Source organism: Dermacentor silvarum, chromosome 1, assembly GCF_013339745.2.
Source record: "Dermacentor silvarum isolate Dsil-2018 chromosome 1, BIME_Dsil_1.4, whole genome shotgun sequence".
Lineage (NCBI taxonomy): Eukaryota > Metazoa > Arthropoda > Arachnida > Ixodida > Ixodidae > Dermacentor > Dermacentor silvarum.
The window spans coordinates 435,612,341-435,756,519 of NC_051154.1; the positions used below are offsets into that span (position 1 = coordinate 435,612,341).

The 144,179-nt window shown below is 46.5% G+C and overlaps 2 protein-coding genes across 2 annotated transcripts in view; both read right to left on the bottom strand.

Annotated features, from left to right (window-relative positions):
• Nucleotides 1–63,083: 63,083 nt before the first annotated feature.
• LOC125942597 (uncharacterized) lies at nt 63,084–110,806 on the bottom strand. Its single transcript, XM_049660787.1, has 7 exons — nt 110,673–110,806; nt 108,859–109,003; nt 97,962–98,081; nt 93,714–93,886; nt 87,516–87,675; nt 70,836–70,985; nt 63,084–63,391 (listed from the first exon to the last, which is right to left on the bottom strand). The coding sequence occupies exons 2-7, from the start codon at nt 108,999–109,001 to the stop codon at nt 63,229–63,231; spliced, it is 909 nt and encodes a 302-aa protein (XP_049516744.1). The 5' UTR covers nt 109,002–109,003; nt 110,673–110,806; the 3' UTR covers nt 63,084–63,228.
• A 32,093-nt stretch (nt 110,807–142,899) lies between these two features.
• LOC119448574 (tachykinin-like peptides receptor 86C) overlaps nt 142,900–144,179 on the bottom strand; it is a 382,544-nt gene continuing 381,264 nt past the window's right edge. Inside the window, exon 5 of the mRNA XM_049664211.1 lies at nt 142,900–143,291. Within this exon, the coding sequence (XP_049520168.1) occupies nt 143,042–143,291 (250 nt within the window). The 3' untranslated portion in view covers nt 142,900–143,041. The remainder of the gene's footprint in view (nt 143,292–144,179) is intronic.

Consider the following 144,179-nt stretch of genomic DNA (forward strand, 5'->3'; position numbering starts at 1 on the left):
GCAGCGCAACGCATTCGCTAGGGACCAACCGTGTAACGCTAAATTAGTCATCGCGTAGCGCCATCTGTCGAGGCGCATGGAAAACACTCAACAGCTTGCTTCCATGTGCGCATGCGCTGAGTGGCGGAGGCCGGTGGCGACGGAAGCGTGGCACCGGCAGGGCGGCACGCGTAGAGCTTGTCGTCTGTTAGAAACGTGGGCCCTCGTCCGCCTCAATGTGACAGCAATCAAACACAATAAAATATATGCGCACAAATAATAAAAACGCAAATAAACACGCAGTAGAGCATTTATGCACGTATGCGAAACATTTTTACATGTCATTAGAGGAAACAGACGATAAATGATGCCGTACAAAAAGACACAACAGAAGTACTTATTTTTCACTCCTCAACGTCTGCGCGGAAGCGAAGGTGCGAAATTTTTGTCTTCCTCGCTTTGTTCGCCATGTCTGCAGTATGTTTATTCATGCCTGACGGAACAAGATATACTGATACTTGTGCGTGAAGAGACTGAGCAACAGGACAGTGTTTTCTTCCCGGCTGTAAATCTGGGTATGGCAAAGGACGCGAGAAGTTTTCGCTCTACTACAGCAACTACTGCACCGGTGGCATCAAAAAATTCCTGAAAGTATGCGAGCGCTTAAAGCAATAGACAAAATATGTGCGCGACACTTCGAGAAGCAGCTTATTTTTGATAGTTACTTCAGCAAAGACAAAGGCGATGTCCCGCTAGATGTAAGGCAAGTGCCTCGACTTCGAAGCGGAGCCGTTCCTTCAATTTGTTAAGGGAAGCCTGGCGTAGCTCAATGATGCTGAATGCGGAAGGACGGGAGGAGCTCAATTTAAATTTGTCTACAACTACACACAATGCAGGTGCCTTTCCTTGTCCAAAGACATGCCGTAATGTAGAGAGAGAGAGAGAGAAAGCGAAAGAAAGACAAGAAGGTTAGCCAGCGTAAATACCGGCTGGTTACCCTGTAAATTCTCAGCCTTGCCTTCGAGATGATTCCCCCAGTTATGCAGACGCATAATCAGATCTTCTCTTGTGAAATAATAAGCAGGAAACGCTGGCAGGAATTCCAAATTATTATGTTTAATGAGAATGTGGCGATTGTGCTCGCAAGAGAACCGGGTGACACGAAAAGCACCGCGAGAAACAAAGAAGCAAGCGAAGCATCTTAGCACTTGATGCGTGCTCAGATAAAAAAGAGTGTTAAACGTCAGCTTTTGCATAAAAACCTTCTTTTCGCTGTCGTCTGTCATTGCTTGAGACCACCCGAACTTCCATTATATCGCCTTACCATTTGCTATAGTTTTTCTATCCGCCTTAGTTCACGTAATTTGTATATTTTCTGTTCCTGTGCCTTGTAAAGTTCCATGCAGGCCACCAGACAAATGCCCTGCATTTGGCCTGTATAAAATAAATTAAAAAGAGTGATACATGACTTGTTTCTCCTGCTAACGTCACTCCGTGAACCGCAAGAGCTATGCGCGCTGCAGGAATCAGGGCGTGCGCGAAGCAGGCGACAAAACGGATAGGCAAGCAGGCGCCGCGAGAGAGTCCCCGCGCCTTTGCTCCTTCGGTTTGTTGGGCCCGCCTCTCCGCTGCAGAGTTTTTCCTCATTCGTAGCGCCATCTGGCGAACACGCTGTGAAGCAGGAACCGGCGTTTCAGAATGTGTCCCTTCCAGACGAGCGGAGTCGGCGCTCCTGTCTTATCTTACTCCGTGATGTGAGGTAAGCTTGCTAAGTCATTGCATAGTGCACATGCATTTATTGTCTGAATTTAGGGGTACATTTTGTGAAGAAGTATCCTGGTTTGGGTATGCCGCCGTCTGTAGAAGCCTTACTGTTAAAGCCTGCGGTCTATTGAGTTTACAATATGGGAGGGGGTAGATCCTACGAGCCAAGTAAAAGTGCTTAGTAATTTCTTACTACGAGGAAGGAGAGTCCCGATTGTCAGTACCCCCAACGTCACGCTGCCCGGTACACGTAGCTCTGCGGTTGATAATCCCTCGCGCATCATTGTGTGCCGACTCATTGAGGTTGGGCAGGGCACCCTCGATCTGTCCCATGTTGGCTGGAAACCAGATAACTGTGTGTGGCTTGATCTGTTTGCTTCCTAGTACCCCTAGGGCCAGCTCGGTTATGGTTCCTTTGGCACATGCCCGAACGGCTGATCTCGAGTCACTGTAGATTGATGTCCTCTTGTCGTCCAATAAGGCCGTCGCTATTGCATCCTGCTCTGCGATCTCAGAGGACGTTACTTTACTTTCATGGTCTACGCTAACCGCAGCGAAGGCCTGTCCGTCGGCGTAGCGCGCTGCGTCTACGAAACTGTTCTCCGAAGCCCGTTCACGAGCCTTTTCAAGGAGGGCCTTCGCGCGCGCCCGATGTCTTCCCACTTTGTGTTCCGGATGGACGTTTTGTGGGATCGGGGCGACAGTGATGCGGTCTCGCTGCTCTCGAGGCATGCTGCAGAACTTTGTTTTGACTACTGTGGGGGGAACGCCCAGCTCCTGCAGGATGTGTCTTCCAGCTTGTGTGGTAGATAGCCTGAAGAACTGGGCTCTCTCCTGCGATTCCGCCAATTCCTCTAGCGTGTTATGCATGCGAAGTTGAAGTAAGCTTTCCGTCTGTGTGTATATGGGGAGGCCGAGAGCTCTCTTGATTGCCTTGCTGATTAATGCATTGAGCTTATCCCGCTCCGATCTTTGCCAGTTGTGCATGGCCGCGACGTATGTCAAATGGCCCATTACGAACGCATGTACCAATCTCACGAGGTTGTCTTCTCCGAGGCCTTGCTGCCGGTTGTCCACTCTTCTTATTAGTCTGATGGCATTGTCTGTCTTCTTAGTGAGTCGCAGCACCGTCTGGTTGTTAGAGCCACTCGACTCGACCATCATGCCGAGAATCCGAATGGCATCCACCCTCGGAATATAGCCTCCGTCGTTGTCCGTAGTTTGATGTCACATTTGGCGAGTGGCTTCCATCCCTTTGGTTTGGGACCTCTGCGCTTCAGTCGATATAGTAGCAGCTCCGACTTGTTACGTGAGCACCGAAGGCCCGTGGACTCGAGGTATCTCTCGGTAGGATCAATCGCCTCTTGCAGGGCCGTCTCTACCTGTCCATCACTACCTCCCGTACACCAGATGGTAACGTCGTCTGCGTATATGATATGACTGATACCGTCGATAGCAGAGAGTTTCCTGGATAGACCAGTCATGGCGAGGTTAAAGAGGGTTGGGGATATGACCGCCCCATGTGGCGTCCCCTTAGACCCCAGCTTGATCATGTCTGAAGTCAGGTCCTCGATCTTAAGGGTGGCTTCTCTGTTTGACAGGAAAGACCTCGTGTAGGAATGAAAGTGCTTCCCCAGGTTAAGGCTCGACATTGTGTCTGAAACGAACGAGTGAAGAATGTTGTCAAAGGCCTTTTCCAAATCTAGACCTGTTATGGCTCTCGTGCCCCGCGTATTGCAGTAAATAATGTGATGCTTGATGAGCTTCATCGCGTCCTGCGTCGATAGTCCGGCCCTAAAGCCGATCATGTTGTATGGGTAATTGTCGTGGTCTTCCAGGTAACGTGCTCAGCAACCTTCCCCACGCACGATGTGAGCGAAATTGGGCGGAGGTTATCGAGGCTGGGCGGCTTGCCTGACTTGGGGATGAGAATGGTGTTGGCCGATTTCCACATTTCCAGGACTATACCACTGATCCATGCTTGGTTAATGACGTCCTTTAGGTATTCGATGGACTTGTCGTCCAGGTTCCGTAGAGCTTTGTTCGTGATCTTGTCCGGACCCGGAGCCGATCTGCCGTTGAGGGCGTGGAGCGCCTGCCTGATCTCCTCAATCTCGAATTCTGCGTCTAGCTCAGGCTTCCCGGAGCCTTCGTTGTCAGGGGAAGGTGGTGTAGGGCCCGGTGCGACAGACAGGTATTTCTTCACGAGTCTGGATTAAATTTCCTAAGTCTGGATAAAGGGTGCGCGCCAGTGTGTTGTGTTGGTTGGTTTTAGCGTTCGTCTCGTCGAGGAGATGCTTTAGGAGGTTCCAGGTTCCCCCGTTGCGCATCTGCCCGTCGATATAGTTGCACACCTCATCTCATTGCTGTTTAGAGAGGGCTCTGAAGTGTTCCTCTATAGTTCTGTTGATTTCTGCGATCTTTTTTCTGAGCCTGCGGTTGAGCCTCTGTTCCTTCCACCTGGAGAGGAGGGACTGCTTGGCCTCCAACAGGTGAGCCAGACGACTGTCCATCTTTTCCACTGGGAGGTCGGTACAAACCTCTTTGGGTGTAGCTTTGATGTCGTCTCTAACCTGTGCCACCCAGTGCCACCCAGGCTTGTCCTCACTCACCGTTCGCTCTTCCCTAATCTGGCGAAACTTGTGCCAGTCTGTGTACTGGAACATGCGCTGTCTCTTCTGCTCGACCTGGAGGTGCGTGACCAAGATATAATGGTCGCTACCAAAGTCTACCACGAGGTTCGTTCACTTGACGGCTGCGATGCTCCTAACAAAGGCGAAATCCGGTGTCGTGTCATGGCTCGACGATGTCCCGCATCTGGTGGGGAATGCCGGGTCGTGACTGGCATCAAGTTGAGGTTTAGAGCCTCACGCCAGAGGTCCTCCCCCTTGTTAATGTTGTATGGGTAGCCGCAGGTGTGGTAGGGGGCATTGAAGTCACCAGCTACGATCAAAGGGGAGTCGCGCGCTAGTTGCGTGGCCTTGGTGATTAGGGCTTTGAAGCGTTGTCTTGGGTTTTTGGGACTACTGTAGACATTTAGGATGAATATACTTGCGCGGTTCGCTGGGCTGGGGATGATTTCTATCATTACATATATTCCCCTTTACTTGCGGTCATCCTAAGGTCGTGAGTGATGCAGCTTGTTGATAATGAGTACAGCGACCCCCCGCCCTTCTTCGTGCTTCACTACGGGCCTGTAGCCGGACAGCGTGACGTTAGATGTTAGTGTTTCTTGTATAATGATAACATGTGGCTTCTCTGTGTGTGAGTGAATATATTGCTGCAGGGGAGACCCCTTGGGAAGGAAACCCCTGCAATTCCATTGCCACATCCTGAATGAGCTAGTTTGAGTGGCCATCGTATTGCTGTTGAGTTGCTGTGCTAGCCTTCGGTGGCCCGATCGCCCCCGCGCTGTTACTAGTCGATGCTGTTGTTGGTGGTGTAGGAGCTTTAGGTACCAGCACAGGTGCTACCATGTTTTCCAAGAAGGATTCAATTTTGCTGATGCGCTGATTAGTGCGCTCCTCCATAGAAGCCATGTTGCTTTGGAAGTGCGAGAAGTGCATTTATCTCTTTAATGCTGTCACTGAGAGCGGAGAGCATCTCGCGAATCTCCGATTTATTGGCCCTACCTGTTGGTCTTTCTGTCTCATCAGTGATTGCCCTCTTTTTAGTGGGCCTATCCGTATCGCTCTTCTCAACCATGGGGACTTCCATTGGCTGAGGAGCGGCTGGATGATTATCCGTATCGTTCTTCTCAGCCATGGCGACTTCCAGTGGCTGGGGAGTGGCCGGCTGCTTATCAGCCATGGCCGGTTGCCTTTTACTGGCCCTCTTAATCTCGGCAATTTCTGTCATCAGTCGAGCTGTAGTGTTCTTCATCATCTCGTTTTCGCGCTCAACCCTACTAAAAAATCCTATTTGATTTCAAACGGGTTTCATCAAATAGGATTATGGAACGGGACCCCGTTTGAACCCATTTAGCCCAGACCTGTTTGTCCCCGTTTGAACCCATTTAGCCCAGACCTGTTTGTCCCCGTTTGAACCCATTTAGCCCAGACCTGTTTGTCCCCGTTTGAACCCATTTAGCCCAGACCTGTTTGTCCCCGTTTGAACCCATTTAGCCCAGACCTGTTTGTCCCCGTTTGAACCCATTTATCCCAGACCTGTTTGCCCCCATTTGAACCCATTTAGCCCAGACCTGTTTGTCCCCGTTTAGTCCACTCCCATTTGACCCTGTTCGAACCTACTTATTTCCCTATTTGAGCCAGGTTTCTTTAGACTGGTCCGATGTCACTTAACATAAGTCACTGAGATTTGAGATCAGCCTTGAACGAGTTTTGTGTGACCTATGAGTGCGCTTGACATGTATGACCTATAAGAGTATGCAACCTGAAAAAGATCGGTAGCTCATTTTCATATGTACTACAAGTATGCAAATGTAATTCTTGCAGGTGTACTGCATGCTTTATCATTTGTACTCATTTTACTGCAGTGTTGTGTTGCTGTAATGGTTTGTGCATAAAACAAATGTACAGCAAAGCGTAATTTTAAGTTGGAAAAACGTCGGGTGAAGAGGACTTGTAAAAGAAATACATAAGTATACTTTACGTGTGTTTTTATGTACACCCATTCAAACATTATTACTGAAGCGCTCTGATTTTAAGACGGGGCATGTCACACATCTGACAAGCATAGTTTATTCGAAATTCTATAATGGTACTCTGAAAGAAAACCAGTGGAATGTGTTGCTTTGGTGAGAGCTTGCAGGGCACCTGAAAAAGTAAAGAAAAGCCAACAATTTCTTTTCACTTGTGCAACAGGTTCACACAAAGGCAAAAGCAGTTTTGCGTATGTTCACACAGATAAGAATGGGTAAGCATTTAGAATATAGGAGATACTAACCAATCTCATTCAATGGTAACTGGTTTCAGGCAATATGGCTATGATTCTAAGCGAACATGCATTACTGTGGTAGAATAAACTGTCACAATTAGCGGTCCACTGAAACAAGTGTTATAATCAAAAAGACATCACTCATTCGGTTAATAGTATTGAAGCAACAGAAGTAGTACAAGCATAAAATACACATTTAAAAAGCAGCATGGACACGTCACGCTAATAAATTACTTGGAAGCTACCTTTCTGCCAGCAAAGTAAATACCGTTGTGGAATAGTGGCTTTAGCATACGTGTTTGGCTGGTTTATCCCATACTGATAATTATGAGACTTAGATGGGCTAGTTGGTTGCTGGCTTGATGGAACATGTTATGATGGTGTTTGTAGTAAATTCTGCTTCTTTCTACGCCACGATCTCATTGGTAATCTGGACAGAGTGTTCCTCTGACCCCTGACAAAGTGCAATGAGCATGAGAAGGTACCGCCTCCTGCTTTTTAACTATATTGCACGAGAACACTATAATATGGTCGTGCGTCGTCCTGAAGGGAACATCACCTTAGATGACTCTTGCACAGGAGGGTGCTTGGTGCATCTGAGTACTTCTGCTGGTCTCACTGATTATTGTCCCTTAAAGGCACTAGAATGACGCGTGATGGATGCTCGCACGATATAGCTAGAAATGGGGGAGGCTGTACACCTGGCCTCCAAAACATGCATGTTCATGTGTATGCATAGAGTTGTCAGCTTGCTTATTTCCTGTGCTTTGTGTTTCTGTGTGGACCTGCATGCTAGGCCATGCCACGGGCTGTGCCGAATGTTTGGTATGTTATTGGTACTTTCTTCATTAACAAGTTCAGGGCCACGATCTTGTAGCAATGCATTTTCTGATGCCGTTTCTAATAGTGCTTCGTCAGTTGTCATAGTGACACTGTGCCCATGTTGTCAGTATGGATTTGATGGAACATGTTATAACGGTGCATGTGAGGACGGGACATAGAAAGAGCGCACTGAGGACAATCGCCGAGCTTCAACTGAGGTTTAATGCAGCAGTTCCTGCACAGAAACATTGGACGAAACACCGCCATGGTGCACATTGTCAGCGCGATCATAACAGAAAGTCATCATGTCATACAGCACTAGAAACGTTCTCATCTGCACAAGATTAAAGACACATTTGTACTACACGTTATACCCCATCATCAATTTACGCTCTTCAAACCCGCGAAATTCAAAACCTTTTCTTGCAAATATGTCTTTTCTTTTTGATAAATTAAATGACGCGATGTTAATGCAACTTTCTCCATTCTTTTTTATATGAAATGCCCCAAACAATTCTCTCTCTCTTTGATCCATAAAACTTCCAAGTATACAAGTGTCGTCGTACACTGGAGTGCAAATACACCTTTACAATGGTCAGCCAAGCGACCCCCCCGCTACAAAAGCCTGCACGGATGCTCGATGCTCCCTCAAATGGTCATTAACACATCTACCAGTTTGGCTGACATAACTGCCACAGGACAGCGGGATGTGGTAAACCACCTCCGTCTCGCAGCGTACGAAGCCCTTAACATGCTGTTTTGCACTCTTTTGTGAAGTGCGTGTACTGTTCCCAGCATAGCACATTCGTGCCAGTTTTTCCGAGCGGAGGAGACTATGGGATTATTAGAACTCAAAACTTGTTAAGAGACATCGCATTGAACAGTATCAGATCCGCGCTCGAATGGTGATGTGAGCATCAGAAAGCTCGGAGTGCAAACAACCAAGAGGCTCAAGCAGGCGGGTTTCCCTGGTGAAACAATCGCTTCTGTTGTTGAAAGCCTATTTGGTGAAGTAAGGTCTGGTGTGGGGAGCAGGGGAGCCGATAAAGAATGGTCAAGGAAGCCGTTAATGGTGCCTTATTTGCACAACCTCTCCCACCACTTGAAGAAAGTGGCCGGAAAGTGCGGCCTTCCCATAGTGTTCTCCGCTCAGAAAAACTGGGGTGAATTTGCCGTGCAGTGAACAGTGCACGCACTTCACATAAGTGTGCGAAACAGCATGCTAAGGGCTTCGTACGCTGCCAGGCGGAGGTGGTTTACCCCAACCCGCTCTCTTGTGGCAGGTGTTATGTCAGCCAAACTGGTAGATGTTTTAATGACCATTTGAGGGAGCATTGAGCATCCGTGCCGGCTTTCGTAGCAGGGGGTCACTCGGCTGACCATTGCAAAAGGTGTCCTTGCACTCCAGTGTACGACGACACTTGTATACTAGGAAGTTTTAAGGATCAAAAAGAGAGTGAATTGCTTGAGGCATTTCACATGAAAAAAGGAAGGAGAAGGTTGCATTAGCACCGCATCACTTAATTTGTCAAAAAGAGAAGAGATATATTTTCAAAAGGTTTCCAAGTTGTTTGAAGAGCTTGAAGAGCTCTCGCGGGTTTGAAGAGCTTGAAGAGCGTAACTTGATTGCATAACGTGTAGTACAAATGTGTCTTTGATCTTGCGCAGATCAGGATGTTCCATAGAGTTGTATGACATGACCATCTGTTGTGATCGTGACGACACAATGTGCGCCATGGCGGTATTTTGTCCAATGTTTCTGCGCAGAAACTGCTGCTTGTGTAATTTTTCTGCTGTAAACCTCAGCTGAAGTTCGGCGATTGTCCTCTGTGCATTCTTTCTGTGATCCGTTCTCACACAGCGCCGTTATACGATGTTCCATCAAACCCGTACTGATAACGTGGGCACAGTGTCACTATGACAACTGACGAAGCACGACTAGAAATTGCATCAGACAACGCATTGCTACAAGATCATGGCCCTGAACTTGTTAATGAAAAAATACCAATAACGTGCCAAACATTCGGCGCAGCACACGGTATGGCCTAGCGCGCAGATCCACACAGAAACACAGAGCACAGGAGATGAGCAAGCTGACAACTCTATGCGTACACATGAGCATGTATGTTGTGGTGCTCAGGTGTACAGCCTCCCGCATTTTTATCCATATTGTGCGAGCGTCCACCCCGCATCATTTTAGCACCTCTAAGGTGCAATAATCAGCGAGACATGTAGAAGTACTCTCAGGTGCACCAAGCACTATCCTGTGCAAAAGTCGTCTAATGCGATGTCCCGTTCAGGATGATGCACAACCATATTATAGTGTTCTCATGTAATATAGTTAAAAAGCGGGAGGCCTTATCATGCTCATTGCATTTTGTCAGGGGTCAGAGAAACACTCTGCCCGGATTACCAATGAGATCTCTGCCGGTCGTGAACAGTGGATGACAAGAGTGGCATGGAATGAAGCAGAATTTGCTACAAACTTGCGATCTTGCAACTTTTGGAGATATCGCAGCTGCGTACAACGTATGGAAACCTTTGGGTGATAACATTTTCCCTACAGTGTTGCAGTCAAGATTTCGAGATACCCGGAGCACAGCACAGAAGCATTGCTAGATAAGAGGTCAAATATACATAAAGTCGATACCGAGCCACGAAAAAATTTTCGACTTAACTGATATGTTCAGATATCAGAGTTTGAGTTAACAAGGGTTCAAGGGATACTCCGGAGTCCCCTACTACAGCATGCCTCATAATCATATCGTGGTTTTAGCATGTGAAACTCAAGAATTCAATTTTTTTAGAGCAAACAGTATATGCATAAGACCAAATGATAATATAGAATGTGCTGACAGCAGCTACATAAACAAAATTTCATACTTTCAAGAAATTGTCAGATGGTCTGAGCAAAGATCTACTAATGCCAAAATTATGGCCATTAGTTATAAATGGCCTATTCTGCAATACCTTCCTTACATTTAACTCAAATTATATGTGCAGTGTACACACATGGTGCCAACTACAGCTGAAAAAGATTGGCACTATTCCTTGAAGTAAGAAGTGCATGGTACTTTTTCACGCAATAGCAGCAGTTTGCCTTGCGATTGTTAGCCTATGCAAATGGATTTAAAACTTCTTGACGTCCCTGTCCCCTGGACAGGTTCAATAGTCGCATTGCGCCTCCTTTCATCAGTTTTTGGCCACACAGTCATGCAGATAAAAACATTACCCTGAGTTTGAACCTGTTAATGCATTCCGTTTCATAATAATGCAATTGTGGTCACTGAAAAAAAGAAGCTCAAGTTGCGGAGCAGAAACAGATTCCAGGGTTACACCATGGCAGCTACGCCACGTGGACCTTTTCTTTTACTTCAGAAGGAGCTGACTGCAGGCATGTTCCACGGTGAAGGTTACTCTCGCCAGGATATCGTGAAGTATCCTGCACTGTTGAAGTTCAGTCCTTTGCACAAAATGGCAGTTTCAGGTTTAGCGGGCTTGCAGGAAGACAAGCTGAAGTCAACTTCTTGGTTTAAACAGGCTTTTTTTGTTTTAATATGTCAAGCTTTCTTGCGACAGTTTGCACAGGTGGTCCGTTAGCGTCGCTATGAAGTGGACATAGAGCTGCTCTAGTTGGCATCTTGCAAATGTGTCAGTTTTGAAGCCCTTGATTTTCTGTCAGCATTCTTGAACTCTTGCTATTAGTAATTTCTGCCCGGCTGGCCGAATTATCCGGAGGCTCCACACTGACGCTACTGATGTCTTAAAGTGCCAACTTTTCAGGACAAGGTTCTTAGCTTTGTAAGTCTGATTGAAGGAAAGGTGGCACCTATAGATTTCTAATCGGGACACGAGTAAGACGAACCAATGTGCCTTGGCTAAAATGTGTTATCCATAACTTCTGTAGGAAAATTTTGTCAAAGCTTCAACGAAAATTAATCTAATCAGGTAACATAATGATGAGGATGTGGTCAATGACCAAGTTACTGCCAGCATGCTACCACTGAGAGCAATTTTCTCAACCCTTGACTAACTGCTATACACTATGGACAAGACGTAACCAAGAGTCGCTGGCTTGTTTCAATAATGTCCAGAATAGGCACCTGTAAGTGCCACCTTTCCTACAACCACATTTGCAAAGCGAAGAACCTTATCCTAAAAAGTCTGCACTTGAAGACATAGATAGCGTCAGTGTGGGGCCTCAAGATAATTCGGCAAGCCGAGAAATTACTGACAGCACGTTTACAAGTACACCAACAGAAAACCAAAGGCTTGGTAGACGATGCAATCTTCACAGCGCTAACTACAGCAGGTCATTGTTCAGAAGTTCTTGAATGCACAACTCTATGCCAACTTAACACCAATGCTACTGAAGCACCCATGCAGACAGTTGGAAAAAAAAGCTTGATGCCCCAAGAGAAATGCGCCCACTCAAACCATGGAAGTTATGTGCAACTTGTCTTCCTACAACTACAATGAACCTAAAGCTGCTGTTTTGCACAAGGGAACCAACACCAACACTGGTGCCTCACTCAACCCGAGTCACCTGCTCCGTGGAAGGTGCAGTCAGTCAGCTTCTTTGAGAAGATGAGGCCTGCACCTGCACTGTCAGTGAGCTGTACAAATTACAGAAGCACAGTCTACAAGCTTATGTGTCTTAGTGTGAGCAAGGAACCCGTATGGGCTCCAAAACCCATCGAACCATTTAACCTAACCCAACGAGCCAAGCTAGTTTCGTTCCAAGAAAAGTTGCAGCACGTAGGCTTTTCCTAGAATTCTTTCTCGGCCAAGAACAAGCTTGGCTTGTTGTGTAGGCACATAAATAATGAAAAGGCATGCATCACTACCGGTGAAAAAAATTGAATGCAAAAAAAGCATAGAGTACACAGGTGCAGTGTCTATCACATACCATTATTGTGCAGTAGATGCTACATTGGCTAAACAAGCCAAATGTATAAATGACAGGCTGCGTAACCACGCAAACTTGATGTGTGGGTCAGTTGGCATTAGTATTGCACTGCTCTCAGTGCAATGTGCACCCATATTTAAAAACCACTTGAATGTGACAAAATATAAGGACCAGAGTGCTTCAGAGATATGTGAATCTTTCCTTATTCAAATGACGGGGAACCAGTGTGTTAGCTCCCTATCAATAGAATTATTAGACATTGAGACTGCTTATCATCACTGTAAAACAAATCGCGCTAGCCATGCCATGCTCCCTTTTTGTATTTGTGTGAGCAACATGCATTCAGATTGATCCATTCCACCCCTTTCGTCCTTGGCACCATATCACTGTGCCAGTAAAAACTGGACTTTTTCTTAGTGAAAGAGTGTTAGTTTAACACACAAACTAGCTCCATGGCAGTTTGTAATAAAGGAGTATAAGCATCCTCTGAAAACATGCCCATAAAGAACAGTGCTAAAAGAGCTCTTTAAAAAAAGAACATGAGTGTATCTCTCATAAAGGCCAACTCTTGTGTCTTTTACTTGACATATTTTTCAATACCAATATTGAGGTGCAAGCTCACCATAGTATATTACCTTGCCAATGAAGCAAATCACAGTGGTGCTTGACTGTCGTGGGAACAACTCGGATGTGAAGATTGGCACCAATTCGCAGCATAGCATGTTCTGCTTACACTTCATCACCAGGCCCAGCCATACCTATAGCAGCATTAAAACAAGTGAGCTTAGTGCCATAAGAGAAACAATATAGAAAGTGACACTATGAACAAAGCAACCTTCATTAGGCATAAACAGTAATAAAATGCAGACATTGTACCCACAGCTAACTTGACTTTGAGCAAGATAGCATGCACAGTAAGAAAGATCTGATGTATAAGCCATCTACTTGAAGATTACTCGAAAGCCCCTTTTTGACGCCCCCCCCCTCCCCCTCATGCACGGATGGCTGTCTAGCTGAGTAAACCTGGTTTATCCCAGATACAGTGTAAGCAAGCGTTGTCACTTGGGGGGGCCAATCCTAATATTATTGCAGAACATGTATTCTTACAATGATGTTAATTTTTTTGTAACGCTGGCCATCCTGCAACATTATAGCATCGATAAGGCTAATCGCATTACCCAATAAGGCTAACCAATAAGTGTCCCAGGAAGCATAACTCCGGATTTCTACTGGGAAGCATTCACTACATTTTGACAAATATGCTTCTATAGCTTCAACTCTATTTTCATCAACATAGTACAAGCTTCAAGCATCTGCACAAACTTAATGCAAAAGGGTGCCATTAGGAATACTACAATAGTTTTCTACCAATTCAGCCTTTAAAATAAACACTGGCAAGTTCTTTACTATGCCTAGAACAAATGAAGCTGTTCTGGAATTGAATAAGCCTTCTCTATACATGCGAAAATCACCACCACTATGACTTGATTATGGGCATTTTGTAGACAAAAAACACCAAGCACAAGAGTTGAAGCTTGGGCAAGTCGGTAACTTCATTTTGGTGGTACTCACAATGAACACATGTGAGGGCAATAAGTGACAGACAGAGAGTGAAAGCGTGCTGTGCTCTATCGCTCTCTGTCTGACTGTGACTTCCTTGGTATGCGTGCAATGTGGATGTTCCTTATCTCTTTAGTATGTGTGCACAGTGAATACCATTGAAAGGAACATAGAGATGAGATAATGCTAGAATGAATACAATGAACAAGAAACGTGCCTTCTGATGCAGCACATCCTTATGCGACACAATTTTCTAGCAACATCCTAAGCCTGCTATTGCACTGAAAATGGCTTATTCGAGCTGCTGTACAAGACAAGTTTGCTTTTACAGAAGACTGATGACATTTGTTCAATTATTTCGACAAACTTGTGGTTATGCAGTAATGTGAAAAGGTGGCATCATTAAAAGCCACCTTAGTTCTTGTGTAAAAAATTTAAATTACATTATGGGGTTTTACATGCCAGAACCACAGTCTGATCATGAAGCACGCCGTAGTGAGGGACTCCGGAATAATTTGGACCACCTGGGGTTCTTTAACATGCGCCTAAATCCAAGTACACAGGTGTTTTCGCATTTCACCCCCTTGGAAAGGCAGCCGCCATGGTCACGATTTCATCCCGAGACCTCGTGCTTAGAAGCTCAACGCCATAGCCACTAAGCAACCATGGCAGGTATGCAAAAAAAAAGAAACCATACAGTCAACTCCACAGATCAGGCTAGGTATAAATAAGCAATAGTCAACAAGCTGAACCTTTGCATGATTGCTTTGCATAATGGTTCAGGTAAAAACAATTGCCGAAACATTCCAGATGCACTCAACACGATTTGGAGAAGACAGCATATAAGAGTTAAAAATGTTGAAAGGAAAATGTTTAGAGTAGTGCTTTGCTGCTGCAATGGTTTTTGTCAGTGCGCCAGTGAGCACAGTACGACTGAGGCAGCTGCTGAAAATAATAGATCCTCTTTATGGCTTTTTAGGGACTGATTTGCATGGTTTGTTGCATGCCTCAGGAATTTGCTTATTTACTTATAAACATACCTCATAGGCTCCAGTTGGAGTATTGCATGAGGTGGTAGGAAAAAATTTCTGAACTAAAAAGAACATTCAACAAAAGAACTCAAACAAAACAAGAAAAAAACATACTCTCTCGCAATGTGGCTGCAAATCGGGCAGCTAGGTTATAAAAACAAAGCAATTAGAAACAGTTTCATACTGGTAGTGCTTTAGGAGACAGAATGTTAAATTCTGAGCTTCGAGCACTTTAAGCCACCTTTTGTGGCCTTTTGGTCTGAGGTCCCTTCTCTCTAGTATTATGGGAATCAATAACCCCGCTCCCGCCAAATTTTTTAAAAATGTAATAGACAATTAGGTCAACTTACAGAAATATAATTAAGAAAACAGAATTTGCGCATGCACATATGTTAGAAGACAGAGAAACAGAAGTCTACAAGAATGCGTAATAACAAAGGTAACCAAAGCCCTGCTGCTTTTGTTGGGCAAATCATAGCAAGACATGAAAGGATATGCATGCCTCACAAGATGGTCCCTAAAGAAATTGCCACAATGCAGTCAGTAGGGAGCACCATGAATTTCTACAATAGCCTCCAATTACATTTAACTCAGAGGAGGCTACTTAAATGAACTGATTAAACTGAAGGTAGGCCAGATTCAAAATATGCAATTCAAGTAGACCGAAACAGCAAGTTATGAATATAGCATATTCATAGCAACAGTGCTGTACATTATGTCATACATGCCAACCTGTGAACTTTATATTTTGTAAAAATTCTGCAGACAAAAATGTTTTATTGGCGAGATAGCACACATTTTTTTAAAGCTTCCTCTCAGCACCCACACTGTTGCATTGATACACACATAATTAACCATTATTTAACAGCACACAAAGCAGCAGCGAACTGAAACACCAGAACTTACAACACTGGTTTATATCACCAGAGCACATTTGCAGTGTTCTTGCTGCTGCCGATTTAGCCTGTTTAAGAAATATATCTGAACAAACTGGCCTAAAGCAAGTGCCCCCTCTGGTATGCTCGTTAGAGATCTTCACGAAAAATACGAAAAATTCAGGAGAGTTGACAGGTATGAATTATACCAACAAAACCTACAGCTTGTGTAAGTGGCAGGGACCATTTTGTACACACCTTGTCGCAGCATGCAGATCAGATGCTTTGCCGTGCTGTTCCGGCTGCAGAAACGTCTTAGGTTCCTATGCGGTGCCTCTGGTTCACGAAATCTTGACATCCCTAAACAATAAGAAATGTTCCAATTTACTGTAATCCCTGCTGAAACTGCAAGCTTGCAAGTTAACAAGATCATGTTACATTCTGAAAAGTCTCATACAACCAAACTACACGAAGCTGCATCTGGTTGTGCAAACATCTGATTTTTACATCACAAGCGGTTATTTAACTGAAATGAAACTGCAGCAAACATAAATCTATCAAAAGCTTCACACAAACGCACATCTGTAGGAAGTTAAATGTGAATTGTACTACGAAGAAAATTCCTTAGCACATGAAGTGTTCCAAAATCGAATTTCTTTATGCGGTGGAACAAAGCATTGTCTCGAAGGACGATGCACTGGAAATAACCCCAAGAACAAACGCTCTATTTTTCAGCAGAAAAAAAAAATTCGATGAAAAAGAAACACGGCTGTTGTAATCTCGGCTTCTCTGAAATAAACATTTACAAGCACACGAAAACACACAGGACACCCAACACAAGAAATACAGCCTGTCTGGTGACACTATATGTAGTAGAATTCGCGTACAAGCTAAAATCTGGCCATGCGTCAGACACAACAATCTAGTACCATCTCGCGCAGCCGTTAGCTGACGTACAGCCTCCCGCATTTTTAACTATATCGCACCAGCATACTATGAAATGGGTGTGCGTCGTCCTGAGAATAGCAGCTTAGCAGATGACGCTTGCGCTGGAGAGTGCTTTATGCGCCTCTGCTTACTTTTGTCGGTCTCGCTAAGTATCGCCGTTGAAGGCTCTAAAATGGCCCATGATCGACGCTCGCGCAATATAGTTACAAATGCGGAAGGCTGTACTTCTAGAAATACCTATACAGAAATTACGTACACAAGCAGTAACTTTCCCTGCTTGATTTTTTTCTTTACCATTCAGGTCAAACAATCACCGTTAGCATACGTTATAGCAGAGAGTAAATTCATGATAAAGCTCCTGGCAACGTCCAATACGTTTCAGGACATGTTTTGTGAGACTGTTCGCTAAATGTGCACTGCGACATGAACGAACATTCGAAAAACACATTTATAATTGTGGTCGCTTTACTAATCATTTCGTGATCCGTATAACAATTCACACTTCACGAACCATTGACTACAAAACTGCGCGCAAGCGCCGGACTTACCTTTCTAGGCGTAGTCGGCAAACGCTCCTTCATGTCTGGTCGCGGCGTCGACTGCACGACGATCCTTCCGACGTAAACACTGTTGAATTGCGGATGAACTACAGCACGTAATAGCTCAACAAATTGTTCCGTGCACTGTGATCCGATGCCATATTATCAGAGGCCGGGAACAAAGAAAGCGCAAGCGGGCCATAACTACGATAATCGACATCGGCGAACCACGCGAAAGGTACTGCGAGCTACGTTACGCGGTCCCAGGGGGTAGGTGATCATCAAAGCACACAAGGGGCACGACATTTTCTCTAGGCACAGCGTACACTCGATTAAACATCCACATCGACCTGCCTCAATGCAGCGCGCACACACAGCAACAGGCAGCAACAGCACGGTCATGCCCCTGGGGCAGTGGCAGCGCCTCCTGGGGGCACCGAAAGCGACCATGCTTTCGTGCTTTTGCCCACTTTCGGCCCTTTGGTGACCGCATGTATCGTGACGGCGTAGTATGCGGTAGTTTGTATGGGTGTTCTGTGGTAGTATTTCGATATCATGCATACGGCGGGTTCCAGCCACGTTCCTTTCAATAGTGAGGATAGCAATCGCCGGATCTGCGGGGCTGCGTGGCCGAGATGTATGTTTTGATCATGCAGAATGGCCGAGAAAGGCAATAAAGATGAAAAAGGCTGCGTGGCCGAGTGGTTACGACGCTTGCCTTGGGATCTGCGGTACGCGGGTTCAAATCCCGTTTTGGCTTATTTGTTTTTGTTTTTTTTTCCTTCTTATTTATTAACCTTTTCTTTCTTTTTTTTTTCTCTGTGTTTGGCAGCGCCGTTGGTTGTGCCCCGGCGCCGACGCGAAGCGGCTGTCGTTGGGGTGTTGCGGAGCGCTCGCTCGTGTGTACCAATTTCAAATCGAATTTTACCGTAAATAGTTCAAGCATTAAATCGAGCATGACAGCTACAAGTAGACCTTTTTGGTGCAAGTGGGACCACTATGAGCCAGTTTAACTGGTTTAACTACCAAACGGGTCCCCTGTTTAGACCCATTTCTGTGTCGGAGTTTCCTGTTAAAACCTGCCTGCGGGCCAAATAGGCCCCTGTTTGGTGCCAGTGCCCAGTATGAACCTGTTTGTTCGCTAAATGGGGCCCCTGTTTAGACCTATTTCTGTGTGGGAGGGTCCCGTTTAAACCTATTTGCAAGCCAAACAGGACCCCGTTCAGACCTGTTTGTGTGTAAACGGGTCCTGTTTACACCTGTATGTTGCCAAACAGGACCCCGTTAAAACCCGTTTAAACCTGTATAACCCTGTTTGAATTTAAATAGGATTTTTTAGTAGGGAAGTTGTGCTAGTCTGTTGTTACCTCTATCATGCTCTGGCGGTGCGCCCCGCGTTACCTTTTCCGGCGTTCCTCGAACTCGTTCGGCCCAGGTCGGGTGGCACTCAGGTTGGCGATCCCTGGAGCAGGACCTCGAGCTGGACTTGAACCGGACTTGACTGCTTCGGCGCCGGGATCCGGAGCAACCCCTGGAGCGGGATCTGGTCCTGGAACAAGAGCTCCCTCTGGATCGAGAGGGTCTCCGGGAGCTCCCTCTGGAGCGAGAGCGTCCCCTGGATCGGGAGCGCTCCCTATGCTCTTGCGGTAGAGGTTGCTCCAGCTGATTCTTGATCTCGCTGCTATGTGGTGGTGGCGAAGCTTAATTTCTCGAAGCTTCTACCGTCGCTCTCTTGCATCGTCTCCTTCTGACGACGTACGATATCTGGAATCTCTCCTTGCACGTTTTCTCAGCCGTAGTGTGTGGGCCCCCGCACAACCCACACTTTGGCATGCACTGGTGTTGATCGTCCGGGTTGACTGCCCACATCCCCTGCAGGTGGGCTCTTCGGGAGTGGGGCAAATGTCGGCACGACGGCCGAGCTTGCCGCATGCGTAGCAGATATCGACTTGTTTGCGATAAAGAAATCACTTCACAAGGACTGGGCCATAGCGTACAAAGTTCGGAACCTTGAGTCCGTCGAAAGCTATGATGATTGTGCCTGTGTTCTTAATTCTCTTGACCGCCAAGGCCAGCAGGTTTCTCTCGTTGACGATGTTCCATTCCAGGTCAGATGGACTGTCGTTGAGGTCGATGTGTCTGATTATCCTTTTGCGCGTTGTGTGGGGGGCGGCCTCGTATGCACTGACTTCAAACATTCTTCCAGCCCCATGAACTGCCCTGATTCTCGTGTATTTTGAAGCGTTGTCTCGGTTGGGCGTACTGGCCACCATAATGCTTTGTTGTATGTTAGGACAAATGATTTCCGAGCTTATTTGCATCGGGGTAACACCCGCCGCTTCCACGATCGCCTTAGCGGTCACGGTCGGTCCTGTCTTGGCAATATTCAGCCCTCCGCGGGGTCGTATGATAATTTTGACATGTTCCTTGTGCATGGGAGGCATCCGCGACGCCCTGATGGTGTTGCTCTTGAGTAAATCTCCATTGTCCTGTCTTCTGAATAAGGCTCCGGCATTAGGCCTATTCTCCCATATGCCGCCGCCAGGGCGGTTCGCCGAGTCCACCTTGGCAGACATACGCTTCGAAACTGCCGACTCCATCCAAATTCTGGCGAAAATTCTTCAGGAGAAAGGTCCTCCCCTTCAACTGTCATCTTCATAGTCACTGACATCTGGGAATCGCTGCTCCAGCAACACTTGGTGGCACCGATCGGCGCTACGCCGCGCTAGGCTTGTCGTTAGGGCCAGCAAAGCGGCAGCGTGGTCAGAGAACAAACACGTTCATAAAATGGAAAAGAGGCCACCCACCGGAGAAAGACCGATATCGATGTGATCCTTCTCCCCTTAGACGTGCGTTGGTACCAACATTTTGGAGATTAGAGGCGACAATCTTGCCAAAATCATTCACGAGAACAGGAGCCAAGATGGAACCCTGGCGCTTGCGTTCTTCTTCTTCCGCCGGCGTTGATCCATTTATATGCTCTTATATATGGAAATTATTCTTATTGTGCGCGTCAATCCCCACCAAGTGTTTAGACTAGGTAAATGCGCTCGTGCAAAACTTCAAAATGTATGCCAATTAGGTTTTCTTGTTTCCTTGCTTGGGTAATAACCATTCGCTGAGGTATTAAATTTTTGCACGTTGGTTTCTGTACATTCCGTGTGAAGCCTTCCTGATGGAAAAAAAAAGTTGCAAGCAAGTTTATAGCAAATTTGTAGCAAAAATTATTGAAGGAGGTGAAATTGGCTACAGCTAAGTGGCAGAAAAAGTCACCGTGATCTATAACCAGTTTGCTGCTTCTCATAATTTACGATTCCTAGTTCGTTGCTGCTTTGTGAGCTGCGTCTCAAGATAAATTCTCTTTACTAAATTGTTTATGTATCCCTGAGAAGGCCTCTTTTCGAATTCAGCCGTCGGACAGTGTTATTTATTAAAAAAACTGAAAGTTTCGTCCGAGGGGTGAGCTATTGGCAGCTATAGCAAGGTTCCGTGTTGTGCTCCTCGGACGGCGTTCAAAGTCTGCGCGAGTAACACCACGATGCAGCACTTAAGGCGACTCCTACTGGTTAGAAGCAACAGCACCCGGTCAGCGACGAAACGTCTGACAACGCTGGCGTTGAAGACTGCCGCCATTGGTGTTGCACGCGTGGCACATCGATGCTCAAGGCAGTGAGACCGACGGGAAACAGTCGGCTTTCGGAAGACGCTCAAAGCGCCTCCACGTGCTGGTTTGCGTGCAGGGAATTGAGGTTGTTCTATTCGGCCTCTTGAGGCATGCCTGTGTGGTGTAATCGTTAGAGTAGTGGGCTTCTGTGCTGGTGGTACCGTGGTTGAATCGCGCCGGTGGGCAATAATTTATTGATTCATTTATTCATAGTTATATAAGAAAGGGGTCAAGCAAGGAGACGCAATCTCTCAAATGCTATTCACTGCATGCTTAGAGGAAGTATTCAAGCTCTTAGACAGGGAAGCCATAGGAGTGAGGATCAACGGCGAATATCTCAGCATTCTCCGGTTTGCAGATGACATTGTTCTATTCAGCAACAATGGAGACGAATTACAATAAATGATTCAGCACCTTAACCGAGAAAGTGTAAAAGTGCATGGGGCTGGAGAATAATTTGCAGAAGACAAAGATAATGTTCATTAGCCTCGCAAGGGAACAAGACTTCAGGATTGCCAGTCAGCCTCTAGAGTCTGTAAAAGAGTACGTTTATCTAAGTCAGCAACTCACAGGGGGCCCTGCTCATGATAAGAAAACTTACAGAACAATAAAATTCGGTTGGAGTGCATATGGCAGGCATCGCCAAATCGTGAATGGGAGCTTACCACTGCCGTTTAAAAGAAAGAAGTACAATCATTGCAATCTACCGCTGCTAACATAGGGGAAAGAAACTTGGAGGTTAACAAAGAATCTCGAGGACAAGTTAAGGACCGCACAAAGAGCGATGGAGCGAAAATTGCTAGGCCTAACGTTAAGTGAGAGGAAGAGAGTCGTGGGGATCGGAGAACAAACGGGGATAGCCAATATTCTAGTTGACATTAAGCGGAAGAAATGGAGCTTGGCCGGCCATGTAATGCGCAGGATGGATAACCGGTTACCATTATAGTTACAAAATGGGTACAAAGAGAAGGGAAGCGCAGTCGAGGAGGGCAGAAAACTAGGTGGGGTGATGAAGTTAGGAAATTTGCAGGTGCAAGTTGGAATCAGCTAGCACAAGACAGAGGTACTTGGAGATCGCAGGGAGAGGCCTTCGTCCTGCAGTGGACATAAATATAAGCTGATGATGACGGGTGTTTTTACGAATATGTTAAGTAATATTTAAAAATCACAGTTTTGAGATAAAAGAACGGTTCCTTCAGAGAGAAGCCGTCAGCGGTTCCCACAACGGTATGACGGTTATAGGTGGTAATTACTCGCTAATTAACAAAAATGCAATAATTAATTTTTCCAACTTGCAGTTTCAGCGGGCTCATTGTAATCGGAAAATTGTAGCGAGCTCTCCGTAGAAGCCATATCAACATTTGGATCTGTAAAAGTGCTGGTACCCGCGTAACTGTGGCAAGAATACTTTCCGCTATCAGTGCGCGCGAAACTGAAACTGGGAGGCTGCAGCGAGCGCAAAGCCGCGCCCTTCGAATCGACGTTCTGCTTACGTCACCCAGCAGCGGGCAGTCAGTGCGCCGCGGCACCGTGCTATTCGCAGTCGCAGCTCGCTGGCTGCGCGCTGCTGGATGACGAGTGGGGTCGGAAGGCAAAAAAACGCTCATTCACCATGCTTTGGATGCAAGTTGTGGAACTACAGGTGGCCAGACCTAATCTGGAGTCTCCCACTACGGTTTCTGTCATACATTCTGTGTCGTTTTGGGACGTGAAAGAACTCAACTAATCCATTTATCGAATCTACAACTTCTACGACGCCGTATAGGTCAATCGAGTTCGAAGGTTGTCATGGCATGTGAACTTTCACTTCTTCCACCAGTGAATGTGGTGTTCCAAAATTGTTTTCAATGCTTCAGAGGAATTATAATTAAGTTTTATCGCCGCATGGAAAGAGAATAGCTACAGATTTATGGTTGTATACTTTACGTACACATTAGTCATATATATATATATATATATATTACATACTAGAGCTTCATTCACCAATACCAGGAGTGGAGAGTCGAACAAAGATTGAAAGTTCGCTTGCATATAATACAATATGAATTACCAGTTCATCTCAAAAATAAAATACGATTTGAAAGCGGCACATGAAACAGCACACCCTTTACCAAAGGTGAAATGTATATAAATGAAACCAAGAACGCCTACAGGAAAGCACGAAACGTTAACATTCGCTGATTTCCTTAGCAAATTTAGGCAGCGGTAAAGAGTGAGCGGAGCCGGGTAATAAGCACAATATGGCAGCAGAGCGAGAAGCGAAAATGTATGAAAATATGGCAAACAAAAATGTTCCCCGACGCGAATTAAGGGGACTTTTCATTTCACATTTCCTTACTCAGCAGCACGAACTGCTATAGCTTTTCGTCTACACGTAGTTCAGGGGTGCATCCGTACGATGTGGTTAAGCGTGACTCGGTATTTAAAAATATGCCCTTTTAATGCACTTGGCTCCACTGTACCGCTGTCGATAACAAATGCGGCGTGCCTTCTTCATTGACTTGCTCACTAAGCTACACTCTAGGCCATGAAATTCACAGGGTTTTACGAGCTCCCGCTTGTATTACTCGATCTTTACTTACGACTTCGCCTGCCACCAGGACTCTCCCGTCGCGAAACAACTTTACTGTGTCGCATGTGATTACGTATTTACGAATGCTTTTACGAAGCAGCGCCGCGTGCCATTATTGTGGGCGCGATGAAACAGAACGACACCTTCTGTGCCACTGTCCATCCTTCGACGCTAGACGATGTGCTCCGCAAGCTTGTTTTGATTACGATGATAATGATGTTCATTGGCATTCTACAAAGCGAGGCAACGATAAATAGCCACCTAGCCTGCTCCAGCTAATCAGGTTTTACTGCATCTGCTGCAGTCTAACAATTTGCCTATCTTTGTTTGAAGATTTATCTCATTAAAATCTCTGTCTCTATAATGTACAGTTATAAATTCCTGCAATGATCTCGGCTCTATTTCCTCCAATACTCTAAACGTAGCTTGCTTATCTCGACTGCTGACCAGTTAATAGCCAGTTTTCGTACTTAACGTATACTATAACAGCAAACGCAAAGAGTTAACGTTAACATTAGCCATGCGCGCTCCTCACTGCGCATGCGCTGCACGTAAATTGTGAGGGGGGGGGGGAGGGCTCTTACGCACCTACGTTGTTTCTGGGATTTGGCGTTTAACACTAACGCATGCAAGGGGTGCCTTATTTACGGCAACATTGCGGCGGCCGTCGGCGTGATAGTCGTCCGCTGCGGATCTGTCGAGTCGTCTGCCTGAACTGTTTGGAGAATTCATTCCCATCTATTGTTCCTATTGCCTTTAGATTTATTTAAAGGAACACTAACACAAAACATTAAATAAACTTAGACTGATACAGTATTGTTCGAGAACTCTGCTGTTGTTATTTACGCTGCAATAGGTAAATTGGCAGAAGCAAAGATGAAGCTCAATGTTAATTGTTTTTTACATTTTGTGGGGAAACCTCAACGTCAGCACTTCAGTGTGACGTCACTCCTTCTAAAGTAATCTTTCGTATTTGGGCCACGTTGGCTCAGCAAAAGTTCGCGAAACTTGCCATATCCAGCCTTGGGCTCCTTTAGAACACAATGTAGTCAATCTTTACCGCCAAATAATAAACTGAGATCTAGAAGACGCTTAAAAATCCATGACGTCACGCTTAGCTGGCGCGGGAACTTCAAGGTGGCGTCTCCACCCGCCTTCTGTGTTTTTCGTTTCTTTCTAGCTTACCAAGCGGCTTCTCGCGGTAGGAGTTGTGTTTTCGGTATTGTGGAAGGATAATCTGCTATTGGCGGAATAAGTGTCCCTTTAATGATGATTCAACAGTCGGGTCCTGGCGAGAAATGGGCGCTGTTGTCAACATAAGTTCTCGATTAACAGCGCTGTAGCTTAACGAGAGAGTTTGCTCTTGTTTGCCGTAGCCAAGTCGAGATGGCCTTGAAGCCTGTATTGAGTTTTTTTGTTCATTCGCCTGTTTCAAAAGATACGACCACAAGTCAAGCCGACGCGTCCTACGTTTCTCGCTGCAAAACAAACTAAAATGTGGTCGGTGCTTTGGGCACGATGCCCGTGCGCCTCACGACCGAAGACATCAACCTTCTGAAGGAGGCGTTCGCCCTAAGTCCACTCGAACAGACATCGAGATGGCGCCGTATATGTTTGCATTAACCCCCATCATGTGCAGTGTCACTAGCTTATACGTAAAGCAGGAAATTGAAGTCAGAGTAACATCAGCTATCACATATCATAAATTGCAAGTAAGAAAACTGAAACTTTACTTCATAATACCTGCAAGACAAACTTCGATGCATGTGATTCATCGTAATTTCTTATCCGTTCGAGGCTAAAAATATGTTGTTCAGATGTTAAACGCCGCTTAATTTCCCAAAAATTTATAAGAATTCTGTCCTCCAACATGTGTTCCTATTGGTCATACGCATTTTTCTCTGTCATAGGGTTGCTCGTTTTTGGGTAAAACCAGATTTCACCCAATTTTTACTCCTCGAACATGTTTCAGGAGAATCGGGTCAAACCCAATTTCTCCCCGAATTCTAAAACCGCATACCAACCTATTTTTTTATGCTGCACGGAGTTTGCGCTGCACACGCGCTTGCTACCCAGCCTCGGGGCAATGAAGTTAGATCCTGCTGGCATTAGTCAACTCCAGTGAACTATAGTTCATTTCACAAGATGCGTGCAGCACTGTCGACGCTACTGGGCTCGGAACCAACCACCCAACGAGTGCGCCCTAACTCTGACTCAGTAACTCACCATGAGATTCTACGGAGGCCCGCTGAAGAAACCTCCACTAAAACACCTGTAGAACTCATTGAGTATTGGCATGACTCTGCCGCTCGCTACCCCAGCCTGACAAATTCTGCACTGACATTGCTGTGCCTAGCTAATGGTAGCTGTGATGTCGAGATAAATTTCTCTTAAGCTGAGATACGTTGAAAGGTCGGACAGGTATCGGGTGGAGACCGACATGTTGCGCCTGCAGATGATAATGTATGCTAGCAAGGATGTGTAAAAAAAACTCGCGACCAGCTTTTTGTGAATAAAATGTTAAATTTCTCATAATTTATCAATCCTCTATACTCTCATTGTTACTTATTAATCTTCAAACAAACGCCGTACTTCGGAGTATTTGCAAAAAAAACCTGGTGTTCCCCGATTACCAGCTTTACACAGATCCCTCGCTTTAACGCATTGGCCTTAAGGAACCCGAGAAACCTTTCCATATAAAAAAAGAAAAAAGAAAGCTCCGAATGGAATGTATTAGTAAATTTGTAAATTTAACCCGAAAAAACCCCCCCGAATTTTGGAATGGTATCACAAAAACCCGACTTCTCCCCTATTATCAGCTTGAAAAATAGCTCCCGATTTTTAGCCCTCCCCTCCCCCCCTCCAAATGAAATAAAAAATAAAACCCGCAAACGAACAGCCCTACATATATATGGTCAAAACATAACTATGTGAAATTGTGACTCATTTCACAGTTAAACTGCCGTCTCCACTTGTAGGGAAAATGCCGCAGGCACATGAGAGTGTATTAATACACAATTTCTGGTTTGAAAAAGTTTCCTGGCTATCTGCATGAAATGAAAATCGCCAATTTCAGGGCTTTGTTTTTTCGCTGCAAATTTCATTCACCGCATTTATTAAACAATGCATGTTTTTTTTCCTCGTGCGTGAGTCGAAAAATAGAGAAGCAATTTATTTTCAAAGATAATCCGCAACTGCGATATAAGTTTCAAGAGCTCGTTGATTAGGTTGTCATTTCAGTAATGAAGACGAGAGACTTCCATGCACAGACAAATAAGCGGCTAGGAGAGATAACTGATTAGTTATTTCGGAAGGAAGAACTGTGTTTAGCTATGTTGTGTTTAACAATATTGTAACCACATATTGTAGCATGCCGGTAAGGAAATTAAAGTCAGAGTAACCTCAACTGTCCATCTTTCTCGTCCATAGTTTTTTTCGCCTGGCTAACCCCACCTGACTCGCGACATTTATATTTTTGATCTGCCCCGGTGACGTAAGTTAAGTCGCGGAACAAAAATAAATACTGTTTGTAAAGAATGAACGATCCCATGTTCACGACAAAGCCCGGTACGTAAAACTGGAAATTGAAGCCAGAATAACATCAACTGTCACATATTATGCGAGAACAAAGTCAACTACAGGACTTCGTCCTGTAGCGGACATAAAAATAGGCTGCTGCTGCTACTGGTGGTGATGATCATGATGATGATGATACGTCACCGGAGGTGACCGCCCCTCATCAAAGAAATAGTATTGCAGTTTAATAATTTATTTATTTACGCCGTCAGCGCTCGAAGGCATTACAGAAGAGAGTGGGATGAGCAGGATAAATAAATACTGCAATGATTAAAACGTAATTTTTTAATGATACAAATTTAGATGATGATAAACGGGAAAAAAGTCAATGCGCGGCGGAGAAAGGCACCTTTACAGTTACACAATATTACCTGATATTGCAAAGAATTAAAAAGGAACAGAGGCGGTAATTAACAAATTCAGACTAGACAACGTACGCTAGCTAATGTTGCATGAAACTTGTTTAGTAGTACCCTTACGATTTTTTTTCTGACAGGTGATTCCATTCAAGGGATGTGCGAGGCCAAAAAGGTCTTAAGAAAGTCATTTTTACTTGATGTTGTGCCTGCTTTATACAGCTGATCAATAAGATGCGATGTTGCGATGGAGATATCAGTTTAAGAGATGTAAATTCAAGTTTAGTTTTATTTGCGGTTAGAGTAGCTATTCGATGATAAGCTGAACATATAAAACGAGTGGAGTAACTTTGAGAAGTTCAGATGAGGTAATAAATTTAATGTAATTTGACACGCTGGATGCAAAATGTAATTTTGTTCGTATTAGTGTTTTCTATAATGGTGACGAGAGATAATGGTGGCATTATAAAAGTATCAGAAGAAATAACCTAAAGTTCGGTTTGCAATAATATACCAATGTCAATATAAGTTGCTCAGTTGAGATTAGCGGTAATATGAACGCTTATTTTAATGAATATACCGGCTCTAGCTAATGCGGTGTTGTTAAGTAATTACGTTGAAAAGCTGTCGTGAATGGGAGTTGCTCAGATAATGTTGATGCTGCGTCTGGTGTGCCGCAAGGCTCCGTGTTGAGGCCAATTGTCCGTTTTGTTTTAATTAATAATATTTGTGCGGTTATCGAAACCGAGATACAATCTCGGGGATGGTTGTGTACTGTGTGCAAGGGTATCTAATGAGACATTGTTTTATATTGGCGGCCAACCTGAAGCCTGTAGAAATATGGTGTGTCACTGATAGCATGTCCCTGAACATGAACTAATGAATACATGTTAGCTTTGCAAGAAAAACATAAAAAAATCCGATATAAATATTTGTTAATTGCCAAGAAATAAAAATTAAATTATCAGTCATATTTTTAGGTCTTATGCTGTTTGAGGATGGCTCTTGGTCATAACATGTCAATGCCATAGTTGAAAGTGTAGGGTCATGCCCTTGGCTTCTTGCAAGAAAGTTTAAAACACGTAAGCATTAACGTAAAAGAAGCAGCCTATAAAAACAAGTTTTACCAATTGTCGAGTAGGCTTGCCCTGTGTGAGATCCGTTTTCTGTTGTGCATATTAACCAAGAAAGTGTAAGAGCGGGGTTGAAGATTAATATGCAGAAGACAAAGATAATGTTCAATAGCCTGGCAAGGGAACAATAATTCAGGATCGCCAGTCAGCCTCTAGAGTCTCTAAAGGAGTACGTTTATCTAGGTCAATTACTCACAGGGGACCCTGATCATGAGAAGGAAATTTACAGAAGAATACAATTGGGTTGGAGTGCATACCGAACGCATAGCCAAATCCTGACTGGGCGCTTACCGCTGTCATTGAAAATGAAAGTGTACAATCATTGCGTTCAACCGGTGCTAACATATTGGGCAGAAACTTGGAAGTTAACAAAGAATGTCGAGACCAAGTTAAGGACCGCACAAAGAGCGATGGAACGGAAAATCTTAGGAGTAACGTTAAGAGACAGGAAGAGAGCGCTGTGGATCAGAGAACAAACGGGGCGATATTCTAGTTGACATTAAGCGGAATAAATGGCGCTGGGCAGGCCCTTGGCTTCTTGCAAGAAAGTTTAAAACACGTAAGCATTAACGTAAAAGAAGCAGCCTATAAAAACAAGTTTTACCAATTGTCGAGTAGGCTTGCCCTGTGTGAGATCCGTTTTCTGTTGTGCATATTAACCAAGAAAGTGTAAGAGCGGGGTTGAAGATTAATATGCAGAAGACAAAGATAATGTTCAATAGCCTGGCCAGGGAACAATAATTCAGGATCGCCAGTCAGCCTCTAGAGTCTCTAAAGGAGTACGTTTATCTAGGTCAATTACTCACAGGGGACCCTGATCATGAGAAGGAAATTTACAGAAGAATACAATTGGGTTGGAGTGGTCCACCCTAGTGGTCCACCCTAGTGGTCCACCGTTTATCCATCCTACGCAATAGCGTAGGATGGATAAACGGTGGACCACTAGGGTTACAGAATGGATACCAAGAGAAGGGAAGCGCAGTCGAGGACGGCAGAAAACTAGGTGGGTGATGAAGTTAGGAAACTTATAATGGTGTCAGTTTTTCAATAAACAATTTAGGCATCCTTGTTTCGAAATATATGCAAATTTCGACTCTGCATACTTTTGCGTCAGTAAAGTGCATGTACAACGTCGGCAAATTAAGTTGTTTTTTTCTCGTCAGATTGGAATATGATATGCTTTTTTGTTCACGTAAATTCGCACGGAAAGTGCTAGAAAAAATATCAATTAAAGCTGCGAACACGAACCACTTAACATGTTAAAACGGCATTCAAGAGGAAAATTCACTGAGACAATTAAATTTTCTGCGTTCTGTTTTCTTTTTTATCCCCGTAGGCTTGAGGTATTTATCTAAGAATGGACACTTTAAAGTCTAATTAAAACTAGTTGGACTAATTGTGGGAGAAACTACGGCATAATATTCAACTCCGTTGAAAAAATAACAAAAATGAAAATGAAAAAAGTAAGAAAACTATGGAAACCAGTGTTGAGTTGCTCTCTGCCTTAACACACAAATAAGCTGTAAATTAACCCGCCATGGTTGCTTAGTGGCTATGGTGTTGGGTTGCTAAGCCCGAGGTCACGGAATCAAATCCCGGCCACGGCGGCCGCATTTCGGTGCGGGTGAAATGCGAAAACATCCGTGTACTTTGATTAAGGCGCACGATTTAGGTGAAACCCAGGTGATCCAACTTTGCCGGAGTCCCTCACTACGGCGTGATTCATAATCATATCGTGGTTCTGGCACGTAAAACCCCATAATTTAAGCCCACATATACACGCAAGGTACCTCGACCAGTCGCGCGGCAATTTTATGTGTATTCGCGGCCTTCTTTCACGCTCGGAAAAACACTTTTATTTAGGAAGTATTGAGCAATAGAATGCTGTATCGGGAGCTTTTTATGTTGCTGTAGAATTTTTTCATTGACACTTTTCATGTAATTATAATATTTCAGAAGTTTGTTATTAATTAAGAATCATTATGTAATTAGGCGGAATGCAAAAAGTAATCTGAGTATCTCGAACCGACGGCCAACACATTACCTCGGTTCTGTACAGCTACGTGGCAGTTGTATATTTTTAAATCTTGATGCATGATTGTTGGGACACCCTGTATATCCTAAGTGCACCAAGATACGCCTCCAAGCGCACAATAAGTTTCATTAATCAGAAGGTTTCTATGCCTTCTTTCCCGGAACTTGGCGCGTTGACTCGGTCGGTTTCTCGCCGTGTCATGTGGGCTTGCCCCGGAGTCGGTGCAATCCGCGGTTACATGGGTCACGTTGGCCGCTTGGTGGGGGAGGGGCTGCGCGTCGTGCTGACCTGCCAAAGTAATTGCTATGCGGTAAAACTCTTTGCAGAACACTAACAGTTACCTGCGCGTTACCGTGCAGCGAAATGTCACGCAACTTCTGCGCTGGGGGAAGGACGTGAACACTTCCTTGCGCTTACGTGGAAATAAAACTGCACGCATAATGTGTTTTTTGCATAGCAAATGTGTCGAGAAACCTTCGCCTACCGTTGACTGGTTGCAGCAAGTGAGTTGGATCTGTCGTCATTTTTTTATTGACTGTGAGCAGGAGTAGCAACCAGCGTTGTTATGTGACAGAATCTCCGTCTTTTCTTGCCATTTACAAATAAAAAAACACTATTTTCATTTTTCCATCTGATACGATGCGCGTTGCCTCGGCACAATCCGCATCTGCTACGGCATATGTGCCACTTTGGCGCGTGCACGATCCCCCCCCCCCCCCCCCCCCCTGGTATTGGACAACAACGAGGTGACCGTGAGTTTTTTCAGCGCTCTTCCAGTACACGACGTCGCATGTAGTGCGGTCTAATTCATGAGATAGCTTCAGCGTCTCGTACGGTCCACTCCGCTTCGTTTGCAGGAGCATAGGCACTGCAGAGATGTGCGTTGGTGTATACTTTTATGCGTGCGTCTATAAGAGACGGCAGCGAAGCATACTGAACTGCGCTTTCGACAGCATCACCTTCCGCTCAGCTGGTCTACAAGACGACAAAGAAACCGAATGGACGCACTAAGTGGCTCTGTAGCTGAGCGAAGGAAGCGTGAATCCCACCTTGCGCTTCTCGCTTTAGCGTTGTGCGCGCACACACACAACTGTTCCCACTGAGCGGCTCTGTAAAAATTGTTAAGATACACCGATCTTAGCAGAGCTCACCATAACTGGTCAGCTAAAGCTCTCTTATAGAGAACGAAGGGGAACCGCAGACACCAGCTCCCCAGCACCGAAAGATGCGTGCCTCTCGTGGTGTTCTTGAGAACCATGTAACGACGTTGACTTGGGTGCTATGTCTTTGAGGATTCGTCGGATAGGCCAACCCATCGCCGCTCTTGCTGTGCATGATTTTACGGGGTGTTTTATTTCAGCCACTTGCAAAAAACATTGAAACCTAACGAAAATCGGGCCGCGCAATCGCGACCTGCAATGAGTAGCAGCATAGCATACAACCAAGTAAACTAGAGCGAGTATAAAAACTTCGCCACGTCATGTCCCGCTCCCACGTTACCACCTTCTACGTCGTGATGTCACGACACATACGGCTACTGGCAAGCGAAATCGAAGCTAGTTGTGGAAAGGATTTTACAGTAAATTACTATGGGCGCTGAGACTTTTGCCAGTATTCTGTCTACGGTTTGAAGGTCCAGTAAGTTCATTTATCGCAGAAAAAAAAGAATACTGGAAAATATATAAATAGGGTTCAATCTCAGGACCCTTGTTTATACGCTGAGCTTACGTTTAGCTTTTTGCCTTATACCGTTTGCAAAATGAAGGAGGCGTTCAGCTAGCCAATCAGCAATGACCACGGTACCCCTGCTGCCCTAAAGCGGTTTGGCCAGTCCTCAAAGGTCCACTATACAAAATATTTACACGACTTGAAAACGCTAATCACGAAAAATGCCATATCTGTATTGGAGTGAGCCCGAACTACAATACACCGTTACCTTTCTTGATTAAAAAGAGAGTCGCATTTTAGGGCCGCTTGAAATGACGTCTTAATCCGCGGATGATCGTTGCCTGGAAGCCATCCAGGGAATGTCAAATATTTTTTTCTAGTGTGCGTGTCAATTTTCATGCGGGTTTTGTTAGTTCGTGCAAAGTGCTTCAGTAGGATGCAAATCTACGCCGCAACATCGAATGGCAAACTTCAACCACAGACCGGCACGCCCTGCATAATATTGAACGTGACCGTCGGGCCTGGATCGTACAACGCTGGCTTTCTTTCTTTCTATTTAGTTACTTTCTTTTCTTTTTTTCTTTGTTTTTTAGAAAGCACTCGTTCCGTCCAAAGAATGCATTAGACTACTTCCCTCACTTTCCTAAGCGTTACGTATGTGTGTGTGTGCTGTACGAATCGTTGCGCAGCAACAAACACGTTTGTACGAACTCCCCAAAAGCACGTATTCGAGAGTTTCCCTTTGCCACCACTCAGCTGGCGTTCCCGCAAGTGGATTCGAATGTCCGATATAAGCACCGCCGTTCAAACTGAGCCATAAAATATTTAGCTTAGTGCACACGTATTGCTGTGCCACGACGCAATAAGGAAGCACGCAAGCATTTTTTTTCTTTCTTTATGTACGGCTTTTGATGTATACTGTCCATTTCGTTATGTTCTTTGAAATAATACGCACTCTACCTCTCGCGCATTCCATTAAATGCGCTACATACTGGGCCGTCTTTGCTTTTTGTTTCCCTTTTGTCTCAGCAGTCACTTTTTTTTTTTCACTAAAAGAAATCCGCACCCTGCATGTTCAGTATCTGGTTCGACTGTAAAGCTTTGTTCTCAGCGTTTTAGAGACGTCTCAAGAGCGGTTAGCGTGATGCAGGTAAATTTTGGATTACTGCTCGTAACTCTAGGAGCGATGTATATTTGACAAAACTAGAGTGCTGCTTAGAAAGTGGATCTGTAAAACAAACATTTGAAATTAGCAATTTTGATCATATTTGCATGCGTCTTCAATTGTCCGATTTGTTTTCTATATTAAACAATGAAATCGAAATAATGTGCTCAACTTATTACGAAGGATTACCCTGTCAAAACGACGGAAAAGCGCTATGCAAAGGGAATATGAAGAAAAGGCACATCAAATGTATTCATCACCTAAACGTTGATATTGGGGTCTTCATTAAGGATAATCATGTCTTCTTGTGCCGTATACTCGCTTGAAGACAAAACATAAAAGGTGTTGGCAAAAAAAGCGGCAGCTACTCAATTAATATGCGCAACGACTGCTTGCCTCAATGGGAGGTGACAGAGCAGGCCTAACGCAGGGTAGCCACGATGGTCCGGAAATATAGTGCGACAAAATGATTGCGCCAAGAACGGGGAGAGGGAAACATTGGAACAAGAACTCAAATATTGATCTAGGCTCCAGACAACAACTCCACAGTGTGTAAAAGCAAAAGAACGAAGCTAGAAGGGCATGCTAAAGCAGTTGTGTGGCTGTGAAAAAGCAAGAAAAAACGGTCAAGCATGCAAACTGGTCGCACGTGATTCATGACATCCTATCTAAGTCATTTGATGCGTGAGCCGCTAACAGAGAGAAAGAAAAACAGCAAACGTCACATAAATTAGCGCAATGTAACAGCCCTCGTGCTTTCATGTATAGCGCCTTTAGGGTTCCATTTTGTGACATTTTCACTAGCAAATACAGCAAGGAACGTAATATTTTACGACGGCCAGGGTTATGTAGAATTTGGTTTTAAGAGACACGTGCAGATGAATTTTGGTGTAGTCTTTTGTGAAAGTGAAGGGAGGAACGAGTAATGAATAAAGGTTACTGAAAAAATCTGCATATCCCACGCTCTGTTGAACTGTTCTTATCCAAAGCGCTGGGCACGTTGAGGAGCTTGCTATCCAGCGCTGTTTCGGGCAAAGTATTAGCAGATGAACCAACGTGTTTATGTAAGGCGAACATTTACGTGTGTGACGAAAGCAGCAATTAGATCGGGAACGACGGCAACGACGTTAGTATAGTGGCGATGGTAGAGGCATGACGACTGACTTTTTCGTATTCTAGCAAAGAAACGTTACAACCTGTTCCGTTAGCCGGACCGACCCTGAAAGGGGCTGCAATGTCGTAATTCCGCTACAATGTCGTTGTAGGCCAATCTCGAAGGTAACACGCTCCAACCAGCCAACCTTCGTTGCCATAACCGACCTTGCCACTGTAACATGGTCTCAAAGCGCTATCTGCCACCAGGAAAGATTAGGAGAAACTGACACGTTCTGGCTTTTATAAGAAACTTGTCGCTATGCGATGTGACGCGCGCGAGATACAGTGACAGGGTTAGCTATTATGTGGGTGTTTCATTTTTGGGTTCAGAATGATACTGGCGCATGCGCCTGTGCTGTTCCGCGCACGTGCTCCCGTGGTCATGCTATGCAACTTGCCGCTTGGGCCGGTCATCTCAAAGGCCTGGTTGGCGTTGCCACAAGAGATGCATTGGTGCGAGTGTGCCCTAAAGAAAAGAATACAGTGTGTGTGACGTAATCGTTAGGGCCTGGTGCTGTTGGGATGGGAGGTTGAGCTTGCATCCCAGCAACGGGAATTTTTTGTAATACGTTAGCATTAGGACTGTTAAAGTAGAAAAAAAGTGCCTGTGTGGCAAGCGTAGGAAGCCGGTCACCTGTTAGAGGTAGAGAGGGGATTGGAGAGCTTAGAAGAGCATTTGCATACATACATACATACACCTATATACATGTTGCTTCAGACGGTGGTCTGCTCCGGACCACCATCAGTTGCTCTGCGCTTCTATTGAAGAGGCAGGACGTGTGTCTGAGTGAGCTCCTGAACAGCGTTGTCCAATGTGGTGAGCGTACTTTAAATCGTGAATCCGGGACCTCACAGAGGTGAGGCGTAATGCTAATCCATTTTTCTCGCACTAAAAGGGAGAAAACTATTCCTGATATCAAGACAGAGACTATGTGTCCACTGTGAAACACCTTAAGTGGGGCCCGGCGTGGTGGTTCACTGGCTTTAGCGTTGCGCTTTTAAGCCCGAGGGCGCGGAATAGAATCCCGGCGGCGGCGGCCGCATTTCGATGGGGGCGAAGTGTAAAACACGCCCGTGTACCATGAACTGGGTGCACGGTAAAGAACCTTAGGTGGTCCAAATTAATCCGGAGTCCCCCGCTAAGGCGTGTCTCCCAATAATATCGTGGTTTTGGCACATAAAAACTCCAGAATTAAATTTTTAACCTGAAGTGGCGGCGCCGCTTTCCACGCATCCCAACTATTACAACACTTTTTGCGAAAGGGCGATGAAAGGTTTGCTGACAGTGTGATCCTTAGCAATGGCCGTTACTTCGATAATGATTCTAGTTTGATCATTCACGAGCCTTCCGATTACTTCCGATTCGAATTATTCCTTTCGAATGAAGGTCAGTGTACCACAAAGATGTGTCCGTGAATGTTCCATGAGCATTTCAAAGTGCTAATTTCTGCGGACATGCACTTGCATCTCTTCCGCTCTCAGATTCTGTGCAGTGAACTTAATCGGTGAGCTTTGATGTAAGCATCAGGCACGTAGATCGCCTCTGATGGAAAAATCACGTTTCTGCAATTTCAATACGTTATTGCCGAGGTTGCGGGCGACCCAGTTTCTTTGGCTCGCCGAGGAACGTGCCCTCTAGTTTTATTTGCTTTCAGAAATAGCATGGCACATTCCCCTCACCACTGAGTAAGTTGTATACAAGACACACTGATTGTTTAATTAAACTGTCATTTCTGCTTAGTTCTCTTAGAGGCGTCTGACAGGTCCTGACCGTTACATGCGTCAGCAAAGGGTATACAACCGAATAGCGCTTATTTTCACCCAGACCACGGAGTCCATTTTGCCTCAAATTGCACAGTTGGCTATGATTAGTTCATGGATTGAACATTTCCCGTCCAGGCGGATGCAATACGCTTCCACAAGCTTGCCTCTTACCAGTGTCACTTCGGACATCCCTCAAGCACGCTTCCTCTCCCCTTTACGATTTCTAATTACCGTGAAAAATTTGCCTACGAATGTACGAGTACATCTCTAAACGAAGGATTTTCTCATGTTAGTGCGTCGGTTACAACCCTGCTCACTATACGGATGATGTCTTTGCCTTCAATTGGTGCGACAACATGGTGCGACAAGTGTCAGATGCCTATCATTGTATCAAAATGTAAGTAGATCTCAATTACTCGCGTACACAGCGCGTTTCAGTTTACGTGCCACGTAAACTCATTTCCCATTGACACCAATTTATCTTACAAGTTCCTTGCCCTTAGATAACGGCTTCGTTTTCTTGGATGATACACTTCTTAACAATCTCTTTCAAAGCTGCGATATCTGGATATCTGCGGAGAAATGAGAAAGAAAAAAAAACGCACCCTGGAAATTAAAATGATAGCACGCCTGACATTCGTCCCGCCTCAGCTTTAGTTTGCTTTGGCAGTCTGGCAACCCTCTCATTTATTGACGTTGTTTATGTTGAGTCAGCTATATTAACAACTTCCACGTTGCCACCTGCACTGAAACCACCATCAATCGCCCCGTGCTCAAGTGCTGTGGTGCTGACATGTCCAGGTGAGGGTTGATCTAGCACACCGCCACTGACAAGTCGACTATTTGAGTGGTCTACCTCCTCTTCGATTGCATCGCGGTCAGGTACAGCAGTATGCAATTAATAAAAAGTGCGTGCAAGTGCAAGGTTTTAACATTTTTTCACTCAGAGCAGGTTTAGTAACAGTAATTTTTGAATATACGTTGTTAATAATGGTGACCAACGTAGATTAAAGCAAGCAAATTTCATTCTGGTAGAGAGAAAATTAGCCTTCTTAAGGCAGGCATTCATTTTATCCAGGACTGATACTTGGCACAAACTTAACGAATCAAAACATTTATCATGTGTATTCATATGTGATTGGTCTAACTTTTTCACTACGGCGGCTGCATGTTTGTAGTTCCCGCAGCAGTGTGTACGAGAAACATATTGCTAGCAAGGTCTAATGGTCAGCACAGCTGTTGCACGAAAATGCACTGGCCAGCAGAAACTGAGCACACGTGTGATGAGGGGGGGAGGGGGGGGGGCGGACCTTCCATCTTTGTGAACTAGGTGAAATTGCGCACTTCGAGCCCCTCGGTTCTCCCTCTTCTTTCGTTTATTGATTGCGAGGGTCTCGAATCTGGCAGCCTTGATGTCATTAGGTAGCATGCGAGGGTTTATTGGCCACTTGCCTGCTCTCCTAAGATCACGTGTTACGTAACGCCATCGGGCTAAAAAGGATGTTCCACATCCGCCCACCAGGCTTCTGAGTGGCCCTGGCAAACACTGCTGGGGCTAGATCTAGTAAACATAAATACTCAAGTTAGTTGACGAATTGATGGCCGTCGCCATAGCACAATTGGTAGTGCAACGCACGTGTAATGCGGCGGTTGCGGGTTCGGCTCCCTCCGGCAACAAGTTATCTTTTCGGCCACTTTAATTTCCCCTTTTTTATTATTTTCTACATTCCAATTTCAACCACACTTAATTTGTCCGATGCTTTCCTTGGCTTCATTGTCTGTTGACTTTATATGGTTACGTAATAATTAAATTTCACTGGTTATGCTTGTAAACTACAATATTAAGGCATGTTGTCATGCAAAATTAAAGCAATCTAGCGCACAAAAGAATACCCATTTGCTAGCAATGTCGTGCCTTGGACCACTTTCAAGAAATACGCCCTCAAAATATGGGGCGAAACGTATTGATGTTCTAGGCAACAATTATGGTGACAGCATTTTCTTCAGTCTTCCGATAAGTCCTAGCTACTAACGCCGCTAGCCTACAGCATATGTAATGTTCTGGTAGTGAGAACCAAAAAGTATTTGGCAGAGAAACTTAAAACTGCTTACGTGTAGTAATGCGGAAGCATTTTACCGTTTGTAGACCTTGGAACCTCATGAACGCGCTCTTTTGTACACTTATGACCTGGCGCCACCTCCTCCCCATTGGCTGTGCCGTCACGTGTCCAATGAAACACGCACTAGGCCAAACCGGTAGTCTGCCAGATGGTTGCGACTTGACGTGCGCAATGACACACGCACTAGGTACACTTTTAGTCAGCGAGAGCCGTGGAGCCACCTTGACGTTGGGGAAGCGCACTCATCTCGCTCCCTGGAGGCCCGGGTTCGATTGTTACTCACACTGAAATATACTAAATATGTTTCTCAAAGCGACTACTTTACGTTGATTACAGGAACCTCCCTGAGAAATTTGCCGTCAATCCGAACATTTTTTGACGTGTTTTTACTCTTTGCGCCATTGGCCATTTTTGGTACCATCTTTCCGGATTTCCGCGCAATGGGGCATGTAATGCTTGCGCATTAAAACTAGTTGGCTTGAAACGCCACTGCCCCGCAGCGTCGCCTTAGTTTCACAGCTCATTTTAAATAAGAGGATGTAGTGTTGTGAAATTATATGTACTGCATAGAAATTGGCACACACAACCATATATATATATGGTCATTCATAACAACAACGAGCTCCTCGGTTTCCCTCCTCTCGTTCATATACATATATATATATATATATATATATATATATATATATATATATATATATATATATACAAAGTGCCTCGAGCGGCCAGTCGTGCGGCAATTATGCGTGTATTCGCGGGCTTCTTTCACACTCGGAACAACACATTTATGTAGCACGTATTTAGCAACAGAAAGCTGTATCGGGAGTATTTCATGTTGCTCTACAACTTTCTCATTGGCACTTTGATAATTAGGACAGTACTTCTCGAGTTAGATAATTAATTACAAATAATTAATTAAATCTCAGTAGCAAAAGATTACTGGCGGCTACTCCACTGTACTGGAAACAATACGCACTAGGTTGGCTTCGCGTAACGCCGTTCCTCTTTTTTAAAATCGTGCTGCGTGATAGCTGGGAGTCTGGGACACCCTGCATATATATATATATATATGTATATATATGAACGAGAGAAGGGAAACCGAGGAGCTCGTTTTTGTTATGAATGACCATATATACAGGGTGTTTCAGCGAACACTTTCAAAATTCTTAAAGGTTGCCTGTGGCAGATAGCACAATTCTAGTTGATGAGCTGGTCTACTCGAAGAGGCGGACATTACCTGCACAAGAAATTGAAATGCACAATCGAATAATTAACAGAAATTCACTAATTCACTTTTTTAACTAATTACCTGATAGCCCATATTGCAATTTACAAATTGTAGCCGTGGAGTTCGCAAGGCGGATTCACTTGCAACGAATTCTCGGGATGACGACACCAGTTTCGAGATATTAATTCCCGAACTTTGCGGAGAAATGCATTGGCGTTCCAGTTAATTTTGTGCTTCAATGCATAAAGCGGCGTTTTTCTAAGAAACTAACTGGAACGCCAATGCGTTTTTCCGCAAAGTTCGGGAATTAATATCTCGAAACTGGTGTCAATCTGAGAATTCATTTCAAGTGAATCCGCCTTGCGAACTCCACGGCTACAATTTGTAAATTGCAATATGGGCCATCAGGTAATTACTTAAAAACCTAATTAGTGAATTTTTGTTAATTAGTCGATTGTGCATTTCAATTTTTTGTGCAAATGATGTCCGCCTCTTCGAGTAGACCACCTCATTCACTAGAATTGGGCTATCTGCCACAGGCAACCTTAAATAAATTTTGAAAGTGTTCGCTGAAACACCCTGTAATATAGTATATATACAGGGTGTTTCATTTTAGCTGCATCAAATTTTTAAAAACTGCCTGTAGCAGACTGCACAATTATAATCCTTGATCTAAACTACTCGATGAGGCGGCCATTACTTCCACGAGAAATCAAAACGCCTTTTTGAATAATTACCACAATTACGCTAATTAACTTTTTAAATAATTGTTTTACGGCACATCTTTCAATCTACGAAATATAGCCGCTGAGTTCGCAAGGCGTATCCACTTGGAACGAATTCTCAGGACTGAACCAGTTTCGAGATATTAATTTTCAAAGTGTCCGACGAAATGCATGGGCGTTCCAGTTAACTTTTTGAGGAAAACGCTGTTTTATGCATTGAAGCACAAAGTTAACTGGAACGCCCATGCATTTCGTCGGACACTTTGAAAATTAATATCGCGAAACTGGTTCAGTCCTGAACATTCGTTCCAAGTGGATACGCCTTGCGAACTCAGCGGTGATATTTCGTAGATTGAAAGATGTGCTGTAAAACAATTATTTAAAAAGTTAATTAGCGTAATTGTGGTAATTATTCAAATAGGCGTTTTGATTTCTCGTGGAAGTAATGGCCGCCTCACCGAGTAGTTTAGATCAAGGATTATAATTGTGCTATCTGCTACAGGAAATTTCAAAAAAAATCTGGTGCAGCTAAAATGAAACACCCTGTATATGGGTGTGTGCGTGTGTATTATGTTTGTTTCTTTATTTTCGTGTGGCGGATGTATGCTATATATTTTGCACAGTTACGAAAATAAATGCAGTTGTAAGTCAGCGCATGCGTGCGTGGACCATTCATTGCCTGACGGCGACGATGATCGCAAATGCCACCTAGAGTTAACTGTAGGGGAGTGTGTACTGAATAATCATGAGTCGAATTTCAATCCGCGTGAAGCTCAGCTCGTTCATTTACCGTGCCGTGTGTAAACATCTTGTAAACCCACGTAGGTTCAGTTTTAGATATGATGTTTTGCTTGCGCGTTTTTCCTTTAGTGCGGAATTCTCTTCATGAGCGGTACAGAGATAGACCCCGTATACCATCAGGCCCGGTATATTTCTGAAATTCATATGCAAATGCGGGCTCAGTGTATTTGCACCGGCTGTTTAAGCGAGCCTTGTGAACATTTTTCGTAAATTATTCTCGACTTAAAAATACAGCAGGAAATAATAGTAAATGAAGGATGTTAGTTTTATAGCTGTAGGAAAGGACAGATGTGTCTTCGATTGCACTCTGTATAGCACTAATAATGAACCGAATGCTTCCATAGGGGTTGGAGGCAGGAAAATGCCAAAACAGCAGTCGTTATTGGAAATATAACCTTACAAATGTCTATGCATAAGCTTTTAGGTGCGAAGAACCTTATGCGCCCGGGCTGTCTGTCTCTCCTGTCGTAATCGTCGTCGTCGTAGTCAAGGTAAGCAAGCGGCTCGTGTTCGCGCTCGGCACGCGCTCGTTCCACTGCGCCCGTGTTAGTCGTCGTCTTCCACAGCTGGCTGCGTTGCCGCTCATCATTCCGGCGTAGACTTTCACTTCTCTTCTGTCGACGTAATGGGGAGAACGCGTTTACGGGGTATGAGCCATTGCTTAAGGCAGTATGGCCTCATTAGCGGTGCATCACTGCATGCTTCGCACCTCCCCAGGTTTCACGTTAGTGGAGCTGCATATCGCTCAATGGGTCATTTGACACTTTTTGCAGTTCGCAGAAAATATGCGAAAAAACTTACTTCGATAAGGTCTTTGCAGGCAAGAATAAAATGTTGGCACTGTGAGCGGTCGACGCCCGTCGGGACAGCCTGTCTCGTTTAACCGTAATTGCTAAATCACCCGGAACGCAGGAAATGCTGCGTTTGTAGTTCAGCCATCCCGAGCATATATAGGTGCAATAATGGGACACGCAATCAGAAAGCAATTTCTGTACAACTGTTAACGCTGAATGTCGCTCTGTTTACGCTTACAATTACTTTTTTTATGTGCTATAATGAGGATTGCGACTTGCGGCCTGGCTAGCATGAGCATCGTCACTCATGCTGGCTCGCTGCACGCCACAGTTGGGTCTTTATCCTCTTTGCAGTAAGAACAAAATTCCTGCAGGAGCATTCAGTCGTGCTCTTGAATAATATTCCTTATTGTGAAGGGGTAAATTCCGGAGCTCTGACATCTTCCGTTGATGACACGGAATTCGCGTGCAGAATGCTCAAAACGCGAGTAATGAACCACGTGAGAAAATGTACCGTGTATATGCACGAGAAACGTATTTTTCAACCTAATGTGCTATTGTGAACACCATACCCCGAGAAACGGAATGAGTCGTCGTAGATTGCCACGACTCCGCTTGTTTTTTTATTGCGCTTAGCAACATTTGGAAACTAAACGCGATTTTCGTGTGACTGTCGGACAGTTTTTGTGGGCCGATTCCGAGAATAATGCAGTCTAGACTGGAACCGCACGGTGTTACCGGTTGTACCACTGATACCGTGCGATACCACACAGTGGTACCGCGTGATGGTAATGGGAGCGTTCTCGCATTCTTTCCTCGTGACTGCTAGCGTTTTGAGACGCTGTCGTTTGAGACGCCGCACGCGGTTCCGAACTGGTCTTTGAGTTAGTGGCGCTCCAAGTAACGGTTGGCTCCTGCGTACAGGTAAGGCATGGTGGTAAGGGGAGAGCCACCCATAGCACATGGTGCAACGTAGTGCCACAAATGGGCACCTCCCAAAGCCTACTAAAGGCATTCTTGGATAGTAATTGGGTCTGTTTCTTCATAAATGTTTACCTTGATACAGCATACGCGACTGACCGGTGGTGACAGCGCGTGCTCTAGGCTGCGCTATCGCTATCTGGTGACACGTAAGTGACTCAGGCCAGCTCACAATAACTAACACTAAAAAAAAGAACGAAAAAACACTTACAATGAGCAAAGGCGATTTTCTCTTCCTGATTTGTTGCCTCTTGCGGCACCAGCCAGAACCACTCACCCGAGCACCACAATGCACCAGACCCTCCCAGTACCTATAAAGTCCCTGTGCGCGCTTTCTCTAAGAAAAATGCGAAATAGAGAAAACCTTTGAAGTGCCACTTACTATTCGTACGCGCTGGAATTCCCTCTGCAATGTTCTTTCGAACGTGGTCCGATGCTGTTGACAACTAAGTGCTTGGTCATGTTAACAAAGTCTTTGAGCTATGCTGATGGCCGCAAAGGAGGCTGAGGGATCGGACATGAAACGCATACTTCGCTCACCACCTGCTAGTACGAAAATCGGTCCTCTGCGTTAGCAGCACAATGCTCTCTTTCTTCACGTCCATATTTTTAAGTTCTTTTTCCTCGGCGTAATCAGTCGTGGTGTAGAAACGGCCGTGGACGACCCGGACTTGTGTACTACGCCGCATTGCGCAAGCGCACCAAGAATCAAGCTGAATTCCCACAAAAGGATATATCGCTGAATCAGTATGAAGACGGCCACGACATAGCTGGTCTGCAGCGAATTGTGCCGGTAGCAGCTCGTCTACGGCGTTCTTGTTTGGAGCGTGTTTCGTCGGTACACTTCTACGTTATGCTTATCTGCAGCCTAAACAGGCATCCGGCCCATCGTGTAAATCCTTATTTAGGAAGAACATGGCGGGCGACACTTGCTGCGAGGGGAACGAGGAAGATGTTTTTACTTAGCAAAGAAAATGAGGCCCCAACGCAGTACCACTAACTCTCTAAGTAGGAGCTAGCAAACTTAGAATGTGAAGATTGTGACATCTTCACAGCTGCGCGCGTGTGCAGCCTCGCACAGTCTTATTTATCAAAGTGACGTTTCCGTACCTCCTATAAGTTACAAATTTGCGATTTCGTTCCTGCTGTGACGAGCTCGCGTACGCTCAACACACATTGCGTTTTCTCTTAGACACCTCCAAAGCGGTCGACGTCTGCTCGTAATACTATAGAGAAATGCGTGACCGATGGTGGGGTGGAACATTTGTATTCCAGCACAGTAGCCCAATTCTTTAGTCATTAGGTGACGTTTGCACGCATGCTTCTCTCGTGCCAAAGTTGCTCTTTGAAACGTCTGGAGCGTGTGCAACGTGCCATTTTCCCGCACTCTTCCCTCGGGACAGCTAGCGCTTTGAGCAGCAGTATTAGACAGTAGTGGTTTTAGGATGAACCCATATTTTTCGTGGGAGGAACGTGGCACCTCCAAAGTGGCGCATGTATACCCCTAATGCTAACCCCACGCAGGATGAAATTGTACAAGAGGGGACACTCGGTGAAAATTGGCACTTATACTGTGCCACTTATTATTGCGATAGCAATTATGTGGACACTCCAAGCGCATTTCTTCCGTCGTCGTCACCATCGCCCTCGCCGTGAGGTTCCGTATAAAGTCCAACGGCGATAAAATCGTCGCCGTGTGCCGTACGCTGTATGTGCGAGTGAAAGCGTACGAGGGTAAGCCGGAAATCGCGCTCAATGTAGCGAACGCGAGGGAAGAAGCCATTCGACGGAGAGAAAGAGGGAGGGGGAGGGTGCTTTCAGCTCCGTCGGCTGCTGCTCACACCGCAGCTGCGCGAGCGCCGTATCTTAAAAGCGATCTGCGATGTGGGCGAAGTGCGCGCCCGCACGGCCCTCATCTTCAAAGCAATCTGCGATGGGGACAAAGTGCATGCGCCGAGTGCCGGTACCGTGGTATGCGCTTCGCTTTCGACGTTCAGTTAGCGTTGGAGGGAGTCGAGAGACAGCGCGAAGGTCTATATGCCCGCTGCTCCTGGCGCTCTTTCTCACAAAGCGAGTTTCCGGGGTCATCTAGCGAGATGAGTTCATGTTTACCTGTGCGCGCGTGACACCGTGCTTGTCTAGTTAATAATCGAATGTTTACAGCTTTACACGGCCGACTCAGCTACTGTCCTTGCTTCGTAGAGTTCTGTACTAATTTTCTATCGCAATCGATGCTTCGCCTTTCGGGCGAAACTGCGACTTCTTTTCTTGCGTCACCTAGCGACAGGTCGATGACACGCCAGATATGCATGCTTGATGCGCCATACATGCCACCGAAGCAAGTGAGGCTGGCTGCGCATGTGAGCGTTCGCCTGTTCGGTGACCCGTCTGTGCTTTCTTTTAAGCATGAAATGCTTTTAGCTCCCGTTGTCGTCGACCTTCAAGTGACCTTGAGCCAAAAGCCAGAGCCGTTATCGGGGCACTAAAACGAGAAAAGCCGGGCACTCTAACGAGATCATGCGGACACTCAAACGAGAACATCCGCGCTTCGTTGAGAGAACAAAACAAGATAATGCGGGCAACCAGTCAAAAGGTAAAATGCCGTCTCTGGGCCCCCAACCGTTATATAAGACCGCATTACGGACGCTAGATACATCCCAAACAAGTGACACAAAATATTGCTTCTTATTTATTCCTAATGTTTGTCCATAATATCACTCAAGCTGTAACTTCTAGTAGGCTCACGTTTTATTGCGATAGAAATTATATGGACACTCCAAGCGCATTTATGCCGTCATCGTCGCCGTCGCCGTGAGATTCCGTATAAAGCCCAACGGCGATAAAATCGGCGCCGAGCGCCGTACGCTGTCTGTGCGAGTCAAAGCGTTCGAGGGTGAGCCGGCTATCGCGGCTCAATGTAGGGCACGCGAAAGAGGAAGGCAGGTCGGAAGCGCGCGGTCTGTCGCGCGCGAGCCACTGGCGCGAGGTGATGGAGAGGGAGAGGGAGGGAGGTGCGTTCTGCGTCGTCGGCTGCTGCTCACAGCGCGGCCGCGTGGGCGCCGTATGTTGAAAGCTATCTGCTGTGATGGCGAAGCGCGCTCACACGGGCCTCATCTTCAAAGCGATCTGTGATGGGGACAGAGTGCATGCGCCGAGTGCCGGTAGCTTCGTATGCGCTGTGCGTTTGATGTTTAGTTCGCGTTGAAGCGAGACGAGAGACAGCGCGAAGGTCTATTGGCCCGCTGCTGCGGGCGCACTTTCTTACTCCCGCGTTTTCACAGCGAGTTTTCGCGGTCATCGAGCGAGATGTGTTCACGTTTACTTGTGCACGCGGGACATCGTGTTTGTCTATTTAGCTAGTTAGCCAATGTTTACAACTTTATACGGCCGAATAAACTACTATGCTTGCTTCGTATAGCTCTCTAGTAGTTTGCCATTGCAATCGATGCTTCGCTTTTCAGGCAAAACTGCGACTTTTTTATTTGTCATTTCCAATAGCGACGTTGAAAAGGCAGATAGAGAGGTTTCCTGTGCCCTTTTGAACGCCAGCGGTCCGTGAGTAGTGAGCGGTCCGTGACAAGAAGAAAAAGTAGCGACAGACGCTGTGCGCGCGGCACTGTGGGAAGAAGAAAAGCGGTTGAAGGTTGTGGCACGACAGGAAGCAAAAAACACCATATGGTAGTCATTTCATGCTTACATCTACTCTCGATCACGAGAGAGCCAGTATTTTCTTTAATGTAGCCTGGTTTCCTAGGTTCTCGGCATGTCGTTGCGTTCTTTCTGCAATTCGAGATGGCACCACTGCACTAGTGGACTATGGCAAGGTGAGAAATTTTGTATGACTGTCTGAAACGGATTTAGGCTTACGGCACGGAATTGAGACTTTTGGCGCACTTGTCGAAAAATACCTCGGCGTCCTGGCGTAGATAATTTGAGTTAACGAATCGTGATGGGACATGTTTCCGACGCTTTCTATGGGCCCCAACATTATTGTAACTTGTTTCGGTACTTTTGAGGCACGCTGGACGCACACGGCGCTGTGACGCAGTTAGCGAGAACCAGCTCAGCCGCGGGGCGCATTTAGTTTCGCTTGTACTGCATTTTACTAGGACACGTTTGTGGCGCTTTCTCTGATGACAAACATTACTGAAAAGTAATTTCGCTACTTTTTGGGGTACTTTTGAGGCACGCTGGCCGCAGAGGGTGCTGTGACACAGTTAGTGACTACCAGCTCTGCCGTGGTACGCAGTGTACTGCATCTTGCAAGGAGAACTTTGAGGCGGTTTTTATGACCCCGCAACAACATATACCTTCTTTCGGTACTGATGCCCTGGTCGAAAACGCTACGAGCGATTGCCAAGAGTAATAACACAGGAGTGTGTTTCTGGCGCCGGAAGCTAGACTCGCAAAAGATAACGCCGAGGAGCTCAAAAATCTGAAACTTGTAACTCAAAAATTCCGTCGTCTGGACGACTGAAAACTGGCTTTACACCCACGCATTTCTCTTGAGTGGGAGTAGAAGGCATTCGGCGAGCGTCTAGCATGGTCTGGCTGGGAGCGTAGCAGGTATCGTACCATCGCGTCGACTGACACAAAGTTGTTTTGGAAACACGCAGTGTTCCGTGTACTTGTGCTGTTAAAGTGCAGTAAAGAATGCCCGGGAACCGGGTATGGGGGAATACTAGGAAATCAGATGTTCATATTTTATGGCATTGTTTGGAATGATTCGGGTATTTTCTCCGCCATGTGTGTAAAAACCAATTGATTTTGTTTGTAATGCCGCCAATTTACCACTTTCGCACGCTTCCCCTCTACACGCAGTAGATCTCTGATATCTAAATACCAGAATGACACATGCTTGTAATTTACTTATTTCAGCTGATGCCGTCCGGTGGAGCTTCGTGCAGAAACTACTGCTGCTTAGCTGATGCCACAATGTTGGATGAATGCACAAAAACCCGGAACCAGCATTTATATAAAGCAAAATAAATGTTTCCTCATTTGACGAGGCGTCTTGCCTCTACTTTATGAATTGCCTGTGGCACAGATTCGATGGCGATCATTCGCAATCATAGTTACTAATAATAAAACGATTCCGCACTAAGACAGCGCGAGGTTGAGCAGCAGAAGCAAGAAAATGCCGCGCCAATCGGTGCTGCCGGCGTACTGCCTGCCAGCTAGTGTTCAAACGCGCGCGCCCAAAACCGAAACCGGAACTGTTGTTCAGGTAATAGTGCCGACGCTTTGGTTCGCTGCAGTCAACTCAGCCGCTGGGCTCCATGGCTGTGTACGCTCTTGTTGAATTTATTTCCTTATGCTATCCGATTACAGCAACCGTATCCAGGTCCTAATGTCCTGACAAACTGTCTGCTCTGCGATTGAGAGCCTATCAGCAAGAGATCTATTTTTTTATCACTTTGAAGCATAGCGTTCTCGCCAGCATAGCTTTGTGGTACTTTCCACCGTGGCTCAAAACAGTGGCTCAAAGCAGCTGCCGTGCTTTCGGACGCTCCTGCAAAAGTTGAGCGCTTGTCATAGGCACCGGCTACAGTGGGGGCGAAGCCCCCCCGTTGGCGATGCCGAAACGAACCCCCCCCCCCTCTCCCTAAATTGTCAGAATCAAAGATCAGTTAGCCGCTTCTTTTGAGGTTTCTTTTCAGTTGCCTCTACTTTTTCAGTTAAGATATCAGTGTGGCTGAAACTTTACTGCATCATTGATCGCCTGGATGTGCACGGCCTTTAATTCATACTTTCGGTTTATTTCAGCAAATCGTGACAATCGGAGGACAAGTGCACTAGAAGCACCAACGACGGCTTCCGCATCCGCAATATTTTACTTCAAATTTTTTTTTATTTCTAGTGCAAACACCATGCACTCACACAATATATTTAAACATATACACAGGACCAAGTTTATTCTATTTTTATAGGGAAGGAGGTAGCGAACTAACAATTATTTCTTATGGCATGGATAGCCTATGCCTAGAGAATCAGTATGTTGCTGTATGTTCACCTCGCTTCGAATTGCTTTGCGTGCTTTTTTTGGACCCTGAAAAACACCTGCAGACTTCAGTGACACATTCGGCAGAGTCGTTTATCAACTTCGTGTGAAATGCACGTGATTGATAATGTCTCAGCATTGCTTCTCTTTCCAGTGAGCAATGCTAACCACTCATGAAAAGAAAACTGTTCTAATAATTTTAAACATTTATTAGGAATGGAAACATCGCCCCTTGCATGCAGAGGTCATAAATATATATAATTCCTTCAGCAACCAGAATGAGATAAAGCCGGATTCACTCGAACTCCGAGTCAGCAGTCATGCGCAGCAGCGCTTGCACACAAACTCAGAGGGAAAAAAAGAAAGAGAGTGGAGGCTAAAAAAAAGTAGGGGCTGTAGTTTCGCCGGAAAAGTGAATCAATAATAGTGATGACGAAGTATGAAGCAAATCTTGCAAGTGAACAATCATTCTAGGTCACACAAAGTTTTTTCAATTGCACCTGTTATCCAAAACCACGAATTGGGGTAGACATACCACGGCCAGTTTCAACCATGGGTTGCCATCTCTTCTTTATCGCATACTTCCATCCATCCCAGACAATTTACTCGCTCTAAATCTGTCGTGCGGAACGCCTCTTGAACTGCCGCGGTGGCTCAGTTAACTAAGGCGTTGCGCTGCTAAGCACGAGGTAGCGGGTTTGAATCCCGGCCGCGGCGGCCGCATTTCGATGGAGGCGAAATGCAAAAACGCCCGTGTGCTTGCGTTGTAGTGCACGTTAAAGAACCACAGGAGGTCAAAATCTGCAACCCTCCACTATACGGCGTGCCTCATAATCAGAACTGGTTTTGGCACGTAAAACCCCCGAAAGAAGAACAGAAAGTTTCTTGTAACCAATACGTCTCACCTTGCAGAAACACAATGGCTAAAAGTTTCGGGCATAAATGAGCACACTAACATATGTGTTTGCGCTATCTCGCCCGCCGTGGTTGCTTAGTGGCTTTGGTCACTGGATCAAATCCAGGCGGCGGCGGCCGCATTTCGATGGGGGCGAAATGCAAAAACACCCCTGTACTAAGATTTAGGTGCACGTTAGAACCCCAGGTGGTCGAAATTATTCCGGAGTCCCCAACTACGGCGTGCCTCATAATCAGATCGTGGTTTTGGCACGTAAAACCCCATATTGTTTTTTTTGCGCTAAGTTGTACGCTGTGTCAGATGTCATATGTTGTTTTAACATACGGGGAGCGTTCAAATCCCAACATTCTGCCATAACACCCGAGCCGCATATTGTGGCAAGAAATAAATATAAACTCGGAACCATTCTCAAAACACGGAGCCATTCTGAAACACATGCCTCTATGCGCGCGCAGATATGACACCAAAGATCAACCTAAAGCTTTCATCAGCTTTTGTGGGAGTAAGCAACATTCAGATCATTCCTGCACAAGCACCGGCCCAGGCGGCCATGTATTTCCAGTAATGTGTGAAGCCATGGTCCGTGGTTAAGTAGACACTTAATTCACTATGTAGTCTCCTGTGCAGAGCTTCTTAGTACGCTACCCATTTTCGGTTTCCATTATCTTAGTCACTTCCCCCAAAACGCCTTGACTCATCGCCTAAATATACTAGATTATTTCAAATGTATATTATTCCAAAGGTGTCAGGCAAGGAAACACAATCTCTCCAATGCTATCCACTGCATGCAAAAAAGAAGTATTCAAATTATTAGCCAAGGAATACTTATGGGCGAGGATCAATGGTGAATATATCAACAACCGGTGATTTCCAGATCACATTGTCCTGTTCAGCAACACTGGGGGTGAATTGCAACAAATGATTGAAGACCTTAACCGAGAATGTGCAAGATTAGGGTTGCAGATCAACATGCAGATCACAAAGGAAGTGTTCAACAGCTTGGCAAGGGAACAAGAATTCATGATCTCCAGTCAGCCTCTAGAGTCTGTGCAGGAGTACGTTTATCTAGCTCAATTACTCACAGGGGACCCTGATCATGAGAGGGGAACTTACAGAAGAATAAAAATGCCTTGGAGTGCATACGGCAGCGATTAAAAAATCCAGACTGGGAGTCTACCACTGTCGTTGAAAAGAAAATGCGCAACCATTGCATTCTACTGGTGCTAACACATGGGGCAGAAACTTGGAGGTTAAAAAAGAATCTCGACAACAAGTTAAGAACCACGCAAAGAGCGATGAAACGAAAAATGTAAAGCGTAACAGTAAGAGACAGGAAGAGAGTGGTGTGGATCAGAGAGCGAAAGGGGTTGTCGATATTCGAGTTGACATTAGGAGAAAAAATGGGGCTGAGTGGGCCATGTAATGCGTAGGAAGGATAACAGGTGGACCATTAGAGTTACAGAATGGATACGAAGAGAAAGGAATCGCAGTCGTGGACGGCAGAAAACTAGGTGGGGTGATGAAATTTGGAAATTTGCAGGCGCAAGTTGGAATCTGCCAACGCAAAACAGGGCTGATTGGAGATCGCTGGGAGAGGGCTTCGTCCTGCAGTGGATATAAAAATAGGATTAGGATGATGATGATGATTCCCATTGGATCTGGCACAGGAATTGATGTTTGAACAAACAAGGGAAGTTCTCGTTTCACAAGTATGGAGATCGCGTTACTTAGCGTGAGTGCCGCGTCACGCACTAACGATAAAGCATTGTGCTTCACTTCAAACACGGCATCCCCCACTCCCCGCACAAGTCGCGTTGCTACTGCCATCACTGGCATCTGGGTGGCAACTTGACTACCTTTTCATCGGGCGAGGAGGAAAGGGTGCGCGACGAGCCTTTCCTCCTCTCTGGCTTGTGCGAGCCGGCGCGGCGCGGCTTGAAATGTGTTGCCGGTCGCTCGCTGCGGAACGATTTTGAGGCGTTTTAGCTAGTTGTGAGTGCAATTTACGGGATGTCAGTTCTTAAGAGGTCGTCGAACAACCACTGTGTAGCCTTTAGGTGCAGCAGTAGCTACAGTATCTGGACATTTCTCTTGGATGTGCGAAAATGCGACGCGCATCATCAGCCGCGTTGTGTATGTGTTGTGAACTATGTTGGATGTATCGGTTTTCACTCGACAAAAACTTGTTGTAAAACATTTGCATCAGCCACCGGCAACGTTCTCACGCATTTTAAGTCTAGTAGACTTCCAATCACTATGTCTACGTTAGCCTCCCGCAAGAGGCCGAAGGCTTTGCCGAACACAGCGAACACTGTGGTTGGCAAACCAACATGATACACACAAGCTTCTTGCTTCGATCGGCATTGCCTTTTTGCCCTGTAAGGCACAATATACAAAGGAGATCGCATAAAGAGAATCCAACAGCTATCTGTAAGGACACAATTTCCGTAAGATGTGTGAATGCGTCATAGATGACTGAACTTACGAGACTGAAAAAAAAAAGAGTTCATATATCCTCCTTTTGCGGCAACATAAAACAGAACACGGGATAACGACGCAATAAGACTTCGCATTGTCGTGCCGCATGCTTGGACCACTTGGACCATGCGCTATATAGAACAAACAGATCTATAACACAGCATTTAGTACTGCCTCGGACGCAGGCGCAGTCGGCAGCTGGTCGTTCGACCACTCGAAAAGTGAGATTCACACTGTACGGTAAGTGGTTATTATTAACGAAACTATTTTATTTGTGGGTGGGAACCTTGCCCAACAAGCAAGGCAGTCGCCCAATGCATCTACAGCTAACTTTAACGCTTGTCAAAGTAAAAAGCACAACTTATTGGCCAGCTATTGGTTGTTAGGATCGTCAAATGTTTCGTAACTACTCGATCGTTGCAGCTAAACCAGAGCTTAGAATTACGGTGCTGAGAATGCTGCAGTAAGGTAACATTTATGAAACTAATTTTCAGAAATACCTTACTTATATTCGAGGCTGATTATAAGCTCAAACAAACGCGCACACCTCGCGCTGGGTGTCTCCGTCCGCCCTAACGCCAGCAGAAACCCCAGCCGCTAAATTACTTCAGACTTAAATTCCTTCACTAGGCCTCACAGGACCATTCCCCACATAGAAGACGCCATTGAATGCTAAATAGACCGCGGGAGAGTGAATAAATCCACCAGAAACTGCCGCCGAGCGTATACCACAGCACTGACAGCATACAACACGGGCGTTCGCCCAAGCCAGCATGCCAACTGCCCATAGATGGCGCCACTGCCTACGCAATGGCGGCGCCATGAAAAAACGGTCTATAGGCAATGACATTAAAACATTCGTAGCAGTCATCGATGGAGTTGCGCTTACTTGTATATCTTTTTAATGTGTAGTTTATCATAATCAATATGTGGGCGTACATTTCGGCAACCAACTAGGAAAGCCTCATTTGCAACTCGGTTTCATAGAATTGTCGGCAGAAGTCTCATAAGCAGCAGCAGCCGCAACAACAATTAACCAAGAGGGTTCTTCACTTCCACAGATATCTGTGATTTTTGCGAGCCTCTTTGTTTCTATTTGTCTTTTCTTACAATTCTGACAATACCATAATCTTTTGATAAATTTAGTTTATCTGTGTTATTTATTTCTGCTTTCATGAGTGAGTGAGTGAGTGAGTGAAACAACCTTATTTACACCAGCGGATTGAGGCCCGGGCCTAGGCCACGCCAGGGGCGGTAGAGAGAGCCTGTCTCCCGGCCGCCTCTCGAGCTCACAGGATGGCCCATAGTTGATCTTGCAGATCTGAGCTGATCAGCGCGGCTTTCCACCGCGCCCCAAGCTGTTCTGGGGAGACTGCATATTCATCCTGAACATGTGCGCAATCCCATAGAATGTGTTCTAGGGTGGCGTGTTCTATCCTACATAATTGGCACAAGTCATCTGGGTATAGTTCGGGGTAGATGCGATGTAGGTGCACCAGGTTGGGGAAGGTTCTAGTTTGAAGTCACCTCCAGTCAACCGCCTCAGATCTGTCTAATTTGGAGCTAGGAGGTGGGAATATGCACCTCGACTTTTGGTAGAAGCGGGTGACGTCACAGAATCGGAACATTCTGTCCTTCTCCTTCCAGGTCTCCTCTCCCGTTCCTTCGGGGGAAGCTTCTTCGCGAGCGCGGTAAATGAGACCTCGCGCGACGCGGTGGGCTTCCCCGTTGAGGTTGGGAGCGAGGGACTCACAGGAGGTGTGGGCTGGGAACCAAATGATGTATCTGTCTTCTAATTCCTTAGATGATATGAACTGTGCTTTCCCGTGGAGTATGTCAGCGGCCTCGGGCGATATTCTTCCTCGCGCATAGTTTCTGATGGCTGACTGTGAGTCACTGATGACGTATCTACATTTGGGGGAAATTAAGGCCTGAGCGATAGCTATTTCTTCTGCAATTTTACTGTTATTAGAGCGTATCGAGCATGCGCTTATGCACTCGTGGTAGGAGTTTATTACTACTGCGACGTAGTATTCGTGACTCGGGTACTCCGCTGCGTCCATAAACAACGCCTCCTTGTCTCTCAGTATGCCTTGAGTAGAGCTTTAGCTCTGCTTTCCCTCCTTCCCTGATCAAGTTCGGGGTGCATACTTTTAGGCAGAATGGGGACCTGGATCTTTTGCCAGATTACCTTGTGAACCGACACTTTACATCCTTGTTGATTGTGATAGGTTATCCCTAATTCGCTGAGGATACTCCTGCCCGTGCGCGAACCGGCTAGTCTCTCCAACTGAGCAATCTGTTGAGCCTCTATCAGCTCCTCTAACGTGTTGTGTACACCCAGTTGAAGTAGTCGCTCGGTGCTGGTGCTATCTGGAAGGCCTAGAGCTTGCTTGTACGCCTTTCGTTTGAGTGCGTTGATCTTAGCTTTTTCGGCTGAATACCAATTGAGGTATACCGCCACGTATATAATGTGACTTCTGGCGAAGGAATATATAAGTCTGACGACGTTAGCTTCTTTCATTCCCTGGTGTTTGTTTCTGACACTCTTGATTAGCCTTATTGCGTTGGTGACTTTAGTTACTAGCGTCTTGACGGTTTCTCCGTTAGTGTCCTTGGATTCGATGATGAGTCCTAGGATTCTGATCTGTTCCATTATGGGGATAGTCCTGCCGTTTTTGGTGCGAATTTGGATTTCTTCGTAGGCTCGGTTCCGGTTGTAGCCCTTGGGTGGTCTACCTTTGAGCATGGCTCGATAGAGGAGGAGTTCGCATTTATCCGGCGAGCACTCTAGGCCAGTACCTTCGAGATACTCCTCGATCGTGTCGACGGCCTCCTTTAGTCTCTGCTCTATCTCTCCGTCGCTACCTTCAGAAACCCAGATGGTGATATCATCTGCATACAAGGAGTGATATATTCCACGTACAGAGTTTAGCCATTGCGGGACTCCTATCATTATTAGATTGAACAGCATGGGCGATATGACTGAACCCTGCGGGGTGCCAGCGCTAACCATGTGTCTCTCCTCAGATCTGAGTTCTCCCTCTACAAGGGATGCCGTTCTGCCCGTTAGGAAGTCCTTGACATAATTATATGCTCTCGATCCTAAGCTTAATTGGCTTATCTGAATTAATATAGCTGCATGCGCTGCTTTGTCGAAGGCTTTTTTGAGGTCTAATCCTAGTATCGCCCTAGTCGATTTTGTTTTGTTGTCTAGTATCTGCTGTTTAATTTGCAGCATGGCGTCCTGTGTGGATAGCTGGGAGCGGAACCCCAGCATGGAGTCTGGGTAAATTTTCTTCTCCTCAAGATAGTTATTGATTCTATTGAAGAAAGCGTGTTCCATCTGCTTTCCAGCGCAGGATTTATTGATTCATTTTCATTATTAAGTACCGCCAATTTCAGTTTTTTTAGACTATCACGTACACCCGTGAGCAAGAGTGTACGGACCACAGGGTCGCCGAAAAAACAGAATGTCTTCGTAATTAACACGCCTAAACGGAAACTGACTAATGCATTAGGAAATTCGTAATACCAAGACTGGTCTGCAGTCATTATTTTTAAGTTGCATTCACAGAGAGAGGAGAAAATGGGTTTTAACGCACAATCCCTGGTTCGTATATACTTTTGCTCACGGGTGCACATATATTGTCAACTGTAGCTTAATTTCTTTTACATTTTAAATATGGACTAATTTCTTATTTTGGACTTCCCCATTTTTGACCAATTGCCCAAAGCAGGTGTGTGCCTCTGGCACATAAGGATCTACATCTAGAGGAAAGTGGACATTGAATCCTCGGTGGGATACTACTTACCTGGAGACGCATCTGCTCTGCAAGGTACCACTCGTCTTGATAAAGAGTTCTGTAGAGACGACTTCAGGCAATCGCGTAAAGTGCCGGGCACGCAGTATGCCGTGCCATTCAGGGTAGAGAGAGATGAAACTTTATTGTGTCCATGATGGGGTCTGGGGGCGGCGGGGGTTGGGAGACTAACCCCCAGGCCTTCTCTTCCTCAGACGGCGGCCAGCCCTTGCTTTCTGGCGGCGTCTTCGGCCATCCGGACGGCCCAGAGCTGCTCTTCTGGGTCCAAGCTGAGCAGCAAAGTCTCCCACTGCTCGGCCGTAGTTATGATGCGTGTAGTGTTAGTGCGGTGGGTGTTGGTGGGTGTAGTTTTCGGGCATGCCCAGATGATGTGATCGAGGTCAGCGCGGGCCTCGCAGGCTTTGCATAGTGGGGAGTATGCATTGGGGTAAATTCGGTGGTATAGCACGGGGTTTGGGAAAGTTCGCGTCTGAAGTAGTCGCCAAGTGATGGATTGTGATTTATTCAGTGTTTTGTGTGCTGGTGAGTAGCGTAATCGCTCTTTGCAGTAGTGGAGGGGGATTTCTCTGAATGTGACCATGCGGTCACGCTCGTGACCGCGGTGCAGAACTAAGAGCTCGTCAGGATCGGAAGACGCAGGAGACGGATGATGCGCCTGGTGTGCGAGAGCTCGGGCGGCATTGTGGGCGGCTTGGTTTCCAGCCAGACCCGAATGACCAGGGGCCCAGATCTGTACGCGGCGTTGCCTTGAGGCGGGAGTGCCGGAGAGTATTTTCTGTGCTTGGGGTGCCATGAGTCCTCTTGTGTAGTGGCGAATGGCCCTTTTTGAATCGCTGATGAAGTAGTGTGTATTGGTAGAGGCATAGGCCAAGGCGATGGCCGTTTCCTCTCCTTCTTCGGGTTGAGTGGTGAGTATTGATGCGGCCGTGGCGAGGCGGTACTCCCAGCCCATGACTACGGCGACCGCTATGGCGTTCTGGTGGGGGTATTCCGCGGTGTCCACGTAGGCTCCATCTGCGGCTTGGGCGTAGCGCTTTTGTAGATGTTTAGCTCTGTCTGCACGTCGCTCCTGATTATGTTCTGGGTGCATATTACGAGGAATGGGCGATGTAACTAACTGAGCGCGAATGTTTGGAGGGACGGGTACTTTTGGTCCGAATTGGGTGGTGTAGGTTATGCCAAGAGTTCGCAGAATGTGCCCGCCCGTGGTGGAGTTGGCGAGTCGTTCGTGTTGGGTTATACGTTGAGATTCAATAAGCTCGTCTATGATATTGTGAAGGCCGAGGGCATCCAGTTTCTCGTTAGATGTGAAAATTGGAAGCTGTAGGGCTTGCTTATAGGCCCTCTCAATTATGGTGTTGAGTTTGAGCTTGTCAGTCGCATTGAGGTGAAGGTACGGGGTGACATAGGTGATCCTGATCAGGACGTAGGTGGTTACCAGACGAATCCGGTTGTTTTATTGCGATAGCAATTATATGGACACTTCAACCGGATTTCTGCCGTCGGCGTCGCCGTCGTCGTCGCCGTCACCGTCGCCGTGAGGTTCCCTATAGATAAAATCTTCGCCGCGCGCCGTATGCCCGAGCGGAAGCGTGCGGGGACGCGCGCTATCACGGAGAGCGAACGCACTCAATCTCCCACGCGCAAGCAAGGAAGCAGGAAGCCAGCGCCGGAGGGAGCAAGGGGGGGGGGGCGCACTTCTCTGCCAACAACCGCGCTCGTCGCTCGCTCGCACCGTCTCTTATCTCCACACGGCTCTGACCTTTATGCGCCGTGCATTCGCCGCTCAGTTTCCGTTGAAGCGATAAACCGCACGTACCTTCGCCCGCGGCGGCGTATGCTTGCTGCCAGCGTTTTGACAGTCGTTGTCTGCTGTCATTCAGTGTGATCTCTTCGTGTTTGTGCGCGCTCACACCACGCTTGTTCATTCAGTTCGTAAACGTCGGGCCACATTTTCCAACGCACGCTACACATGCAATGCTGACCGGATCGGCAGTGCAGCGCTACAGGTATGTCCCTTCGCACGCGCTGCCCACGGGAAGCGCTTCTCATCAACACCACCGTTTCACACGCGCCTTCTCGTGGTCATCGAGTTTCTCTTCATGTCGGTCTACTTACGCCGCAGCACACCTGCTTACTTAATCAGCTCATGTTTACTACAATTCATATTGCTACCAAAGCCGCTCACCTTACTTCGTATGACATTGCTGTGTTGCTATCGCATTCATTGCTTCGCCCTTAGGGCGAAACTGTGACATTTTTTTTTCATGCCGTGATTTCGACTTGCGATGCGTGCAATGAGGCGAGTGGTTTGATGTACATGACTATCTGATTGCTTGAGCATCTCCGTGTTTCTGTCGTTTTGTTGGATGCATAAGCCAAGGATACGGATGCTAGGCACTGTAGGTATGAGTTGCTGATGCACGTGGAGTTGTATCTCGGGGGGATAGAAGGCTTCCGATTTCTGTGGGGAGCAACCAAGGCCGCGTGGTTCTACGTATGCAACAACCTCATTGATGGCTTGCTGCAGGGTGTCTTGGATATCCCCGTCGCTGCCCCCGGTGACCCGCAGGGTGATGTCGTCCGCGTAGAGGCTATGCTTGAGGTTGGGGATTTTAGCTAATGCAGGCGGTAATCCGAGCAACGCCACGTTAAACAGAAAAGGGGACAGAAGCGATCCTTGCAGCGTACATTTGCTGCCAAGTTGAATAATTGGCGACTGCAGCCCTCCGATGATGATCGTGGCAGTGCGACCTGTAAGGAAATCATTGACGTAGTTATATCTGTTCGGTGTCCAACCTGGAGTTGTGCCAGTTGGTTCAGTATGGCCTCATGCGTGACGTTATCGAAAGCCTTAGTTAGGTCTAGCCCCAAGATGGCTCTGGTGTCCAGCCTCGAGCTTATATCGCCATCGATAATGTGGTGCTTGAGCTGAATCATGATGTCGTGAGTAGAAAGATTAGCGCGGAAGCCAACCATGGTATTGGGGAAGACATCGTTGTCGTCCATATGTTTGTGTATCCGTGGGAGGATGACGTGTTCCAGGACCTTTCCGACGCATGAAGTAAGTGAAATGGGGCGGAGGTTTTCGAGTAGGAGGCGTTTCCCGGGTTTGGGAATCATAATGATTTTGGCTTCTTTCCATTGTGGCGGGAGTTGTCCAGTTTGCCAGTACGCATTAAAATAAGCCGCGAGGGCTGTTAGAGAATCCTCATCTAGGTTGCGAAGCATTTTATTGCGATAGCAATTATATGGACACTTCAACCGGATTTCTGCCGTCGGCGTCGCCGTCGCCGTCGCCGTGAGGTTCCGTATAGATAAAATGTTCGCCGCGCGTCGTATGCCCCAGCGGAAGCGTGCGGGGACGCGCGCTACCACGGAGAGCGAACGCACTCAATCTCCCACGCGCAAGCAAGGAAGCGGAAAGCCAGCGCCGGAGGGAGCAGGGGGGGGGGGCACTTCTCTGCCAACAACCGCGCTCGTCGCTCGTCCGCACAGTCTCTTATCTCTCCCACGCGCAAGCAAGGAAGCGGGAAGCCAGCGCCGGAGGGAGCGGGGGGTGGGGGGGGGCGCACTTCTACACTGCCAACAACCGCGCTCGTCGTTCGTTCGACCGCGCCGTCTCGTATCTCCACACGGCTCTGAGCTTTATGCGCCGTGCATTCGCCGCTCAGTTTCCGTTGAAGCGATAGACCGCACGTACCTTCGCCCGCTACCTTCGCCCGCTGCGGGCGAAGGTACGTTGCGCTGCCAGCGTTTTGACAGTCGTTGGCTGCAGTCATTCAGTGTGATCTATTCATGTTTGTTTGTGCGCGCTCACACCACGCTTGTTCATTCAGTTAGTAATAGTCGGGCCACATTTTCCAACGCACGCTACACATGCAATGCTGCCCAGATCGGCAGTGCAGCACTACAGGTGTGTCCCTTCGCACGCGCTGCCCACGGTAAGCGCTTCTCATCAACACTACCGTTTCACACGCGCCTTCTCGTGGTCATCTAGTATCTCTTCATGTCGGTCTACTTACGCCGCAGCACACCTGCTTACTTAATCAGCTCATGTTTACTACAATTCATATTGCTACCAAGGCCGCTCACCTTACTTCGTATGACATTGCTGTGTTGCTATCGCATTCATTGCTTCGCCCTTAGGGCGAAACTGTGACATTTTTATTAGTAATGCCATCAGGTCCCGGAGCCGAGTTAGGGCGCATAGCTGCACGTACTTCTGCTGAATGTATGGGCGCGTCCAGATGGTCATTAGCGGTACCAGTGTATGCTGGAGTGGGTGTAGTAGGTCGAGGTCCTACGTAGCGGTCTGTGAGCTCTTGAATCTGTGCGTCCGTGCCCGGATGGTTGTGAATAATTTTTTGCAAGTTGTGCTGTTGTGTGTTCTTGCTGTTGGCCGGATCGAGGAGGCAACGAAGGATATTCCACGTTTTGGGTAGGTTTGGTTGCCGCTCCATGCTGTCGCATGTGCTGTGCCAATTTTGACGAGTAAGTTGTTGTGCATAGTCTTCGATATGAAGGGCGAGCATGACAATGCGTTTTCTGAGCGTTCGGCTGAGCTTGTTGCGTTTGTATATGCGCTGCAGACTGGCGAGTGCTTCCCACATATGCAGTAACTTGCTATCTGCCTCCTGCAGATTGGCCTCCTCTGGCACCAATTTAGTTGCTTCCCTCACGTCTTGCAGCAAGGATGCGACCCAATCTTCCAAAGGGTGTTGGGTACCGGAGAGAGAGGTGATGGCTCTGGCCTGCCGGAAAGCGTCCCAGTCTGTGATGCAGGGTTGACGGCCTTTGGGCTTTCGCGGGCCCGCTCGAACTGTGGTTTGGATTATATAGTGGTCGCTGCCCAAGTTGTCTTGTGTGTTGATCCAGTCTGCCTGTTGTATTTGTTTTGCGAATGCCAGGTCCGCAGTAGTGTCTCTGCTAACGCTGTTTCCCACACCAGTTGGACAGGTTGGATCCGTGACAAGAGTAAGACCTAGGTTCTGTCCGTCAAGCCATAGTTGTCTTTCCTTGCGGTGGTCCACCGGATATCCCCATGTCACTGCAGGGGCGTTTAGGTCCCCTACAATGAGAAGGGGGGCTGCTCTGGCTACTTGATTTGCTTTGGTGAAGAGTCGTAGAAATCTATGTTCTTGTTTGAGGCTGCTGTATACATTGAGGATGAAGAGGCTCTGTTGCGTGCGCCTTGCAGACGGGATGATCTCCAGGAGAATATGGGCTGCTGTATCATTGCCTGTGTGATGTTGTATAACCAGAATGTTTCGCTTAACTAGTGTGGTTACTTGCGGTCTGCGTCCATCATCCGAAACTGCGGTGTACGCCGAGTATCCCGACAGCTTAGCCGGTTCTCCGGTCTCTTGTAACGCGATAATATCGGTGGAGGTATGCGGTGCGAGAGAGCTAATGTATTGCTGTAAGTGTGGTCGTTTTCGCCGGAAGCCCCGGCAGTTCCACTGCCAAATGCACTAGGTGGCTCGTTCGCGATTACTGGCAGCCATCTTTGTCGGGACGGGAGTACGGCTTCTTTAGGGGACCTGCTCTGGGACGGACTAGGGAGTTTTCCAACTCTGTCAAACGGGTATTGTGATTTTGAGCCAGGGTCGCGACCATGTCTTGAAAGGCTTTGCGCGTGTCGTCCATTTTTTCCTGCCACTCTTTTTCTCTTGCCGCAAAGGCCTGCTCAAATCTGGGTAGTAGTAGTAGTTGTGTGTCCCGGGCCCATTCAGGGGACACACAACTGCACGGCGCTCACCCACAATGCGAGCGAAATGACGCGAGCGCGACCCATCGTGCGATTGCACATGCGTAACCAACGATGCTGTACACAACTTCACCCACGCACCCGCATGTGAGCGACCGCTTAGCGGGAGACGCGCAGCCCACCTCGATAATAAATAAAATAGAATAGAAGCTTCATGCACGCTGGTGACGTAAAATATAAATAAAACAAAACAAGCAAAGCTTACTTCTACATCAGTATACGGCGTAATGCAAAACTTTATTTTATGTGATTTGTTCTCCTTCTTATCGCCTCATTTGGAGAATCAAAAAGTCAGTTTAGCAGTGCCTTGTCTAAGTCCTCTCTTGTTAAACCCGTGTGAAGTTTTTATTCTCGATGCAGAGCATAGTTACAAGTTCTGCCTTTAACTTATCTCAGCTAAAGTTTGGTAACAAAGTTTAGCACGTGAGAAATTATTTCTTGCCCCAAGTGAAGGGAGGAACGGAGCTCGTGGTCTCAGGATCATAAAACCTCCACCGCACCCAATAAGGCATGCGCTCATCGGCACCTTGACGATAAAGAGGAATACTGGGGCGTGTGTTGATTGGTTCTCAGGCACAGAAGTATTCTGTAGCCGAAAATGTGACGATAATGACGAAAATTGTAAGAGAAGCGGTGCCGCTGAACATACACGATAGTGGCGTTTAGTATTCCGTTGTACTTATAGAATGAAGATGACGGTGGCCGTGAGCTTCACTAACGCGTGTTGTTAACGTAATTTGAAAATTTTTATACTTAAGCCTGACTTTGCACATTGGATAGTCCTTTATTTATTTTTTTTCTAAACGTAGCTCAGGAAAAACGTTGCCTGTTGGAATGATATAAGTTGCTCCTTGGGAGCCCCGTGTTTACACAATTCTTTGGTGCCACGAATACACTAATGAGTTTTACGGGAAAGAAGATTAAAGGGCTTCAAGGTATGATGTACGTGTAAGGTCATTTATGGAAAAAAAGAAAGAAAACATACAGCTGTGGGAAAAAAGGGTGTTTGGTGAAACAAGATGAAGATGACAAAATTCTAATCTGATTTATTTAGTAAAAAAGCGCGTGTATCGAGACATAAGAGCGACAGATTATTTACTTGTGCATTTCACTATTCGCAAAATCAGATCAATGTCTCTTTTCTTTCTTTTCCTTCTTGGCGTGCCTCGCTACTCTGCGTCAGCGATTACTTAAGCGTGACAGCGGAGAATTGGTTACATTTCCCCCATTCTTAATGAAGGTTTCCAAGAAGGGCATCGGGCCGACGACTTGCCATTGCATCGGCTTAGTCGTGTCTGGCTTTCTTTCTTCGCAAGGATCTTGCAACAACAGGATGCGGAAACTGAAAATAAAAAAAAGAAAACAATGTGCCTCTGTAAGAAAAAGTAATTTAAAGTACAAGTTCACATCAGACTGGGAGAAACGAGGTGTGAGAAACCCTCTATAATGAGCTTCTGAAACAGTGAAATGTAATATTAAACTGCAAAATATTTTTTTTGTTTATTCCTTTCGCCAACAAAACTGAAGTGAATGAAGCTATTGTTTCATAAAATTACTCCTTGGCCTCGAGTGACTAAATAGAGCCACTTGGTTTGAACAGGAACGTACGTGTCAGCTTGATTTCATCGTCAAGAAAAAATTGCGACGTTCAACTATTCGCTGCGATCGAAAGTTGCTCGTGAGTAACTATTTCCGTAATAAGGCATTAAGTGCATGAAGTGAATGAAGCCTTCTCTTCGCGACAGTAGAAGTATTAAAGAGCGAAGGTTGGACCGACTCGTAGTTCGAGGCAGCATTTTATTCCTGAGGATCGCCATATCGTCCCGTGAGATGCAGCCATTCTTCAAAAGCACCTTTGTTAATTAGCGGAGAGTTTGCACTTTCCTTCGGGCAGGAGGTGGGGGGGGGGGCTGACGTTTCAATCAATCCAATTTTATTATTAAGTAAATTAGTAGGAAGCAGTTGTACTCAGGAAGGGATCCCAACGCAATACACCCTTACGATGTATTGTAAGTCAAGTAAAGTGAACGTAAAAATACAAAGGCGAAAAAATTAATGAGCAGGCTAAAGACGAAATAAGTACACTGATGTCATACATAATCATATAATAAAAACAACTTACAAAAAAATAAATGAAAGGAGTACAACAAAATACAGAGGAAACCCAACCCAATATAACAATAAGATGAGTAGCATGGTATACCATGTAACTACGATAAGAAATTTCAAGAAGTACGTGGAGACATTGATAGACAAATTCAGGTAATTAGTACAGCCATATTATAATTCCAAATAGGTGGTCCTTTATTTGAGATTTTAAGATGGAAAGGGAGTTACATTGTTTTAAGGCTGTAGGCAGGGAATTTCATAGTGATATAGCAGAAGAAAAAATCCACGCAGACGGTCCTGTGGGAGTTGCTTGAAAGATACGTAAGCATTTCGTAGTAACGACGTGGCGTTCAGTGGTCGTACGCTGGTGTGTTTCGTATAATTGCGAGAACGACCGCGAAAGAATCGTGAAAAAGAGAAGCGCGGTTGTACCACCGAACTGTTAAGTGAGACCTGCACGAGACGACGTAGAGGAGGCGAGTAGAAGCAATGTTCCCTCTTGTTATAGATAGCCCACAGCGGATGTAACCGTGGGGTGAAATGACGACGGAGATGTAGAAAATGAATGAAATGTGTGCAGCATCATTGAAGTGCACTGTTTCTTGCTGGTTGGTACTACTGCAGGTGGCGGCGCCAGGTGGCGCTGATGACGTTTCGGGCATTTTAAGCCGTTGTCGCTCTTTAGCGCAGTATTCACCCGACTCCAACTATTATGAACCGTAATCAACCGTGCTCCGACGGCGGTTATGTCTGGTGCGGCGGCGCGGGCCTAATCTTGAAAGCGATGTGCGATGCCGACAGAGCGTGGTAATAGCTTGGCGCGCAGGGCTTTCGCCGTTCAGTTAGCGTTAAGATAGACGCGCGGGATCTTAAGAGCGATCTGCGAAACGGCAGAGTGCGGCATGTGCTGAGAGCTCCGTGAGCACTGTGTTCGCGCGGCCTCGTTCGCGTTGAAGCGACAGGCAACGGAAAGGTACAGTCACTCGCTGCTACAGGCTCTATCTCGAAAGCGATTGTCTTACGGGAAGGACAGATGGATGCACGGACAGTTTTCTCGTTTGGTAGGCAGAGAAATGCTTACGCATTTAAAAGAACAGTTGGTGTGTACTAGGCAAAAGTAGATTGTCCTTAACGGAAAACGGAGTGCAGTTTGCATTAACCAATACGTGAGATTGAATTATATCAAAGTTGAGATAGTGGTGAACAACTTTGAAGAATAATACACCAAGATTACAGTAATAAGATAGCGATAAAAGTAGTGCACCACTTCTAATAAAGAACGGGGCAGAGTGCGATTGATGAGGTGCAAAAGAAATAACGCCTAATGGCTTGTTTTTGAAGGGCTAGGAGAGGTGATAGATCGTTATTATAGGTGCTGCCCCAGGCTTGAATACAGCAATTAATATGACTGTGAATAAATGCATTATATCAAGTGAAAAGCGTTGAGATGTAAAAAAATCTCTAGCGCGAATGAGTGCCCGAAATCTTGGTGCAATTGTTTTGATGAATGACGAAACATGGTCACGGAATTTTAACTTAGAGTCAACAACACCACCTGAAAAAGTTACCGCTACTGTCAGTTTTGATTTCTGTAGATTCAATATATAGAGAACGAGGAATTTAAGTTTTCTTTTTTTTCTGAGGACACGTAAAAAGCATAAAGCACGTTTTCTTTACGTTAATATTTAGTTTGTTTATATTAAACCAACTCTGAAGAGAGTTAAAATCTGTTTGAAGGTCGGACATTAGATGGTCAAGAGTTGGTGTGGGAAAATAAAAATATGAGCATTCCACGCAGCAGCAAGCAGCAGGAAGCGGCAGCAAGCAGCATGCACCTGGAGAGGGTAGATCGATATGAGTAAGTGCATGTAAACGCTGGCCTATCGCATAAAGGGACAAGGGGAAAGTGAGACGTCTGTCGGCGTGTGTTGTCTGTTCGACTCGTTTTGACAAGAACGATCTGAACGGTCCGCCTGGCGCCGACGGCGAGCTGCAGATTATAACTGATCTCTACACTCACCGGCAAAACCCACCACGGAGTAAAATGGGCAGGAGCAGCGAGTCGCCTATCTTGCGATGCATTTCGCACGGCCAAGTAATGTCCCAGCGATAACAGATGTCAAGTATGCCGCCATGCATTCATGCCTCCCCTGGCTTCATTTTTTTTCGTGACCTTTCCCCTCAAGATACTCTCCTCCATTTATTAATTCCCTAGCTGTTAGAGCCCAATATCCGCGCGATGTGGTGGCCAAGTCGAGAAACGAATGTATCGATATCCCTTTCAGCTATCAAATATAAAGTGGCCGGATGGCGCGCTTTCGCTGTGGTCGCCGCTTGAAGCGATATTACCCGCGTTATTAGCGGCAAAGGATGTCCGCGTCGCCTAAGACATCATCTGCAACAACGCCACGTTTTCTGCGCTCGTTACATTTTTTTATGAAAGAATCTTTCTGGACTAGGAAAAAAAAATACTTCAACGTACCATAGATGCTCGCGTAAGAGCCACTCTTTTTTTTTCCAACTTGACGAGGTGTTCCCCTTTCCCTGCGGTCTAATTTTTCTGGCCGTGTGCGATATTCTCGATTTGCTAGTGCAAAAAAGAGCGGACGCCGTTGTTTTCCTAACAGCACATATTTCTTCCCGCAAGCACGCCACACAGCTGGTGTTCGTTTAGAGTCATCACTTATGTCGCTATCACCACTGCTCAGATTTAGTTCGGTAGCACACTCATGAATACAGTCGTCCTCACTACCCTCCATGACATTAGATATGACTGTGACGTGAAAGCTTTTCACAACGATGTAAGGACCGCGCACACCGCGCGCTTAGAAGCTTAGCATTCAAGAGCGTGCGCACAAGCTGCGGCGCTCTCTTCAGTCTTCGAATTATTTATTTCAACATTATTATTCTCTGAACTTTGGGCGTCCATATATATATATATATATATATATATATATATATATGTGTGTGTGTGTGTGTTTGTGTGGGACCCTATAAATCTGACACACCATGAAGCTACGGAACCTGGGATGGGAATAATTAGCTGTGGTTGAAACTTGAAATACAGAAAATAATGAAGAGAAGGCAAATGAAAGTGGACGAAAAGATAGCGTTCCGCCGGTGGAAGCCGAACCCACAACCACCGCATTAAGCGTGCGTTGGCCTAACACTTCCCAGGCTAGATATAGTACTGCATGTGTGTAAATGCGCGTAAAGGCTCATTCACGCTATAGGCCGACACGGCACCGATTTTATGTCTGCCGACTTTTGGCCACAGCGTTTTCCTTCCTTTAAACCGTTGACAGGAGCGTTTTCCGTCCTGGAAACTGCTTTCGCCAACAGTCGGCCGGTCAAAATCGGTGTCGTGTCAGCCTAGTGTGAACCAGCCTTAAGAGAAAAGGATGAAAGAAAGGACAAGACACACGTAGAACATGCAGTGCTGAACCAGCTCATCGGTCATCATTGGCCCTTGCTCCATAAAACCCCACATATCATCATCATCAATGCTGAACGAACTCGCCGAACTGTGTAGATTTAGTACGCATAAAATGCCCGTGTTAGCAGAAGGATTGATGGCTGTCGCAGAAGCACAATTGTATTCCATTGCACGCGTAATGCGGAGGTTGTCGGTTCGGCTCGCACTGGCGGCAACTTTCGTCCCCTTTCATTTCACTTTTGTTCAATATTTTCTACATTTAAATTTCGACCACAACTAATTACTTGGCTTCAATGTATGTTGAGCCCCCCGGTTTCGCTTATTCTTTCTTTTATGTATGTGTGTATGTGTATGTGTGTATGTATGTATTTATGTATGTATGTATACAGTGCCTACTAAGTTAAACTAACGGCAATTTTAATGAAAAAAAGTCACAGGCCTGCGCGGCACGCGCAGCACAGTCCCGGCGTAAGCTGGTGGAGCGGCTCAAGAGTAGCTCCAATTTGGGCACCACTCAAAACCGGGCCTTCGCGGCAGTCTGTTCGACTCGTTTTGACGAGAACGATCTGAACGGCCCGCCTGGCGCCGACGGCGAGCTGCAGATTGTAATGATCTCTGCACAGCAGTCTGCTGAACCCGTCAAGCCTTACAATTGCAACTCACATGTCGGGCGCGCCGCGTTTGCAGGTACCTTAACTAGATGGCGCCACCATACTGGCGGAGGCTCGGCTGCTCGGGAGCGTGTTGATTGCGCGCCGCGTCTGAATCGCATATCGTCGTCTGCGCCTGCGGACGCTGCGTTTGCAGGCATCTTACCTAGATGGCGCAACCATACTGGCGGAGGCTCGAGTCGTCTCCCACTGCGTGTTGCCTTATAGGGTATTTTCCGCGACCCGATAGCAAGCGCTTGCGTGGCTCAGTGGTCGAGTATTGGGCTCCCACGCAGCGTGCGCGGGTTTCATCCCGGCGGGAATCGGGTACTTTTTTCGCGTTTCCGGCGATAGCGGTTACGCATGCGCACTGCCATCCGGCTTCTCCGCTCGCGCCATTATCTCAGCATGGCAGCTTCCACCATCGTTACAGGCTGCGCGGTCGCGTTTTACGACAGCGGAACCGAGTTCCTCGATTTTTTTTTATTTCGCCAGCCGAGAGGGGAAGGGGGACAGTTGTCATCTTTGCCAATGCCTCCGCTCCGTTGTCAGACTAAACGCCGCACGCAACAGCCGCGTCACATCAGGGATGAGCTTTGCACCGATCCTCACTCTCTTACACGTGTAATCATCCGAACGACAATTAAAATTTGGAGTCGGATATCTTGGAGCACAGACATGCCATAAGAATTCTTCCAAGTGAAATTGTGTAGAAACAAGACTGCCTCCAACTTTTCAATACAAACATACGCACTTACTGCAGACAATAAAAAGTTAAGTAGTCAATTTTAGTTGATTCGGCTGCTGACAGCGATAATTATGTAACACAGAACCTAAGTTATGTGTCCCCCTGGCCACATAACTTATCTGCACAGATTATCTTCGCGTGCCTCCCAGTGCCTAATTTTAAACAACCATGAAGCTTAATTTTGAACACCCGGTATATTCGAGCAAAATCTGCTTGCACATGCGTTTCGGCGCACACATTTTTGGCGACAAATTAGTCAGCCAGCACATAATTTATAAAACTTCCTAAATAATTTTATTCACAATAATGGTACATGCTTATGTTAGAAATGTTAAGATAGTCGTGTTTGAAGACGACGCCACTTTGTTAGACTATCCTGGATCGCTTCTGCTCTGAGACATTCCTCGTCAAATTTACCCTAACTCAGCTAATATTGCATTCAGGGCCACGTCTAATAACAATTATATTGACACGTGTACTTGTTTATCCTTTTCTCGGGGACATGAATTATTGTTATTACATGTGTATTTGTTATAAAAAGTAAGCTTGGAATAGCGCCCTTTTCTATTTTCCGGGTCTTCTAAGGCAACTGAGCGTAGAGCTTCGAAAGGCATTATTTCACTTGTGCTTGCGCAATTATCGCTATTTTAATCGATTAGGAAGGAATGTCAGTTATTTTATTCTTGTGCATAAATAAAGGCGCCCAGTACTCAAACTTTGCATCGGCACCCGTACACTCTAGCATAATTAAAATAATTAAAAGTGCGAGCACCCTCCCAATTTCAGCTAACCTAAACTAACAGCTCACTAACGAATAGAAAGATCCACTACAATTCTCTCCTATTGCTTTGGTGACTCGAGGAAGTATTATGAGAATACTGCGTGCAAAAGAACTTGCCAGTTCAGCTAGAGAACGAAGTGGAACAGGGCCAATAAAATTAAGGTTTTGGTCTGCCATCGATAAGAGGGCAGAAACATGTGGCTTACTTATTGTGATATTGAAAGGGCAAAAGAACGCCATAGCAAAACCAACGCCCGTCCATCACACACACACACGCACACACACTTGGTAGTAGATTTACGGTATAGTTTCCTACAGGTGCAGTCGAACCCGGACATATCGAACCTGAAGGGGATCACAAAAAAGTTCGATATATAGGTAATTCAATATACAAAATAATAGGCCCTGAGGCAAATGGCGGCTCCCCGATTGGTGCGTCCGAAGACCGTAAGTTACTGCACGAAACTCAGAAAAAAAGCAAGCACACTTTATTTACCTGCAAGAAACTTGCTGAATCACTTTCAACTTCATTGCAAAGTCCAAGTTGATTCTTTTCTTTACACTTGCAGCGGCCATTGCTTGCAGAAAATGTACTCACGATTTAGGCTCTCAACCCACACGACGACTCCACGAAAGTCGTAAAGAAGGAATGTTGACTTTCGAGGTAGCACGCGGGCTAGCCGAACAACTCAACGGGTCTCAAATGACTGCACACACGACCGGCATGGCTCAACTGACTGCACATTCTCTTATCCACCTCCAGGTGCTAGAAGTCCTCAAATTGCGCACTTTGAGGTCTTCGGCGTGGCGCCGCGTTTGATACGCGTATATCGAATGTGGTGGTGAACGGGCGTTCTACATACGCGTGCACTAGCTCTCTACTTCTGCATGGGATTTTCAAGAGAATTTTACAGCTGTTCGATATACACAATAATCCGTTAAATGTGGGTTCTATATATCCGAGTTCGACTGTATTTCACGCACGTAAGTGGACGCGTAGCCTGACACGTGTGGTATATGGTGGTATTTGAGCGCCAAAGGGCAAAGTAAAATTGACCTTACTAGTTGTAATCCGTGCAGATTGTAGGGTATCCGTACTCGAAGCAGTGTGTCCTCAGGATGTCGAAATATATCGTTCCCACGGCCACAGAAGTGGGGCTGCTTACATTTTGGAGGCAATAGAAGAGCTTATTATCGTCGGGGCAGTTCGTCCTAATGAAGGAAAAAAAACATACAAAAAAAATGTCTTTACGTTTACTCTGTTCAGGTGCAGCATGTTTGATGTTTCGCGGTTCTATGGTGCTTGTTTCAATGAAAATGACGGAAGACATGCGTATTGAAGCAAGCAGGCTGCAACTCGGGATTAGAGCTGGTAAACATAAGGCAATTCGTGTTACGCACTTTTTCTCTTATCAATATGGTCTGCTGCTTATCTAAATATCAGCTGAAATTAGCGCACTGCGTTTGCGAAATTGAGATCATCCTGAAGCAAATGTTACGTTCGCTAGTATATATGTCACAATTTCCAATAAAAAATAATAGGGCGTCTACCATTTGTGGCCTGCAAACAGACGTGTTTTTTGCGCCGAAATATATTTGTTCTCACATTGCAGGACAATACAGTATAAGTCAAAGAAAAACATTCTAAAAGAAACTCTATACACAAGACGTGCATCAGGGTTCTATCTGTTAGGCGCTTGCTATCCTGTTCATAACTGCACGCACTGGTAAAACTGGAGGATTCTTTTCGCTGGATTGAATCCTTTTCTTATCCGTCATGCTGAGTAGCCGATCTTGGAAATACCTGAGGCCTGGCTTAGTGCGAGGTAGCGACGGAAGTCAAGAGCAATGGGAAAATAAAAACAAATATGGCACAAAGTATGGCACGAGTATCAATTTTAATGATTTGCTGTAACTTGATTCCGTTTCTGGTTGTGGAACAATTCTTCTCTACACTATATACAAATGCGTTCGAAATCAGGGCTATCTCAAATAAAGAACGATTACCCAGTGGAGAACCAGAGACATGACCCGCCGTGGTTGCTTAGTAGATATGGTGTTGGGCTGCTAAGCACGTGGTCGCGGCATGAAATCCCGGCCACGGCGGCCGCATTTAGATGGGGCAAAATGCAGAGAACACCCGCGTACTTAGATTTAGGCCCACGTTAAAGAACCCCAGGTGGTCAAAATTAATCCGGAGTCCCCCACTACGCCATGCATCATAATCAGATCGTGCTTTTGTAACATAAAACTTCATAATTAAAACCAGAAATATGTAAGTGAATGTGCCAGGAATCCCTTGTCCTGAGAGTAAATTGCCAAGCGACGTCTTCCTCATGGCAGTACTAACTTTGAGGCAATGTTAGACGTCACTCTGCACTGTGTAGCCTCGCACTCAGAATAGAAAGTGAACGCTTTATAGTAACATCAGGATTAATTATCCGGCTATGGTTTTGTTCTCCACAAGTTCTAGGGTAGGTCTTTTCAGTTGACAAGCAACCGCAAATAGAGCACTGCACGTGGCGAAATTTTCAGGCCCGGCCCGAGCCCGCAAGTGTAAGGCATTGCCCCGTCCGAGCCCGGGCCGGTGATTTCAATCCTGTTCCGTACCCGGCTCACGCCCGATCGATTCAGGCCCGATCCGGCCCGGCCGGGTTCGGCTCTACCCATTAGCCCTTGAGCCTATACGATGCACGCTCGAGTTCTTGGTTATTGTGAAGATGCTGTCATGTGACCAACGGGCACCCGGCTGTCTTCAAGCTGCATCAAGCAGCTTTTTGCCCTGCGTCCCCTCTTCCTGGCTACTCTATAACGGTCAGCGAAATAAAACATTTAATTTCATTATTAGCCAAACACGCACTCATTATTATTCAATTATTCGATATTAAAACACACATATAATTGACTGAGAGGAAAATGGGCAGTGGTCAGGCTGGAAACAGGCACCGAGAGTGGCACAACGCCCAGTTCCTCTTCAGGAACGGGGATATACACCAAGAAGTTGAAGAATATTTGCAAGAGGTTGGACAATGTTCACTGCATCAGGTTTTCCGCTAAAGTTAAAAAAAATGACGACAGGAAGTACATGTGTTGATCACCAGGATCGTGCTTTAAAGTGTGATTGAACAACCGTACTACACTTTCTAAATGGTTGTGCGTCAATAAGTATAGCGAAGGCATAGGGAAATGAATGAATACATGAATGAATTCTGGGGTTTTACGTGCCATAACCATGATCTGATTATGAGGCACGCCGTAATGGGGGACTATGGATAAACTTAGTGAAGGCACAGGTGAACGCTAGCGTACACACCGCTAGCCATGTCACCTCACTTTTGTATCTCCTATAATCATTTGATGTACAGTGATTGAATTCGAGTCAATAGAATTGGTGTGAATCTAATTTTAAGTGCGCTTTTCTATTGGCTGCCAGAATATCCTAATTCAGGGCCACTAAAATCTTTTTTCATTAAACAGTAATTGGTGACCGGCCCGGGTTCCGCTTGTTCCGAGTTACTTGCACTTGTTCCGAGTTACTGACTGCTTCGCTTCGCCGATCTGGCAGTGTCATGTGCATTTATATTGTCGCATGAAAGATGCAATTTTTTGCTTTATTGGGCTTTATTATAATGGCGTAAACATTTCAGTCGAGAATTCAGGCATACTTGTTTAGCAATGCGAGACTCGTTTATTTTTGCTTCATCACGTAGGTTGTTAAGCACAGTACATGAGTAGTGCAGGCAATGTAGTTCTTTTTTTTCCGCCAGATTGGGATTAGATATGCTTGTTTGTTAACGTGGCTTAGCAGGGAACTCACTTAGTGCTAGAAAAAACATCTATAAGGCTGCGGATCACGAGCTTTTAGCTTCTTAACGTCTAAAAATAGCCTTCAAAGTAAAAAAAAAACACCGAGAGAGTAATATTTTCTGCATTCCATTATCTTTTTCACATCCCTATCACCAATGTTGCGAATTTTTACAGCCTCTGTGTGGGCTTAACGTATTTATTTAAGACCAATGGACACTCTATTTGAATACTTTAGTAATTGTTGAAAATTTATTTCATTTTTGCTTTTCCATAATGATCGGAGGCAATTCAAATAGGTGCATCAATTACACCTGCCGAAAATCTACATATCTTAGTGCAGCAACAAAATAATCTGCATGACGGCTTTAATTTAGGCACTGCTGCTCTTAAAAAGCGTAACTAGCTTTACTGAAACTCATTTCACGGACGCTTCAGGCTGCTACACGAAACGTTCTTTGGGCAACTGAAGACAGTTCATGGAATTTTTTTTTGCAGCGAGTCTTCTACCATCCAAATAGTTTACACTCTCTTTAACGCCATTGTAATGCAAATATCCTTCTAAATCTTCGCCATTTTGGTCCAACCCTGTGGTGTCTTGCCACTCTTGAAATCTGTCCTTCGCCGCTACTCTCAACTACCCTAATGCGCTTCTCCTCGTTGACAGGTGGGGCCGCTGTCAAACACACTGCGTTACCTGCATTCCAACTTCGGGTCGTCCGTCTCTCGCCTGAGCACGATCTTAATGACCTGACAAGAATGCTTACCAGGGTATTTTAGTGTTGCGAAGATGAAAGAATTCCGGCAGAAACCATCTTAAGATGACCAGCGAAGTTAATGCGATTGGGATTCAAGCAATGTAGCGACCACGTAGTGACACATCGTGTTTTCTAAGGCACGTTTATTTATTGCAATTTCCAATGGCAGATTCGGAGCACTCCCGGAACAGCATTTTCTGCTCCTTTTGGAGGAACACTTTCAATGGCAGATCGGGAGCACCGATTGATTGTTCCAATGGCAGATTGAGAGTATTCGCGGAGGCGACATCACTCCGTAGAGCAGCCGAAACTGCTCGGCCACAATCGGTGGAGCGGACCGGAACTCTTGGCTGACGCACTTCCTCTATCAACCCAGTATACCTATATTAACGCCGGGACGCCGGTATCGACAGACAAAATGGGCGCCACTATATCGCGGCGCGCAATTTAAACCTGATAGCGTTAAAGGCCCTGTGTCACAGAAAATCTGGCGTCGGCGTCGATGTTGGCCTCGGCGTCAGCGTCAGCGGCCAAGAAAATAATCCCGCACCACTCCGACCACGCGGGCCTTCCGCGTGGCGCAGAGGCGCTGGTTAACTAATCAAATTTCTCAAAGCAAAATGCGTCAGAAAAATCGTAAACTACGATGTAACCACAACCTACAGTCGTGATAGCGTCGGATTGTAATTGGAATATACAAGAAAACATATAATTCTCTTACGCGGAAACTCAAACACAAGCCCCCTTTTCCAGCATTTCTACCACTCATAGAGCGGCGTGCCGCGGTTTGCTCCTTGAAAAAATACCATCCAGATGGCGCTCGCCTCCTCGGCAGCCGCATGTGGAGGCAAAGCTGGAGAAAAAAGAGAGCTGCAGTTGCCGGCAGGCCTTATAAGCAGCCAGGAATCATGGAATGCTGTCGCATTCCACTTTCAAAGGCGAAGCTTAAGCGTCCTCAAGAGAGAGAAACAACTTTTACTGAAAACGGCAAGTGCACGAGGAGTTTATCTCCCCTCCCTTAGATGGCGGCCAGGAGCCCTTGGGTCCTAGCGGCATCTTCGGCTTGCCTGATGATTTTCAGTTGGTGCTCGCGGTCTGAGCTGAGCAGCGCGGTTTCCCACTGCTCCACGTTCGTATATGTGTTGCTTGGCCCCTCCACTTTGTTGGGGCAAGCCCAGATTATGTGTCTGAGGTCCGCCCACTGATTGCAGTCTTTGCATTTATCTGAGTAGAGCTCTGGATAGCAATGATTAAAAGCGTCCTCAAAATTTTTTTGCTGCCGCTGCTTGCGAGCGAAACCTCTGAATGTAGCACTCCAAGTTCCGATTAGTGTAGCGCTGGATCTGACAACGACGCTCAAATAGCCGCTTATGGGTACGCCTTCGAAATCATGTTTCGACTTCCTGCCAAGAGACCAAAATTTGTCGGCTATACGTTGAGGACGTTGTAGAAACGAAGATTGTTACGGCACAATCTATTGAGTGCACTAGGCTCCAAACTACAGAAGCTGAAGCCTAAACATGGCCACAAGTTACTGGCAAGACTAGCTTTGAATATCATCATAATCATCATCATTATTCTCATCATCAACTTATACTTATTTCTTCTTCAGCACGAAAGCCTCTCCCTGCGAACTTCAATTACCCCTGTCTTGCGCTAGCTGATTCCAACTTGCGCCTGCAAATTTCCTAACTTCATCACCTCACCTAGTTTTCTGCCGTCCTGGACTCATCTTCCCTTCTCTTGGTACCCATTTTGTAACTCTAATGGTCCAGCGGTTATCCATCCTACGCATGGCATCGGCTGCCCAGCTCCATTTTTTCGTCTTAATGTCAATTAGAATATCGGCTATCGCCGTTTGCTCTCTAATCCACACGGATCTCTTCTGGTCTCTTAAGGTTAGGCCTAATAGTTTTCGTCCCATCGTTCTTTGTGCGGTACTTGTTCTCGAGCTTCTTTGTGAACCTCCAAGTTTCTGCCCCATATGTTGGCACCGGTACAATCCAATGATTGTACACTTTTCAACGACAGGGGTATGCTTCCAGGCAGAATTTGGCAATGCCTGCCGTATGCAATCTAACGCCAATTCATTCTTTAGTAAATTTCCTTATCATGATGAGGGTCCCCTGTGAGTAATTGACCTAGATAAATGTACTCCTTTACAGACTCCTGGCGCTGACTGACGATCCTGAATTCTTGTTCCCTATCCAGGCCATTCTACATTATCTTTGTTTTCTGCGTATTAATCTTCAAACCCATTCTAACACTTTCTCGGTTAAGGGCCTCAATCATTTGTTAGTAATTCGTCCCCATTGTTGCTGAATAGGACAATGTCATCTGCAAACCGAAGGTTGCTGAGATATTCGCCGTTGATCCTCACTCCTAAGCCTTCCCAGTCTAAGAGCTTGAATACTTGTAAGCATACAGTGTATAGCACTGAATAGATTGAGTCTCCTTGCCTGACCCCTTTCTTGAAAGGTAACTTTCTACTTTTTTTGTGGAGAACCAATGTAGCGGTGTAATCTTTGTATATATTTCCCAAGGTATTCACGTATGCCTCCTGAACTCCTTGATTATGCAGGGCCTCTATGACTGATGGCATCTCTATTGAATCAAATGCTTTTTTGTAATCTATAAAAGCCATATATAGAGGTTTATTGTACTCCGCAGATTTCTCGATTACCTGATTGATGACGTGGATGTGATTCATCGTAGATTATCCCTCCCTGAAGCTAGCCTGTTCTCTTGGTAGATTGACGTGTTGCCCTGATTCTATTGGTTGTCTTCAAACCTATGCCCATTCGCTACAAAGCCGGGCTGCTTTGCTTTGTTCCGCTTGCACAACGCACAAGGGGGCGCACAATGAAACGCACAAGGGGACACCTTGTGCGTTTCATTAGGCTTTTAGTGCATCGTAGTTTCAATTGTCCCTCTGCATGCTATCTTCGAGAGCATCTCTTTTTCTTCACACATGCCGACAGCCGCTTGGGCAAAGCTACAACGCGAAAGTCATCATTTAGTAAAAGTTTGTTATTTTGTTTGTACGTTCCTTGCGCTTTTTGTTTTTGGTAAGTTTGCGTCCACCTTGCCTTTTAGCACTTAAATCTTCTATTGTGGCATGTATACGTCCCCGTAGTGTCATGCGCGCTGTTCAGACACAATGTACCACGGACAAGCCGCAGCGTGGGGCGGAGACCGCTGGCCATAATTCCCTCCGGCACGCAAGGGACCCTGGGTCCGGTTGCGTGGTTTGCACGAATGCCCCCTTGCCGTAGCCTTGGCTTTGGCTGCAGGGCTTCTGTTCCAATTGCGGATTTGGAGGCGCCGCCCTACGCCGTAGTGCCGTGCTCCCTTGCGGAGCCGGCCACCCACTCCGACTCTGCGATTGGAATTTGACATTAGAATCTGTAGTGGTCCGTCTGGGATTTCAAGTGCTTCGGCTATGTGCGCCATGCACTATCCCCGTGTTCGGCCTTCTTTGCTATGACCGTCGCTCACCAAGGTCTTACATAACGTTGGCGGCAGGACGACGACTGTATACCGACGGCGCATCCACTGATGATGGTGGAATTGCGAACAGGGAATGCCGTCAATGGAATGCCGTCGACGGCATGAACACAGTAGAAGGACAATTCTGAAGCAGTGTTCCTCTAAAGCAGGAACGAAAGCTCGTTCCTTGCTCCTTCCCAATCTTGGTACGAGTTCCTGTTACAAGTTCCTTTAATGCGAAAAGAACGCGTTCCAGTTACACTTCGAACACTGGAACGTGCCGTTACATTAACGTTATATTTGATTTGTTTTAAATTAAAATATAGTGTCGTATAATCCTGAGGCGAAATAAAGTGACTATACGAACTATACGAATTTAAACATCGCCGGCTGCAGATTATCTGGAGATAAAAAGAATTCAAAGAAACGCTTCTAGACAAATTTTTTCAGGGAGCACCGGACATACTCCAGACATGTCCAGCTGCAACTTTGATGCTCGCCTATTACAAGTGCAAAACATATGGCACTTTCCATTACGGTCTTCAAATGCGCAGTCAGGATACTGTGCTTTAGATCTTCAAATAGAAAGTTACTGACATGTACCAGTATCGTCCTGAGACCCGAGCACAACAACAGAACATAATCGTCCTTCAAGGTGGTTTTTATTGTCTACTGTTATGTCTGGAACTTGAAAAAACTATTTTTAAAATTGAATACCACAGATAGATGTCAAAAAAAATTCTCCATCATCTCCTGATATTAGCTGTGGTAAAAAACGGCATTTCATAGTTCAAACGTTGAGATGTAGATGAAACTACGTGTAATAAATTGCCATGTTGCTGCCGCGCCCCATATTTTAACGCTATCTTGGTGACTTCAAAAGAAGCCTCGAGGTTGCTTTCGGCCGTCTGGGACGACACACAGATCTAAAATAATGTATTGTCAAATTTCTCGAAAGTGGATGACAAGAATATGAGTAAACCACCTTACAGTTACGCATGAACCGCTTTGAAAGGAACAATACATATGCGTTTGATGAATGCTGATTAAATATAGCAGTATGAGTGGGGGAAAATGGCCAGAATACATATTCTCAATTTAGTAAAGACCCTTGCTTGAACTCAACACGAGTTAAATCTCGATGTTGGCGTTCGACAGGCCAGCGTGGAGGAAACTATAGGAGGGAGCGTCACGTGACAATCTTGAAGCCTAGTCCTAAAAAATATTACGGGCGAACTCACGAAAGAAAATGCACCGTAGTCACGTGACAGGCAAGCGGTAGTTCTTTGCGCCTCACGCGGTCGCCCATCCACCCTGCATGATGTGCTGCGTACGGGCGTGCATCTGTTCAATGCTGTGGAACGTTGACACGTCGTTCCCTCTGCCGTGCCTTCGTAAACCTAACAAGTTACCGTTACAGTTACACCGACCCATAACGCAACGGTGCCGTTCCTCCAGTTCCTCCCAAAAAGAACTAGTTCCAGGAACGCCGTTCGGTACAACACTGTTCTGAAGTGATGACGATAGTATAACGACTGTTAGGCCGCGCTTCTATCGAACATACAGAATTGGCGGTGTAGGGCGGCATGATTGTTTGTATATACTTTTGCATGTGCCGCGAGTCGCCCACGTGTTTTATGAATAGGGAGGCGTCCACTGCCCAGCGCGTCCGGGCAGCAACCGTTTCTGTTTCTGAGGGGTCGGACTGGCCCGCGTGGTGACGGGTGACGAGCCGCGGCGAGCGCCGGGGGGGGGGGGGGGGGGGGGCGGTGCGGATGCGGAGAACGGATTCGGAGAACGCGGTCTTGCGCGCACGGGGTTCGCATTCCGCCGATGGTCATAATAGGTCAACGCGGACAAACCTCGAGTGGAACGGCTGTACGCAGTGTTGTGGCGCCGGCTTCTGAGTCCCCTGAGGGCTAGAGACGGCGCCGAGGTTTATGGCCTAGCATTGTTGACCATGGGTTGCGCGTACGGAGCGGGGGTCCACTCCCCTACGCGTCCGTGCGGCAACCACGTGTATCTTGTGTTGAGCGCTGAGAAAAGCCCGCGTGGTGTCAAGTGTCAGCTTGCAGTGCGCGCCGTAGAGGCGCAGTGCGCATGCGAGGATCGCGTTCGAAGAACGTCGTCTTGAAAACACCGGGTCCGAATGCCGCCAATGGTCATTATTTTCCCACGCGGAAAAACCTTGAGGGGGGGACTGCGGTACGCAGTGTTGTGACACCAGCCCCCGAGTCCCCTGCTGGGTAGAAATGCCATCGAGGTTTTAGATGGCCGAGCAATAAATCGTGCGTGCCTGGCGTGTTGGCTGAGGCCGTCACTGACCACGTGGAAATAGCAGAGGGAAACGGAGTTGCGGAAAGAAGGAAAACAGGGTTGTTTTCAAAACATTTACTTTTAATTGTAAGCCCATCCCTTTGGGTTGTGGCTTAACAAACTTTCAGCTCTCATTGGTAACTGCTTCCGTGGGATGGGCCAACGGTCCGACCGCCCTTTTTCTTTGTCTCTTTCACCTATAACAATCGAGACGAGGTGCTTGTTCCTCAGTCTAGGCTGTAATCACTAAACCTGATAGATCAGTAAGACTCCGTACGATGCAACGCTAGTCTGGGCCGTAACCACTTAGTGGTAGAACAGTGAGACTCGGTTGGTCGTATGTAGTGACAGTTGCCCTAGGCTCTAACTTAAGAAAAGTCGAAGAGTAAGGCGCTGTTTACTTGTGTTTTGCATCAGTGTTGTTTTGCTAACTCTGCATTTGACTGTGTAAATATTTTCGTTGCAATATATCTTCAAGTTTTGTTACCTCCAACCTGCCTCCTGCTTCATCAACGCCGATAAACACCTTGAAGAGACTTTCATCGACTTCAAGGACAAAGAACCAACTTAACTGGCGCAGTCTACAGGGATCGGCGAGCTCTACAACATCGAATGCTGGACCAGTGGTGAGAAGATCAAGTCATCGAACGACCACCTCCCGCACCTACGAGAAGATCCCAAAGCAGCCAACTCCGGCACCGTGGAGGAGATCCGGAAACGACAGTGCATTCAGCAACGGGTGAGCAGGACTTCTTGCGTCTTTCTCGGGTTGGCATGGCAGTTGCTGTGTAGAGCTCATGGTGAGGACACGCGGGGGCGCAGAGACAATGGAGTCTAATGGAGTTGAGGGTGCGACTGTGGCGGAAATGAATCGAATCAGGAGTTATCAAATGACGGTATTCTAAATTCCGATAACTCAAATGAAGTGAGAGCACCCAATCAGAGCCAGGAATTGTCGCAGCAGGTATCTCAGCCTTTGCAAATTCCAAATGATACAAGAATGCTCGAGCTCGAGGTTCAAAAGCTTCAACTTCAGATTGAGTACGAAAGGCTGTTGCAGACAAGGACGAGCGCTGAACGTCTCAATGGTTCGTTGCCGAGCACTGGGTCTGAGCGGGGCAATCAGAGGCGGATGGGTTTCGATTCCATCGAGCAATGCGCAAAAGTGCTGAAAGGATTCCGCTTGCCGTGTGACGCGGATGTACCATTATGGTTTGAGGAAGTAGAAAACTTTTTGCTACGTACAGGGTACCGTATGAGAGTCGCGTGCATCTGGTCATGCCAGCGCTAACTGAACGCGTTCGCTACCTACTGCGTAACCTCAACCAGGAAGAGAGTACAGATTACGAGTCAGTTAAAGAGGCAGTGTTGATGGAACTGAAGCCTTCTCCGGCAGAGTATCTGCAGAGGTTTGAGAGAGCAGTGAAGCGTAAGGAGGAGACGTGGTCACAGTTCGCGTCGCGAGTGAAAACGTATTTCTCTTACTACCTCCAAGTGAGAGGGGCCGACACTGTAGAGGTGATGGCAGAACTCATGGTAGCGGATCGTATAAAATTGGGCCTTGGTATAGAGGGTCTCGAGTACGTGAGGCTACGAGAAGGCGAGGGATGGCTTAAGCCACCTGAGATCGCCAAAGTGCTACAAACTTTGAACAAGCGAAAGGCAAGGGGTACGCTTCAAAGCAGTCAGCGGCAGACATGGGGCAAGAGCCGCCCCGAGTAGAGAAAGGCGCCCTCAAATGTTACTTGTGTCACGGCTCGGGCCACGTCGCTAAGGATTGCCCGAAATCTAGCGATAAGATAAATCAATCAAAGAGGGCTATCGAACCAAGGAAGAGGGTACAAAAGGTGGCGATTGCCCACGAGACTGGTAGGTGAGATACCTGAGGGAAGTGAGATTCCTGATGGAATCCTTACTGCAAATATAAAAGCCGTGAGACGCAACTGTGAAGGGATGACTAAAGTACAGTTAATTCCTATCTCATGCGGAGATGTATCCACAGTTCCGATTATGGATACAGGGAGTGAAATAACTGTTATACGGGAGAATCAGCTTCCGAAAAGTCTCGTGGAGCCGTCAGGCACGGTAAGATTGGTGTCTGCTTTTGGAAAAATTATCCAGGCAAATCTGGCTACGTTGCCGGTAAGGTTAAATAGCCCGAATATGGCTGCGGAACCTCAGAACGTCGACCTACTGCTGTGCGTTGACTAATGAGCTCGTCGAGGGCACGGATTGTTTGTTGACCCATGAAGATTTGGAACTTTTGTTGAAGGCCAACAGCTCTGTGCCATCCCGTGGAGCACCGGCCGAGCCTGTCCATGTGTTAGAACAATCAAATGAGTCGGTAAGCCGGAGAGAGGAGTTCCGTAGGGTGCAGCTAGCTAACTCTACACTAGAAAAGGCTGAGCTGAAAGCCAGTCCGGAAAAGTGTCAAGTTGCACAAGCCCACATTCATCGCCTCGGGCATATTGTCGGCTCAGAGACGCATGCACCAGATCTAGAAAAAATAGCTGCAATTAAGAATCCGGTTTCACCGTGCACCAAAAGGAAACTACGCAGCCTGCTAGGACTGTGCGGCCACTATCCCGAGCACGGCCGAGGATGTGCAGAGGTGGAGAACCGGCTCACGCGGTTAGCAGAGAAAGCGGTACCCAATCAGATACGCTGCTCGGAGGAAGCTCAGACGGCATTTGAGGTTCCGAAACTTTCCATCTGCGAGTCCGTGGCACTCAGCACTCCGGATCCATTTGGGCCCTACTGGCTTTTCACAGACTTATCAGCTACGGCTCATGGAAGCCATCGTAATAATATAGTGCTATGCCAACTGGATGGGCGTGAATGTTCCTGCTCACCTGGCACTGTATGTTGTGGACTTTGAGAGTGCCGATCCAAGACACAGAGACACTAGAGTGCTCTTATAGCTTGGAACTGCAATCGTGTGCTTAATTGTTTACTGACATGTATTGTGTATTTCTCTTTCCTCTCTTCTTGCTTTGTTATTTTGTGGGTTGGTTTGTTGTTGTTCATCTAATTAGGCCATGGTGGCGTTAGAAAGTTCGATTACGCAATCGCGGCAGTGATTTATCGTATTACTGAGCAAAAATCAGCCCAGTATACTCTTTAGGGGGGACGTGTTAGGCCGCGCTTCTATCGAACATACAGAATTGGCGGTGTAGGGCGGCATGATTGTTTGTATATACTTTTGCAGTGCCGCGAGTCGCCCACGTGTTTTATGAATAGGGAGGCGTCCACTCCCCAGCGCGCCCGGGCAGCAACCGTTTCTGTTTCTGAGGGGTCGGACGGCCCGCGTGGTGACGGGTGACGAGCCGCGGCGCGCGCCGGGGGGCGCGGTGGGGATGCGGAGAACGGATTCGGAGAACGCGGTCTTGCGCGCACGGGGTTGGCATTCCGCCGATGGTCATAATAGGTCAACGCGGACAAACCTCGAGTGGAACGGCTGTACGCAGTGTTGTGGCGCCGGCTTCTGAGTCCCCTGAGGGCTAGAGACGGCGCCGAGGTTTATGGCCTAGCATTGTTGACCATGGGTTGCGCGTACGGAGCGGGGGTCCACTCCCTTACGCGTCCGGGCGGCAACCACGTGTATCTTGTGTTGAGCGCTGAGAAAAGCCCGCGTGGTGTCAAGTGTCAGCTTGCAGTGCGCGCCATAGAGGCGCAGTGCGCATGCGAGGATCGCGTTCGAAGAACGTCGTCTTGAAAACACCGGGTCCGAATGCCGCCAATGGTCATTATTTTCCCACGCGGAAAAACGTTGAGGGGGGGACTGCGGTACGCAGTGTTGTGACACCAGCCCCCGAGCCCCCTGCTGGCTAGAAACGCCACCGAGGTTTGAGATGGCCGAGCAATAAATCGTGCGTGCCTGGCGTGTTGGCTGAGGCCGTCACTGACCACGTGGAAATAGCAGAGAGAAACGGAGTTGCGGAAAGAAGGAAAACAGGGTTGTTTTCCAACACATTTGCTTTTAATTGTAAGCCCATCCCTTTGGGTTGTGGCTTAACCAACTTTCAGCTCTCATTGGCAACTGCTTCCGTGGGATGGGCCAACGGTCCGACCGCCCTTTTTCTTTGTCTCTTTCACCTATAACAATCGAGACGAGGTGCTTGTTCCTCAGTCTAGGCTGTAATCACTAAACCTGATAGATCAGTAAGACTCCGTACGATGCAACGCTAGTCTGGGCCGTAACCACTTAGTGGTAGAACAGTGAGACTCGGTTGGTCGTATGTAGTGACAGTTGTCCTAGGCTCTAACTTAAGAAAAGTCGAAGAGTAAGGCGCTGTTTATTTGTGTGTTTTGCATCAGTGTTGTTTTGCTAACTCTGCATTTGACTGTGTGAATATTTTCGTTGCAATATATCTTCAAGTTTTGTTACCTCCAACCTGCCTCCTGCTTCATCAACGCCGATAAACACCTTGAAGAGACTTTCATCGACTTCAAGGACAAAGAACAAACTTAACTACGACGACAGCGGTACGACGACTGCATAAATACAACGGTATGACGACGAGTGCAGGACGACACTATCGGTACAACTGTATGACGAGGGCGGTATGAGGAGAATCTCACGAGGAGGCTGGAATGACGGCAATGGAACGACCAAGACGACACCCCGGTGGCGGTATGACCGGGCCCCTCATACTCAAGTTCAAGCGATCGCACACAAAGGGTGAAAAATCAAGCGTGGTGCGTTCCAGCATGAAGCGCATAAGTGGAGCTACTGTAAATAGGTCGCATACTTTGATTCGTGCTTTTTTCGGCTATGTGCACTCAACGCGGCTAGATATTTGATCTACTAATGTAGTTGTGGTGTGAGACAAACATGGTTACCATGTCATCTTTAACAAAATGAGTACTGCTGCATTGCTGCAGGGCTCGCGGTGCCATCAAGCGGCGCTGTCGTAAAGTGCGCCCCTAGATGATCACGTTGCCTCTGAGATCCACGGCACGTCGGTGCATGCGAACGCTAAAGACACGTCCTGTATGAAGCGTGTAGTTGTGGCTCCTCTCTGGCTCCCTGGCTCCTCTCTTGCATTTTGATGATATTGATGATTTATTGGCATCCTCTTTGAGGCGGTGTGGTCACAAGTATTCACCTCGCCTGCTTGAGCTAATCAGGTATGCTATAAGGTATTTCCGTCTAGCATTTCGCCTACACCTCCTTAATCTGTTTTTCTGTTCCTTAAAGCCTCTATATCTATAATGTACCGTTATAGATTTCTTTAACCGATCCGGTCCTATCATTCTCTTCACTGCTTGTTTTCCCACCAATACCTAAACGTCTGCTATGTTTTCTTTGGACAAGCTGCGCCATCTAGCGCCCAATCGCTAAATACGTGTGTGGTCTTCAAGATGCGTGGTGCGCCGGTATATGGGCGAACGCTGAGACGCATTCTGTATGACGCGTGTTCTTGCCTCGTGCTTGCCTCAGGACAGCTTGTGTCATCTATCGGTGCCACGGTTAAGTTCGCACGTCGCCTTCGAGATCTGTGAAGTGTCAGTGCCGGGCGTGCGCTGGCACTTATAACCTCGATGGCTGCGAGCATTCGTGCCGCAGCGAGCAAACATGTCGGGCTGCTGTTGTTGAGGAATTGGTGTGACGCAGGTTCGATTGTGCCCACCAGCGGAAAAAAATTCAAAGGAGCTTTCATTTAATAGCGGCGTCAAAGTGGTTAGATACGTACCGTGAAGTGGGTAGACTTCCCCAAGAATGTGAATTGCGTACATGAATACTTGCGAAATTCGATTAGTAGGTTATTTATGTTTGGTGTCTTAAGCAACACTCGAAATATACCGTCAAAATTTATTTTGACCGCATGGTGAGCGTTACCACGCATTAAGCTTTCAGTACACACTGCGCTTTTCATTTCTCGCCCATCTTAATGCGACCATGGTTGAACGATAGTGGCGTCGTGTTTGGGAACAACGCTGCTCAGCCGGTGTTTGTTAGACTGAATTTGCACCGACTTACTGAAAGGATACTGGAAAACGATCGCGTGAGGGAACTATAAAATAAATTTAAATAACGCAGACTTGGGCGAACCATCATCTCGAGAAAGTGATACAGTCGTTCAAAAAACCCCGAGTTTTTTCAATCTGCCAAAAACCCGTAGTTGCAAAGTTACAGTGATGTTTCACTTCGTGAACGCGGGTGGTGCGCAAGCTATCGGTCCTCGGTGCGCCTCGACGCCTAGTCTGTCCGCATCGCAGATCGCTTTCAAGATAGGGCTCGTGCGGCCGCCCCATAAGCAGCACCCGCAGGAGTAGGTGCATTATTCAGGTGCATTAATCCTTTCTGTTTTAGCATCGGCACAAGTTCAATAATACGCGCGGAACAATTTTCTGTCTAGCAGAAGCAAACTTCGTCCGTTGAGGGGGTGGCCTTCCCCGGTGACATCGAGAAACAATGCTATTTCTTCTCCCTCTTTCTTATATTGCCTTTCGTGTTTTAAAGCTACATTTAACTTCTTACACCTTAGTTCCGGCTAATAGGTAGCTACAGAGCGTGGAGTAAGCGAATCAGAGCAGCTAATGGTGTAACTGCGATCTCGAGGCACATTATCAAAGCATCGGCGAAGTGGCTAAGAGGCAAAACCTCCGTCTGCCTGTCTGTCGGTCCGGAGTTTGAATGCACTCAGGGCTCTGCTGCCCCCTTTTTTTCATAAATTTCTCGCATCACACACTGATATCGTTGCGAAATACACTGACGGCAGCCGCGAACATCAAAACGAGTAGGGGAGTGAGCCTGTAACTGCTATCGCTGTAAAAAAAATAGCAATTAGGATGGGGTTTTGTTTAAAAAAGAAAAACGGCTGTTATCAATGTGGAGCTCTGTAATTTATTTATTAATTCTGAGATATAGAAATGCTTGCTTTACAGTGCTCCCTAAACATAATCCGATTCAAGCTGTCGCAAGCGTTAATACAGAAAACACAATACTGAAATGTTTCTTTAAGGACACCATTGAGCGGAGAAATATAGAGTAGAGGGAAAAGGCTGTGTGTGTTCTTTTTTTTGCCTTCTAACCTTATTGGACATTTCCTGCTGCACGCGTAGAAAATATAAAGCTTTTGAAAACTATATCTACAGCCACTTTCCTGCTTTCCGCGGGATCGAATCCCGGCCTAGGCGGCCGCATTTCGATGGGGGCGAAATGCGAAAACACCCGTGTACTTAGATTTAGGTGCACGTTAAAGAACCCCAGGTGGTCAAAATTTCCGGAGTCCCCCACTACGGCGTGCCTCATAATCAGAACTGGTTTTGGCACGTAAAACCCCATAATCTAATCACTTTCCTGCTTTCACGCTCACAAGTGCAGCCCACCTGCAGTCATGTTCACGTAAAGGCTGGTTATCGGACTCACATGGTGTAGATCATGTAGTTCGTTATTCCATGCTCCGTTCCGAAGGCTGGTATGCTATCTTCGGAATGGTCATGGTCCCGACAGCAAGTGTCGGTGGCGCTGGCACTTCCCAAATCGTCATAATTTTTCGCCACGTTGCCGGCTCCGCACCACTTGGTTCCTGTGTAGTCAAGATTAGATTCATGTATAGGTGGTGCTAACTATACTAGGGAATATCAAGGCATTTTAAGTACCATGCGTCTCGCTACTAAGTTGAGACAGATGCACAGGCTCTAATATTACGGCAAAATCCCACTGCTGGAGATATGAGGTGCGAAGTTTCCTCCTGTCAGGTCGGCGTCCGGAATTTTCAAACGTTCTTACCACCAGCGTCGCTTTTGCGTCCCAAAGAGCGCTGACGCTCGGGGAGGAAGTTTAATTTGAGATTTTTTTCTACATATTTAATAGGGCATTATGCAAAGCAAGAGAAACATGCTCTCAAAAGAGCTAAGACAAGAGGCGAGTACTGAATCTGTAAAAAATCTACAAAATTTTGAAAATCCTCTCTACACAATTTGAAGGCCACACTTTTCGGAAGTTCAAGGCGCAGGCGAAAAAACGGTTGTTACCCATACGTCGGCTTGCAGCAAACTGCTCAAAAGGGGCATCGTATTCAATTGATTTTCTAACGCACTTGAATAATTGTAGCCACATATTGTAGGTCACAAAAAGCTGTACTATATTGTCAGTCTAAGTGCACAACCTATTCAGAAGGCAACTATGCAAGCGTTGGCACAATCCTGTAATTCTCAGGTCATCTTGTACCGCCTGTTGAACATATAGCAGCATGTTGATGTACAAGTGCCTTTCTCCTGCCCGCCCAAGCTTCAGCTCCAGCAAAGCCAAATTACCTGGCGAGAAGGTGCACCGTGTTGCAAAATTAGGCACCATACTAGGTTATGAAATTTGTACGTGACGTCGTATTTTTCTTGTGGTGATGGCTATATGGTTCATACTGGATGCATATTCGACTGTCTGCGTGAACACAATAGCATACGCAGCGGAATAGGGATTCTTAGTACTACATATTGTCCGCAATGTGGCGGCTCGACTCAGAAGCTGTCGTCATGGACATACATGACGACGAATACAACTTTGACATTGAAGCTTCTGAGATAGCGCTGAAAAGAGCCCTATGAGTTAGCAAACCATCGACTGCACTAAAATTAAATTATGTGGTTTTACGTGCCAAAACTATCGTCGTATTACGAGGTACACCGTAGTGCGGGACTCCTAATTAATGTTGACCACCAGCATTTCCTTACCGCGCACCTAAGTCTAAGTAAACTAGCCTTTTTTTTCATTTAGCCGTCATCGACATCCTGCCGCCGCGGCCCGGATAGAACACGTGACCTCGACCTCAATAGTGCCCAACGTGCTACAGTGCCAACTTTCCCTTCCTCACACAGAACCACTTCTCTCTAGTGCAGCGACATAGCCAATAAGCTGCCACCACTCGTACCATCTATTTCACTAACAAAATGCTAACTTATCTATAGAGAGTGCAGGCATGAGTGTGCAAGGCGATAAAGTGTTTCCTGTGTAATCTTTGCAGTGTTTGTGAGATTTCTTTCTCCAAATATACTCACTGTTACTTTCAGTAACATGTATTTCGGATAACAGTTATGTCAGCGCTGGACCGATTTCCGTGTGTGCTAAAGAATGAGCCTTTCTAAGCAGTGACAAACGTGTGGGATGAGACTGTGATTTATTGGGTCCAGTTCACACAGCTGTCTGTTCTTAAGTGCTCTTTGTCATTAGCCTTCGCTAATAATATGTCCGGCATCAAGGTTGGGTAGAAATTTCTGGTAAGGACAGTTCCATCTCACGAGCATTTTGTGGATTCTGGTCCTTGCTGGTAATCTTTCAATGCTCTGTAATAATAAGTAGGACGTTCTGGCGGGCTAGTTCGTTCATAGCTTTTAGACGTTTATATAACTGCGCGAAAAAACGAGAACACACGAAAAAAGCACACACGACACCACAAGCGTAGACTGCCAACTGTTTATTTCTGGAAAAGCAAGCAGCATATATTTCATTCAGGTTCCTGAACACGTGCCCGCATTGTCACTGTCACATGTGCCGATAAACATAAGAACATACACAAAAATATTTGCTAGGTAACAATGTAAAACAGGACTGCGACACGCGATCACCAAAATAACGAAGAGCCGTTCGGAATATATCATCAAACGAGGGAAAGAAAACCTTGAGCATGTGAAGGAAACGGAAATGGCAGATGTCACTTAACAAATAATCATAGTAAAGGCGAAGGATGAGGCGATAAATATGTTTGATTAAAAAGAAACAGAATCAGCAAATAATACGCCAAACAACAAATGTAGAGGCGATGATGTAACAAAAAGGCATGAAGCATAACGATATCACTTAATGAACAAAGGAACAGAAGTTTGATGAAGTCGACGAAAACTATAAACGTCGCTAAAAAAGAGTAAAACCTGGTGAAAATCTAACGCTAAGGCGTTTGCGGCATTTTCTTTTTGATCGTTTTCCTTTTAGTTTTTTTTCTTTCTTCTATTTTCTTCGCGCAATTTATGGTCTAGGCCATGGTTCCAGTATAAAACCAACGATCAAACAAAAACCAAGAAGTAGCAAACATTTTTTGAACACCAAGAAGGAAGAAGGAACACCAAGATTACAAGGCACATTCAAGAAAATTTAGTTTTTCTGGTAACAACGAGACAGACGGCGTGTTGATACACTTGTCGCCAGTTTTTATTATATAAAAAGCTTCTACAATCTCCCTGTTGGTCTGGTCCCTCGATTTGAACAAGAACGTTGTGTTTGTAAAAATTGATTTGCAAGGGTTGTTTCTTCCGCCCTCATCTTTTCCTCTGCATCTGTTACAGTGTTGGGCCAAAGTGCCTCCATTGTTCTTTATATGCCAGTGGTGTTCCCGTGCCCTTTCATTAAATAACCTGACCGTTTGTCCAACATAAATACTGTCACAAGTCAAGGGAATCGAATACACTACCCCACAAGCACACTCTGTGTAGTTCGTTCCGTGCATGGTTGAGCAATGAAGCCTACTCTTTTTCTTACCTGTCACCATAGGGTAGAGCACTGCACGGGCTCGGGTTTACCCGAAAGCCCGGGCCCGGGCCGGCCCGTGGGCCGGGCCGGGTAAAGCAATTTTTTCACGGGCTCGGGCCGGGCTCGGGCACGGTGTGTGCTTTTTGACCCAGGCCCGGGCCGGGCTCGGGCTTTCTGCGAGATATTCTCGGGCTTGTCAACTCTGAAAAACACGTATTTTTCGGTCTCGGGCCGGGTTCGGGCCGATTTCGAGCCGGGCTCGGGCCGGGCTCGGGCTTAAGGTAAAGGGGTGGCGGGCCGGGCCGGGCGGGTAACGTAGAGTATTTCCGGGCCCGGGCCGGGCCCGGGTCTCGTCATAAAAGTTTTGATCGGGCTCGGGCGGGCCGCCTAATGTAAAAATGGGCCCGGGCCGCGCCCGGGCCCGAAAAAATCGGCCCGTGCAGTGCTCTACCATAGGGCACACTCTACTAAGCTTAGATGGAGTCAAAAATACGACCTGGACCCCGTAGCAGCTTGCCACTTTTTTGATGTTGTGTGAAACTCGATGAATGTAGCGCATGACCTACAGTTTATCTTTCTTAATATCCTCTTTCCGTTGCTTTCTACCTTTAGGTTTTTGCAAGAGACTTTCACAGGCACCTGCGATTAAACTCTGAGGGTAACCAGCCGAAAGGAAGCGCCTAACTTGCTGATTGAAACTGAATTCTAATTTGTGCTCGCAGGATTTTTCAAGGGCGGAATTACGAGTTAGGGTTATGTTGGCTCTCTTAACTAGCTTGGAACGAGCACTTTCAAACCGCATTATGGCCTTCTTTCTCCTCGGGTTGTATTTGGCGTCAAAATGAAGGCTGAGGTCCAGAAACTGAAGGACATCATCCCTGGCTAGCTCGTGGATGAAGGTGAGCCCTCCCGAAGCTGATTGAAATATATTTAATATGCGATCTATGGCATCATTCAGGTTATCATTTTCGTACACGTGGAGTATGACTAAGTAATCATCGACCTAATAGAAAATACGCACGACATTTTCCCCCTGAAGTTAGTTGCTTAACTCGTTGATCAAACACCGACAAGTAGATATCGCAAAGAACGGGTGCAACTGTAGAACAAATACAAATTCCAGCCTTCTGCACATAGTATTTTCCATCAAACTCGATGGCCGTGGAACTCAAATAAAAGCTTTTATTTGATAAGAAAAACTGCCGACAAGTGTATCGATCAGCACGCCGTCTCTCTCGTTAACAGAATAAGTCAATTTTCGGGAATGTGCCTTGTAAAGTCCTTCTTGCTGTTCAAATTTTTCCTAATTTTCGGTTTTTCTTTCATCGTTGGTTTTATACTGAAACCATGGCCTGACCATAAACTGCGCGAAGAAAATAGAAGAAAAAAACCAAAGAAAAGCAACACGAAAAAAAATGCCGAGAACGCCTCAGCGTTAGTTTTTCACCAGGTTTTACTCTTTTCATAGCCACGTTTATAGTTTTCGTCGACTTCATCTTTACTTTTGTTCCTTTGTTCATTAAGCCATATCTTTATTCTTCATGCCTTTTTATGACATCATCGCCTCTACATTTGTTGTTTGGTGTGTTATTTGTTGATTCTATTTCTTTTTCATCAAACGTATTTATCGCCTCATCCTTCACCTTTACTATGATTATTTTTTAAGTGACATCTGGCATTTTCGTTTTCTTCAGATGCTCGCGGTTTTCTTTCCCTCGTTTGATGATATAGTAAGAACGGCCCTTGGTTATTTTTGTGATCGCGTGTCGCAATCCTCTTTTACATTGTTACCTAGCAGATATTTTTTGTGTATGTTTTTATGTTTATCGGCACATGTGACAGTGATAATGCGGGCAGGTGTTCAGGATCCTGAATGAATTATATGCTGCTTGCTTTTACAGAAATAAACAGTTGGCAGTCTACGCTCGTGGTGTCGTGTGTGCTTCTTTCGTGTGTTCTCGTTTTTTTCGCGCAGTTGTATAAACGTCTAAAGAAATGTAATATTAATTTTTTCGAGTTTTGCTGTTGTTTCTTGGCATATGCAGTCAGCCCGTTCGCATGGCGTTAAGATTGTCAAGAGTTCAGAAATAAACTGTTGTGTGCTAGCGCCAACTGTACTAAGCTCCTTTCTTATTGGACTTCGGCTGCAACGCACTGCACCTACCCTGCTCCTACATCGATGAACAACATGCCCAAATAGCGTCATTAGCACTTGTATCCGTTACGCATTTATTCGTCCATTTCTGGTGACGCGCTGTACTTTTCCAGTGACCTGTAGCGTCCAGCATATTTAATACCAATCCGAGGTCGTTTTACTGCATACGCCAACCTTTCGTATAATAAACGAAGCTGACCTATGTAATTCATTAACTAGGTACACCTCTTTAACACCTCGGCCTTTGACTAATTTCTCGAAAGCGCGGGAGCGCTGTGTTCCCAGTCGCGTTCCGCGTCGTCGGTTGCGCCCGTATGGGCCACTGGTTCGAGACAACGCGCCTTCGAGCACATGTTGCCAGGTGAGCTGGTCTACGCTTGCAGCGATTCCCGCTAGAAAATTACCTTGAACTTTTCCGTATTATCAACGATACCTCCCTACGCCAGAGCCACCTAAGTCGGCAAAATGCAAAAGCGAAAGAGGGCTTTTTCTTCTTGCGTAAGTTATCGCTCAATGGACGCTGCTGCGTTAGTGTGCGGGGGGCTGCCCACTGCTATGAAAAAAAAAGCTCGTGTTTTTTGCAGCAGCATCACGCTATGCTCAACTAGGGTTCATATTTTTCGTCAATAACTTTTGGGTAAACTTACTTTAGCGTGACGCAGCGCTGGAGAGATAGTTGTTCTCTGTGCTGGATTCTCTAAAGAATTAGCAGTTCAAGTTATATGACTCACGGGTAAAAGCAGGTAATACGGTATACACAGTTACCATCAAATCTGCTCGCTTTTCATTTATTTTTCTTTAGCTCTCCATTATTTGCCTGCACTGAACATCGCCCCGCGTCACCGGAATCGACCACTCGGTTTTACGGTTGTGGTACGAACTAAATTCAGTCAAAAGAAATACGTAATTCTTGCAACATACTGGGCCATTATTAGGAAATTCATATTTACCTGGAAATATCAGAAGGCTTTGAAGATCGTCGCCTAATGTGCTTAAAAGGGACGAGCCTTGCATCATCGGTTCTTTGTCTTGACACTTGTCGACAACTTCGTCCATTTGTGCTGTTGTTACACTTGTGACTAGCCCCGCCGGAATCAACCTCAATATTTGTTGAATTATGGTTCTGTTAAACAAAAAACAAAATTATATCGATTAGTGCCATACAAGGCATCTTTATTCGATGCTGTGGCAGGATACATGGAGCAGATGTCATTTGTTTTCCATAGCTGCACTCGGAAATACCTATGGGATATTGATGGAAAAAATATTTTTAACAAAACCCTTTGTCAGGCGCGAGAAATCTACTCATGGATCCAGCTATACATTTTCCCAAACGAACCGCACCACATCGAAGAAGAAAAAAAAAATATTATTTCTTGCACAAGAATATTATCTGAAAAATCTGCGGGACAACACCTGTGCCACGGATAACATGAGGCCATGAGCGAAGGTGGGACACACGTTGTCCCTCTGTACACATTGGGCTTCATCCTTTCCGGCCCTTGGGTGATTAGAGCTACTTATAGAAGGGTTCAAAGCATGCAAGGCAAAGATGCACTTGGCAGGCTTTACACAAAAGCTTTGTGCGTTTTTCCTGCGAAGTTGTTGAGCACCATTGGTACCTTTTGCACGTAGTGGTGGTGCACGGGTACTGCCCTTGCCCATTGAACCGAACGTGTTTTGGTGCTGCTGTCATAATTGAGCAGTTCTTGCTTCCTCTTTTGTGATGTACTAGACTGGGCCGACCATTGCAAAAACACCTCCCATTGATGAGCTCTCTGCACAGTATTACCCCAAAGAAGATGTATGTCATGCCGTTTCTGTAGCAGTTCTGGACGTCTTCAACCACTACGTTGAGCGTATTTGCAGGCAGCTGAAAACAATAGCTCACTTTCATGTCAAATCTCTCTAAAGTAGATCTAACGGCATAGTGGAGTGCAAGAATTAATTTTTGCACTTACCAGTCAATTTATTCGTGGCGCAACAGGAACGAAATTCACGCGCTTGAAGAGCGACGATAGCCAGAAAAAATAGGAAAAAGCAAAACAACTCGAACAATTAAGGCCAACCTCCATGCAGCGAACTTTCGCGACGAATTTCACGTGACGCGCGAAGCGCCGTCGCGAATTCGTCACACCACACTCCATTTAACCAAGAGCCTGCGAATGCCGCCGCCCATGCGGTCGACGCAGCCCGCGAGGAGTCATTGTGGCCAGACGGGATCGGCTACGAAAGCGACGTTGGCGAATGAAAGCAGAAGGAAAAATAGCGCCTAAATCAATGTTTTTACACGTAAAATAAGGCACCTCACCTGAAAACGTGCGTACAATGAGTGTTCGCTGTTAGCCGGAACCTATTTAGACTTAATTTTTTTCCTTTTTTTTGTGAATATGCGGCACGTCGGCATTTCGCCGATACTTATCCCTCGTCTGTCACCCTGCGTTCGTTTACGTTCTCTCCGCTCGCGCGCAGCCGTCAGCTTCCGCCTTCGAGCCTACCCTGCCATCGAGGAAACACGGAAAGCTATTAGACAGTTTTAGTATAGCGTACGCAACTAACAGCGTATGCTAAGCAGCACACGTTTATTAGATTTAGTTGGCTTGCGAGATCTTCCGATCTCAGAGGCCATATGCCATCGTCGCGCCTATCTCTCGACTTCACCGATAGCTGGCACTGACATATCTCGAATGTTTCCCTCGTTAGGCTTCGTGTCGTTCGAAACGAGAAGCGATCTCGCAAACTCCACAAGGTTATCCATAAAACACTGCCGTCGAAGCGGCCTGAGACTAAGCGAAAGTCGTTTAAGCAGTTACTTGCTACAAACGAAGCGAATTCTACGAAAGCCACGCCAAATTCAATTCGAAGCGGCCAGCGGGGACCGCCGCCATGTTTCACTTACGTGGCTTGCGAGAAAGCTCTTGTCTCTTAAAGTAGCGAGCCAATCATATGCCGCACCTACGCGATGCTTCAGTTCGCGTTTTTCTCGGATGTGCTAGGGAACTACACCCTGTAAACTTCAATCAAACGTCTTTCCAAAACACGGCGGTACGCAAGGCATCATGTTGCGAGTATGCATGGGCAGAGCATCATCGGGAAGCGAAACCTCTAAATACATGGAGTACACAGAACAAGCAGTGACCAGATATTATTCACTAGAACATTGAGGCAGAACAACCAACACGGAGGAGAAACAGCGCTGAAAAACAAGCGTTTGAAACGAAGGTAGGAAATAGCCGAACAGTAGCCAAGCGTCAACAACCAAAATTCCCGTCGACGGGCGACCGACGGAAGTCACCCTCGGTGCTATGGTCCGATTGGTCCACGCTTTCCGCCGCGCGCGACGACTTCCGGCGGCGGCGGTTCACTGGGCGGCAAACATCTGGAAGGTGTGGATCGACAGCGAACAGCCAGTTTTTGGCCGTCGGGCGGCGGGCGGCCGTCGTCGAGCGGCGACCGCCGAAAGTTCGTCACGTTTTCGCTCCATGGAGGTTGGCCTTTAGTGTTCACCTCCCATTTCAAACAAAAACCTAAAATTATAGTTGCTTTACCTTCTAAGAGATGGCGCTACCTGTTTCTGTGGGGCTACGCAGGTCCCTCTGCACACTTGAGGCAGCTTTCGCTTGCGGTTGCACGTGGGACATATATGTCCCAGTAACAACAAAGGGTTAAATAAAATTGGACCAATGCGATGATGCTGTCATTCCTATACGTTCCTTCAGCATGGTGGGCAGTAGGTGCTCGAGTAGCCATCCCACTTAATTCGCATATTAACTAAAATTGGCTAATACACTTCTTATTGACTGGATTTCACACCAACGTGGAAATTGCGGAATTGTAGAAGGGCGCCGCAAGAGGCAAAATCAATTTATGCGATTTTAAATGTGTTACTCCTTGTTAAAATATTTGTCGATGAAAGTTCACCTTTTCCGGCTTCAGTACCGACACTTGGCCCACAGGGAGCGCCGGAAGTAATGCCCGCGTGATGCTTCCCGGCTAGTTTTATGTCAACCGCTTTACCACCTATATGTGCAACTTGTGATCTTATCTCGCGAAACTCATGTGTCGGCGACTTATCGTAGCTTGCGGTATACCAGCGCGTAACGACGCATTGGGCGCCTCAGCAAGCCATGGCAGTCAGCCGCCCTACGTTACGAAACGTCGAGAAGAACATGGGCAGCGCTTCCGGTGCTGTTTGCGCTTTTCGGAATCGGAACAAAAAAGGGCAGATTTTTTTTTCGACGAACATGTAAGCAACGGTTGGCGTTACGTGCCCGAATAGACAAGTGAAGAAGTGGGGAACAAAAGCAGAGTCTGAAGAAAGAAATAAGGAAAACAAAGTTGTACAAGCGCATGCATTGATCGAGGAGCCTTCAATTACAGAGCACTGAAGACGAAGTCGGCAACAAAAAATAAAGTCGGTTGCGCAGAAGTGAAGTACAACTGGGCGACAGAAGCAGCCGAGTCTCAAGTAATGAATAAAATGTTCGACTTTGTTTTTTTTTTATTTTCACAATGTGGCCATGCAATAGCAATTATATAGTTATCGCATAAGAGAAATAAATGCTGTTGTTTTTCTGACTTGTTCATCGCGACAAGAAACATCGTATGTTACTTGACAGCACTATCGCTTTTTTTTATTGAATGCGAGAAGCATGCATAAACTGCGCTACCTTCGATTAGTTTTTGCAGAGTACGCAAGTTGTGTGTAATTATTAGGCATAAATTATCCAGGCACATACAATGAATAACTTTTCGTGGAGAGGATCGACCTGCTCGCTTCAGCAAGCTTCCTCATTCGGTCACTCACTTAAGAAAAGAGCGGAAATTGCTTATTTGCGCAGGATAACATGCCCTTACAAAATTGTTTTTATGCTTCCTTCCCACTAGCCAACAGAGCGTCCAGAGAAGAAAATATATTTGCACCTTGGACTCGACCGTCATCTGCACGGAAAGCCACAACAGCCGAGCAGCACTATTTAAGAACGACTGGGCTCTGCGACAGTCTTCAATGGCGCGGCGAACGCTTTTGCGCATGCGCTCGCATCACTTCCTGTCCCCTTTCTTTTCATTTTTTTTGCCCTTTCTTACCGCTTCCCCCTACCCCTGCGTAGGGTAGTAAGAACGGTAAAACCTGGTCAATCTCCCTGCCTTTCTTCTTCCTTTCTCTCTGTCTAAGTAGAGCTTATACCAATACTCACTTGTCGCCGATGAGGTTACAGTTGATGGTACCATTGCTGTTGTCTTGGAAGACCTCGGCAAAGCGGTGGCCACCGTCATTGACGTCTGTGACGAGGCGTGGCAGCAACGTCGACGGCAATCTAAAAGGAAAATCTCAGTGACTCTTCTGAAGATACGTATTTAAACTGAGGAAACGAAACTCAATAGGTCACTTTCTGATAAACCATAAGATAGAGTGGTGCCTCAAGTCTGTCTCGTAATACCTTTCCGATAGGCCAGCTTCCTGGACATGATTGCCAAGAAGCTGCGCGTTCGCAAAACATATATTTTTATATTGAAGTTTCATGTCAAGTTTATATCGAAGTAAATATGCACAGTGAAGTGGACGCGCGTATGAAGGGTTTATTGACATTGCGGATGGGGTCCGGCTTTCATCAGAAAGTTTGTTTTTCTGAGAAAATTTGTTCAGATCAAGGCCGGACCCCGGCCGAAACGCCAACAAACCGCTTTATACGCGCGTCTACTTCACTCTTTATATATATATATATATATATATATATATATATATATTGTCAAGGTGTTTATTGACAGGATTGAGAGGTCGAACTCGGTGCGGCAGTCAGAACCCTGCGAGCAGTCAGGACAAGCCCCGTGCGTAAAAGCGCTGGTGATGCACCTGACTGACCGGCACTTCTTCTTCCTTACATTTGTCCCCCGGAGAAAAATACGCCGTCCTGGCGATCTAAGCATACGGTAACATAGAGGGATCATAGAAGGGCTTGAGCCGATCTACGTGAACCATTTCGCGACCGCGACGGCGCTGATCAGAGGACGGTGACACAGGCTCTACGACATAATTCACGGGGGAAGTTTGTGCTATTACACGGTAAGGTCCATGATATCTTGGGAGAAGCTTAGAAAAAAGGCCGGGAGCTACAGGTGGAACCCACAGCCAAACCAACGAATCGGAAGGGAAGCTTGGGGGAACAGAGCCACCACGACGGAGCTCCTGTTGTGTCTGATCTGCGGTGGTAAGACAAGGGGCGAGTTGTCTGCATTCTTCAGCATGCTGCGCAGCTTGAGACACAGGAACACATTCCGATGAATCAGGCTGGTAGGGTAGCATGGTATCGATGTTGCAGGAAGGTTCACGGCCGTACAGTAAGAAAAACGAAGAAAAACCAGTGGTAGATTGAGTGGCAGTATTATAGGCGAACGTGACGAACGGAAGCACAGCGTCCCAGTTGGAATGGTCGGACGCGACGTACATGGCGAGGATGTCGCCAAGAGTACGGTTGAAACGCTCCGTCAGCCCGTTCGTCTGTGGATGGTATGCGCTAGTGGTCCTGTGGATGATGTGACACTCCTTCAGAAGCGACGTCACAACTTCAGATAGAAATGCGTGGCCTCTATCACTGAGAAGTTCCCGAGGGGCTCCGCGACGAAGAATAAAATGCCGCAGTATGAAGGATGCAACATCTTGGGCAGTTGCAGATGGAAGTGCAGCGGTTTCTGCATAGCGTGTGAGGTGATCCACTGCAACGATAATCCAGCGGTTTCCAGCACCAGTACAAGGAAGCGGGCCGTAAAGGGCGATTCCGACCCCATCAAAAGGACGGGATGGGCAAGGAAGCGGCTGCAAGGGTGCGGCAGTGGAAGTAGGGGCCGACTTTCGGCGCTGGCAGTCGAGGCAGCAGCGGACGTACTTCCGAACGAATTTGTACATGCCAGGCCAGTAATACCGGAGCCTAAGGCCGGTGTAGGTCTTTAACACGCCACCGTGTGCACATTGGAGATCAGTGTGAAACGATTCGCATAAATCAGCCCGAAGATGACGCGGTATTACTAGGAGCCATTGCCGACCCTCGGGGAGGTAATTGCGACGGTATAGGAGTTGGTCGCGAATAACAAAGTGATGCGCCTGCCGCCGTAGAGTCCTAGACGACGTAACAGTGGTAGGATCAGAGAGAAACTCCAAAAGCGAAGAAATCCATGGGTCTTTGCTCTGCTCAGAGCGCATGTCATCGATGGCAAGTGCTGAGAGGACAAAGTTGAGTAGGCAAAGACTGTCAGGATCAGGGTCAGGTGATATTGGCGAGCGGGTGAGAGCGTCGGCATCGGTGTGCTTGCGTCCAGAGCAGTACACAACCCGGATGTCGTACTCTTGCAAACGGAGTGCCCAGCGTGCGAGGCAGCCAGAGGGGTCTTTCAATGAGGAGAGCCAGCACAGCGCATGGTGGTCCGTTACTACATCAAATTGGCGGCCGTATAAATAAGGTCGAAATTTCGTAAGGGCCCACAGTATGGCTAAACACTCCTCTTCTGTAACAGAGTAGTTTAGCTCCGACTTTGTCAGCGTGCGGCTAGCATAAGCAACGACGTATTCCCCAAGACCACTTTTGCGTTGGGCAAGAACTGCCCCAAGGCCGACTCCACTAGCATCTGTATGGACTTCAGTTGGGGCATCGGGGTCAAAATGCCGCAGAATAGGAGGAGAGCTGAGCAGACGGCGAAGGGTCGTGAACGCGTCATCGCATGCTTTCGACCAGGCGGATAGGGCGTTGTCTCCAGCCAGCAGTTGAGTCAAAGGGGCGATGATCATGGCGAAGTTCTTCACAAAGCGGCGAAAATAGGAGCAAAGGCCGACGAAACTGTGTAGTGTCTTCAAATTAGTGGGCTTGGGGAACTCGGCAACTGCACGGAGTTTTGCAGGATCCGGAAGCACGCCTTCTTTGGATACGACGTGACCTAAGATGGTAAGCTTACGAGCAGCAAAGAAGCATTTTTTGATGTTAAGTTGCAGGCCAGCCTTAGTCAGACAGCTTAATATCTTTCTTAGTCGTTGGAGGTGAGTCGAGAAATCAGGTGAGAAGACAACGACATCATCTAGGTAGCACAAACACGTGTGCCACTTGAGACCACGCAAGATACTGTCCATCATACGCTCGAACGTAGCGGGCGCATTACATAAGCCGAATGGCATGACCTTAAATTCGTATAATCCGTCCGGTGTAACGAAGGCGGTTTTGGAGCGGTCAGCCTCTGCCATGGGGACTTGCCAATATCCAGACCGCAAGTCCAAAGAGAAAAAGAACTCGGCACTTTGGAAACAGTCAAGAGCATCGTCTATGCGCGGTAGGGGATATACGTCTTTGCGCGTAATTTTGTTAAGACGTCTGTAATCAACGCAGCAGCGAATAGAACCATCTTCCTTTTTTACGAGGACAATAGGAGATGCCCACAGGCTATGGGACGGCTGAATCACGCCACGCCGAAGCCTATCGCTCACTTGTTCGATGATGACGCGGCGTTCAGAAGCTGAGACACGGTAAGGACGCTGCCGGAGTGGGGCGTGCGAACCGGTGTCTATGCTGTGCGACACTGTGGTGGTGCGGGCGAGAGAATGTTGATGGCAGTCGAAGGAGGCGGAAAATTCGCGTAGCAGGCGGACAAGTTGCGCGCGTTGTGTGCTTCTCAAATCACCGGAGATTGACGGTTGGAAGCACTCCAACGGCGGTCGAGTCGCATTGTCGAGTGCGGCGAGGGATGTCGAATGCGAGGTGTCGGGAGCATCGAAGAGCATTGAAGAATCCGCAATTTGAGCGTAACCGAGGCACTCTCCGCGATGCAAAGTAACCGGCAGGAAAGACACATTGCACACACACATCACACCACGGCCAGCACTGATGGCGATGACGGCAAAGGGCAGCGGAAGGGAATGGCGATGGGCGAACAAGTCACATGGCGTGAATAAGACGGTTGCGTCACGTGCAGATACGCAAGACACAGAGACGACGGCGGCGGTCTGAGGAGGGATATCGGTAACTTCGGCCACAATCATTTTTGTAGGCGTCACAGGATCTTGGTCCATGGCTGCAGCGGAAGGAAACGACAACTCCACCTCGGCGCGGGCGCCGTCAATGATGGCATTGTTAGACGAAAGGAAATCCCAGCCTAGAATGACATCGTGGCAGCAGGACGGCAGGACAACGAACTCAATGACATGAAGAGATTCTGCGATTACAACAAGAGCAGTGCAGGCTTCCAAAGGTTTGACAGGCTGTGCGCTCGCAGTACTCAAATACAGTCCGGAAAGCGACGTCGTTACTTTTCCTATCCGTCGGCAAAGTCCTGCGCGTAACACCGAGATTGCTGCGCCCGTATGGACCAGTGCGAACGTTGGAATCCCTTCGACGTATACCTCAATTACGTTGCAGGGGTGATTTCGAGGCGTTGGGTAAAGTGAAGGGGACGCAGTTCTCGCCTCGCGAACTGTGACACTTAGTTTCCCTGAGGCAGAGGGCTTGGCGGGCGTCTCATCGGTGAGATGGAACGGCGGCGTGGGGATGGCGAACGACGAGTAGTGTAGGAAACAGGGGTTTCATCTGGCGGCACAGGGGATTGTAGCTGTCGAGGGGCGTAACTGTTCATGGGTCGGCGGTAATCATAAGTAGGCTGCATAAGGCGTCGACAAAAGCGGGCAACGTGTCCCGGAATACCACAATGGTAGCAAATTGGGCGGTTGTCGGCTGCGCGCCAAGGATTTGGCTGGCGTGGTAGCTGTGGTGCAGGCGGCGAGAAGGGAATCGGGGGCGGTCGCACAACAGCTTGGAGAGGTGGAAGTGGAGCGAAGGGCGGCCTTGCAGCGACGTCAGCGTATGTCAAGGGCGCCGCGACTGTAGGCGGTAGAATAGCAGCTGGCAGGCACTCAGCGACTTGCTCCTTGATGACGGACTGTAACCCCCGTGTCAGTGGGGAGTGTGGTTGCGCGTTCGTAAAGGGCACCAGGGAAAGCTGCCGAGCAGCTTCTTCTCGCACGAACTCCTTTATTTGGTGCATTAGAGGCGACTCGTCAACACCTAGCGTAAGACCTGAGACAGGGGCGAATTCTGAGGGCGGGTGTCGTGTGACAACTCGCTGCCTTCGAAGTTCGTCGTAACTTTGACACAGCGCAATGACGACAGGCACTGTGGTCGGGTTCCGGGCTACCAACATCTGGAAGGCGTCGTCCTCAATTCCCTTGAGGATATGCCGGATCTTATCGGCGTCTGGCATCGCTGCGTCGACTCTGTTGCACAGATTAACAATGTCTTCGATATAACTGGTGAAATGCTCACCTGGTTGCTGGGCGCGTCCGCGCAGGTGTTGTTCGGCCTGAAGTTTACGTACAGCAGGACGACCAAAGATTTCCGTGAAGTTGGTCTTGAACGCCGACCATGTCGAGATGTGGGATTCGTGGTTACGATACCACAAGTGCGCAACGTGGCTCAAGTAGAAAATTACGTTGTTGAGCTTTTCCCTATCGTCCCAGTGGTTGTGCCTGCTGACTCTGTCGTACGAGGCGAGCCAGTCCTCGACGTCCTGATCACCGGTACCGGCAAAAATCACAGGATTCCGCTGACGCTGCACGCCAGGACAGATGACAGTTGGTGCCGTGACTGCAGCTTCTTGGGCTGGATCGTCAGGCATGGTTCGAGAAGACTGGGCTGGATCATCCGGCATGGGCCGAGAAGATTGAAGGGTTCGGCTTCGAAGTTCCAGCGTTGATGGAGTCGTACCCAGCACTCTCCACCGTCAAGGTGTTTATTGACAGGATTGAGAGGTCGAACTCGGTGCGGCAGTCAGAACCCTGCGAGCAGTCAGGACAAGCCCCGTGCGTAAAAGCGCTGGTGATGCGCCTGACTGACCGGCACTTCTTGTTTCTTACAATATATATATATATATATATATATAATTTTATTTATGTCCGTATACTGTCAACCCTAAATTGGGTTTTTACAGGGGTGGGTGCTCTTAAAGAAACACGAATTCAAGCTATAGCAGTTAAAGAATCATAAGCAGGTATACAATGCTAAGGGTGCCAATGTTTCTTTGCCGTTCTTTTTTAACATAGATGGGCCCAGTTGGAGCAGAAAAGAAAAAAAAAACGTAAATATGAGTTATACAATAGAAAGCATATATCACCCACATACTCGCACAAATTAGGGTAATTTGGTGGCATTATAGTCAGCTCGCCAAGCTCTAGAAATTTCACGATTGCCGGCTGTATTGCCAATGAGGCAAACGATAAATAAATAAATAAATAAATATATATATATATATATATATATACATATATATATATATATATATATATATATATATATATATATAAACATATATATATATATATTGTAACGACGTGGGATCGAAGAGGACGCGGAGCAGCACCAACAAAGACAATCAGTCGTCAAGAAGACCAACAAAGTCTTCTTTGTCCCCATGCTTAACCTAAAAGCCCGCGCTGTTGGTTCGCCCTTCCAGGTAATCAGTCAGCGGCAGCAATTCAATGTCATCCCGTTGCTGGCGTGAAAGATCGGCAGTGTCCACGAGTCCCAAAAACACCGTGTCGTCATCGTCTTGTGCTGCCGTCTCAACAGGAGACCGAGAAAGGCAGCCGCCATCTGCGTGCCGTTTTTCTGACTTGCATGCGACAGTAAAGTCGAACTCTTGGAGTCGAAGACTCCAACGTGCGAGCCGGCCGGAAGGATCTTTCCAATTAATGAGCCAGCAGAGCGAATGGTGATCGCTAATAACGGTGAAAGACCGACTGTACAAATACGGACGAAATTTCAAAACTGCCCTTCCCATTGCGAGGCATTCTTTTTCAGTGGTGGAGTAGTTAGCCACCGCTCGGGACAGTGTCCTACTGGCGTAGGCGATCACCTTTTCGCTGTCGTCCTGCCATTGTACGAGCACCACCCCTAAACCGACATTACTAGCGTCTGTATGCAATATTGTCGGGGCTTCATCGAAGTGTGCAAGCACGGGAGGCGCTTGCATGCGTTGCCGGAGCTCATGAAATGCCCGCTCCTGGTCTTCGCCCCAGGTGAAAGGGATATCTTCTCTGGTGAGTCGTGTTAACGGCCACGCGATGCGTGAGAAATTCGCAACAAATCGCTGGTAATATGCACATAGTCCCAAAAAACGTCGCACGGCCTTTTTGTCTGATGGGGTCGCGAAATTAGTGACGGCAGCAATTTTATCCGGATCAGGTCGGACTCCTTGATTACTGACGACGTGACCGAGGAACTGGAGCTCTTGAAAACCAAAATGGCACTTTTCAGGCTTCAACGTGAGACCGGCATACCGTATTGCTTCAAAAACAGTTTTCAGCCTTAGTAAATGTTCGCCGAACGTTGCGGAAAAGAGAATCACGTCATCCAGGCACCCCAGGCTGGTTTGCCATTTGAGTCCAGAGAGCACAGTGTCCATTAGACGCTGAAATGTTGCTGGCGCTGAGCACAAACTGAAGGGAAGTATCTGAAATTCGAGAAGTTCGTCAGGCGTCGCAAAGGCGGTTTTCTCACGGTCTCTCTCATCCACTTCGATCTGCCAATAACCGCTTTTCAAGTCCATTGAGGAAAAGTAGCACGCGTTTCGCAACCTGTTCAAGGAATCATAAATACTTGGCAGTGGATAAACGTCTTTCTTTGTGACATAATTGAGCTTCCGATAGTCTACGCAGAAGCGCAGGCTACCGTCCTTCTTTTTCACTAAAACTACAGGTGACGCCCAAGGACTATTAGTTGGTCGAATAACGCCATCTTCCTGCATCGTCTTCACTTGTCTTTGGAATGTCTCGCGTTCCTTTGGGGCCACGCGATAAGGGTTTTGTCGAATAGGTGGGGCGTCGACATCAGCAATGATGCGATGTTTGGTAAGTGGCGTTTGACCAACTCTTGACGCAGATGAGAAACAGCCCTGGTACTGGTTGATGAGCTCAAGAAGACGGTCTCGCTCAACGGCCGTTAACGTCGAACTAACGTCTACTATAGGCGCAGCTGTGGGGATCGTAGATGTCGTCTCTTGCGCTAAGTGGCAGTCTTCTATCGGTATTACTTGGTCGAAATAAGCGACAGCAGTGCCTCTCACGATGTGTCGACGCTCCTTACTAAAATTTGTCAGCAAGAGTTCGGCGCTTCCGTTGATTACATTGATAAGTGTTCTGGCAATGGATATGCCGCAATTCTCTGCTCGCGCATTGATGTGTTCAGCGACGCCGGTCCCATTCTGCAGGCTGTCACAGTGCACGGGTAAAAGAGAGCAACTCCGCGGCAAAAGTATCACGTCGTCTGCAGCTATACGTAAGCGAGGTTGTGGATGCTCCTCATGAGTGACATTATCCGAGTTCGTGGAAAACGTGACGCTTCTGTCGCGGATGTTAATCACGGCACCGTGCTCACGCAGGAAATCCATCCCCAATATAAGTTCTTTGGAACACTCAGAAAGAATGACGAGGTTGGCGACGAAGGTTGAACTGGCGATTAAGAGTCGGGCTGTACATTTCCCGACAGGTGTCATCAACTGACCTCCGGCGGTTCTTTTGTTGGGTCCGTGCCATGGCGTCTTCACCTTCCTTAGTTTGTCGGCGAGCTGTAAGCTTATGATTGAAAAATAGCCAGTGTCAACAAGAGCGGCTACTTGGTGGCCGTCAATGCGAACGATGAGGTCGGCGCTGACGATGTCAGTTACTTCTTTCGTAGTTGAGTCCGTCGTATTCGTCGTTGCATTCGCCGTCTTCGCCGTATTCGTCCTTGCATTCGTCGGAGTCTTTACACCGTCGTACGTCGATAATGGGGGATATGGAGAACTTCGAGTACTGGCAACCTCACCCCCGGAGGTCGCTGCGTCTAGTTTCCCCGTCGCGGGCTAGGGGAGCTGCCCCTAGTGACGTCGGCAAAACTGCAACGAGTCGGTGAGTTGTAGCGCGCAGGTGATGGCGAAGGAGAACGTGATCCGGAAGTCGTCGTAATTTGCGGCTGGACGTTCACAGGAGCGTCGTAGGCGCGTGGAACGTCATACGGAGAAAAAGCGTAGTTGGCAGGAAAGCATGGGTATTGGGCGGCGCGATAGTTGTTCCATTTGTGGCAAACTCGATAGACGTGTCCAGCTTCGCCACAATGGAACCACAGTGGTCGGCGGTCGACGGTGCGCCACAAATCGGTTTTGCGACGCTGATTGTTCGGTGCCAACTCTCCATGTAGCCAAGGATTGGCGTGCGTGGGTCGAAGATACGACATTGTTTGTGTTGGCGTGATCGGCGAGGTCGGTAGAGTCGACGGGGGTGGCGATATCGACTCAGTTTGTAGCGTAGGTGGTGGTCTAGTTGTGGGTGTCAACGGCGTCGAAGTTGCGTTGACTGCACGGCGAACAGCCTCCGCATAAGTAGGGCGCCGCGGCACGTTACCACAGTATGGTGATGAAAAAGCTTACCGGACTTCTTCTCGGACCACATCAACTACAAAAGATACCATTGGCGCCGGTTCCGTACCCCTACTCACAAATACCAGCTGCCGAAGCTCTCTCGGATAATTTCACGCGGAGACTTGTCGTTACTTGCAGCCAGAACGAAAGTGTTCGCCGCCGAGTTACCCCTGTCATGCTGGCGGTATCGTTGCTGTAGGGCCCGTTCAATGGGTGTGGCCTCTTTTGTGAACTTCGCCACTGTTGTTCGTGGATTTCTCACAAGGCCGGCAAACAGTTGTTCTTTCACTCCCCGCAAGAGATACCGCAGCTTTCGCTCCTCTGGCATGTCAGGGTCTGCTCAACGGAAAAGAGGGGTCATATCTTCTGAGAACATAGGAACGCTCTCATTGGGTTTTTGAATGTGGGTTTAGAGAAGACGCTGTGCATTTTCCCTCCTGTCGATGCTTGTAAAAGTATCCAGCAGCTGTGTGCAGAAGTCGTCCCAGGTGGCAAAGCTTCTCTCCCGGTTGACGTACCACGTACGAGCATTGTCCTTCAGATAGAAATAGACGCTCGAAAGTTTGTCCGCCGAGCTGGTCACATGGTTGTACTTGGCGACGCGCTCGAACTGATCCAGCCAATCTTGAACGTCTTCAAAGGCATCACCATGAAAGCTCTCCGGAACCATAGGGTTCTGCAGGGTTACTTGCGTTGGAGCCGCGGTGGCCATGGTGGTTGCAGGAGGCGAACGATTCCTTGAGGTTTCTTGCAGGGAACCGTTCTCGGGCGCTAGGCCTAGTAGGCGGCGAATGAACCGGTGGACCGGTGTTTCGATGCGCAATGGCGATTCCAGGCTCGGTCATTGGCTCCGTGAAGGGGTGCCAAGCATGAAGGATGGAGAATACCCAGCACCTCCTCCAGTGTAACGAGGTGGGATCGACGAGGACGCGGAGCAGCACTAATAAAGACACTTTATCAGTCGTCAAGAAGACCAACAACGTCTTCGTCGTCTCCACGCTTAACCTAAAAGCCCGCGCTACTTCAACCTCGTCCCCACTGGCATATACCCGCGGCAATATAGTTGTTCCAATATGCATCCAGCCGATCCAGAACCTTTGCAACAGCGAACTCTTCTATCAGGGTTCATGGCGCTGCCCAAAAGCGTCGGGCTTGTAATTGCGTGGGGCTTGTATTTGGGGCTCGTAATTGTAATTAGCACAACATCATTGTGTTATTTTTTCAATTGGCTGCGTTGTTTTTTTCTCATTGAACATCTGCTGCACTTGTTCTTTTGTCCTATGCTTCACCACCACGCCTAACACGGAGGCCGCCTGTCTAGGAAAGCGAACCGACCCGTTGCATAGCCCAGGGGGATTGGGGTGGGGGCCTTAGGTAGATGCTGTTTTAGCGGCCGCAGACAAGTGAATAATTACTCGTTGTTACGTTGTTACTGGGTGTCGCAATGAGACGCAGAACAACCCCCTCCCCTTCCTGTGTGCACATAACATGCGATGGAATAAAAAAGGGGGCACCTCAATTTAGCAGTGAGGGGGCCCGACAACATAATATATCTACTATTATGACGGGTCCTCTAGCTTACCGTAGTGAGTGCCTATATATATATATATATATATATATATATATATATATATGACAATAAAACAGAAGCAAGGGGAAGAAAGGACTTACACATCCAGCGAAGTCGAGTTGCCGTTTCCAGCGCCATCTAGCTGCTCCGAGCCGTTCACGACTGCCGCCTCCACGAAATACTCGTTTCCAACGCAGTAAACAAAAATGTACAAAAACAAAAGAGCTACCGAGGCAGGCTTCATAGCTGCAATAAAATGCAGGTTTACGAATGGCTCAGTTCGCTTTTAGACGCAACTCCATTTCTACGCTGAGTATGTGTTCAACTCCAACTGCCTATAATAACTACTCCATTTTCTGCGCAGATCATTGCCGAGCCGTTCCGCGACATTTGCATAAAAAGCATCCAGATTGGCACCATCGCTCACACCACAATGTTTTATTTCGTTCACATTGCAAACTATGCACCTTCTTGTGTGCGGAGAAAGTGGAGATTCTTTACTGGTGTTCACTGGGGCAAATTCATCGTTTATTCGCTAAACAATTTCGCGTCCACTCGTCTTGCGTTCAGAAAAATCAACAGGGTATTTTGTTATTTTATTTTTCTCCTGAAGTGAGTGATATGAATATGAAGTGAGTGATACTGTAATATGAACCAAGGCCTCGGTATTGTAAGGACAAATTCATCTCTTTTCCACGCTTTATCAGTTGTTAGAGTGCCGCATGGTCTACCTTATCACCATGACGGGCCAGTCGACAGCAGTAGATCACAAGCCAGGAATAGAATGAATCGAAAGGAATTGTAATTAGTTGTGTGCGAATAGGGATTTTTGAACCCGAATCGAATACGAATCGAATAGTGACAGAAGTGAATTGAATCGAATATCGAATAGCTTCTGAATAGTTTTCGTACAAGGATGAGCCGTTATCACAATTAATATAAAACGATGTTCACATCCTAGTATTCTTAAAGTTAGCAGGTTTCTGTCATTATATAGTACGTTATGAAGCGTTCTTCATTTAAAGCACAAATGGAGCATTGAGAGCAGACAAGTAGTTTTTTTTTCGAATGTACAGGACTTTTCAGATAGTGCGAATGATCGCTATATAGCCTGTAAAGTAAGGATACCTAAGCGATGTAGACTGCTCTAGTTCGCAAGTTGACATGTTTTACGCCTATATAATGCCGGATATAGTGAAAATTTACTGCACTGTGGCTCGAGGTTTACGTTTAATTGGGCGCAGTGGACCTTTTGAAATATTCGCAACGTATTTGTAAAATATTCGCATTTACTTATAGTGACTGTTCGGTTCCAAGACGGAATCGAATGGCACATCATTCTATTCGTCGTTCGAAAGTTTCGAATATTCGCACACCCCTGATACTAGCCCACATTGTACAGGGTCAAAGTAAGGCACATGGAATCCACACACGGGGCAGCGCTCCATGCGCCTTCTCTTGACGCTGAGCCTTTTTTGCGCTGCAACTCGCCCTTCCCACGATCAATGACCATCAAGCCCGTATGGCCACTCTCATTGCAAAGGGTTGTGTACTTCTAGAAGGCTAACAGATTATTATTAAGGGAGAGAAACTTGAGCATTTCTTCATAACGGTGTACATGTGCCTTACACGACGTCTTGTGCGGATATTTGTTACTTACCCAAAAGAGTACAAACCACCGAATTCTGGCGGGCGAACTCAAGATGGAGAATTCTGCGTGTTTTATTGCTTTGAAGAAAAGCAAACGTATGGGACCATGCGTCTCCTGAAGATTTTTTTACTCGCCCCACTCAGTGGACACCAAAGAAGAAAAAAAGATCTGCTCAAGCTTGGCAAACACAGACATGTTAATGTAGAAATGCGAATGAAAAAAACAAAAACAAGAAAACAACAACGAAGCCACAAATTAACTCACCGCAGCGACCATAGACAACTTGACCCTTGCTTCAATCAAATGCTTACAGTACTCTTCAGGACTCTACTGGATGGCTTAAATAAATGTGGAAGCTCTTATAGGTTCTACAACTACGAGGACATTTAGGGGGTAGACGAGGTTTAGCGTTTCCACAGAAAAACATCGTGATATTTATTTAATGTTAACGTGCGCAGCCGGATGGAGAGAGGAGGTGGCACGCAAACAAAAGAAGAGGCGAGTGGCGCTGATGACGTTTGGTGTACGAGTGCGGTGCAGTTCAGGCCGAGTTAAGTGCTTTAGCAGGAAGGAGTGCAGCGGCGGCACGTGCGGTAAAGCAGTAAAAAAAAAATTGTGCTTATTGCCTGCAACATCCGCGCCACGGAGTCCAGGAGCGCTATAACCTAAAATGATTCCTCACGTCAAACACCTCATGTCAAGTTTACGTGACCACCGACGCAAGCATCGGGCAGTGACCCACAACGTTGCTGAAAAACCCAATCAAACACTCTCCTCGTTTATAGGAGGTCAGCTTTGTTCGCTTTCAAGACCAATAACATTGTCTACACTCAGCGGTTCTTCTTATCGAATTGGCTGACAAGAGGCGAGGAGCACGCTCTAGTGGAGAGGGTTTTGATTAGGCCGAGCCAGCGCAGTGAAAATAGATAACCGCATGAAGATGGTGGTGTTGGCTTCTCTGATTGGTCCGCATCGCCTTACTTAGCTTGCGGTGGCTGGTCGAAAATTGCGGTGGCGTGGAACGGAAGGATAATAATGCCGCTAAAACAGATCCTCAGCAAGGAAGAGTTGGCAGAGCGATGCCGTATGCATGCCGAAAGGGCTCGATAACGTTTTACCGCCACGCAATAAAGGTTTATCATGCGCAAATAAATACATGCTCAATCGGCAGGTGCGAGTAGTGAGGGCCTGAGCGATCGGCGGGTGGCCATTTTCTATTTCTTTCCGAATGGGTAAGTCTGTGGCTATTCAGAAAAATTTACATTTTTTTCGGCATATTAATGCATTTTCTCGCATAACGTCTGTTTGACGTGGTGAGTTTTCGCGTTTTTCTGAGGTCGTGGGACAGACAGGCGAAGTGGACGTAGCCAGAAAACGTTGGACCAATAGCAGAGGGCTGATGGGGAAAATGTGTCGAATCCGGAACGATTATTATCAATGATTATTTTCTTTTATGTGCTTTAATCATGCATAATTAGTCTGTACACGTTATGTCAGATGGGGAGCTATCGCGGTTTTGGTGACGTCGCGTGACAGACAGGAAAAGTTGGGAGCGGCCCGAAAATGTTTTGACCAATCGTGGAGCCTGAATGCAGAAATTGGAATCAAAACAGTTTGGAATCATTTCACATTATAGCTCCCCATTTACTGAACCTAACGCAGTGGCATGTGGTGCTTTTACTACTAGGCTGCGCACCGTGTTTGTTGCTCAGAACAGAGTAAGGTGAACACTCCCGCGGGAAAGCAGACTTAACTTCGACACGATTCAAGGCCTCTTTACACGAAAACATTCGTAGATGAAATACACGAACCAGTTATGATTATGTCGTCGTCAATTTCGTTGTTTCTATACAAACCGCAGTTCCCCATAGCAACGCATTTTAGGTGACGTCTCGGTGCCGGTAACTATACAGCAGTGTTTCGGAGTAACACAGGTAAGCGCGATCGCTTTGCGCTGTACTTTGGTGCATGCCGGTGCCTGCCTATCTCCGGCACCACTTATGGTTCGTCGAATGGGAAGATCTGGTGAGTCGGCCGGTCGAAACATTCAGCGCAGCGGTCCCGTTCTGGCAGAGGCAGTTCTGAAGCAAGGGTTTGGCAACACACCGCGCCACTTGTTTAGCAAAGCACTTTGGCCGTTAAAGTGGCGTTTCCTCATTTTATGGCAAGAATACGTGTACCTATAATCATGCAGACGCGAGCTCCGCGTGAAGCGGCTGCGTTCCGGAAAAGTTGATATTACCCATCTTTTTTTAAATTATACAGGTTCAACACACAGCTTAAAATTTATGCGAAGTGAAGTTCGTGTGAAGCGTTAGTTAATGCTGTGCAAGTAAATAGCATGCGTACAATTGTACTTATGTTCATTCTATGCGACGTGTAATCTCATGCAATGTTTATATTTGTGTACTACAGCGATCCCAAGCTACGCCCAAATGCAAACGCGGAATCGGGCACATGCTCAGAGTGAGACACCCACGCAGCGTGGTCACGAGGATGAAGATGTGTGATTATCTTGTAAGGACACATATCTGAATACACGTAAGGATTTATGCACCATCTGTCACAGTGTCACATTCAAGTTATGCGCGTTGGTTGGCTAAAATTGACACATACCCAATGGAATTTGCTCAATGGCGCAATAATAGGTAGCGGAAATATAAGAGATTTTAAAGAACCTCAGAATCCGTTGAAAATCATGCTGTATTTCTTGGAGAGGCATGTGAAAGAAATGTTTGCGGTAAAGAATGATAAGAGCCTCGGCATCCTTGAGGTCCCCTTTCGGTCTTACCTTAGTATGATCAAATGATTACCTCCTCCAACCCAGCCAAATCAAAAGGATGCAATAAATTTTAAATTAAGCTCTTATGGTCGACTTGTCTTTTAAGTACCTAAAAATAAATTACTTGGTTGACCAGAAAGCACGGGTACATGATCACAGCAACACCTCCATGTGGTAATGCTGATGATAGTATCAGAATGGCCAGTGACGCAGGCAATCATTAGTAAATTTGTATAGTGTTGAATGCTCGGAAAGAAGAAGCATTCTGTTCTCTCTTGTTAAAAAATTTTGAAATTTTGGGCGCAAATTTCTTCTCTCGTAAAGCAGCACGCGTATGGCTTCACAGTGGCAAAAATGATGAATAATTATCCTTGTATTATCATCATCAGTATATTTTTATGTCTACTGCAGGACGAAGGCCTCTCACTGCGATCCTCAGTTACCCCGGTTTTGCGCTAACTCATTCTAATTTCTACCTACAAGTTTGCTAATTTCATCACCTCACCTAGTTGACCTCGTTCCCGTCCTCGACTGCGCTTCCCTTCTCTTGGCACCCATTCTGAAACTCTAATAGTACATCGCTTATCTACCCTACGCGTTACATGGCCTGCCCACCTCCATTTCTGCCTCTTAATTTTACACGTTTTTTAAATGTCAATTAGAATATCGGTTATCCCCGTTTGCTCTCTGGTCCACACCGCTTCTCTTCCCGTCTCTTAACGTTACGCCTAACATTTTTCGTTTTATTGCTCTTTGTGCTGTCCATAACTTGCTCTCGAGATTCGTTGTTAACTTCGAAGTTTCGGCCCTATATATATGTTAGCACCGATAGAACGCAATGATTGTTCACTTTTCTTTTTAACGACCGTGGTCAACTCCCAGTCAGGATTTGGTATTGCCTGCCGTATGCACTTCAACCCTAATTTTATTCTTGTGTAAATTTCCTTCTCACGATTTGGGTCCCCTGTGGGTAATTGACCTAGATAATAGTACTGCTTCACAGACCCCAGAGGCTCACTGGAGATTCTGAATGCTTGTTCTCTTGCCAGGCTATTGAACATTATCTTTGTCTTCTACATAATAATCTTCAATCGCACTCTTACACTTTCTCGGTTAAAGTCCTCAATCATTTCTTGTAATTCGTCCCCATTGTTGCTGAATAGGACAATGTCATCTTGAAACCGAAGGTTGCTGAGATATTCGCTGTTGGTCCTCACTCCTATGCCTTCCCAGTCTAAGAGCTTGAATAATTCTTCTAAGCATGCAGTGAAGAGATTGGAGGGATTGTGTCTCCTTGCCTGAACCCTTTCTTGATAGGTAACTTTCTACTTTTCTTGTGGAGAACCAAGTTAGCTGTAGAATCTTTGTATATATTTCCCAAGATATTCACGTATGCCTCATGTAATCCTTGATTACGCAATGCCTCTATGACTACTGGTATCTCAATGGAATCAAATGCCTTTTCATAAGCTATGAAAGCCGTATAGAGAGGTGGATTATACTCCGCAGATTTCTCGATTACCTGACTGATGACATGGATGTGATCCATCGTCGAGTATCCCTTCCGAAAGCCAACCTGGGCCGGTATTTTGTAGTGATGCCTTTAAAGTAATAATGCCTTTTCGCACTTATCGCGCTTTGTCAGTGGTCAGAGCGACGGTCCGCTCGCGTTATCAACGGCACCAGCCGGCCGTGAGCGGTGGATGATAAGACTATTCTAAAATAAGTCATAAGGCATCGCTACAAAATCGCGGCCCTGTTCTCTTGGTCGACTGAAGTGTTGCCCCGATTCTATTGGAAATTATCTTGGTGAATATTGACACACGTAGTTGTTTATCTTTCACCGGTGACAGCTTTTCACCGGCTAACAAATGTTAAACGTTATCGCTCGGCGCAGGACGCGCCTGCAAGTATCGGACGTTTCTCGAGCGCTATCGATGCTTCTATCCGCTGTCTGTTGTCACCAACGCTCACGTAATCGGATTGTATGAGTGACGCGAATTGTCTAGTACTTTCTGGAAGAGAGGCGGGCACCAGGGATTACTCTGGAACCATAGAGAAAGGAATTCAACAAGAGGGGACACTCCCATAGGGCCCAGCGGCCGAATTGACTGCAGCGTGCCAAGCGGTCGGTGTCAATCACTTACATCACTTCCGGTTTTGGTTTTGGGCGCGCGTATTTTGAACGCAAGCTAGCACGCCGGCTACGCCCCCACCCTCCCCCCTTTTTTTTCTGTTCGTGCAGAATCGGTTTATTATTTAGCAAAAATGATTGCGAACGATCTCGTAAAGTCCCATCGAATCTGTGCGACGTGCAATTTCACACAGTAGACGCAAGACCGTTTGTGCAATGAGGAAATATTTATTTTGCTCTATATAAAAGCTTGTTCCGCGCTTTTTGTGCGTTCATCCAACGTTGTGACACCAGCAGGTAAAGCAGTAGTTCCTGTATGAAGCTCCACCAGGACGGCACCAGCTGAAAAAAAAAGTAAATTACAAGCATGTTACATTTGCAAGCACGTAACAACATGTTATAAGCATGACTCATTTTGGTATTTAGACATAGGAATACTGCGTGTAGAGGCGAAACGTGCGAAAGCGGTGAATGGGCGGCATTACAAACAAAAGCAATTCGCTTTTACATACATGGCGTAGAAAATACCCGACTCATCCCAAACATATATGAAAACATCTGATTTCCAAGCGTTCCCCCATTTCTGGGCATTATTTCCTGCACTTTAGCAGCACAAATACACGAGCGACTTCTCGTTTCCAATACTTGGCCTCGGGCGACGCGACGGTACGCTACATACATAGAGACGGACGCAACCGGCACGCAAGACAAATGCGTGGGTGCAATGCCTTTTTTCAGTCCTTTAGATGACTTAATTTTCGAATTACAAGTTTCTGATATGTTCGTCGTTCGCGCGTTATGGCGGCGCCAGCAGCACACCCCATGTTATCACTCTTGGCAATCGTCCATCGCTTTTTCAACAGGCGTGAGTACCGAAAGAAGGTATATGTTGTTGCGGAGCCACAAAAAACGTCACAGACTTGTCCCTCTAAGATTCATTACACGCCAAACTAACTTTATCACCACGGCCGAACTGCTTATTGCTAACTGCGTCACAGCGCGCTGTGCGGCCAGCGTGCCTCAAGAGTACCCCAGAAAGTAACGAAATTACTTTTCAGTAATGTCTGGCGTCAGAGAAAACGGCACAAACTTCTAGCAAGATGCACTGGACTACACACCACGGCTGAGTTTTCGCTAACTGCGGCACGGCGCCCTGTGCGGCCAGTGTGGCTCAAAAACCGAAATAAGTTACAATATTCCCATAGGAAGCGTCGGAAACATGTCTCAGCACGATTCATTAACTCAAATTAACTGCGCCAGCATGGCCGAGCTGTTTTTCGCTAACTGCGTCTTAAGTCTCGGTCCCGTGGCGTAAGCCTAATTGCGTCGTAGACTGTGAAACGAGATTTCTCACCTTGCCGTAGTCCAATAGTTTAGTGGTGTCTTGTCCCAGTGCAGAAGGAACGCAAGAATACGCCGGGAGCCCAATAAACCAGGTTACATTTAAAAAAGAAAAAAAGAAGGAGACAGACGGGTCGCCGCGCGCGAGCGCTAAAACGCGCGCGCAGCCATCCTCGCTGGCTTCGGGGGAGTGTCTGGCGGAGGACGCATGTATCTGGCGCGTCATTGACCTGTGGCTAGGTTAGGCAAGGAAAATAAGTCGCAAAGCTTAAGTTCATTTATACGCAAAACGTTTTAGTTTTCGCGGCAAAGAATTAAAAAAAAATCAATGCCTGTTAACTTAAGTTCACTTTTTTTTTCGATGCTCGCGGCAGCTAACGTTCGGTGTCAAAAGTATAGCGTGACATATGGTGACGTGTTTCCTGTTGCCAGTTTTTTCCGAGTGTCCCCTCTTGTTGAATTTCTTTCTCTATGCTGGAACCTTCAATGACTCATGTAAAAAAGCCGACGCGTTTCGCACATCATCAGATTTCGACGATCGCCGACTATGTTCGCCGCTATCGTAGTGCTTCGAGTGCAACATGCTTTTGTGGGCTCAGGTTAGGCCAATAAAAAGTCCCTTTAGTCATTCACAGTTTTGCGACTGTTATATTCACAGTCACTACAACGTGACGTCTGGTGGAGGTGCTGGGTACGTTCATGCAGCGAACGCCCCCGCAAAGCCGCGATCCAAGCTTGAAAGCAGAGGACAACACCGACATCGCCAAAGACCAGCGAGCTAGCCGTAGGTAGCAAGGACTCCTGCCGGATTACGGACTTCTTCCCGAGAAGATCACATCGATCAAGGCGAAGTCATCGACGCCAATGGCAGCCCCGGCGTCCCCCATCCTGCTGCAACAACCTCGGGAGCCACCGACCTTCCGTGGATCATCGGCTGAAGACCCTGAAATCTGGCTGGAGACATACGAGAAAACCGCGACGCTCAACAAATGGAGCAAAGATGACAAGCTGCGCCATGTCTATTTTTCGTTGGATGACGCTGCTCGGGCCAGGTTTGAGAACAGAGACACCACCCGGGTGACGTGGGACCTATTTCGTGAGAACTTCTTGAGGACCTTCGCAAGTGTCGTACGAAAGTAAAGGGCCTAAGTTCCCTTAGAAACCCGAGTACAGTTGCCGAATGAGAACATCGCGATCTTCACAGAGGAGATGACTCGCCTCTTTCGCCACGCCGACCTTGACATGTCTGAAGAAAAGAAATTGCGGTTTTTGATGCGGAGTGGCAAAGAGCAACTATTCGCTGGATTGATACGCAACCCGCCCAAGACTGTCGCAGAACTTGTTTCGGAGGCCACAACGACCCAGAAGACGCTTGTAATGCGCGCCAGACAATACAACCACCGTGCGCTGACAAACTACGCAGAAGCTCAAGCGCTAGGCGCCGACGACCTGCGAGAGATTATCAGAGAGGTCGTACGGGAAGAGCTGCAGAAGTTATGCTCAAGGTTGCAGCCTCAGGTGGCCTCGATCGCTGACATAGTTTAAAGAAGAGATTCAGCGATCACTGGAAGTGCCAGAAGTTCCGGCATCGGCTCAAGGACAGCCGGAAGCGATGACCTACGCCGCCTTCTCCCGCCGTCAAGGTGCCCCTTCGCGCTCACGTGAGGGCCCCGTAACACCGTAGTTCCGTTGTCCACCGCCACCGCCGCCACGAGCACGCTCGTCCTGAAGCCCCTATATATAAAAAGTAGCGCCATTCTTAGATCTTGCCGCCACCCCCCTCACCCCGGAGTTTCCTCCTCGCCGCCTCCTGTCACCCCACCCTCCTCCGCTCCCCCATTGGCCAATCCGTGTCACGTGGAAGCTCGCGTTGGGCTTTTGTATATTTTTTTTCTTTCCAGCGCGCTCCGACTGCCATTCTCGGGCCTGTGCGACGAAAGTGCTGTACGCACAAACGGATCAAACGTGTTAGGGACAAGAACTTCGTTGTGGTGGCATGCTGCTGCGCCTTAAGTTGCCGCAACCGACAAGGTGAGGGCAAAAGGCCTTTTTTGTTTACCATCCGGCGTGCGCAAACGCTTGCTGCACACTTGATATTTGCGCCGTCTCGCATCGTCGCGTTGCTACTTCCAAAACGGCATTATTAAGACCAGTTACTGACTGACGAAGCAAAATCGCCCCTCAAAAACTTCTCCGCAGGGCGCGATCGAAGTTTTCCTCGGATTTCCTCTGGTAGCGCTTTAGCTGTTGTCTGCCACGGCAGGCCCGACGCAGGCGGCGCCACTGTCGATATCGCGCCTCGATCGCGCTGGTCGCGCCGAGCGCGATAGAGGAACGGAGGAGGAGGGAAGTGGATGGCGCTACTTTTTCTATATAGAGGCTTTAGCTCGTGCATCGCCCAGCGCAGCTACCAGAGGAAGACGGACATTTGGCACGCCCCGACCACCGCCCGCTGTGCTATGACTGCGGGGAAGCCGGCCATGTCTACCGCCGATGCCCATACCACGAGATGGGCCTAAGAGGGTTCGCCATCAATGCGCCACATCCACAGCTTGGCGAGCGGCCACGTGACATCGCCGACTACCTCGCCGGAGCCCAGTGGCAACCACGACGACCATCACACTCGCCGTCACCAGGCCGCTACATCTCGCCGCATCACCGACTGTACGCCGGCCCAACCCGGGGCCGATCTCCGAGCCCTTACCCGGGAAACTAAAAGCTGCAACCGATGGAGGCGCGGTTGCTGTACGACGCAATGCCGAAGATCCTCCACCGCCGGCGAAGAAGATTCGCGAATCATCACGACGAGGTATCAGCACGCCGCCTGGGAAGAACCTTGACGACAACACTTCACTGATGAAAGATTACCTGTCGATGCGACGTAGCAGCAGCGGAGAAAGCCGACGCAGCCGCGATCCGATGCCACAACTTAACCGCAACGCCAGACGACGGTCTACCGACCTAGACGTGCTAATTGATGGTCATAACGTCACCGCTCCTGTGGACACTGGCGCCGACTATTCCGTCTTCAGTGGCCCGTGCGCCGCAAAGTTGAAGAAGGTGAAAACGGCCTGGCAAGGTACTGATATCCGGACAGCGGGAGGCCACGTAATAATGCCAGCTGGAATCTGCACAGTGCGAGTCACAGTTAACAGCCGCACTTACCCCTAGAGCTTCGTAATCCGGCAGCACTGCTCCAGGGATGTTATCTTAGGCATGGAATTTCTAAACCAGCACGGTGCAGTCACCGACTTAAGGTCCAAGTCGATAACGCTTTCAACGCACAAAGCGATACCACCGGATACAAACATCAGTTACCATGCCTTGAATGCGCTAGAAGAACAAGTCACCACAAGTCACCAAACAACCACCTCGCTCCAGCGTAATGATTTCCGTTGGTACCGAAGTGCCTGCAGACATGGAGATCACTATCGAGGGCGGTCATCACTTACTGCTCGACCGTGAAATTTGCGTCGCTAGAGGCATCGCTGAGCTACGTGAAAGCAAAGGAAGAGTGATGCTCAAAAGCTTCAGCCACCAATACAAGCACATTAACAAAGCCACCACGGTCGCCTACATCGATGAAATAGTACAAGCCAGCAGTGCTTTCGCCTTCACGGATTCTAGTGCACCTGTAACGACGACTGTTGTACCTGAACCAGTTTTCGATGTCAATAAGAACCTTCTCAGGCATAGGAAAGAGCAGTTAAAAGCCCTGCTCCTGCAATACAAGGACTGCTTCTCGCCGTCGTCATAAATTCGACAAACCCCTGTCGCCAAGCGCCGCATCATAACCGACGAATATGTCCGCCCAATCCGCCATAACCCATACCGAGTTTCTGCGCGCGAACTTGAGGCCATAAGTCAACAATTTGACGAAATGCTACGCGATGATATCATCCAGCCGTCCAAGAGTCTGTCGGCGTCCCCCGTGGTGTTTGTGAAGAAGATGGATAGAGCCCTACGTTTCTACGTCGATTATCGTCGCCTCAACAAAATCACGAAGACGTCTATCCTCTCCGACGAATAGACGCCGCCGTTAATGTATTTCTCCGCAAAGTTCTAGAATTAATATATCGAAACTGGTGCCATCCTGAGAATTAATTACAAGTGGATCCGCCTTGCGAACTCCACGGCGACAATTTGTAAATTGCAATATGGGCCACGAAATAATTAGTTAAACATAATTAGTGAATTTTGGTTGATTAATCGATTATGCAATTCAATTTTTTGTGCTAGTAATGTCCGCCCCTTCGAGTATTATTCCAGTATTATTCGAGCGTATTAACTAGAAATGGGCTATCTGCCACAGGCAACCTTAAATAAATTTTGAAAGTGTTCGCTGATACACCCTGCATAAAAAAAGATCGTCTCGAGCATGCGCCATTTGGGGGCTATATATATATATATATATATATATATATATATATATATAAATATGTACATACACACACTTTATTACCCGTCATTTACCTGTACAAGCTGCAGACAAACAGCTGGAAAGTGGGAACAGCAGAGACTGACAAGCAATATATGGCTGTTTTATTTTACCGCTAGTAAACTTTTAAATATCCGATGCAACATTTACGACAAATCTGCTTAACTGAGCTGAAATACTGGAATAAGTATACCTTACTTACACTGGAAACCAATACGCATACAGACATGTCTCGTTAATATTGACCCCGTTAATATGGACACCCGGCAATATGAACTAAATTTTCGCCGACCAGTCTCTCACATGCAATTCTGCCCCGTTAAAATAGAAACCCGTCGTTCGGACTATGGACGGCTATGTTGGGGATGATACGGGTAAATACAGAAAGTTTGTCTCGCTATTATGGACACGGGTCCACAAAGCGACAAATAGAAAAAATGACTGGTGACCCACAGAGGCCCCAGTGCGTACCCCGAATTTGCGAAGGCCACGCCTGTATGCACAGGAACTTTCCGGGATGGTGTCGAACTGTCTCATCAGATTGCCTGCACGACGCGCGTATCGAGCACATTCTCTACTGGCTTATTCTACAAAGTAGGCCCATCTTCAACCCTGACATCTGCACCTGAGGCTGGAAACAAGCGAAAAAATTGAGAAAAAAACAACAAAAACAGATGAAGCAGTGACGTTCTTGGAAAAAAAAGGAAGAGACCAACGCCTTGGAACCTGGGAGCGACGAGCAGATCCTGAAGCTTATCGGCTGATCTACATCAGCAGGCACATCAACTCAAAGAAAGCTCTGCGCCGACAGCCGATGAAGACGAGAGACCGACGTGAAGCTCGCCGTGGCTGGGCTATCGCATACCTTGAACAGGAAGGATAACACGCACTTGAAGCAGCCGAGATGTTGCGCTTTCTGGACACTGCAGTAGGATCGATGGCAAACCCACAGCTCCTCGTTTTTTTTTTGTCTGAATAAACCATATCCTTATTTGGAACGAGTATTACTTAATGTTTGTGTTTTTGACATTGATGCGTTATTATGGACGACACACATATGAACGATTTTTCTGGGAAACGGAGGTGTCAATATTAATGAGATATCACTGTATTTGACTAATTAACAAAATTCAACTAACTTGTTTTTCAACGAATTACCCTAGTGCACATATTACAGTACACAAATAGAATCCAGTTATTTCACAAGGCACATCCACTTTTAACGAATTTTGAGATAATCGCAGTAAAACTTGGCGTAAAGCAGGACTGTTGTTCAACATATCGGTTTTTAATGAAAGCATTTTTATGCACTGACGCTCAAAAGTTATTAGAATATCAATGCATTTCGTCGTACATTATGGGAATGCATATCACGAAACCGGTGTCAGCCTTACAATTCGTTCCAAGTGGATATGACTTTGAAAGTCACTGACTATCACTCGTAAAGTGCAATATGTAGCATAAAGTAATTAGCTTAAAAGTTAATGAATGAGTGCACTTTGGGCAATTATACAGGCGCTCACTTTAATTTTTGTACAACTAAGAGTAATATAGATCACAAAGCAGAATTTTGCTACATAAAACACCTATGCACATTGTTTTAAAGATTATAGTGACTCTTCCAGAGGCTTTTGCTCGATATGATTTGGGCTCATTTAGGAATCTTTCTTTATGATCTCTTCAACAGAAATACCCGTGCGATTGTGCTGTGAACCGACAATCGGTGTTTGAGGATCTGTCCATGTGAACATCCAAAATCAATTTCGAACTGTGCGCCACGGTGACGTTCAGTAGGCGGAGCGTTGCGGGAACCAGTACGCTCTGCCGCAGCCTTTGCAATGCAATGCAAGGCATTGAAGAAGGAGTGGAAGCACCGCGAAGGCGTCAAAGGCGATCTTTGATTGCCAATAACTCCGCTTCTGCTGAGCGCATTGAAGTACTTTTTTTTGCAAAGTATTTCTGAAATACTGTTTAGCTTGTTTGCCAGCCCGCTTTGGCCTGAAATTATATTGTCACGTAGTAGTAACGGTAAAAAAAAAACAGAAAGTGAGAGAGGCATAAAGGAGAGATGCCTCGACCGGCACCACTACTGATCGCAAAACTGCGAATGACGGAACGGACTTTATTGGGCGAGTCTGTGCCCAAAAAGACAGCTACACTCAAAGCACAACGATAGAGGCGAACACGGTCGGCCATTGTCGAAATCTGATCAGTGGCGAAACGCGTCGGCTTTTATACATGAGTTATCGAAGGTTCCAGATTAATCCTTGGTGCCCCCGAGTCTTCCAGAAAGTCCTAGAGAATTCGAGTTGCTCATACAATCAGATTACGTGAGCGTTGGTGACAACAGATAGCGGATAGAAGCGTCGATAACGCTCGAGAATCCTCCGATACATGCAGGCGCGTCCTGCGCCTACCGATAACGTTTAACATGTGTCAGCCGGTGGAAAGTGGCCACCGGGGAAAGAAACATGTATACGTGTCAATATATATATATATATATATATATATATATTGTAAGACGACGCCCGAGACGAAGGCAGAGCTCTTGTATTGTCACACAGCGCGAGACAGCCCACGAACACCAACCCGACAAAATATAAACAGATAAATACATGATATATATATATATATATATATATATATATATATATATATATATATATATATATGAACAGCGTATTACTCACATCTCACCATCGAACATGCAAGCTGCTGCAGCGACGTGCAATATTTCCGCCGCCTTTTGGCAAATAATATATCGGACGAACCAGGCAAACAAGAAGGCCTAGTGCTTCTTTTCTTTTTTTTTTCTTTTTTTAAGCTGCCTCGATTGAAATGTACCATCGCGTTGCGAGATTTGAACGAATGAAAAAGAAAGCCAAGTGCAATACCTCTCTCTTGAAGGTCTTAGAATGAAAACGCAGGTCACTTAACTTCCGTGCTGTAAACCCATGATCAAAAGTGCGCAGTCCAGAGCTTATGTAAAAAAAAAGAAAAGAATTCTCGGCAACTCAGACTGAGAACATAAAACTGACGAATACGCCAAAATTTTTGCGATTCCCAGTTTTCAGTTTCCTATTGTATACCCACGCAGAAAAAATTCAGTGTGTTCCGCAAGAGGTATCGCCCGCATACTTTTAATTGCGTGTGAAAATTAGCATGTGCACTTGCGCATTTCTGCGATAGAAATTACTGGAAACATGGAAGTTGTGTATACACACAAACTTGATAGCGAAAAAGTTGAACGGCGGAGAGGGCACGCTAGTAGAATGTAGGTAAAAAGCTAAATTCGCTCATGCACATTCGGTTTTTCACAGGCCCAAAACGCAGAAACGAGATCTAAGAAAAATGAGACGATATACGGCAAGCGCTTACTCACTTGGTAAAGTTTGCCGAGGGAATGCCAGAAACAACCAAAAGCACAAAACTGTAAATATAAAACGTAATAACTGATTCACTCGAAAACACACTGGCAGAAAAATCACCCAAAATCACCAACAACCCCAGATGTGGCGTGCCCCTTTGTTTTACTGCGCGAAGCAGTCATGAGCTTAAGGTATCCTTCTAACATTGCACTTCCGTGTAAGGTCACGGCTCCTTGTAACGTCCCGCTCGCAGCCTCGGAAACAAAATAAAAAAAGGCATACAGATGCCACGGAGTGTGGTAATAGATGTTAGGCGAATAATTTTCCACTGAGCTCCAGCATCGTTTGGGGTACTGCAAAACCTGGTGCAGATCGGCCAAGCTGCTTGCGTATGGCGAGCAATTGTGAGTGCTACGCGAGTGTGTGTGTGTGTGGCGACAGGACCAAGGAGACGGTCGATGGCAGGAAGACTTATTTCTTCGTACTCCGGCGAGCAAACGTTACCACCTGTTCCGTTACCCGGACTGATCCGGAAAGCGGTACGACGTCGCACAGCATCTACGTTTTTTTTTTTTTAAATATGGGGTTTTACGTGCCAAAACCAGTTCTGATTATGAGGCACGCCGTAGTGGGGGACTCCGGAAATTTGGACCACCTGGGGTTCTTTAACGTGCACCTAAATCTAAGTACACGGGTGTTTTCGCATTTCGCCCCCATCGAAATGCGGCCGCCGTGGCCGGGATTCGATCCCGCGACCTCGTGCTCAGCAGCCCAACACCATAGCCACTGAGCAACCACGGCGGGTCATCTACGTTGCGCTGTTAGTACTAAAATGAAAGTACTAGAGAGTGCGAGCAGATCGCAAAAGCTGTGCCGTCTTACAAAGTGTCTCAAATCGCTAGCTGCCACATGGGAAGGTTGAGAGAAACTGGTACGGCTGTCACTTCTTGAATCAACTTGTTGCTGTGCCATGTGACGCACATTAAATACAGTGGTAACGCTGGCTGAGTGCCATGAATTTTTTTTTTTTGCTTTGTCACGGAAGCATGTGAACCTACAAGCAAGGCTACCTCCAGCCACCGTACCAGTATTCGGGTAAAAACAACGAGGACAAGTGCATTCGACCGTTTATCGCACGGTTACAACGCTCTTAAGAATTATTTCTTTCCCAATGCAATAGAAGTGTGGTAGAAACTGCCAAATAGGATTTTCAATTGCAATATTTCTTGAATGGCTGCTTGATCGATGATATTGGACTCATATTGTCCTTGATTTCCATAAGTCTTATTGTATGGACCTGTTCCCGTTTTCAGCATTACTGTTTCTTTTATGCTCCTTTCGTTTTCTTTACAAACTAAACTCTTTTTTTTCAGTGGGCAGACACTGTACTTGCACCAACTTCCTGTATCTATGCCCACTCCCTGTATGAGCCTGAGAAAACTTACAATGCGAATAAATAATAGTAATAATAATAATAATAATAATAATAATAATAATAATAATAATAATAATAATAATAATAATAATAATAATAATTTACATTAGCACATCCTATTACTGCGTTTGTTCCACGAAGAAAACTGGCGCGCGCGACCGTGCTCTGCCACGCATGTGTTGTGGCACGTCTGTGGAACGTGACACACGCCACTGTCGTCTCAAGGAGTGAGTTGGCACGAGAGATGTAGGCGTGTTAGTGCAGCCAAATGATTACAATAACAGGTTGTTGCGTTTGGAAGTAGGAATTCAAATCCAACATCGGGCAAACTTCCTTTTTACAGTAAAGCTGTATACCTCTACCGTCCAATGCATTTGTCGTGTCTGTGGGCAAAGCTACCCTGTTTCGTGGGCCGATCCGGCAGGCGGTCCAATCGTAGGCTAACATTGAAGCGAAAAGTGCGCATATTCATTCGAATCACACATGGAGTGCGTACCACATAGGTCGTTTCGATAAAGAAAATCATAAAACATGTCTCGTGTCAACATGATGGATGGTAAGGTGGTCTTTTGGATGCACAGAATTATTGATAACAACATTCACTTGCAACAGGGGGCTTGACGTCAATACCCATATGAGATATAAACTGAAGTGCAGGTTTGTGACAGCACAGTTTCTAACACAGGACGAGACGTCACTACATTACAATATACGTACGTATATAAAGAATGCCCGCCTAGTAAGGCGTTGTATTGGTGTTATGACAGTGTAATGAGAAGGCCACGTATAGTGAGGACTCCTGAAGAGTAGCGTGCATAGGAGGAGCGGCGAAGAGAACAGAGACGACAACATGCTCGTGCCATGAATGAACATCGTGTCCAGGACGCCCAGTGCAAGCTCCAAGCGCAGCAGGTTATAATCATGAATATCATGAAGCCGAAAATACGGCCAAGCGACGAAGGTACACTGCAATAAATCTTTTCAAGGGTACAAATTCTAAATTTAAGAAACAATTTCTTGACGCAGAATTTGGATTTAGTTACTCCGCGTGTGATCTACTGTGGTTTCAGGTTAAGTACATTTCACTTGACTCTGGTCCACCCTTTGTAGGTGCATGAATTGGCAGCGCAAGCCTAGTCGCAGGCCGTTGAAACGTGTTTAGCTAATATTTAGTCAAAGTGCATGCGAATGTAGCCAGGTCCATGATTTCAAGCCACGTCGCAATGGGTAATCATTTTAGGGGCGCTATAACGTAAAGCTATTCCAAAGTTTTCTATTACAATTCTGCAATCAGCCCACCACGATTGGTCAAAACATTTTCGGGCCACTCCCAACATCGCCTGTGTGTCACGCGACGTCACGAAAACCGCGATAGCTCCCCATCTGATATAACGTGTACACACTGATTATGCACGATTAAACCCCACAAAAGAAAAATAATTATTGCTGATTCGACGCCTTTTCACCATTAGCCCACTGCTATTGGTCCAATATTTTTGGGCTGCGCCCACTTCGCCTGTCTTTCACGCTACCTCACAAAACCGCGAAAACTCACCGCGTCAAAGGGACGTGTACGCGAAAAAAATGCAATAATATGCGGAAGAAAACTGAAAATTTTTATGAATAGCCAGACACTGCACAGTTCCGAAAGGAATAGACGATGGCTGCCCGCGATCGCTCAGACCCTCGCTACTCGCACCTGCCGGTGAGCATGTATTTATTTGCGCATGATTAACCTTTTGGGTGGCAGCTGTAAAACGTTATCGAGCCCTTTCGGCACGTATACGAGATCGCTCTGCCAATTCTTCCTTGCTGAGGATCTGTTTTAGTGGCATTCTTATCCTTCCGTTCCACCCCGCCACGATTTTCCACCAGCCACCGCAAGCTAAGTAAGCGGACCAATCGGAGAAGCCGGCACCACCCTCTTTATGCGGTTATCTATTTTCACTGTGTGGGCTCGGCCCCATCGAAACCCTTTCCACTAGAGCGTGCTCCTCGCCTCTTGTCAGTCTATTAGATAACAAACACCTCTGAGTGCAGAAAATGTTATTCGTTTTGAAAGCGAACAAAGGTGAACGAGGAGAGTGTTTGATTTGGCTGTTCAGACAATGCTGTGGGTCACCGCCCAATGCTTGCGTCAGTGGTTACGTAAATTTGACGTCAGGAGATTGGAATAAAAACAGTTTGGGAATAGCTTTACCTTATAGCGCCCTAGATGTCCTTTCCAGCTCCGCTGGTCAACCACCTTCAGGGCGTGGATTCCAATCAAAGTTTTCTTTTTTTTATTTAAGAGGCCCGAAGCGATGCCAGACATAACTCCACCAAGCTGCCGCTCTACCCCCTGCAAAGTGTCAGAGATGAGCCGAAGAATGCTTCAAAACCAAAACGTTCTTAATTTTATGTGTGTTTAAACTAAGATCCCGACGGGCTGTCAAGCAGGTGCTCTACCACTGGTCGACAGCCGTATCGTGCCTGAGCATCACTTCAGAACCTTCACAAACGCATAGTGGATGTCACAAACCTAATAGCGGCTAATTACTGAGGGTAACAGTAAGTTATTTCTTTTATTTATTAAGTTCAGATTGCCCCGTAGCAGCCGACAGACACCCCTTGCGCTGTGCCGTGCCACTGCCTAACCCTACACGAAAGGGCGGATGAGACGTCAATCACATTTTAGTACATGGCAACGACAGAGCTGCCTCAAGACGTTTTGCTGTGTTTTGCTCTTAATATATTCTTAAACGTTCAGAAATGGATCCGTATGCAGTTGCCACCATTTATATCGAGCACCGAGCAGGCATGTCGGTTCGTGTCATGTCGAGTCTTGGTTCTGCGTCAGTTCCGGCGCTTTATACTATAGTGGCGCTTTTTGATGCTTTTCGTGCCGAAAACGTGGATTTTCTCGAGTTCCATCTGATGCATCTGTCCGCAACTCATGTACAGTATTTCGCACTGAGCCTTCTCGGCAGTGACGCTAGCCCGACAAGTACCTTTCTCGTGATGGAAAATTTCGCTGCAATTGGCCTGTAATTGTGCGCGGACGGGCGTTCAAGGACGCCGGCGCATCAGCCGTGGCTCACCCAGCGCTCGCGGAGGCGGTGAGAAATGCGTGCGATGGTGCGAATAAGTTGAATCGATGACGAATCATTGGCGGGAAAATTCTGTGTAACTATAAGACGGGATGAGCTGGGCGCCGCGGCCCCTTTTTCTCAACGAGGTCTGCTTCACTGGAATTTAGGTCGCTATGCGGTGTTTTTTCCCCTCTTTTTTTCTACAGTGATAGAGCTTAAAATGAAATCAAGATCGCTATTCAAAGAAAAACAAAAACGTTTTCATGGCAGATGGAGATAGACAGGAGCAGGTGGAGAGGTTGGAGGCATTTACTTCTTGCTATTCCGTTTCACTAATATATGAGATAAGGCGCTATGGGTGATAAAAATTAGTCGAAAAAAATGCTCATTAACACGAAAAAATAAAAAAACGGTTTATCACTTAATGGAACACGTGCGTGCGCAGTTTCCGAAATACATGAAATAAAGTTTGAACGTATGCACACTGTCAGTGCTTTGAGGCTGGGTTGATCCAAACAGAGTCACATTTCGCGCAGCATATAATGTCTTACCTGCAACGTCTGGAGATGGCAATGGCCCAAGAATAGTCCCTGCAGAGAACGCAGGTCTCTTCATTGCTCTAAACTTGGGTGCAATTTTGTAGCGATTCTATTACTTGTGCCTATGACTTTTGGCGTCATCACCCGGCTGCCATTGGTCGAAAATGACCGGGCCACGCCCATGTTCTCTGTAAATCACGGGAGGTCGGGAGCCCGCAGAAACGCGCTACGTCAAAATGACGTTGACGTACTCATTACGCGGAGCAAAAGTCATAGTTGTTTAGCACCGCCCGAGGTAGGGTTGTTTCAGAACGCATAAAAAGTGGCTGCCCTCTGCGGTGGCTCTTCGCCGTCGCCGACGTGGACACGGAGAGCCAGACGACGCGTTTGACATGCCGGACGACCATTTTCGATGGAATTTTCCCCTCTCGAAGAAAACGGTGTGGTTGTTGTGCGAGGAACTGGCGGGGGAACTAGAAGCGGAGCGAGCGTCGGGACTGTCGGTGGAGCGGAAGGTGTTGTGCGCGCTGCGCTTCTTCGCCACCGAGAGCAAGCGCCCGTAGGGAGCGAGAAGACGATCGTAATGAGACGATCGGGTGTCGCAGTCGACCTCCTGAGCGAGTGCGTGCGACGCGTGGCCGAGGCTGTCGTAAACGCAGGGGTCCGCAACAAGTGTGACCAATTTCCGAAGACGTCCGAAGAAAAGGCAGCCGTGAAGGAGGGCTTCCTTCAGCGTGGCGCTATTCCCGGCGTGATCGGATGCATGGACGGTAGGCTCATTGCCATTATCGCACCCAAGGGTGAGCGCAATGCTGCGTTCGTGTGTCGGAAGGACTACTACGCCGAAAACTGCCTGTTCGTAAGTATGCGTCATGTTCTAGTGCTGCTCATTGTTTTGACAGTTGTGTTGCACTTGCCAATGTGGACTTTATCCTTTCACATTTTCCGCAGATCTGTGACGCGGACATGAGGATCCTGACCGTGTATCCCATGTGACTGGGGTCGGATCACGACTCATTCGTCTGGCGGACGACATGGTGGCGCCGGCGGTTCTAGGCGGCGCGCATGGCCAATCCCGGTGTATACCTCATCGGTAAGACACAGCATTTTTTGTCGCAATCACGCTTCATTAGCGAATAGAACGCCATGTGCGCCCCAACACAAACTTATAACTAAATAACATGCACACGAGTAAGTGCCTGCCTAAGTAGAAAATATCAAACCAATTAGTGCTAGCACTGACAATGTTAAAAGTGTTAAGTTACAAGCATGCTACCAAGTACCTGCCAGGAGCAAAAGAAAGCAACACGTATTAGTGCTACTACTGTATCATTGGTAGTACCAGTAAGTGTTTGTTTCTTCAGCTTCAGGGGGGCACCGAGTAGTACGCTTGTAATTTGGTTAACAGTTTGTGTCGGGGCGGAGATGCCCAACTCGTGCTCTTACTTGGGACTCACGACAGTGTAAGGTCTGCAACGTCTGAACCCTACCTTTGTTGAATGATGCTGTAACTTTCCTCAGTTGTCAACTTGCCTCTTGTCAGAGCAGTACTGAGTGCACCATTTCCATTTTCATGCAGGTGACAGCGGCCACCCCTTGGATCCGAGGCTCCTGACCCCGCTTCCTGACGCCGAGGGGAAGTACAACACAACACATGCCGCCATGCGTTCCGTAGTGGAGAGGTGTATTGGGCTCTTGATGAGCCGTTTCCGCTGTCTGCAGCGGTACCGCACCCTTTCTACGAGCCAGAACGTGCGGCCAACATTGTCGCTGAATGTGCTGTGTTGCGCATACAACCTTCGGCTGTCTGAGGGCGACAAAGACAACGATGATGAAAGTGATGACGACAGCAGCACCTGCAGTAGTAGCGAGCTCGATAACAACGGCGACCTCATACCACACGGTCTGCCCCGAAACAGGGGGTCTCGATGGAATTATCTGAGAGGGCGGGCTGTCCGAGACAGTGTAATCGGCATGTTCGACACAACCCGTGCGCAGCACATGCATTACTTGAGGAGTGTGTGTCTGCATTTACGACGTCAACACCACTGTGAGCATCGCTAGGTGCATACACGCTGTTGTAGTGTCAGCAAGGTGTGGTGTTCTAACAGATACGAAATAATTGCATTGTGCAATTAATTCTGTGAAATTGCTGACAAAACATTTTCCATACTCAGTTGTAATTGATGTCTACGTAATGCAAAGCATTCAGGATTTGTAGAGCAATGTAAAAGTTGTGTAGTCTAGGGTTATGTAGACCTTACATTTATAATAAGTAAAACAGACTATACAGTGGTAACATATAAGATTGAAAGCAAACTAAAATTAAATGGCCTCTAAGAGTGTGTTTGACATCATTTGCTTGCTGCTGCTGCTGTCATGTAGATGCCCTGTGTGCCATAGAGGTAGCGTGCAGTTTTGTTTTGTAGCCTTTTTTCTTACTGGTACCCCTGACAGTTCTCCGCTCCTTATGCAATGAAGGACATTAGCGTTCGTCTCGCTTTCTACTCGGGCAGTGAAGCTCACAAAACCAAAATGCACCGTGCACATCACACCTTCTGCTCCATCGGACGCGCTGTTACACGCACACCTTCTAGGTCCTGCACCATTTTCTCTCGCAACAACCGCAAAACTTTCCTCCTAGTGACGAAAATGCTCTCAACTGGTCATCCAACATGTCAAGCGGTGTGAAGTGTGAAGTGTGTTTTCCCGTGAAGTGTGTTCGCGTAGATTTCAGCCAAGTCCCCTCACTTGTAAATAGTAGAGTCAATAACTGAAATGTTACACAGTAATATTTTTATAGTGTAAGCTAGCACTGCAAATGTAGCAGTGACATGTAAATAAAAGCATTAAACAAAACTGCAACTATCTTTATTCTTCAACCTACAGCCATTTTTTAAAGTAAAATGTGTTTTTGCACAAATCACATGCAAGAGCAATTACATTAAACAACCGTGAAAATCATCAGGCAGCAGTAGTAGAGACATGCAGCATATATCACATCACCCTGTGTAAATATCACATCCCCTTGCACTTGCATCTATATATCACAAGTAACGGCACGCATTGTTTGAGAAAACTACTGTGCAATCCATAGTTGCACAGAAATAGCACCCAGTTTCCCAGGCAGCACATCACACGGGGCCAACTAGGGCCGATGATGGTTTTCAGTCGGCACTGGCTGGGCCGCGAAGGCCCGCCGTTGCCTCCGTAATGCCAGTGCTGGCAAAGCCACTGTAACATACATCCAGCGCTGGCCCTGCTTTGCCGGTGAATGCCCGTTAATGGCTAGGCCGGGCGTCGCAACTGGCTATCCCGGGCCTATTTTGCCGTAAGAGTGCCGTCATTGGCTGTACATCTCTAAACATTGGTTAACGACGTCCGTTCAAAGCTATAGACATAGCCACATTGTTTAGCAGTTCTGATAGACGGCCTGTCAAACAGAACGGCATTTCAATATTACTTTTCACGCCGCATTCGCTGGCCATTCCCGATTATATATGTTTACAGCACGCAATATTTATTTGAATTTTTCACCACTCACGCCAACTGCAACGAGATCACTCAGGTATTTTTTCTTACTAAATTATTATGTAAGTTCTGCATATTGGTTTCGTTTTATTACAAAGGCTGTTAACTTTCGCGTAATTGTATTTATTGTGTTGAATCATTCGATCGGACATTGTTAACAAGTGGCACAAGGGCACTCCATTATAATGCGTCAAAGCGCGCATGCCGTGTGCATCCTCGATAGGCGCAATAACAAATTCAATGGGGTATATAATTAAAAAGCATGTGCGCTTACATGTGCGTCGTTTAAGTAGTGTGGCGGGTAGTGAATTGCAAAATACTGCATAACTTTATGGTGCAATCATCTGTACCACTTGCCAGTAATGCCGTCGCTAGCTCAACTTCTGTAGCGGCTGTAAATTTTATTGCCAGTAGAATACAAGGCATTTTGGATGACTGCTCCCTATATTATTTTTCGGCATAGAGAGCATATCGAACTGTGCAGTAGTGTCTCCTGTGGCCAGCTTCATTATAATCTTAGGTGCCTTCCCCGGAAAACTCTGTCAGGCGTGTTTCTTTTTTTTTTTTTTGATGCCAGATGATTTTTTAAGACCAACTGGCACAGTAGGCGTAAATTCCTCCCCGCAGAAAGAACCGGGGAAAAAAAGAAATGGCGCCATGTTGAAGAAGAGGTTTCTGCTGGGCTATTGGTGCATATTTCTAAAACAAAAAAACAGCCAATAGAAGAGACAAGAATATGAGACAAGCCTAACACTAACTTACAATGAAATGCTTATTTTGCACGATGCCAAATATATCTACACTGAAGAGGAAGGGGAAGGCGGAGAACAGAGACAACGCGACAAGAGATATACGGGGGTGGGAGGGGGGGAGTGAAGAGAAAGGTTTGGTCAGACGACCAAGACAAGGCGTTCTCCGTTGGAAAAGAACAGAAAATAAAGAAAAATAAAGAAAAATAACAGGAATGTTCGTGGCCCGTCGCGCCATTCGGAACCTTGACGGATGGCTGAAAGAGTTGAAGTTACCGACCTAGGACTGAGAACGAAGAACGAGGCTAAGATTAAGGAGAATACAGGTATCTAGAATGCAAGAAAAAGCAGAACGCTACTGGATAAAAATGTAAGCTACTGAATAAAATTAATTTCTGATTAAAAAGTGGAACAAGCAAAAGAAAAAAACACTACTAAAATATATATGCATTTTCAAGTAGGTGAACTCTTTTTGTAAGAGCAACACAGATTTGAATAAATTTTTTTTTCCTGACGTTTGCATCTTATATCAGCTAATAAATAAACTTATCGTTGTTTTGACTTTGCAAGGAGGCATACATAAGCTTCCTTATTCCTTATTAAATTCAGGCGCCCACTTGCACCCTCAACGACACACCTCTGGTAACTTCTTCCTCTTGTAGATATCTCGGTATACACATCACACACAACATTTTTGGAATATGTATGTTGAGTTTTCAATTTACCAATGCCAACCGCATGTTTGGTTTCTTGCTCCAAAATTTTCTTCATGGGAAGTTTTTATTTTTTAAATCTATGGTTGGGTCAATCTTCGAGTACACCAGTTCTGTCTCGCAACTCTCGAAAGTGTCAAAAAACTTGCCGTCCTTGTTTTGTTACATACAATTGCTCACGTGTAGCCAGTGCGTCTTCTACAAAATCATCGCTTGGTTTACCTTGTCGCCGTATGCGATCTCGCTTGTGTTTGTTTATTACGATTTATTTTATTACTCCCGCTGCTTAAAGGACATATTTTTCTACCTCCCACCTACGTTTCTTCTCGCAGCGGCCACGTTTGAAGCTTTCTTGTTTATGAAAAGAAAAAAAAAACTGCCCGCTTTTTTTTTATGTAAAGCCTTCGGGCTTTGACACTATACTAACATAATTAAGTAAATTAATATGGCGAACTTGAACGAGATCCTTGTACTCGCTTTTTGGGCTTCACTTGTATGTAATGCGCCGCGTAATGTATTGTCGCGAGGTTTCTTAGATACGGCTGCCGCTCCTATGTGTCTATTTATATTTTTTCCGAAGGGGGAGGTTGTATTATTTAACAAGAAGCAAGAAATCCATGGGGGCACGTTAGCAAGTGATGCTGTGCGCCGGACTACCCCTTTGCGCACACGTGTCTTGCTCTACCGTTCTCCTGGGATAATGAGCGCAAAAAAGAAATAACGATGAAAACATTCATTGATCAATTTGAGTTGTTCTGCAGGTCCATTAGTCATGTTTTACATTTCAGCTATAATATATACTAAAATCAGCACAAGTGCTACTGCTCCTTCAGCCGCAGGAGCTTTTGGAAAAAGAAATAAATAAATAAATAAAAGAATTAAAAAAACGTGTGCGTGTCGTTCTTCACTACTATCAGGCGAAGTGACGTCAAAACACCAAGAATGCGTTTCACTCTCACCACGTTTTCCCTGCGTTCCCTCGCTTTGCAGTGTCGAAGGTATGCACTGTCTATAATGTGCACAGCCGAGCCTGCGTTGCTAATCAGAACCGGATGGGCGCACAAAGAAGCGTGAATAATGCCCTGTCAAATTTGTTGCTCCCTGCGCGGACCTCGCCCGCTTCCAAAAAAACGTGGTGACTCTCCGAAGACGAGAGACCCGTACACATTCTGCTTCTGCCTGTGAGCTGTCGTAACCCCCATTTCGTGCACCATATTTTGCTTGCGAAGCATGCATCAACTTGTCCAGCAACGTGTTCAGTACCAGCGGCTTGACCTTCGCCACTACAAGCTCGGTTCCACACTGCTATTGGGTGAAACATGAACAGCTAGCCAAACGTTGGAAAACTGCATTTACTGCGAAATACACTCAATTATCGCAAGGTAAGTACAATTGTCTTATTTTTATTCTCAAGTATAGTGTTTCAACTAAGTGCATTGCCTAATACGTGTATTTTCTTTTTTTACAGAGATAATGTACGGCCACTTTTTACTACGTACGTAGACGGTGCTGCACCGCTTCTGCGTCAGCTGAAACGCACTGTCTGTTTGAAAACACGCAGCACGGCACATTTGGGCTGGTACACTCAAGACCAAAGTTGGATTGTCGTAATTCCTTACTCAGGAAGTACATTCTGCGAGCTGACGGGTGTTCAGAACTTCCTGCAAAATTATAATCTGTTGTATTGTAGCTTGCTTAGGTGTTTATCATGAAACAATGCACCGTTTCTTTGCTACCTCTGTTCTAAAAGCTTGCGCATTGCCAAAGGCTAAGTACAGCTACCCACAAGCACTTACGAGAAGTCTTGTGATGATGGCATAATTAATCATAATTGGCTAGTTAGAACAAAAATGGCATATTTTGATGTGCGGCATTTCGTACCTAATTTTTGCGTATTTCTGCTTCTTTTTTTCAGCTTCAACAAATTGTTTGGATGGAGAAATCATATCTGTGGGAGGTTGCCTTCAATATAATGAACGCCATCATGGGCCATGCAGTTCAACTGCCGTACAGCCTGCATGGGAAGAAAAGCGAGACACTGTTTAACATGCAGCTATGCAGAGTGGGAACAGGTGATACGCATTTCATTTCTCAGTTTTGTACCTTTTGCTTATGTTATGCACTGCTGACAGTGTTGGGATAATAAAGGTATATGTATTGTATGCAGATGGTGCCTGAGAGACGCAGACATCGACATCAACCAAGCGCAAGACTTCATAAGAATGTGGCTGCCAGGCGCCGTCGACTATTGCAGAAGGCGGCGTTACGCCGAAGCGGCTCAACCCCCCATAGCGTCATAAACAAAGCTTTCGTAGGTGGCCCGCAGGATTGGGGATACGAGCGACAATCTGTACCAACCTATTTTAAGACCAATAAAAAATTGTTTATAATATTTGGTGATTTTATAGTAGATTATGGCATGTTGCATCGTGCTACCGCGCAATATTTGCGTAATTTAAAATCGTAGGAAATAACGGCATCGCCCACATACATTACAATCTGCCAATAGGGCCATGTCAGTGGGTAATGCGGGACAATAAATTGACTAAAAGCGGCAGAGCCGGCTATTGACCAATACCGGCGCTGCCAGTAGGCAAGTTGGGCACTAGAATGGCAATGAACGGCAGAGCCGGCTATCTGCCTGTATTGGCGCTGCCACACGATGGCCGAAATAGGCCCTTTAGTGGCATGGCCGCGCGGGGCCATTCTTGACGCGGGTAGCGCTGCCGGTTTCGGGCCTATATTTGTGCCGGTGTTTGCCGTGATATTGCCGTGCTGGGGCCAGCCTGGTTGTGCTGCCTGGGTTAAACTGTACCAGAAAAGAATGTACAGGTGCATAAATTATCACGAACCAACAGAACCATATTAAATCACAGCCAGATGTGTAAGCACATCACAACATGTGAAAGGAGCATGCTGTCGTGGAGTTACAGAAAGAAAAAAAATGTAATTTGATATTCACAAATATACAAATAAAATGAAGGAGCATAAGCAAGGAATTTTCATCACATTTTTGTGTGTGTGTTTGTTCATAGGTTGCTTTCAATGTTGTATTAAGGTCCGAATTCTCCCGCCTCTCAAGAAGTGATCGCCACTATTTGGTGAGAAAGGATGAAATTGTGGTGTGGCCTCATGCGCACATTGACATGACAGCAGTCAGGCGTCTGGAAATTTCAATGCCACAGTCACAATGCTCGCACCACCAGGCTTACTGGCACTTGTGCAAGTGAGTCTGATAGTGTGGCCACGCCTATCGCTGCAGTATCAATTCAAGCACAAAATTATGCTGCATCTGCTATGCTATTTGTGGTTGCATTAAATGGTGACATAAGCAATTATTTGTTGGAAACCAGCTATAGTCTGACTTCATATCATCATTACTACATCAGCGAATTTTTTAAAGCGATTAAAGAAATGCGAGAAAAAATTCCTTGCCTATATATATGCTCCTTTACATTTAATGAGGGGCCTGAAATGGGTGAAATGCTTGGCTTGCAGCGTGAGCAAGTGCAGCCAGCAACAGCTGCAGGAGGTGTTGATTCGTCCCCTGAGACCGCCGCTCCTGCTCAAGGCACTGCTGCTGTATGTCCCACAGGCTGCGCACTTCCTCTGTCAGCTGCCGCAGGCCAGCCATCTGTGCCTGATGGTGCGGTTTGCAAAAAAATAAATTAAAGTTTACTTACAGAAGCTCAGCAACAAGGCCTTGGTATGTTGTTGTATCGGTCCGCATTCACAGGCTTTGGAGTTACTGCAATAATGCTATTGTCACTCTATATTGAGACATCGAAAATATATTTCTGGCCCATCAAAATTATGCCATCCCATTACATTAAAATGCCTTACATGGCTACTTGAACTTGACTTTTTTTTCTTTTAGCCACATAAGTGCCTACATATTGCCAGTTATATCCTGCAAATGTGTACAAGAAATGATTATCACAGCACTACATGTAAATTTTACGCTTGTTTACTGATCGATGTAATTAATACAGAGGTCAGCACATGCTGGCCCAGTGACAGCGCCAGCGGCTTGTCTTTACCGCTGTTCATTTAGAAGGGCCACTTTCTCCTCTCACAGCTCGTTTTTTGGAGCAGCACTCATACGTGGCGAGAACTTAGTAGAAGCAGGTATGGATGCTGCTCGATAAAGTGAAACAGAATAGCGGCCTGTTCCTACGACACGCGTGGGCTTTTCGCCGACATTTTGAAGCCTTTCTAAAAACGAGTATTTCAGCCCTACCGCAACACAGTAAGGCAAACATTTTGTCTAAACTTATCGCCTGCATAAAACGCTCACTTCGATTTGATTACCATGTTTTACCTTTTTATACCCTTAATGTAAAAGAACTTACCGTCGCTACTCACATTTATCGTTCTAGTAGCTTCTTTCTCGGAGCGGAACCATCAGTGCAGGGGCGCCTGACCGAGGAAGGGTTGCCGTCGCTACGATCACTTTGACGAAGCTATTGTTCTGTCGTGGCGGTGTCTTGACAGTTCTCGATCCAGTATGTTCTGCACTGCTATGAATAATTCTTGTTGGCTCTTCCTAAAAAAGAAAGGATCAGACGTCATTCAATACATGCAGCGAAAACCACACAACAATGCAACCACTACACGAGCAATATTTACTCACCTCACTCTTGTATTTCACGTCTCCCGGAAGCACCGTATGAAATTCTTCTTAAACGAAAGTACACCGTCGTGGATCGCAATCTCTTGCGAGACATTACGGACTAGCGTAAACGCTCAGTGATGTGACATTCAACTGCTCGGCTTCTGCAGAGGCCGCCATTTTGCGTGAGTTCAACGGCATGGATTGGATGTAGATTCGACAAATATGTGGCTACGGCTCAAAAATAGGAGCACTTGGGTATTAATTACCCAAGTAATTGGGAAATTAATTATTATTATTATTATTATTATTATTATTATTATTATTATTATTATTATTATTATTATTATTATTATTATTATTATTAAATGTCTTTTCACAAAACAAATTTGCTATAGAGCCCCGGAAAAAGAGAAGAGACCACGCAAGAAGCATCCGCCCTACGGAGGGAGCTGTTCATTGGACTATTCAAAAAGCGTCGTGCATAAGCATACACCATTTGCAAAAGCGGTTACGTCGCACGAAAAGGCATTGTGACTTTGAAAGTCATTTGTACAAAATCGCACCCCTTGACAAACAGCTCTTGCCTTTGCTGTACATAAAGCGCACACGAAAATAGCAAATGTAAGACATACTCATCTCGCTCACCATGTGCAAGTGATGATGATGAGCCAGTGTGCTCCATCCGCGCGCTAAAACTCGTTGTTATAGCAGCAAACGTCAGCCAGTCGTGATATTGAACATATCACTAGGGAAGGTGGACGGCTAATGGTAAACAAGCATTTACAAACGTAACGCTTTGTTAATACAGCCGTGGTCTCCTCGGCCTTAAGCTTCGCCAGGCCGGAGCTGCAAATCCGTCAGAGCCGTGTACAGATCATTCTTGGTCAGGAAGCTTCACGAAGCCTCCAGTGTGTCAGGTGTAGTTCCATCATCACTGCTTGATTTATCCGGCATAGTTAGGGAAAACTTGCTCACGGTGCATACTGCTTGCACCCACAACCACAAAGGACCCACAACCACCCAAAACGTGCCATGAGATTGTGGTGGAAGTGTAAAGACCATGGTTTACAGTTATAGAAACGAACACTCTGTTCGCGGTTTAAGCAGGAAGGGTAATTTTAAATTGACACAGTAAACAGAAAACAACAAAAAGGTATGTTGCGACGATTTGCGGTGAAAATGTGGGAGCTGCATTATTACCACGTGACCACTTTTTACTGTACGTAAGTCGGCTGTTATCGCGTGCACCATGCATATTGTTGAAAATTGCCATATTCATATTTTATAGACGTTTGCACTTTGCTCTATGCGTTTTACGACTTAAGAAAAGTTCGCGGTTACAAGCGGTGCTATACTTACACGGCGAGGAGTAGAACGTAAAAACCATGACGTACCTCATTGCATAGCGGTACACATTACGCTATTTCGAACACTGGTTCACATGGATGTAACTTCTGATCGTGCATTCGACCTAAAGTTATTCGCTCCAGCTCACTCAGGTTTTCAAGAGACAACTCGACTCCTAACGGCAACACGCTGAATGCGCATAATGTGTAAGAGTACACAGTTCACAGTAATGAAAGTGTCATTTCACGCTCTAAAACTTAGATTGGCTTTGGCTAAACAGAGCTTGGCTTTACTCTTATTTGACCAACGCAGTTGGACAGGAAACCACGAAAACAAGTAGCCATTGCAGAAATAAGTCAACAGTTCAGGAAGCATGAACCGCATGAACATTGGCTTGAGAAAACCACAGAATAATTTTTTACGGCTAAGGGAGCACTTGTCTTCCCATCAAAGCCGACGTACAATCGCTATCATGCTCACCTCTCTGTTTTCAGACGAGAAATTCATAAAGATGACCGAGACGTCAAATCTAAATATTACGGGGAACGCTTACAACTTTCTAAGAATGTGAAGGCGAAAGCCTAGTTGGACCCATAGCAATGTGTAATGAAGCTCTCAGCCCACGCGGCGACGTATGCAAGGCGCGCGTGCTGCCGCCGTTTCGAGAACGTTCCGCGCGTTCAGCGCCGCCATTGCCCTTTCTCTAAGTGGCCTCCCGCGCTTCCGCTGACATCTCCCTCCTCCCCAGCACCATCGTTGCCCTTGCCCTCAACGCCCTCCGTCACAGAATTGCATTTGCAAACGTTAGCGCTTGCCCCATTACTGTTCTACAGATTCCACGCACCGCCTCATATTTACTGTAACCACAAAGTCGTCTATGTGACACTATTGCTTCATTCCGTTTCCCCTTTATTATAGATGAGCGGTGTCGGAGCCAGTGTGGAAGAAGACGACGAACGCGCGAGCAGTGGCACGACCGCACGGCAGGCGCGAAGGGAGCTCACTCGCTTTTTCTGTACCTCACAGCAACCTTGAAACTTAGAGTTAAAAATTGTGATAAAAATGTTCCCCGGTGTTTTCGCAATGCCACTGCAGTATTGGACCCTTCCTCCTCGAAGCTTTCCATCGCATGCAAAATATGAGTACTATAAATATTGGTTGTCGGTCCCTTTAGGGTTCAGCCTCTGAGAATTCCCTCATAGTCGGTCGGTCATCAGATCTCGGTGTACAAGAATATTTTGCATCTAAAATAACATTTCCAAACAGCTCCACTCAAGCTTCAAAAAATCGCAAACGGAGTTTCGCACGAAGAGCTTCACGACTTGGAACGTTCAGTACCTTTAACTGTTAACGCCAGCTATGCGATGCTTCACGATGGATTAAACACAGTTCAACATCTAACCTACTTATAGGTTACACCACCGGATATGCACTATGCTGCTGGTGCCAACGATGGTCGGTGTTCGCTCCCAGCTTCTGCTATAGATTTGTTACGGTGGTCGTGGTTTGATTGCTCCAGTAATGCATCTAAGAATAAAATTAAATAGTGGAGTATAACGTCCCAACACTGCACAGCGGGTTATGAGCAACGCCACACAGGGGAGTGTTCCGGGCTCATTTTGGCCACCTAAGCTTCTTTGAAGTGCACGCAAGTCCTGATGCACGACTGCTTTTGCGTTCTGCCCCAATCGGAATGCGTTCGCCGCAGCCGCAAATCGAACCCTCGACCACTTTTTCAGCAGCACAATGTCATAGACACTGGGCCACCACGGAGGGCCAAGAATGCATCTAACTCGTAAGCTGTGCTTGAGTGCACTGAAAAAGGTTAGCCTAATGTCCTATGCTGGTCCCTGCGCCACGGCTACCACAATGACAGGCTGACTGGCAGAGTATTACCTGTAGGCAACCAAGCCGTTCTTTTGGTGCGAGCAAAGCTTTAATGGCCACTCAGTTGCGCTGAACTATAGAACCAATGTCAAATACTGGGGCCATTTCTCTAAAGAAAAGAAAAAAAAAGTATGAAACAAAAATATGGAGCAGTAATTTGTAGCGGCATTTGGGGCCTGAGAGTTCACGGTAAAGGAACTAAGGAGAACGTTTTTCGGGTATTTTCCGAATCTCTCGCTCTAACCTTAATATTTAACTGCTGTGTTTAAACGCCTGAAAGCAAGCGACGTGCTATGAGATGCGCCGCAGCACGGTGCTCTGGGTAAACTTTGACCGCCTGGGGATCTTTACTACGCTCTTAAATCAAAGTAACACGAGCATCTCTCGCACAGCGCTGTAATCTAAACACGCACACCAGTGCCGGGAACTGGACCCGCGACCTCACGGTCAGCAGCAGAACGTCATAGCCACTCTGGCACCGCGGCGGGTCGCTTCAAGTTACAGTGAAACGCGCTTTTCAGCGAAGCCCCATTTTGCTTTTCATTTTATTTCGATGTATTCCGCGCACACCCGGTCACGCACCCTAGGGTGCCATCTAAAAGCACGGGTAACTAAGTGAGCGGTTGCCACCTCATTTCTTCATTCATTCTCGGTTGATCGCTCCGGCGCCAATACATTTATTTTCATCCGTCGTTGATGGCCAGCCCCGAAGGCGGCGCTGTGGTGCCGTTGCCGCACGTGACCGCTTGTCGGTGCGTCGAGGCGGCCCTCGTGGGAAAACTCTTGAGGGTGAAGCTCTGCGTCGCCTTGGCCGACGAGTAGCGTAGCGAGCGCAGCTGGGCCTGCGGGCTCGTGGTGGCGCATGGCTTGTCCGCGGCCCCCGGCTTGGACCAACAGCGACCGCATAGGAATGTGCGGAAGTATCCCTTGAACCTGCGTCCATACGGAATTCCGAACACTGGCATTAGTGCGTGCTTGCGAAGTGTAATGTAGGTATATTTTAAACCAAATAGAATCAACGGAGTCACTCATCCCGATTATGTTACGGTTAGGTTTGACGTTTCTGTTCACGTTTAGAAAAGACAGGAGTTGAACTGTCGGACGAAAAGAATCGATGGTAAGCAGAAAGTTTTTTACTGAATCTAAACAGAAAGTAGGAATCAGCTATGGCAGATTGGGCTAATCCGTGAACATACAATAAGTTACATTAATACTTTCAAGAGGCGGTCAATATAGAAGCAATAATAATTAACTTTGCAGTAGTTATTCGCGTTAGGCCACCATTCAGAATTGCGGGATTCAAGCAAAGCAATAATGAAGTTACATCCGCTTAGCAGAAATTCAGTGCATAACACTAGGGCGCTATAACGTAAAAGAATTCCAAACTGTTTTGATTCCAATTTCTGCAATCGGCCTCCATGATTGGTCAAACCATTTTTGGGCCACTCCCAACTTCGCCTGTCTGTCACGCGACGTCACGAAAACCGCGATAGCTCCCCATTTGATATAACGTGTACACACTGATTATCTATGATTACACCGCACAAAAGCAAAACAATCATTCCTGATTCGACGCCTTTTCACCATTAGCTTTCTGCTATTGGTCAAATCTTTTCTGGCTACGTCCACTTCGCCTGTCTCTCGGGCGGTGCGAAACCACGTCAAAGTGACGTGTACGCGGAAAAAATGCATTAATATGCCGAACAAAACTAACAATTTTTCTGAATAGCCACAGACTACCCCATTCCGAAAGGAATAGAAGATGGCTGCCCGCCGATTGCTCAGGCCCTCTCGCACCTGCCGGTGAGCATGTATTTCTTT

Bases quoted from the DNA above. Each gene is read 5' to 3' on its own strand.
- LOC125942597 (XM_049660787.1), bottom strand. From the start codon at position 109,001: ATGAAGCCTGCCTCGGTAGCTCTTTTGTTTTTGTACATTTTTGTTTAC. The intron at 93,887-97,961 runs GTGAGTATTGGT...TTTGTTTAACAG, and splicing joins TGTAACCTCATCGGCGACAA to AACCATAATTCAACAAATAT. The intron at 87,676-93,713 runs GTAAATATGAAT...TTGACTACACAG, and splicing joins AAGCCTTCTGATATTTCCAG to GAACCAAGTGGTGCGGAGCC.